The sequence below is a fragment of the Gymnogyps californianus genome, chromosome 4, assembly GCF_018139145.2.
Source record: "Gymnogyps californianus isolate 813 chromosome 4, ASM1813914v2, whole genome shotgun sequence".
NCBI lineage: Eukaryota > Metazoa > Chordata > Aves > Accipitriformes > Cathartidae > Gymnogyps > Gymnogyps californianus.
In genome coordinates, this window is record NC_059474.1 from 79,722,839 (window position 1) to 79,867,017 (window position 144,179).

Sequence of the window (144,179 nt, forward strand, 5' to 3'; positions counted from 1 at the left end):
AGTTGGGCTGTTGTACCAGATCACCAACAATTGTAGGGGGCTCCTTGCCCTACCTCAGAGAGGACTTCACAGAAGTAGTCCACAGACCTGAGACATGTCACCTTGTCTGTTGTAAAATTTCTGGAGGGACAATGCAACCGATGTGCATGTCCCCATCACCACTCTGTCCTTGACTGCCCACTCATTCTCGTTCTGTGGGGGCCTTGATTTCCCAGAGAAAGACGACAGAAAGGGAATTTTTGAAAACAAAGAATGAGCTATGAATGAGGCTGAAGCCCATTCCTCCTGCACGTACGAGGTGCTCAATTTGTGTGCAGAGGGTCCTCTCACCATGAAAACTTCAGGCACTTGATAGTGCCCAAGGTTTTTCCTATTTTCTCCTATTTTATAATTGCTGCACTGAAGAATACGGAGTAACTGAGGCAGCAGGGCACAAAACAGGAGCTTCATGCAATCACTGCGGATTTTTTAAAAGTGTTTGAGTGATGTTACATCAGGTTATATCAAGGGTAAAATCAATCATGCCAGGATGAAAACCCCAGGTATTTTCTCCAGTTATTCAATTTAGTTGTAACAAATCCATATAGATGCTTGCAGGACACGAGCTGTCCATAGCATGCAGAGTATTTGTTTTTACAGATCTTCAAAATCCCAAGTGTTTCTTTTATCAAATAAGTAGTATTTTAAGACAAGTCAGCTTTTAGGACAAATCCATATGACAGTGAATATTTAAAGTGAAACGAAAATCTCATTCTGTCTAATAAATAATAAAGATGTTCATCTTAAAAAATGTCTACTCTAGTAGGTCCTCATCATTAATCATGCATATTCCCTTAGCAAAAATGTGCTGTGTAAAGAATATTGTTATATACAGCAAATTTGTCTAGATTTTTTCTTTACAGGCCTATCAAAACCACGTATTACATAGACAAAATCAATAAATAATAAAGATTACCAGTTAGAGGTACAGTAAGGATCTCAACATCTGTTTTCTATTTAGGGAATAACAGACTGGTTTCCATTCCATTACCTTGAAAGTTAAATTATATGATTACATAAATGTCATAAAACAGCACTGAGACATAAAAAGTTTTTCCACCATTTGATGCATGTTTTTAACTATTCACCCTAAAACAAATTATGATAACATTATAAAGCTACTGTAAAAAGCATTGCATTTAGTACTGTAGTTCTCTTTTGTTTTCACTACCTCTTCATGCCTTTAGAAACACTCAGAGCCAAAGTTCAGTGGAGAAGCATTAAGGCCATACTCAGCTGAAGTTTTCACTGATCTTCTTTCTCAACTTTTAAGTGCTATTAATTAGACTTTATCTCACATCTAAACTGATGTGTTGTGAGATGTATCATTGAAATGTATCACATAAATGTAAGGCTGGATATTTGTGTTTTCCATGATTAGAGCATAATTTTCTACCATGATTACACACTGTGTTCATTTTTTTCCCCCTAAAGCTTATTCCTAATATATAACACCAAACATGTTTAAAATGTCTGGAACCAGAACCAGTATTTTCATCTGGAAATCTGATAGATTTTTGCAGCTGATGTAAACTGAAGGTTACTGAAAGATGCTACAATTTTGATCAGGTTGAGGGATCTTAGAATACACAAAGCATAGATTGAAGGCAAATAAATTAAGGAAAAAATAGTGGTGCAAATTAAGGCAATCTAAGTATGGATCTGTTTCTGCTCTTTATGAGTTTTTCATTCATTTCAGTGGAGTCACTCCTGATTCACAGCAAAGTAAGCCCAGAGTGCAGTATCCGGATCTGGCTGCTCATAGAAGCCAGGAGTGAAAGCCTCTTCATTGCACTGCTTCAGTTTGGTTCAGAATCATTGAAGTATAATACTGCTCGTAAGGATTATACTGCAACTTTTGTGCTTCACATGTCCAGTTAAATTTCTGTTCAGATAATGGCTATATTCTGTATTTTGCCATTTCAGTCAGTACAAAATCAGACATAGTAATTATGGACAAAGGCCCTTACCACATTGTAAGGGTTTGTTGTTACAGGCTATAATCATAGGTCATGTTTTTTGTGTGTGTGTGTTTTTTTCCACACTGATTTTGCCTGTGGCTTCCAGATTTTGCTCTGTGTATTTTGTTGCTGTGCACAGCTAAATCATATGATAACTGTACTTCTCACCCTTGTTAGTATATACTTTGGGTATTAGCAAGCTGATTCCAAAGGCAGAAGTACACTTGGCATTTTGTGCTACATTAAGTTTTCTTATTTTATGCAAGACAATAATCAAATAGTAAGAAAAACTGTCAGCAGTCTAACAATGGGCTACAAAACCTACATGAGACACAATACTTTTAAACTGATATATAAAAATGTAAGTATTTACCGTGAAATTGGACAGGTCATGTATCTCTGATGCTTATACCAGTTGCAAATAACTTCCACATATGTGCACAGTAGTCCACAAGTCCACAGGCCCAGAAATGTTTATGAGAAAGATTTGGACCACCAGAGCTCTAAGAAACACATGTATTTTCACAATCCACATGCCAGCACATGGAAACAATTTCTATCTTTTACTCTTTTTTGAAGAGGTATATCTTACAAGACCTTCTGGTAGCTACTGGAGACTTTAGGTGTGATGACTGAAGTGTGGAAGAGATTTTTCAAAAAGCCTTTTTTCAATGCTATCTTACTTTCTGTAGCTCCTGTCTCAGCCACGATGGCAGGGGTTGTCCCAATTTGTGTAGGAGTTTTGACAGTTCCACATTGTGATCTCTGTAGTAGCTTGACAGAAAAGCCCTGCACTGATGGATACAAAAGGAGATATTTTTATTTAATAAAATGCTGTACTACAGTTGCTGTGAATTCTAGGTTTCAAAGTTTGTTTTACCTGTGTCAAAACTTTACTTTCTCTTACGCAATTTATATTGTTTTATGCTATCTACTGCATGCAAGTTTAAGCTCTTCAGTTAGGAGCTGAACTGTAAAACGTAATTTCAAGAGAAACAAAGGTTGTCCAAAATGAACACTGAAGTCAAAGCAAAGGATCTGATTCTACTCTCAGTCATGTAACTTAAGAATCGCACTGAAGCTGATGCAGTTACTTTGAATTTACTGAAGTGTAATTGAAACCAAAGCTTCTAAAATATCTTTGCATGTAGGCATGTATCAATTAGTAACCCCATTTTCAGAAGTATTTAGAGTTGAAAAAGACAGTGAACAAACACGATTTGGTCTTATCTCTGGCCAAAAGCCTTCTCACCCAATGATTTTATATCAGTATGATTCTATTGATGTAAAGTTACTTATAATTTAAGTACTGTGAGAAAAAAATCCTGGCTTACTTGCCACATTAATACTTACTGCTGTTCAAACTGTAAGTTTTTATTTGCGTTTTAGTCAGGCTAAATGAAATGGGAACACAGGACAGAATAAACATAAAAGTTACAGCTAGACTAGGAGACTAAACTGCCCTTGGGTACAGGCTGCAGCATTTGATCTGATGGAAATTTCTTCATTTGAGCATTTGTCTGGGGAAGGTATTTATAAAATTCATAGAACAGAAGCTAACCTCTCTTAAAACTGGATTATATGAGAGTCTGCATTACTTGTCGTGGTCTAACTACTCTCAAAGACAAGGGACCAGACACAAATACACATATCTGGTCATGACTGAGAAAAAACCATGCACTGTGGAGCCTCTGCTGCTTAAGTCACTCAGATAAATGGGACAGGTTTCCAACTGAATTTCAGGGATGCCAAGTTTATTTTCCTAAGGGGTGCCAAGTTTTAAAAGTTGTTTTTTTAATGGCTTAAATTCTTCACATTTGAAATAAAGAACTGAAAAAGTCTGTGCACTCCACAGCTATCTTAAATGTTTCATTTTTAGGGAAAGGTAGTCAAATAATTAACGTCTACTTTATTTTTTTCTTCTCTCTCTCCTTATGATTTTGCCTGTGTGGCGTCCCATATGTGATAACTGAATCCCTGTATAATGCCAATGAGCATAATGGTTTACCTCAGAATCCATAGGAGGGTATTTTCTACCTTTGCTCTTTCCAAGACACTTTGTTTTTCCTTCTTCCAGGAGCTGACACCAGAAACCTTTATGTGAATCAAACCTGAAATAAATATTTTGCAGTGTAAAGGCTGTGAGATACTGTAAGGAGGATGCATCTCCCAAGTTTAGACTGAAGACTCAAAAGAGTAAACCTAAGGTTATCGCTCTTATTTTAAGGGCAACCAAATCTAAATGTCAGAATCCAAAGGATTTGTGCACACGTGTATTTATGATGTACAGAGTGGACATTACATTCCTGACTGATACCGTTGAATCTGTCTTGCAGCTAGTGTCAAAAATAAAGAGAAACTAATTCTCTTTCCTTTCTGTTTATGCATGTCAGCATTTCATGTTCCACTTATGGAAATAAAATTCCTTTTGATTCATCCAAAATTCATATGCAATTCTCACCAAGCAATACTTACTTTGTCCGTTTGTCAGATGTCTACTTCTGTAACAGTCAAGCTCCACATTGAGTGGCTCAGTGGATGATTCACAGAAAATCTAACCCTGAATTGTGTTCTTTGCAGACATTGAAGAATACATCCTACTGACAGCTCGAAGAAGTATGGGAGGCTTTATTTTGCAGTGAACTTACTTACAGACTAACTGGTATTTTAGGAATGTAGGAACATGTGAAGATTAAATTAACTCACGTTAGGGCTTCAGAGTAGTTATAATGAGGAGAGACTCCCAGAAATTTCTGTACTTCATCCATTACAGTAGATGGGTCAGTTCTCAGCTGCTGTCCATCAATAATTAGCAACTACAACAAACAAAATAAATGGAAGTTTAATTTAAAATTCTTTATTTCAAGCTTCACACTGAAACTTCCACCTCTGTCAAACTCATTCATTATATGGAAAGCACTGCCTCAGAGAATGATAATTGGTCCAGTTTTAATTGTCATCATCATTAATGACCTGGGTGCAGGGTAAATGGCACGTTAATTAAATCTGAAATGATACTAAATTGGAAGCTGTTGTGACAACAGAGAAAGAGCAGTGAAGAACCTAGAAAGATAAGAAATATTGGCAGGAAATTGAGTGAGATTTGTCCAGCCAAGAAAAAAAGATATTAATGTCTAGAGAAATAACCTATAATTCTCATAGACACAAACATATATATGTATATGTTACAGGAATGTTGAAAAGCTTGTCACTGGAAATGACCAGAAAGACAGAAACCAGTAGGTAGATATCAGGTGAAATGCCTTACTTCTAAACCTATACACCAATACATAATTGTATGAAAACAACTTCTTTGACAATATGAATAAAGGCAGATGTTACGAGGACCTTATAGCAAGGATGTAGGTAGATACAGAATATGCAACACATCTCTAAGAAAGCCAGGTACTGGTAGGTTATTTCTTTTTCGTCTTTTCAAGTGCTTGACCATATACACACTCACAGTAGGCTACTTCAGACAGGGCCACCCTTTTACCTGGAGGTGAATCTTCAGGGAAACAGACACTACCTGAGAATTTTATCAAATGTGGTATCATGCCCAAATGACCCACTGATGGTGCAGCAAGTTTGGGTCTTTGTGACTGCTGGAAGAGAAGCAAGGGGCCAAATGGATTAATCAAGCATTCATTTCCTATTGTGGAAACACCTCCACTTTTTCCATCATGCTTTAGTGATGAAAAGGAGAGGGGAAATAGATTTGCAAATGGTTCAACAATCTCCTTCTGCAAGCAGTGCTGAAGCTTGTTTTTACATTTCCATGCAAGCAGAGAGGCTAAAATCATACGAATTGCTTCCAGGATTGGATGAAACTTAGAGGTTTGCAAGACTATGAGGTTTCAGAGCATAATCAAAAGAGAGAAAATGTCTTTTCTTTTGAAAGATCAATCTTTGGAATTACCTATATATAGCATGTAGATTTAGAGATGTGGATTAGTGGAAGTATCAGGCTGTTCAGAAAGCAGTAGCTCATTCCAGAAATCTTTGCAATCAGATGCATGATGACTGCCTGAGTCCAAAAATGAACTCACTGCTTTCCTACAACATAAACTTTGAAAACAGGCCTTAAGTGCTTCATAGCACAGAGGCCAAAAAACATCCCAAATGGGGGATATTTTCGTCTGAAAGAAAAGAAGTGAGGGGTTTTTTTCTTCACTATTTAACAAACAGGTAGAGATAAGTATCTGTGCCATTCCCACTTCTGCCACCCCAAAAGAGACATGTAAGAAGAAGTTTTACCAGTGGAAATTCATTCCAATTCCTGACATTCCCAGGGAGCAGGTAATAAAAAATGCTCCCTTCTCAACCTTCAGGGAGGTTGTAAGGAACTGAGGCAAAATTTGTCCTTGCTTGTAGAGATGTATTCATATGCTGATCTCAGGAAGATGTAATTTCATGAAATTCCTCAAAATCTAAGGCATTTCATGTATTGGCGAGGTAGTGTAATTTTTACAAAGTAGATAGCTTCATATATAATGAAAATACTACATATGAAGTATTTTGAGTCACTTTACAGTGTATTGATCATTTTACTGTAATACTGCTGACAGCTGAAGAGATTAAGTCCCTGCTCTCCCACTATACATGAGTTACTTCATGTTCTAAAAGTCACCACGGTGGGAGAGGAGCAAGAGAGACAATTTGGAGGAGAGAACAGCTTAGAAACAGCCCGAGTCCTTCAGATTCAGACTGGCCATTTAATGATGGCTGTTGCAAAATCAGCTTGATTTCCTATAGGGCTGGCACGTGAGCATATCTGTTGGCTCATGAGGGAGTTCGTCATGCTAGGTCCTCTTTTCTTCTGTATGACCGCATTGAAGCAATGAGTTGTAGGCAGGAAATTAACTTAAGAGACATGAGCTTCCTGAACTTCTAGAGATCTGTCTTGGTGGCCAGACAAAAGAGGACTTTTTATATGACTTATGAGATAATAAAGTCAATCAAAATTCTAAACATCTGAACTCCAAATTTGCAAAGTACTCTGAGATTTGCAAATTCTTACCATGTAAGACAAGGATTAAAAATTATAGATAGCCTTAGCTAGTCTGAGTGAGAGCTCTTTTGGTGAAGGAAGGCTCTCATTTTTTTAGATAAGGCTGTACTTTTAAGCTGAGCTGATTTTAGGTCTGCCTTATGTAACTGTTCTATGCTTCAGCAGTTCCTTGAACTTGCTAACTAGTTTGGATATGGCCTACTGTATATCGTTGCTTTTGCAATGCAAGTTAATCCCTAGTACTTTTACAGAGAAAACACAAGGCTACCAGGGCTGGTTCTTCGCTGTCACTGTGGGATGTAAAATCTGGCAAAAATCTGGATGACAATGCATAATGTTCCATATTCACGGGTTACTTTTGGAGAAAAGCTAATGAAAACATAATGTAGAGAATTTCACACAAGTATCATGATATTACAGTATTGTGTCTCTCCTGAAGTCTGCAAGGCTGGCCCAAAAGAGAATATGTGGAGAATAACACCAACTAGATGCATCAGAGCTTCCTTGGCACACTCTGGGAAAACAGAAGGTGCAAACTCCAGCCAGCTTGTCTCAGCTAAGCGAGTCCTGGATAAACAGAAGGTTCAGATTGCAGCCAACCTCCCTCAACTAAAGTAATCTTTAAATGTTGGGTGGGGAGTAGTGCCAGACACACTGCTAATGTCAGAAAAATCCATTCCAGAAATAAATCTACCAAGGAGACACTGATATGTGATATTATCTGCCTGGTCTTGTATATCACAAGATGTTCAGGGCTTAGGATGTGCATCTTTTGAGGCTTGATCTTACACAGGGCCAGAAGGAGGCTAATGATTTGTATGTTATATGCCAACAGAAGCTTGTAGGGAGATCCGATTTTCAGGTTGCTTATGTACCACCTGTACTGAAACCTATGGGTCTATAAACACACACCCTTTGAGGCTCAAAGACACACAGAGAAACTGGTCCTAACACAAAGAATACATTAAGGATTCAGGATCAATGATAGATACCAAAGGTAGATGATTAGGAACACCAACATGCCAAACTGTTTCAGTGCATGAATGAGTCCCAATAGAGGCTCTGATATGTGGATGTACTGTTATGGGCAGCAATGTGTGAGGAATTTCCAAAACCAAAGTGTGCAAAAAAGAGACCCAGTGCTTTGACAGTTACAGAAAAGTCATGTTAGGCAAAACATAAATTCACCTAAAAAACCTGGTGATGCCTGAGATGGCAAACATGCTGATCTACACAAAGGCTTTATCTATATTGCTAACTAAAACAAATCAGAGACAGCTTTCTGGTCTTGAGGCCAAATGGCACAGCATGACCCGGATCCACGTTGCTAACCTCTCTCACCTGCAAAACCAAATTGGTTGTGTCCACACTCCCCAATAGTAATGGTTCTTATTATCTAACTATGCTCTGGAACTGCTCGGCAAGATGCTTTTTGCTATGGGTCCAAAGTGTGCCAGAAGTGTGTTAAAAATCGAGCAGTATGGACAGCAGTGGGACAGTGTGTGAACTGTTGCACAGGTACAGGTTTATTTACTGCTACAATCATAGCCTAAGGAGGTTGACACAGCGGGAGATTACTGCATGAAAGGACCAAGAAGTGGGTAAAGACACTGATGCATTTAAATAGTAAGGTGTTACAAAACCACTAGATCACATCCATTTCCATGTGGTAATCCCCATTTCAGACGGAAAAGATATTTTTTACACCCCAAAGTGTTCAGACACCAAAACTTCTCTACCCATGCAAGGAGAGCAATATCCCAGCTGACATCCCTTGATGCTCTCTGATACTTGCTACCACTCAGAGTAGACAGAAATATTATTGAGCAGCTTCCCTTTATTTTCCTTCAATTTTTCTTTTGGGAACTCTGATGGACCATCTGATGTTAAAGAGACCACAAAGCCTGGTTTTCTTTTCCTCAACATTACTGACAAAAAGCCAGACATAGAGCGATGAAAGCATGAGCAAATGAAAACCAGCTGTAAGTTAAAGGCAGTTCAGGGTACAAGAGAGTTCAAGGAGCAGCATTCATGTTTCTTGAGCTTCCAGATTATTGTTCTGATTTGTTTTGCAGAAGCAGCTCCCAGCTGTAAGGTGCTAAGACATGACATCTCTGGCAATGTCAACCAGCTACTTAGAACATGGCTATGAAGAATTACAATCAATGTCTTAGAACATGCTCTAGTACATCTAGGATATCCCTGAGAAGCAATATTCAGTAGGCAAGACTTTTACAAAGGTAATCTTTTAGGATATTATATATATAAGATTAGGATGTCGAGTTACAGTCTTATTCACCTGATAAGGTGGGAAGTAAGTTAGCCATCTTTCAATATGGGTAGCGTACCATCCAGGTGCTAGGCATCTCTTTTGGAGAGCTCTAAGCTCAGATGGGGCTCGAGGTCCAGCTGTGATCACCTGATAGAAGCTGAATTTTAGAGCTGCAGGATCTTCATGTGATCGCTGATGCTGTAAAAGAAGTTACATTGCTGGAACTTTACAGACCGCAAAAGTTGGCAAAATAAGACAAAACAGGTTGGTCTTACTGACCTGGCCTTACTGACCTTGCCATGAGTGATTATTTACATTAAAAGTTACTTGAAGTTAAGAAGTCGTCATCTGTATTAATTCATTGAAAATGCTAGGATAAACATTGTTTGTATCAATAAATATTGTTTGTCTCAAAAGAAATCAGAAGCTAGACATAACAGCAATAACAAAACAGGATGTATAAGTGTTTATTTTCAATAAACTGAGTGGCAGGTTTTGTACAAATGAATTGGGCATAGTAAACACAAAGACTAAGAAGCTCTGCTTCTAGTAGTTTCATATTTTCTTTTTCTAGCTCACACAGGGTAAATACTCAGAAAGGCAAATTTGAACACGGGTATTTATGAGGATCATTGGATAACTCAGGTCAGAAGGGATCTCGGTAGGTTTGTAGTCAAGCCTCCTGTCCAAAGCAGGGTAAGCTATGGGATCAGACTCAGGGCTGTGATTACTTCTCATCAAAAAATAACATAATATATGTCATAGAAGTTCTAAGAACTTTGTTCTTTTTGGAATTTTATCTTTTTTTTATATCGTTATTTTGCCAAATTCGTGTTGAAATCTGCAGACCAGAAGAACAAAAATTTCTTGATATATCTTGTATTTTGAGCATGAACTAGATAACTGTGTCTATAAACTAATTTTTATATGTGCTGATTACATAAAAATCGACTAAGTAAGCATTTTTACATGCTTATATTACAGACAGACTTTTGAAAAGGTGGTTTCCAGTATTTTAACCCTTGAAAGATTTTCAGGTTTATACTGACAGATACCTCAGCCCGTGGGTGATCATATATGGTGCACTGACTGACAAATAAAAGCTTGTATTATCCAAACCCTTTATATACATATATACTGAAAGGATATACAGAGAGGATTCAAGGTGGAAACCTTGATTTGCGCCTGCTTGTGTTCTTCAAAGTGCATACCTGATACCAGGAATACGCCCGATCGGATGGGTCAATGAGGATGGTGATGATCTTGGCCTTGGGGATGAGGGACGCAGCTCGCTTAGGAGCTTCCTCAGAATGGAAATAGTTGGCACTTTTCTCAAAGAGGAAGTCAGTGGTGACATTAGAGGGAGTGGGGAAGAAATCCATGTACCTAGGAAAGCAACATCATTCTCAGAATTACTTAAAAGTCACACAAAGGTTGACAAATCTGTTAAGTATATTTTATTCTAGAATAATCAATTAAAATAACAGCCTAATTGCCAAATAAAAGCAAACAGAAGTTTACATTATATTTTTTGATCATATTTTACTTGGTACTAGCTTTCTTCTCACTACATATAACTAGACATCGCAGCTATTTTTTGGTAACTGGATCGAAATGTTACGATATTCATGTATCTTCTTAAAATTAGTGAATTCTCACTTTTCAGTCAGAACAAACTCCTGTCAAAGTCAAAAGTAGAAAATGAGTTTTCCAAATTTGGCCTTTTGCTGACATCAATTACAGTGCAATACTGTAAGAAAAAGATATTCAGTATCAAAATTGCTTTTACTCAAAAGAGAAAAGAGCTTGTTTATGTGGGGAAGATGCACTGAAAAAATCCCCCAAGCTTCATCAGGTAAAAGGTTTCTAAGCAGTGACACCATCTTTCACTTATTGTTCTGAGTCACATTTTTGTGGAAACATAGGTTATATTCCTTTTAGTTTTCTTTGTGAGCTTTCCTCATCCGTTACGAAGTTGCAGTTAATTTCCAGCAATCTCCTATGTCACATACAGACTTCTTTATCCATGGCCCTCAGACCACTTTTCATTATTGTTGGGGAAAAGAATAAATGGGAAACGTTGGTCTTCTTGATTTTTCACTTAAACTCTGTATTGATAAAATAAATGCCATTTAAAACAACTTCTTCTGAAGATCGTGCTTAAGGACTGAAATTTCTTTCAGTGCTTAGACTTTGTTCTATTCATAGAAATGAGCTACTTCTAATACAAATGGCATGCTCTTGTTGGCTTTGAAATTGTGACTATTGCAGTCAAGGCCAGAAGACTTGGTAGGATGGAACTGACTGATGCACATGCAGTTTTCTTTAGGACACAGATCTCACAAGATGATGATCAGCACACAGGCACTGATTACAAGGTACTTACAGAAAAGGAAGGAATCTGCAGTGGTTTAAAGAAACTGAACTCTGTGACACTCGATTCTGAGAAGTTAATTCTTACGAGTGACTTATGTATACATAAGCAAACATTGCCAAGTTATTGTTTTGTGCTGCTTTGGCACATGAATGGATACCTGTCATCAGAATTATGCAAGAGAAGTGGGCCTTTAGATGACAATCTTCTATGCATTAGATAAGGAATAATAGTTGTGGATTCAGTCAAAGTCTTAAGAGTAGCAGCTGGTAGATTACCTTGTATCAGAGAGACCTAAATGATGTCATATGAAGGGCTGACGGACGGGCAGGTCCCTGCGTAATATGCTTAAAGTTGCATTCAAAAATTCTGCTACAAAGCTGCATAGCTATTGCTAGTCTCACATGCAGACTGTATGTAAAAAAGCTGAAATAAGAGGACAACCAAACAGAACAGAATGAAAAGCTGTCACTGCCCTGCTAGTTTATTAAGTGTTTATATCTGCCTAACGCTAATGCAAATATCTGAGAATATGATACTGTTTCATTGAACAAACAATAGACTCTACTTCCCAAAAATATTATGGCTGATTTGATGAAAATGATGAAGCTATACCAATTTCTGCTCACAAATAACATTATTAGAAACTAATGACTCAACCTGACTGTGTGACCTCAGAATGTTTTACCAGAACATCAACAGCAAAGAAAAAGGCCAGCTTTGAAAGAGGCAATAGGCACTACAGGTAAATCTGCTCTAGATCATGTATGGTGTCATTATGCTGTTGTACTGAAGTCCTGGCAGCAGACTGAGTAAATACAAGGCAATAAGGACTACAACCTTATCATGAACCACTTAACATTAAATATGGCACTACACTGAATTTTGGAAAAAAGTTAATTGATTCTTTAGCTAACATGGCAAATTTGAAAAAAGTAGAAGTTGATGTGGTGTCAGTGAAAAATGGTAAAGAGATTGGACCAGGTGGGATATCAAAAGGTTCCAAAGTTTAGGCTCAGCATTTCTGCTGAACACAGACTGCAGACCTCTCGCTCAGTACCTCATTCATGAGGATTATTAAACTCAACAAGGGCAAAGCTGAGAAGGCTTTAGAGAAACTTGTCTAAGAAATCTGTAACAATGCTTACATAAAGAAATCCATGACTGGTCTATTTAGACTTCTCCATTTCAAGAACAGAAAGATCAGTTCTCATCTTACTGTTCTGTTATCTCTACTGGGAAACTACAATATACATCTATACCTCTTTCAAGATGGCAGTACTGAGGTTGCCGAGGGCTGAAAGAACCCTTTCCTGCTTCTGTAGTTAGCCTTGGTCTAAATGTAAGCTCGGACAAAGACTAAGTCAGAGACAGCTCTGGGAAAAAGCTGTGTCTCCACAACCATAAAATAAATTGAACTGATTGTTATTTGTGAATGCTCTTGGCCTTGAAAGAATCCTAGCCAATTAACGGACTAATGAGGAGAGACCTTGTATCTAATTAACCTTTGGTAAGCTCATTACACGCCAGCATTAAAATAGACTATCAGACTGAAGGTCTGAGAGATTTATCTGGCAGACAACGCAAATGTATGAGTTAAGCAACTACACCAATGGGTAGTTCTGAGTATCCAAGACTTAACTGGGAGAATCTGGCAACGGTGAGGCATGTAGCGCAGAGGTACAAATAGCCAAATGGGTGCTGTAGAGGGAGAACCTGTCAAAAGGATGTGCCTGGTCTGTACAGGTTGACCACTGGGAGCTTTATGCACCAGTACTGTGTTAAGATGAAGGTAATTTGGCACATGTCTAACAGACAAATTGTATCTGCATGTTAGGGAAGTGGATACGGCAGGAGGAATGAGAAAAGCAGCAAAGTGGTCTTCTAGCAACGTGAAAATACTGATTTTGTGGAAGAACTGGCTCACTGTACTTAGGCCGTTTCCATCAGTGTGGACCTCCTATACCTCGCTTGCATGTCATCTTCTCTGACTTCAAAAGTCTCCACAGCAAGGAGTCAGCTTTCTAATTTCCAGTCATTCAGCTAGCATCTCTCTATTGGTAACAACTGGCTGACTCACCACACTTTGTAATAAGAATCCGCTGCAACAATTATAACTCTGTAAAAACTAAGTGACTTGAGAAGAAATTGGATCTGATGTATCTGCACTAGGACCATATAACAGTGTTCACCCTATTAATTTTATGGATGAATACAAAGTCAAAGGCAAGAAAACTATTTTCCCTTAAACTGGAGGAAAGAAAAGAAACAAGACAAAATATCAATAATCTTCTACTGGTGCTCCCCAGCCACCACAGCACGTTACTGCTTTTCATCTTGTAGTGCTTTATACTACAGCACTTTCTGAAAGCAAGAGAAATCAAGAATGACCTTCTGGGTGTAGCTATGTCCGGTGATTCCCTGGTAGCCATAGTGAACATCGCAGCAGTGATACATACTTTTTTAGCACCACCTACTAACACTACAGAGACACTAGCGTTCTCCTAATTACCTGATCTTTCAAAAACATTTTGAGAGGCTTTCCCTGTCCCCCTTTTACCTGATTGCTATATCTAAAGCCTATTTAAAGGAAAAAATGCCTCTCCCTGATATTACCTTTTTTTCTCCTAAGAAATAAGATTTCCAACAGGAACATAATTTTTGCCTCCATGTATCCAACTAACAACCATTACTGTCCCAACTTTAAAGGCATGCGTAATGAGAAATACATACTTTGTTACTGTTTTGCATATATTAATACATGGATATTTACAAGAAAGCCTCACAAAAGTTAGTGCATTTATGATATTCTGTAGTAAGATTGTTATTCACTTGCATTTATTTATCATTTTAGAAGGACACTGAAGGTTATTTTTTTATCTCACTCTCTATATAAACAGTTACCATTACCAACAGTAATGTCATTTTTGTATTGTTCACAATATATAAACTTTTATATTTATACTAATAACCCATCTTACCAATCAATCCCCCTGTGGTAGTTATTTCTATTAAAGAACTGTACCTCCTCAAAAGTTTTTGGGCTGGGGGAGTTACTAATGATGGAAGGATGCATGATCAGGAACAAATACAAGGCTGTGGTACCTGCAAATAGGATAAAAGTCCAAGGTTAAAAAAAAAAATACACACGCACACATTTTTTGGGGGTCATACCCGCAGATGGATTAAACCAGCTTTATTCCATTTCATTTTAGTGAGGGGATGCTGATTTACGTCACTTAAGAATCTGTGCTTTCTGTGCTTTTAAAGTGAAGACATTTAAAGAACTGTAAATAGTTAACACAGAAACTGGAGTGCCAATGCTGAAATCTGTTTTTCACACTTTTAATAACTGTGTTTTAAAAATAATTATTGGTTTTTATGAGACTGTCACAAAAATAATTTTAAAATCTTGCACTCAGTAGCTAATGGGGATTGGTGAAGATGAAAGGAAGCACATATGCAATTTTCTGATTACAGAGAAGAAAATTAGCCATTAAGTTAATTTATAAACTACTGCAACCTTGCAATTCAAACTGTCCATTAGGAACTTCTTGACTTGAAATAAATGCCATGAAATAAAAAGTTTCTATTAACAAGACACTTGCAGGACAGACAAGAACTTGCAGTTAAGAATCTACACCATTTGAGAAATGGCTGTCCTTTCCTCCTTTCACTTTGACAAGATCCTGTCTATCTTTTTGATCTCTTTATCAAAGTGTTACTCATTTTGACATAAAGCCAAAAAAATCTGAGACACACCTGAACCCTGCATTTTCAATATGTGTACTGTCTGTTGTTGTAACTTACATTATTAAAATATATTTGGATGATATCTGAAAATAAAAGAATGGTATTAGATGATTAAGATCTCTACACAGCAGTCTGAGTAAAAAGTGATTAATTGGTATAATTATTTGAACTTACACATAGCCTATCTTGTTGAAATACAATAAAACCTTACCAGTTTTCTGGGGTCCTACAACCAAGAATTTTGGTAATCGATCACAGGTTTTTTCTTTAGACCAGATATCTCTGTGCCGTTTGTCATCACAGGGATTCTAAAACGGAGAACAACAACTAAGAATTTCATTGGTAATCACACCTGATAAGGTTCTCTATGTTTATATAAATTACCAATTTTTCACCAACGTACAATATTCTTACCAGAAAACATTATTTTCCCTTATGACAGAAAACCATTGTATTAAAGAACTATTTCAGTGATTCAGAAAGGCATTTGCAATGTAACCAGGCCAGAAACTGTATCTCTTAAGTGTTCTTTTTTTTGATGAGACAAGTACATTGAAGAAATGTGGTTTTCATTCTACATATATCTAATTGCCCCAACTATCCAACAGACCCTGGGACAAGATCATTTCTCCTATGGAATGTCAGTATGTTCAGCGGAATTATGCCAAAGACAAATTTGATCCCACATACTTAAGATGTGAGAGTAATTCAAAATCAATTGATCAATTACATACAAGTTAGGAAGACTTGAAATTGCTAATGAGTTATGTAATTACTGACTTTTACATTACTGTAACCGCTACCACCCTATACATACTGTAGTTTTTAAACTAAAAGAGTAAATGAATTATAATTTAAGGCTTTCCATTCACAAATACCTATTCTGATCCTCCAATTCAAATCGGTACATAATATTGAATCTTTTTTCATTTACTGCTTTACAACCGAAGCAGTTTAAATTTGTTTTAGAAATGCTACTTGCAAACAGTTTTTGACACTGGTGTTTGGCAGTACTGCTCTGAGATAAAGGGAATTACCAATCTTCTAAGCTTAAAAAAATGTAACTGTATTCAGATTCACGTGCATTATAGACAACAGACACCACATTCGGTATATATTAGTCACTGTTACAAATGTCTTTTCTGAGTAATTCTAATTTTTCAAGTCATTTGGCTACAGGCTAATTTCCATTTTTTAAATTCATTCTCTCTTAACATCATGCAAAATTCTTGACATTTTTTCCCTAGTTCAGTGTTTTATTCAATAACAGCATGAATTTCAGGATGTATATTTAAGTCCAAATTTGCAATCTCATACTCAGATTCTAAGTTGGCAATTCAGTATCCAATGCTAGAAAACATTTGAGCAGGCAAGCTTAAATACATTTTTATGTTTGATTTAGTAAAATTTGCTCCTTAGAATATTTCTACCAAGTCACCTCAACAGGATGATATTTGAGATACATATTATCACTGTAGGACACATGTACCTACAGCATTCAGACATTCCACTGAATTGGTTGAACTGTCACCAAGCATGTGCAAAAATAACATGAGAGCGTTCACCACTTGGTGTAGTAGTTTCTCTTTAGGGACTGTGCTCTTAGTGCTGGGTGACGGGCTGAAGACATGTCAACTGCAAGGTCAGGGCAGGCTTCAGCCTCAGCAGGACTTCACATTCCTGATATTTTCAATTTGCTCACTTATGAGAGTGGGATAATCAAGCAGCAGAGTTGATAACATCAATGTATTAAGTGCTGGTAAACTTCTTGCTTGGGCAGTTCTCAGCCGTTTGTGAATAACTTTCTACTCTATCTAATCTATTTCTACTTGGCTAGTCAGTTTTAGCATTAAGGTAGCCATGGTCTTAACGCTCTTTTCTCTTTTTGGATGCCCTCACACACTTGGAAAAAAGTTCATTTGTTTAATGGCCAATTGCTAAAATACACATATACATCTCTCTGTCAAATGCTTCATTCCTGTCAGTTCCAAAAGGAGAAGAGAAATAACACAACATGCCTTTCCTGCACTTCCCATATTTCTAGAAGTAAGTCACAAATAAAATGAATTAAAGATAATTTTAATTACACATCTTAATACATATTAGTTTCACAACCTTTCTATGGAGATTTAAGTGACAGGGAAAACAATCACGTACACTGAAGCTTCAGTAAGCTGTTTTATGAGACCAACTGGTAAATCTAAAAAAATTACTGCTTTTCTCTACAAGAAACTGAAACAAAGAACTTCACAAAAAACACCATCAAGATGATTTTTTTCTGATCTCTTCATCAGCAAGCCTGCCTACCTGCCAGAGAGGGTCCTTTTGCTCAGGGAAAAGTTCAAAATACTTGTGAGCCAGTTGAACCGGAGGAAGAGTTTGCAGTTTCAGGTTTGTCCAGGTACGAACAAAGTTTGCCAGATTCACAAAGGTGTATAACCCCAGGCGGTCGTTTCCATAATTAGACAAATGTGTCATGAAGATGCTAATCTTTAGAAAACAAAATAAAGAAAGCAGACATTGACTCTTTGTATCACTAGATGGCAGTGTAACCACAGATAATATAAATTTAATTTGCATTTTGCTCTTACTTAGAGCTGCAAGACTTTGATCACATTTGCGTAGAACTCACTATCTTTGCTCTTCATTGAATTACATCCTCCTTCTCAAGTCAACTCAATGCAATCAATGAAGAAAATTGTGGAATAGGTACTATGAGCTCTATGTGAACTAGGATATGCGATCCTACCGTAGGGTTGTACAATATTTACATACTATTTATGTAAACCTACTTAATGGAGAATACAGCAAAACCAACCCAGTTTTACCCACAGTTTTACTTCAAGTGGAATACAAATGCAATATTAAAAATGTGAATTCTGTTTTTGTGGAAGAGTACAATAAGTCAGAGACCAAGAGGATAGCTGATCTCTATTGCTGTGATTTAAATCTTGTTGCTCCAACTCTAAGTTTTATAGGATAAGTAGCTCATCTCTTCTACAAAGCTATTCTGCAAGCACTGGGCAGACAGTCAAATCATACGCAGAAACAAACAAAATTTGAAACCTGATTGAGTATTTTCAAATAACTGTGCATAAAATACTCCCAAATTAAAAAAAAAAAAGCTCAATATCCTATGAATTGTAAGGCTGCTTGTATTTTGCTCTTCCAACACCTTACTGTGAAATTGCTACTCAGATAAATCCTCCCCACTACATCCCCTGCTCCAACTGCACTCTCACACTCCCAATGGAAGCAATGCTTGCCGTGAAGGTTTCTCACAGGAAGGGCATGTTTGGATGCACGTAAACTGTGCTGATGAGCAGAGCAGGAGTAGGCAGACTGCAAGGATGGTGTGTCAGGGACTGAGGAAGGGCTGAAGACTGAAACCTCTGTTTTGCAAAATGATCCATTTTCAAAGTAATTTTTCACTGATTAAATAGTCTGTTCTCACACTAAAATCTGCAAACTCTTGCCTCTCTAGCAGTGATTTTTTTTCAGTTTTTTTTTAAAATAGGAGAACTCTCCCAAGATAAATTCTCCAGACTAATTTCCATTTAAAAAGTAGAAACATGACTCTCTTTATAAATAAATCTGCTAATGCCATGAATGGGCAATTTCTATTTAAAGTAAAACTTGATGTAAGCCACTTTAAAAAGAAAAAGGCTTATCATGGCCATAGTTCGGAAATTAGTTCAGAAACTGAAGTTAATCTTCTGTAAAGGAATTCCAGCCTTCAATTTAAAAAAGGAAAAAGAAAAGAACGAAAAACTGGAATCTACAGCTGTATTCTTTTGTTTCAGAGTATTTAAAACACTGGCTTCCTTTGATATAAAACGTTCAAAGCTATCGAACTATTTTTTGAACACCTAACTGTAACACTACAGAGTACTTGCAGTGAATGGACACAGAAAATGTGTTTTAATAGTGTCATTTGGTGACACCTCTTGGCTTATAAAGTAAGCTAAGGGCTTCAGTTTGTCTGACTCAAGTAGAATTAGAAGATATACACTGCTAAATCATTAGGATACAATCTTTCTTTTCAGATTGGACCGAGATTGAACCCCCCGCCCCCTTTGGGCAACCAATAATAAGCATTTTGCCAAATGTATAACCTTTTCAAGTTTCCTTTTTTATTTGAGATCTCAAAGCAGGAACAGACCAGCCATAGGACTACATTGTTCTCAATAAAGATACAATTAGAGGGTTTCCATAAAAAAGGTTAACTTGTTTTCTTGACAGCCTCTTTCTTTCCTATACGTGGGTTGACCTCTGACATTTATAATGTCAGTTCACCACGTGGCAACTCCTTACCTGCCAACAACTACAGCGCTGCCATGGAAGAAAAAGCAAGAGAACTTGAAAAGATTGCTAGTTTGGGGAAAGTATGTATTATTCTTTCCCTGAAGAGAATATCACTAATTTTAAGAATGTCAGAGTAGAGGCTGAAAAATTGATTGGATGTATCATCAGAAATAATTTCCAGCATTTGAAACTGTGTCAATGAAGGTGGAAAATATATCAAAGAACTTAGTTCCCATTTTACAGTTGGTTTTTTTTTTTATGTCAAATACTTTATGGTTAATTATTTACAACAAAAAGAAAGATGATCAAATGCTGGTTTAAAACATAAATGACTAAATCTTGTAAAGAAGTCCATACTTAGTGTAACCAAATACCTGATCTAATATACAACTTTATATTGTAGAAAAGGTGTCCTTTACTTCATCATCAAAAATATTACAGATCAGCTGAGACTATCTTCCAGGAAAATCTGAACAAAAGTTTTTCCCCTCCTGTTGATACTGTACAAACAAATTCCTAGTAAAATCACTACCCCTACCTATGTAGAATTAGCAAACTACAATCCTGTGCTTCATAGAACAATGAAATATTGCTGATCCAGGGCCTAATTCACCTGATCTGACCTGAGAACTACTTACTCTTGCTTTCCGCTCAGCTAGCAGCCTAACAGGAGCATGATGCTGCAATGGCCGCATTTACACTTATGTGAGAAGGATCTTGGACCACTTTGCACGCCAGGGATCCCTATGACTGGTGGCTTACAGTACGTGATGCCAACCTGCCAGCCGCTCTCTCCTACTCTAGGGGCGTTCCTGCGAGTTTGTCGACAACAGCTACGCAGCCATGGCACTGGGAGAGATGTATAAGCTGATCTTCCGGTTTCCCTGGCTACAAGGAGAAAATGATATCCACGTGCCATTTTGGGGATTTCACCTTGGCGCTGGCCCAGCTGCAGGGGATGGCGTGTCGCTACCCACTTCTCTGCTTCCCCACCAAGCTGTGCAGAAGGAGGGAAACTCATATCTTTACCCTTCCATTTGCAGGTGTGCAGTTTCACACCAAAACAAAACATAATTATTACTTTTTGCCTTCCATATTGAGTTATGATGCTTTGTTTTGCTCTATTGTATCACATTCTGTTTCATTGAAACAAGTTCTAATTAATGAGAATGATTACTCTTTCTGTGCCAACTAATAGCACGCTATGCTATAAAAGATTTATTCTCTTAAAACCACAGATCAGGAGATATAAAAAGTATCCTTTGTGGGCATCTCAGAAGACTAGATCTAGTAAATAACACTAAATGTTCAATAATCTTGCACCTCTGGGAAATGCTGAAAATATAAATAGAGCTTCATATATTTCTTTATTCCTTCTTCAAAAGGGGAGCAGCTGTGAATGGATTTCTATTTACTCTAACAAGCATTTTAGCCTCCCTTTCAGTTAAAAAGAGCTTATTTGATTTTATTATTTCCAGCCTTCTTCTGAAATAATTTCTTTCAAGGCATCCCAGCATTTTCTTTATCTCAGTGGGAGAAGGATCAACCCTTTTAAGCTGTTCCTCATAAACAAACTATCATCTTGGTTGCACTTCAATGCACACTCTCCACAGGATTTAGTATCTTTCATAAGGGGACTGAAATGGAATGCAGACAATTTTTAAAATGATGGTTTGGGACTAAATCTGGCCTCTGGGCAGCAGCTCCTTTCTGGCTCCCGCACATTTTCAGATCAGAGCAGCAAAGGTGCTCTCCTGTACTCACAGAGTACTCCTGGCCTTCTCACAGAGCCTTACAGGCAGCTGTATGACCGGCTCCTTTCAGCTTCTCAGCATTTCTGCACTCCTCCTTCCCCAGAATGAAAGGGCAGAGGGCTATTTCTCTTTTGCTCTCCTTCCCAAGCCCTGATTGTATTTGGAATTCTGACTAGTACTGCACAGTTGTAGGGAAATGAGGACAAGCACTCAGGAGAAACAGCTTTTATCTTTTTGAATGCTCATTCTGTGCTGCATATTTCCTTACTACAACAACAACATTTCCCAATTAGAGGTGATAGCTTCTAGGTCAACAAATTAGAGTTGAGACCGAGATTGAGTTGCTGCTATTAAATCACACGTATCAGGAAAAGATGAACCAGCATGATCTAATTTATGTATCAAGAATAGAGAAAACAAAGAACTTACACAAAATAAAAAAAAAATGCAACAAGTTACCCAGCTTCTAGCGACGGATGTTATTTTAGCAGGCTGGATATTTTAAAAAATATTGATCACTGAAAAATCAACATTATTAGGATGCTGCACCTATTAGAATTATACAATAAGGACACTACTAACTAAGCTTCTACAGTCTTGATAACAGTTGTTTTCCTGACAAAAACAAAGGTGCCTGCCTCCCAAAGGAATGACATTACCCTTTTATTCCCAAGAGTGAGAAGCCCCTCTTACAGCTGCTGGCTTGTGCCATGTTTGCATTCCTGGCTTCTTCCCTCTAGAGTCAAGGGGTCTCTATTTTTGGAAGGACAGGGATGAGAAGAACCATTCAAGGATAGTGGGAAAAACTCTTTTTTTTCCCTTCTTCTTACCAAGCTCCTTGTAAAGGTCTGGAAGCGTGAATTATGAAGCTTTTCTACATTGGGACAGAAGTGATTTATGGTGAGCAAGACTAGCTGCTCTGATAGAAAGCAGCAGAGTGGGTATCTTTGTGCTGGGCAACCTGCAAATATTCCCACTCCCTTCCATATATCCTGATAAGCAAAATGTACCTTGCTTCATATTCAAACTCCATTTTACACAAACATGTTGCAGATGAATAGGTTGTGCTTACACCTCACTATTCTTCTTCATGCTCCTTTTCAGTTTATACCTCCTTAACGGTGTACCACATCAGGATAACTTTTCGATTTGGTTTCAGTTACAGTAATAATGCAGGAAAGAAAGGAAGTGGCAATGTCTACAGCAGAGTGAAACAAATTAAGCACAAAAGCCTCTAGAACAGTAAAAAGCCTGTAGAACAGTAGTCCACTAAGCCAGTGGTCTCCAAACTTTTTTGATCACACATACCTATCAGTAAAAATTTTTTGAGCATGCACCCCCAATGTATGTATATTTATTTATAAATTATATACTTCTAATACTGAAGTTCCAATATTTTCTTCCCACACCCAAATTGATCATCTTGCACCACCCCCTGGGGTAGACGTACCCCACTTTGGAGACCACTGCACTGAGCTGTCAGGATTGGACTGTAACCCAAGAGCAGAGCGAAGACTCCCTTTTCAGAGGTTAGCTGTACCCTCTTTGGCAAGCATTAGGGAAATGGAAGGAGGATTGAGACTTGCAGTGACACTGATGTTGTTAAACAGATTTGTTATTATTTTGGCATTTTAAATCTGGAACTAGAAGAGTTGGTATAAGAAAAAATTGGTAACAACCATTTCTTATGGACTGGGTACATTTTTCATTTTTTTTACCATATATAAATCTATTGCAGGCAATCCAACCTGAATAAATTCATACTATTAAACCAGTCATCAAGGTACTTTTGTCATGGGCACTGTGTCACCCTCCAATCTGTGCAACAACATTAAAAGGCAGCATTGAGGCCTCCCAACTCAATGAAGTTAAGCACAACACTTTAAAATTAAGTTAAATTATGATTGACAATTAATTATGTGATCTCTGCTAGGCACTAGAAGCAGATGCATTACCAATTTAGTATATTGCTGATATTTTAGCTACTGAACAAATGTTTACAGGCCACAAGAGTATGTCTAACTCTCAGAACACCTATATTGCAATTAATTTGGCATTGTGCACACTCTGTTTGCAGTTCTGATATTGTCTCCGTGTTACTCAGAACAGTTTTGTTTCAGGTATTCAGAGACTCAGTAACAGCTGGTTTTGCTCCATTAGACTAACAAAGGGATAGAATAATGAATTAGATTGCAGTCTATGCCTGAATATGTATTTTTAATAGTTGAAAGATATTCCTTTTAGACCTGTATGCTACCAGAAAAGCTGTGTTCAGTTCCACCACAGAGACATTCCAGCTTACAACTCCCTTTTTTGTTCTGAGGCTGTCCTGCTGGTTTCACAGATGCCATGGATCTGTCCACTTGCAAAGACGGCAAGGCAACTAGTTGAATTTGATTTACATAGCAGTGTCTCCACTATAAATATAATGGAGCCCAGGAAGATTTAAAAGATCAAACAAAATTATGTATTTGGTGTAGTTCTGAATTACTAATCTGACAGTCAGGAAACCTGAGTTTATTTTCAGCTGTTGCACAAACTTTTTTTGCCTTTCTCTGTAAATTGCTCGTTACCCTTGTGACTTAATTTCCCAATTGGCAGTACCGTCCAAAAGACTTATTTCACTAATAGCTGTAAACCACTTGTACAAGGCTTTCCATTTGAGAATTTTGAAGAAGCATAGAATCATAGAAGGGTAAAGTTTTCTTATTGCCCACAATTTCAATGCATTTATTGTACACTGTTAAAAGGAATCACCTCTAATGAGATAGCTAATCCTGTCTGTTCCGCAGCCTTTCCATGCTGCCTGTTCATTTAGGATTTTGTCTATTCCACCCACAAAATACCAGCCTCTGTCTGGCATTCACGGGTGGGTTTTGAAGAACAGATAGGAACTCAAGGAATACTTGTATTTTGCAGTCAACCAAAATGCTAGGCAAAACTGACTTCCTCCACTGCCCCAATTCATGGCAACTCCCCAAACTATTGTTGGAGTTCCCAAGAGTTCCTAAAATGAGCATGAGAGGACAGGGAAGAGATGAAAGTGTTGCCTTTCTCACTCACCTATGAAGTGGGCCAAGCCTGCTGAATTGAACCAGCCCACCGGAGAGGCCAGGCTATGCTCCCAGTGGCACTACTGTGGGATGCCTACAATGAACCCCACACATCAGAGCTCAGGGAGGTACCTGCACATCAGTGTGCTTCGCAACACATTTGTCATTTTTCCTGCTTCTCACACTCAGTACAATTAAATATGAAGTTGTGCAAAGCAGGACAGACAGAAAGGGAAGATATGAGTCTGAATGCCTTCGTTTTTGTATTTTCCTCTGTAGTCCCAAAGCCTGACTATTCATCTTGTTCAGGGTCACATTAAGATACAGTAGGTTCTGCTGATGCTCATATAAATCCTCTCATTTTCAGTGCTAAAGGAGATAATTTCTCCCTTGCTGCAAGTCAATTAGCTTAATAACAGCTCTACTCACCGTAACTTGGGAGAGGTAAAAATTAGAGGAAAATAATACTTAGAACTGAATGCATACAAAGATTACAATTATTTTAAGATCACTCAGACACAGGACCTAAACCGTTAACAGTCTTCCCTCTTGATCAGTACTGCTGTAACCATACGGAGAACACACAGCTGGCTACACATTAGTTTCATTGTTGGGCTGTCAACCATTTGAAGGCTTTCACCAAATTCCTCTCCACAGGGCATTTTCCCTTTTCTTTAGATCTGTAGACACATAGTACTTTGTAAGGAAGTGCATGTAAGTGCATCTAATGCAATTACTGTATTCTGTTCTGTTTGTTTTGCTTGGGGGCAGAAAAGGTATAGAAGATTTTCATGAACCGTTTTCCCTTAAACATTCATCTTGTAGGACAGCAGAGCTCCCGATCTGTATATTCCATAGTTCAAAGGATATTTTAGGACTGGGTTATGTAAGCCTTCTATAAAGTTAAACTGAGACACCTTAACTTTTACTGATGCTACCAGAAAGGTGAAGCATACAGTATTGTTTTAGATCATGTCTCTCATCCAAGTTGCAGTCTTCTGTTAAGAAAAATTGGGTTTACTAGATTACTTGGATTTTAGAAAACATACCTTCCACATCATCATTTGAAAACTAAACCAAACAGATTAATAAATTGGATTAAACTTTAGGAATAAAATCTAAAGAACTGATAGAAAGCAGATGAGATATACTCTATTTCATATTGTTGATCTGCTTCATGAATTTTATGTTTATTATTGAAACTTTGCACTTAGAAAAACAGTAGGCTTTTCCATATTAAAAAATGAATAAAACTAGTAGGTCTGTCCTGCGTTTGGCCTGTTTATCTGGTGCAGCATGCTGTCTACAGAAGCAGATGGTATCAGATATGTATGAGGAAAGTACAGGATACTCTACAGCTGGGAGATGTGTGAAAAACAATCCCCTATGAAAGTCTTCCCTGCTTTCAAGGGTTACATAAAGCATGGAAGTTTATATGGAATCCATGTCTTACCAACTACTACAGGCATGAATATCCAATCAAATTTAATTCTGTATTTCAAATCTTGGTAAGTTCTTGATGTCAAACACACTACCTTGGAGGAAGATCCCGATACAATTCTCATTCAAATTCTCATCCTCATTTAATTGGCTATCCTCTGGTTTTCTGCTTCAAGACAGGTAACAGGAGTTCATTGTCTAGGTTCTTCGTGCAATTTCATAGTTGCTTCTGTTTGTCATCTCTCTTCAAATATAATCAATCTTTATCATTTTCTGTTTCTCTTCAAATTGGAGTTTTTCTCAGTCTTTCGTAGTCCTCTTCAGTCAACTGCTTCCAGTTTTGCCCATAAGATTGAGTCTGCAGTGTATTATGGTTTTCCAGAACTTCATTATACAACACACTGCATTATTTTCCACTCTATTCCTTCCACAGTGTGTCAATGCCTTAAAGAATAAGGAACATGGATATACCTACGTATTATCCCACTAATGGGAATGACAATGGGAAGGAAATGGGAAAAATCCCACTGACTTCGCTGTGCAAAATGTGCAGATCCACATGTTAAGATTATTGATTCGCGTACATTCCATGGAATCCAAATATACAAACTCACAGATAGGAACCTTTCTCTTCTGTTACCGGGATATAACATGCTGTTCGCAGTAACACCTTTTTAAATTGGCTTAACCGTAAGCAAGTTATTTCATAGAAGAGTGAACTCATTTTCCTATTGTCTGCGTAGCACAGAGTAAGCTAACACACCATTTGCGTCAACTTAGGTTGCTGCCCATGCAGCCTCAAGGAGAACAAGAGCTGTTCGACATGTTTGCCTCTTACTCTGTAGCCTCCATCAGCCCCGTGGGACAGGTGAGTGAATTTCAAGTGTTCATCTGACAACAGCTGCTCTAATAGTTCATCTCTAATAGCTGCTCTCATGGGAGAACACGTACATCATTAGAGAAAATGCTGCAATATGCAGTGCTGTCCTTAGCAGAATCCTGTTCCAGTCACAATTTTTACTCTTCCTGGAAAGAGGAAGGGTGTATAGCCTTCATGTATATGTATTATCATAACATGTATAGCTACTCACCAAGACAGCCAGATTTGTTATGTTCCTGTTAATGATTGAACAGTACTGTTATATATCAAACAAATAATTTTGCAATAGTTAGCCTTAGTTACTCAGTTAATCAAGTTTTGGTACTTAAATCCATTGCAACACATGTGCAAGATAAAAGAAGCTCATTTGTAACTTAGGTCTCTGAAAACGTTATTATATTAGTGCTTTTTGAACTATTCTGGTCTCAGTTCTTACTTGGCTTATTTTATTGTACATGTTCCACATCAACTACCTACAGAAACAATGACTATGGCACAGACCGGTAACTAGTACGGACATATTTTCATAAAGAAGCAATATGTGTTTATGTTCCTAATTGCAGATGAGGAAAATATACAGTGGCAGACAGAAAGAAATATGCAAATAGTTTTTATAAAGGCATGTTCAGTTCAGCTATGTTTAGTTTGGCTTGGTTCTTAGGTCTAATTATTTTCAGAGCAGTTCAGAAGTATTGATAGAGTCTTGTCAGTATTGATAGAGATTTACTAGCAAACCTGAGACGAAATGATACAGTTGATGGCAGTATCTATACCTACCTCATCATTATACATAGCTCAAAATCTAATTGCTTACTTCCTTCATCGTTTATAAGACATATTTAGGAGACTGGTACAATTTCATTCTAAGAGACATTTAACAGAAATTTGTTTTATTAATCCAAGAACCTCACTGCATATTGCAGACAGAGATAGATGAATCTTAAGTCACTGAAGATTCTAACAAGTTTATCAGGAAAAATTCTTGCTAAAATGTTTTAAAGTCAGTACAGTGCTAGGAAAAACAGTAACAACGCGAAATAATAAAACAAAGACAGAGAGCTGTCTGACTGGATAAGATACTTATCACTAAAGACTTCTACAATGCATGTTTTCCTTGTGGCTTTGCTACAGAATTCCCTGGCTAAATTAGTACAAGTCACACAACCTCCATCTAAGTCAATTATTCAACCGATAATGTGGGGAAAATAATGCCAGTATACTAATAATAGAGCGTTGCTGAAGGCTTCTTTTTTTTTCCCCCTGTAAAACATTTTGTGCAAGATCCTGATATAGTACGATCTCGCCTAAGGGCCACTGAAGTCAGCAAGATCTTTAACGGAGGACAGACATACAGAATATTATTGGAAGAGTAGATAGCGTGTTATAGTACTACCTAGGCTCTTTTTCAGCTTGGTGGCACTTCAGCATTCTAGATGCCTTATGAACACAACGGGCATAGCTGTCAAGATCACTTTACAGCCACCATGAGATCGCAATCGAACCAGAAGTGTGGGGATATAAAAGCATACCACATAAATACAGCTTGCCAACCACAAGATTAGCTACTCCAACAAACCAACTCTTAGTTCCCATATAAAATATAACTAGCAGAGATCATTTGCAGAGCAGGATTTCCTGATGCTTTTCTTACCTGCAGGGCTTCTGACTGTACAATGCCCTGGGAACAGGGCAATAATGCTGGTTCTCATGTCAAAAGCTTACAGATGCACATATGGTCCTGTTTTTTTTTGTGGTTTATTCTGCAGATTGTGGTTGATCTAGCATACTATAAAGAAGCAGAGCCTCTCTGGTGAATAGCTACCATTACACAGCCAAACTGCAAAGAAATTTTGGGCTTTATTCTTAGGGGCATTTATTTCAGTGTAGGGTACTCAGTTTCTAAAGCCTCAGCCTAGTAACTTACACCTCAGAAACTAGATTCACTTAAAATCAGTTATCCAAATTAAACCAGGAAATGTAATTAAGGTCTTTGCTAAGATTTACATTTAATTTACACCCACATTTTCCATTTTTGGAAACTAAATATTTATGTACTCATTGTTGAGAATATTATTTAGCTGACACCATAATGATTTCTAGGTAATGTTTCTTCTTCATAGTTTTACATCAGTGAAGAATAACATTTAGAAAATGCCTCATAACAGAATTTTTGCATCCTCTGAAAAGCTGGGTGTTTCACATTAAGAAATCCCAGCAATTTTAAAGACAAGGCAGGAAAGCTTATGAAATCCAAAATGCCACTTCATAATTAGACAAATTCTTAAAGCTACTTAGTTTTCATTTTAATGCCTAACCTTTGCCCAACTCTGACTTGCAAATTATGGTATGAATACATGTAATACTTAAAAAACAAAGATCCAAACCCTAATCTTTAAATTGATTACATGCCAGGCTAATGCTTAGAACTTTAAATATCTGTTTATAAAAAGTTTCTAAAACCAGATGCATCACCTTTTCAAAGGCACTCCTTAAAAGGATTGCAACAATTTGTCTCGGGCAAATTTTGGTCTGATATCAATTTACAGTTGTATTTAGAAAATAGTGCATTTAACTTCTATTCTTTTAGCCTGTATTGTATTGGGGATATCATATTTCTCAGAACTAGGCGCTCATACAGTCTACATTGCAATGCATAAATCAAAGATCTAATTGTAATGCATAAAAAGACATTACTGTACTCACATTGAAGGATGGTAGGCAGGTATGATCAAACTTCTATGATTAATACCAATAATCATGATTGTTTCACTGCTTATCTTGTCTTCCTCTCTACTCTCTTAATTCTTTTAATTTGAAAGGCTTATGCCTCAAGCAACCATACTAAATTTTGCTGTTTCCCCACCGTTGTAAGACAGTAAAATAGTTTTTGGCTAAGTTGTGGCTATGTTTCAATATGGAATACAGTTTGTCCTGACTCAATATGTTACTATATGTCTTCGTCTAAATCTCATTTGTTAAGCTAGTATCTCTTAGTTAAAATCCCTATATTGCCAAAGCATTGCTATGGTACCAATATCTCCATCCAAGGAATTTTCCAGGTCTCACCTCTGTTAACATGCTGTGCCTGAAATGATATATATCATCAAAGCTAGGACTGGGACTACTGCCTTTCTCTAGAAGGGAGACCACATGTGTGCTGAAGAAGTGAAGTTTTATTTCCTAATTCTGCTACGTGGACATGAAAAAGGAGAACAAAACACAGTAACTGCTCTCAAAGAACCCAAACTGTAGCCTGAAAGAATTTGAGGCTTTAAAAATAGACCTGCATATAAATTGCTGAAGTAGCTGACAGAAGCTTTTTTCCTTTGGACTACCATTAAATTATGGAAGGTTAAAAAAGGGCACAAAAATATTTAGGCTATTATTCCAAAGGATTTGAGTGGAAATATATTTTCTTCCCTTTGGTGTTCTGAAAAAATGAGTCCTACTGATTACATTTGTATAAAACAGGTAAATTTTATTTATATGTTTCATTTGGACTTCAGATCAAAAACTCACCTAAAAGCTTGTCTAAAGGGTCAGTTTTGATGCAACTGACCTAATCCCATGCCATTTTGAAGTACTATACTGTTCTCTTCTGTCAGTATTGTGTAGTTTCATAGCCTTGTTTGTTGTTTATTCTTCCATTAAAGATAAATGAAAGGTGAAGCAGACATATTAACCATGTGGTTCATTTGCTTGGATCTCTTCTTTGAAGCTATTATGAATCAGCAACTGAAAATTCTCAAAACACATTTAAGCGCAAGCACTCCTTGCTTGCAACTTTCTCAGACCAATGAGTGTTCCCAACATTTCTGGTTATGAATTTGGCAGAGCAAGAAAAGGAACTTCACCTGAGGTACTCGTCTCATAGTACTATCAGTTCTTAACGCTTGAATTCTTTTAGAAAGTAAATCTCAGGGTTCTTATTTCATACAAAAGTAAAGAAGAACAAGAAAGGTTGCTACTATTGCATTATGAACAAAACAGTTGTCAAAAAAGTAGAGATTATCTTTGTACAACTAACAGAACAGACATAATATTAGATCTTAAATTAATGAACTGAAAAAGCAGAAGAGCTCACTGTGACTAATCATTACTATTTGGGAGACCCAGCTGATTAGCCTTGGAGCATTCAGTAACTTCTCCTTTAACTATTTTTTTAAAAACATTTCAAAATTACACTGTACTTACTGGATTGAGAACCACTGTGAAGAACAACTCTCCTCCTTGAATACTTTTGTCTAGTTCCTTTGGGCCTCCAGGATACTCTTTATAGAAAATTGTGTGAGTGAATAAGCCACAAGTTTGCCTAGGAAGCACCTGAATTTATTTAAAAAAAAAAAAAAAAAAGATTCAAGAGAAATTCATGAAACCAAGATGTTTATACTTTTAATGAGATAATAAATGCCAGATAAGTAACACATAACTGATAACGTTCCTTCATGATAATTGCTGGGTAGATTTGGCATCACAACTTTGCCAGAAGTCAATAGTGATCTAGCTGAATTAATATACTAGCAGATCAATAAACAGTGCTTACTGAAAGAAGCAACATTTTTATTATCAGTGAAATCGTAAGTCCAAAAATTCATCACATTTTGTTTGAAACTGGAGATTGAGCTCAATCAATAAGTTACAATTCAGCAACCTCCTCAAACTAATTTTGTCCTTAACACCTGATCCTAAAAGCAAGTATTTGAAGTCTGGTCATCAAAGACTTCTAAAATTTTAAACTAATTTGAAACATAATCTGAAACATTATCAGTCTATATCGTATTAATCCGTTCCACTTTTTATTTGAACAATGGCTTTGTTGTAAATTTAAACTGGAATTTGAAAGTCAATTTTTTTTTTTTTTTGCTTAGGCATCACCACCAATAATAATCCTACACTGACACATGATGAATTTTGCCAATAACACTCACATTATAAGAAAGATTTGCTTCTCATTCATCTGTGCTAGTTTTGTAAGACCAGTTGCAATAAAAAGTAGCATAAACAAAAGTATTTTTAAAAATATGCAAAGAACAAGTCTTTTGAATAGGAAGAACTAATAAATGCAGTTAGGTTTTTCCAGTAGAACTTAAAAATGTTTTCTATCGACTTCAGAAAATAATTCGCTGGAGAGTATTTCAATTACGTCTATTTTTTATGGAAAAATCAACAGCTGAGTATTCATGTTCATGTATAATTCTTAAACTGAGATTATTCTCAAACATTTTAGTCCAACTTAGAACATTTATTATATGATAGCTTAAACTTTTAAAGCATACAAATCCCTTACTTGACATAGACTGTGGTTTTGTAGATACTCTTTATTTCTTGTAGTTTCATTTCTCAACATCTTTTTTGTAATGTACAGAATACTGTGACCACAGATCGTAAATTCTGTGTTTTCAGAAAATGTATAGAATTTGTACGTTTGCTATAAACTTGCATATGCTTTTTAAAAACCTTTGGATATCACTGATGAAATATGAGAACAATTCTTCACGGAGGCAGGGAATAAAGCTGTACTGGATGGGAAATGCTCTGGTAAATCTTACACAATGATTTTATTACTGAATGTATTCATCACTATAAGCCTGCAGATGTAAAATATTAATGCATTTGCCCTGGAGAACTGAAAGCTTGAGACTCCCAAAACAGGTGGTTTTATACGACTGTTCTTGGAAATAGATTTTTGGCCCCAGTGTCCTTGTGTTAAATCTCATTATGTGTCTTCAAATGACATGTTTTTACAAAAATTTATGAAAGAGATTTTTGGAGATTCTGAGAGTCAATCAGTCTTCCTCAAATGCTTCACATCCCCTGAGCAGATCCACAAACCCATTATTTTACATGCCGCTATTGCTTTGAGGAGAACAAACTGTAGCTCAAATCTGTATGGTGTCAATTTTTCTCCTGGATGTCTGGAGATCATTTTAGTTTGCTTCACCCAAAAACAGATCAAAACTTTTAAATATTTAATTATTTTACTTAGAAGAGTGGTATCCATGGTAACTCGAGGACAATACCAGAATTCTGTTATAAGCTAAGTGGCAGTCTTGCGCTAAGGCACTTGACCCTCCAAAACTGCTTGTTGCAGCCAGAGGTATAACACCGTACACACGTGTGGATCTTCCCCATTCACCACTCTCCTACATGCTCCAAAAGAAAGTTACTCAAGAACATACCATCAAGTATTTTGGAAGGTAGTTTTGAAACGCTTCTCAGATAACAGTGACAATATGTGAATCAGAAATAGCCTACGCCCCAGTGACCAGATGGTATTAGCATAACGCCTTCCAGGTCAGCTGTGTATAACCCCTTTTGGCAAATACTGCTGTCAGTGAACAACGCTGTGAATTATGTAATACAGAAAAATTGTGTGATTTGACTTGTGGCTGCCTCAACAGAGCAGCTTCATAGCCTGGAGTGGGGTGTGTGGGGTGTGTGTGTCTTCTTTCCCTCCAACCTTCTGAGTGTTTGCCTTGCATCCAGACTGATCGCCCAGGCCCAAAGCCTAGCTGCGGGGTTAAGCCACAGTGCAAAGCACAGTTCACGTTTCTGTATGGTAGGAAGCAAAACGAGGGCAACTGTGCACCATTCAAATGGAAGAAAAAGATATTTATGCACCAAGATCCAGATTCTCAGATGGCATAAACTGGCAAAACTCTTTTGCAGTTAATGGTACTATGCAAATTTAAAAACCGCTAGAAATATAACCCATAATAATCTGTTAAAAGATGCAAAGTTGACTTTTCCTTGAGATCTCTGAACCAGTATTAACAATAGGACTAGAACAGTTAACAGGCTGTTAACTGTTAACAGCGGGCTGCCTGGAGGCCACCTTCATCAGCAGTAACATCATCAGCAACAGACTGATTTTAATTAACAAGATACTGTCAAATATATCTTGCTACTTATGCATAGCAATATGTGCTTCTCACAATGTGAACTTTCAGGATACCATGCTTTTCCACTTAAAAATAAATTGTTCATAAAATGGTAGAGTGGTTGTAATACGAACATCATAAATACAACTCACCATGATATTTTTGTGGATGAAGCCTCGTCTATACCTTGCAGGTTTCAGATGTGGGTATTCTTCTGTGCTGGTAACTCTGATATTCCAGACCTTTTTCCAGGCATCATAAAGTTGAACATGTACTGGATAGACTCCAGAATGGTGTGGAGCCACTGCATAGCCCAAATCAGTTGGAATACCATGTTCCTAAAACATAACAGAAAAATGACTGCTTTCAAAAATTTAAGAAACGTGATGTTTTGGCATTTCTCAAATCCTTTGTTTGTGAGAGATCAAGAACAGGTCTGAAATGCAAATAATGATGATATCAAAATATGCTGATATGTAAGGGAGATGGAAAGCAGCATGGTGAAGATGAAACGCAGGATTTTAATACAAAAGCTTTTTTAATAAACATTTTTATGAGTATGTAGGGAAGAATGAAATAGATGTATTTTATGTTGATTTCTTCAATCTACATTAAACAGAAAGCTGCACTCTTTCAAGTTCTTGCAAGGAATTTGCTCACAAACTAAGGATTCAGATAGAAAATTACTGGCACGTATTCAACACAACAGGTAGCATTTGGCAGTTACAATAACAAGTGTGATTTCTACTACATGTCCCTACACAATTACTTGGATTGTTAGCTGAATTTCAGAGAGTCACTGCATTTCCCCTCTAGTCCACTCAAAACATAAAACCATATTCAAAAACCAGCTTAACCATTTTAGTGTCTTTTTAAAAAAGGAGAAAAGATAACCACTTGTAAAATTCTGAGGATAATAGGCAGATGTTGTAGACTAACCCCTTTTGTAGTACATCTTCTGTTTTTGAAGATTCCTGTCATTTATCTTGTTTACATACTGACCTTGCTGGTATTACCTTCTCTTGACATTCAATATATTTTCTTTCCAGTTTCCAACATACTCTAATGAGTTTTGACACCTTTTCTCCTTTTTTTCATGTTATTTTTCAAAGGAACAGTATATAGCAGATATTTCTTTGATAGTCTGATTAGCAGAATACACTGTCCATAAGATGATGTTGTGTTGCAATGATTTAGGAAAGCCGCCTTTGGACAACCTTTGAATTCTGTTTAAGAGTTTTTTTTATATTGTTTGTATTTGTATGGTCATCTTCACCATATTTTCTAATCATATTTTGTGTGCAAAGGTAAGAGTTGGTTGATACTTGGGTCTCTTCCTTTGAATAAACTAGTTACTAAGGACTATGGAAAACTCTGTCAGTCTTATCTCAAAGAAAAATGGGTGCGTGAGCTTAGTAAAATCATCTTTCTTTTTCTTTTCTGGAGGAGGACTGGACTACCGCAGGAAAGCTAATGTACTGGACTTAAAAATCTTAAATAGTCAGGATTCAATATTAGATGTATCAGTTATAATTTAAATATGACAACTTTACTAACAGCTCAAAACAAAGCAAACTCACAAAAAGCAGCATTTCCTTCTGCTCTGGAAGAACATGAGAAATAAGACTTTAAAGATGTGAAGCCTGCAAGGGAAGAAAGCTATTTTTTCCTCATTAAAGGGCTACTTTGAACCTAGTGTAATACATGTGTAACATGTATGGTTTAATCACAGTTGAGAACCCTAATTTTTCTATATTTAAAAAACTGGTGAAATTATTATTTCCCTTTAGCAATTTATGACACACATAACGGGTCATAAGATTTTACCACCCTGAGGCTGATGCAGCTTTTGGAATTCTCGTAAGGCCATACTGCTCCTGGGTAAGATCCAAACACCCCATCAGCGATCCCGCTGCACCCAGGGAGCGCATCATCTGCTGGTTTACAGCTGGGGTGCACTATGTATAATCTGCCAAAGTAGGAATGAGTAAGATCTGGCCTATTGGTTTTACTGCATGAGGAGATAAAGAATGGATATGCCATCACTTACACAGCTTTACACTATTTAATTCCATCACAGATATTTCAATTCCTCTTCCTTTTATCTTTTCTACTTCTCTTAAGCACGCATAAACATCAGAAAGAAAAATCTTTACAGAACATATAAGAAATTGCATTCTCTAATGTCCCATTTAATCTCCTTCATTCAGCTATAAACAAATGTCTGATTTTTAAGGGTTTTTCCCTCAAGTTTTACAATATGCAGTAATAAATATGTAATTAAAATCTTTCATTCTAATTATGAGCCTATCATCTTCAACGTATCAGTGTCTCCATTATTTCTTAGTGACTGTAATTCCCAAGTTGAGCATTTCACACACAATATACACATTCAGTTTGATAATGCATGAGGCATCAGCAATTTCAGCCTCTTTCAAAAAAACAGGATACTTATCTTTGTTATTAATTTAAATGCTTTAAGCAAATGAAACATGAGTAGCTTCATGTCTATATGTCTATACATATCTTCAGCCATGAAAAACATTTAATATAAGGTATCTATAAGTATTAAGAGCATTGAACGTAGTGAAGAAAATAGAAATTGATGAAGCTACCTAAAACAGGGTTGAATATGAATTATTCTAATAACATACTTTAATGGTTACATACTATAGACTAATCCCAGAGGATGTCTTAGGTTACACCAGAACTAATTTAATTTCCAGTGGAGCCTGCAACAGTACATAGAATAAAAAAAAAAAAAAAAAAAAAAAAAAAAAAAAAGGAAATTTTGGACACAGGATTTTTAAATTTTCATGATTCTAACTTTTACTAAAATGCTTTCTTTAAAGCAAACAGTAAAATTGAGCTGGCCTGTACTCAGTACAACTACAGTTTACAGTAAACTTGGAAAAATCTTTGGTCAAAAGAAAGCATACACCTTACTTAAAAGCAAAGTTTTCAAATACAAATTTTAATTGCTTGATATTCTAAATCTATACCTTCCTTCTATGCTCAGTGACACATGACCATAAGTGAACTCTTTTTTGTTCTAGTATTTCAAATCCCCCTGCTCTTTCAAGGAACAAAGTCATTACCTGCCAGCTAAAGAGCAACCAGCATATTTTGAAAAGGGAGAGGTAAAATTAGGCTGTTGGAAGAGTAGATGTATTTCAGCGAACAAGTTATGTTTGACAAGATATTCTGACATAACACTTTATGTCTTTACATTGGACCATTTCTTCAGACAAATAATATGTACTATGTATGGCAGTTTGGTTGGTTTTATTGTATGAAATTAACTGTAGAGACAAGGTTAAGTCTGTTTCTCTAGTATCCTCAGCCCTAAAGATCTGGTTTTATTTTTTCTTACATTCTCACTGAAACAGTTTTTTTTCAGAGCTTTGCTGTGAATAAATAATTAGTAAAGGCAATGCTTTTCAAAACAAGTTTTTATAAAGCTGATCCAAAGGGAATATGTAAGATGTTATTAGGTATCACCGCAGAAAAGCACCTTTGAAAATGTGGCACACTTCATTAATCCTAACATGCAGTATTTTCATAAAGTCACTTGACATGTTTTGATGGAGTATTTATTCTTTCAGAAAACTGGATTTTTTCCAATCTAAACAATGGGTTATTTGGACAAAGTTTTATTTAGGAAAATATTGAAATAGAAGAATTTTTATCGATATTGACTTTCTAAGATGGAGACATATTAATTCTTCATTTGAAAGAATTTTTCCACTCAAAATTTTTCATGAAGTAATACAAAGAAATCAAACTTCAATTGAGAAGGAAATCCAAACTGTAGAGAAACAGAATTTTCATAGCACAAAATAGAGTGATTGCAAAAAGCACTTTATCAAAACTTTCTTTTTTTCCAATTCATTGAGATTAAAACAAATTCTACAATGATTGATTTTCCAACAAAATAGGAATAATGGTTTCTGAATACCTAAATTCAATATAAAATGCAAAAATATAACTCACTAAGGCAAATTTTTTGTTGAGGATCATCTGCTCCACCAGTGACGACTCATTGTGGAAGAGATGAGGCTGCATGTGACTCCACATATGGGGAAACCACCAAAACTCATCTACAGAACTCAACAACAGGTCATCACCTTCATCTTCGTCCTCAGTGCCTGCAAAAAAAAAAAAAAAAAAAAAAAAATCTCTGAAGTAAAGTCTCTACTTCTATTATATTCTTAAAAATGTTTGAAAATACAAGAAAGAAATTAGCATTAAAAATGTGACCATTTAAAGTACTGAGGATTTTAAATGTTTCCAAGTACATATTCCTTTTCCTGAAGTAATTATAGCCAAGTAAAAGACTGAGCGCCCCATTTTCACGGCATCTTGAATGCATGGTATAACATTGTCCTCACATGCATGTGCTGTATCAGTAACATCAGTAGCTAAGGGATGGAATTGGAGAAATTGTATACAAGACAGTTTAATACAGAGTATAAATGAAAACGTTGACAACTCTTTTCTGGTATTCCTTATCCAAACTAAATTCACTCCCCAATCAAATTTCTTCTCCTTTCATTAACTATGATATGTGGAAGTATTTTTTCCAGCAGCCTTTTCAAAATATTATGCATAATACAATTATTTTCTCTTCCCTGCTAATTCTTACCTTTCTGATCGTGGCCTATTCAGGAGTTCCCAGAAACCTGCATCTTTGAGGACACTTAAAGGGTGGCTGGAGCTACCGAGATATTTCGCAGGCTCCAGGCCTGTCGTTTCAGATGCTGTCCTGCCTGTTCCTAAGGATGTGGTGCAGGGAACAGGCCCCGCAGCCATTTCTAACTGAAGAGAAATCACTCGGCCCTGTCGTTCTCCTACACCTCTTGTGCTGCAGCTACAGCAATAAATAAGCCAGTGGTGGGGCCTGTCCTCCAACCCTGAGCCGGCTGGCCGCTTCGACACTCATAAATCCTCCCAGCTTGCGAGAGAAGCAGCCGCACCACAGCTACCCACTGGGATGGGCCCCTGCCCCTGCTCCCCTGGCTGCAGGCAGTGGGGGCTGGCCGGGACCCCGAGTACTCCAGAGGCCATTCGCATAATCTGAGGGCAATGACAACCCTCTCTCGGTGCTCAGGCCCGTGCCTCGGCTCTGTGTAACCTACTCGCAGAGATTCAGTCTGGGTATCTGACAGCACCTCAGGGATGGGAAATGTCAGGGTCTAATTAGCTGGCAGATCAGGACACCTCTTCCACCCCCAAGCCCAGACATTTATCCTAGTCCCAGTGCACTTATAATGACAAAGTCCTGTCAAAGGCAGCCAAATTTAAATAACCCCTTAATGGGCTGCCGAATGAAGACTGTATGAGCCGAACTTTGACAACCTATAGCTTAACACATCTTCACGGTGTGCCTGCTTTCTGCTTTTCTGATTGTTCCTACTCCCGCCAACAATCAACACAATTTGACAAATCCTTTCTCTCTCTCAGCATTTTGCAACATCTATTCTCCTTTTTCAGTCTTTTAGCCAAACGTTCAGCTCCGACGCTTTCTGCATTGGTATGGCCATACTCTCACTAACCCTATATGCCTTTTGCTTTTTCCTCTTCCCTTCAGCAAACCTTGTCTGACATACCTTCACTGTTGTGATTTTATTCCTCATTACCTCTGAGGGAACTACAGCAGTGAATGAAAAATGTGGGCAGACATATGTAACGATGTGTCAATATTTGTAGGATCATTAGATTTTAGGACTCCATGGGGCCCTGTGTGATGTTCACGCGCCATCGAAGAAAGTGACAAGAGTGCCTAAAGGTCATACGATAGCCAGATCAGGGAGAAGAAGCCATATCAAGAAAGGAGGAAAGCCACAGCAAGGGATGGGCTGTAATGGAGACAGGCTCAACTCATTCAGTTTAAAGCCAGTAACTGGGTCAGTTTGTACTACAAACATGCAATATCTTTGCCAAATCCTACTCAGCCAAAACCAGGAAACCCATGTGCATGTTCCCTCCAAAGCATCTGAACTGTCAACTGAGGCAAAATAAATGGTCTGGAAAGTACCTCTGCCTGCTGAGAGACTGGTAGGTGACAAACTTGGCAGTCAGGACCATTTTGCTGAGCAATTCTAGGCAAAAGAAAGGGGAGGAAGGGATGGGAATGGATGGAGCAAGTGGTGTCCTGAATGTGAAAAAGTTAAGGGTCTCTAGTCTCTCTGAACTGTGCAGGTGACATCTGGATTGCAGGGGTGAAACCTGGACATTTACCAAGTCTAGCTGAAGTCTGCTGAGCCCAAGAGACCTGTGGAGGGACTGTGCAGCCCCAGCTGCTTGCTTCTCCAGCTGTTTAGCTCCAAATAAGACTTCTTTCGTTGCCTCTTCTCTTCTTAATATGACAAGTAATACTGACCAAGATGCACAACTGAGCACAAGGAGAGTTATGCTCATCCCTCTGCTATCTAACATGCACAGCAGTCGAGCATATTCAAGCTCTGTGTATCTTTCTTTAGTTTTGAATAAATCCAGTTTTGGTTCCTAGTCTCAGCTAACATGTCACTTCACTCCCCTCTTTTCATATTAACATCCTTCAACTATGACGTTATCTTGTGTTGTCTTTTGTCTCTCTCTTCCAGGCTCTGATGTTGTCCTATTTTGCATGTGTGTTGTCTTCTTTCTGTTTGACAGTAGAGAGCACCTTCTTTTTCTATATCACATCCTATTTAGTACCTTATCTTTTATTTCTCCCTATTTCTACAGTGGTTTAAGTATAAAATTATTTTAATGGGTAATACATATTGCTATATCTCTACAGTAGAGATTAAACTATCCAAAAGGATAAACTGTGGTAGCTCAACAGATCTCTCAGTGAAGTCAACAGAAAATTTCATTTGATCAGTGGAATTTACCACTCAACAACAGGTCGAAAGGAACTGAATTTTAATAAAAAGGGAGGAGGAATTCAATCTGTTTCACACCAACACCTAATGCAGGCATCGCAGCTTACTAGAATTACAAGTGCCTCATCCTGAGATGTTCCAGCCCACCTAAAATCACCACCTAAATCTTCTGTGTGCTCAGGAAATGGATGCAGAGAAAAATCCAGTTCACCTATTCTACATGCCTCCCTCTCCCCATTTCCTGGGAGAGGTTCTGTAGTGAGCATCTGAGCTAGCTCGAATTGAATGAAATTATAAAGCAACTGTAAGAGATGCGTTTATTCCACCCTCAGGATTGATTTTACTGTTATCCAATGACACATACGTAACACATATAATCCCTACAGAAAGCTGTCATCCCAAGCTTGGACTACTTCTTGCAAGGTCTCCTTCTGGCCCTGTGACACTGCCATTTCTGCATGTCCCAGCTTGCAGGAGGAGGAGGAACATGCTCTTATTCAGGAAACTTAATAGTCTGACAGTACACTTTTCTGAAGGGCTTAGACTTTCTCTTAGAAACTATAGCCTGGCTTTCCTACTTCCACATCATTGCTCTACTTATTGGACTATTATGCAAAGAATGAGTACTTTTTTTTTTTTTTTTTTTTAAAAAGAGAAATGTTGCTGCAAAGAGGTGTTTACAGACTCTACCTACATGGTTATTTCCAGACAGACTACAGCTCAAACAAAGGGTTAGTCTGGTATAATAACTTTAGAGGAAAATTTGATTCAGTAAATCACACAAATGTATGTCCCAGAGCAACCTGGAAGAAAGAACAATTTGATTTTTTAGTTATCCTGTTATGAAGGAAACTCTTCTCTCTACTCAGACCCTTAGTCTCTATCATTCCTGCCTTCCTCATACTACAAAGAGCACCACCAAAATGAAAGTGATTTTAGTATTTCATTCTTACCTGTGTGATAAAATTTCCCTGAAAATCCCAGGTTGAAAGTAAAATTTGTAATCTGAGCTCTCAAAAGATTCTGAGTGTCAAGCAGGGCCTGAAAAAAAACAACCCACCATATAAACATATCTGTAGAAAACACACCTGGCACAGAAATTTAATATAACAATATAAATATTTTTACAGGTATATGTCTTTTCAGTTGGTTTTGCTATTTAAAAACAGCTCTTTATATATGACAAAGAAGTAACAGATATTTTCATTACCATTTAAAGATTAAAAACAGCATGCAAACTCCATTGTTTTCTTCATAAAGATGACCAGCTATTAAATGCTGTTTCACTCCCTGAATCATGAGATAGGAAAACAAAGGCACACACCAGAGAAAACACTTTCCACTGATTACTCAGTAAACCTGAGACACAGTTAGGAACGAAATTCAGATCTCTTGTGCCCCCAACCACTGCTCCATTCACTAGGGTGAATGGTGTCTACTAGAATTATGTTTCTCTAGATCAGGTAAAGTACATACACAGCATTTTAGTCATGTTTCAAAATTACTGGCAATGAAAAAAAATCCAGAAAGACAGAAAGAAGCTAGATGAAGCCTATTCCACATCAAAGAACTTAATCCTAAATTCCACCAAATTCTGACTCATTTCTCAGACCAGTTAGCATACCAGCCGTCAGCATACGTGTACTTGCGCTAAATTAGTACAAACAAAAAAACAGCATGCAGGAAGAAAGGGGAAAGCTATTATTCATCACAGCTTCACTCTTTGATTTCAGTATGCTCTTCTTGATTTGTTACTCCCAAGATTTACATATTACTTTCAGGAGTTATCTCCCAAACTCTTACACTCTGCTGCTGTTTGCTCTTTCAGTTTTCCAGGTGTAACAAAGCTAGCTAGCTTTCCAATGCAAAATAAAACTTTGCAAAGCAAGAACAAAACAGAAGAGCAAAAAGACTCCTCTAAAATGAGACTTGGAGTGCACATTCCTCCAAATAGCCTGCCTTCAACTGAGCACTTGATAGTTGGTAATCTATGAAGACATTGGACTCTTTGGAGATTTGTAACATGGTACACAGCACATCAGAAGTGTATGGCCAGCTACAGCACCCCCTCCCACCCCCCCCTTGTATAGTCAAGTTATAGTTCCTTAAAATATGACCCATTTTACAGATAGAGGTGATATCCACCTTATCGGAGAAACTTTTGGGCATATGAGCTCTTCTTCAGGTCTTTTCCAGGGCTCATCTATATCAGTTCTAATAAAAGTACACTCTATCTGAAAACTCTGTCAAGCCTGTTTCCTTACACTATCATACCTACAACATTACAGTGACAAAATCAGGCAAAGGGTGACAATAGCAGGGGCTCCCCTGGGCACCAACCTCAAGAGAGGCCCAAGGCAGTAGGCCCAGCGGAGCTCCCATTCCCAGTAAGAGGTGGCCACACACCACAACTGGTGCATCTGTCCCTGCTCTGTGCTCACTTTTCCCAATGCTCCCTTTCCAGAGCCGAGCATTTTCGCCCGGCCCCACGGAGAGACTGCCGTACTGCCTGAAGCGGGAACACAGCCGCTCTCCAGTCCTCTACCATCCTGCATCTGAGGCCTCAGCGAGCTCACTAAGCTTGTAGCTCTGGCTGGCTCAGGGAAGCTGGTGCTTGAGGGAGCTGATCTGCAGCAATAGGAGAGTCAGTCATTTGTCCCCATCCTGGGGGGTCGCAAATTTGAGTTTTGCTGACACGGCTGAGGAAACACGAGTGGTTTAAATTCTGAGTCATCAGTAGTACTTGCCTTGTTCACCATTTCAGCAGACCAGAACATTATGCCTAAGCATATTCATTAAACATATATTAATCACAAAACTAAATCTGTGAAAGAACCATCACTTTTCTGCCTCCTGTTTCTTAAAGTCCTCTCAGATCTGGAAGTAACTTGCCTCTCCCACTGTCTTCTTCAGCAGTGTAGCTCCAGCAACAACAGTATAGACAGTTTCAAAGTACAGTACTAGTAAGGTAAAGATCATCTTCTTTCACTGGAAAGCTTGAAAAATGTCCTGCGAACAAGGGACTTTCTAAAGGAATAAGTAAAATGAAGCACAGAATGGAGATAATTGAAAACAAGCTCGAGACTTCTGAAGTGGAATATTAAGAGAAAAATCTTGCAACACTGTAACGAGGGCTTTTGCACAGGCTGAGAGTGCAAAGATCACTGAGGAGACTTCTTATTCTAATGAAAGGTAGCAAGTCTGCAGAGGATTTATTATGAAAACCATCCTTGAGCTGCTGGGAACCTATTCAATGAAATAATTTTATCTTTGCACGGTTAAAAATGTAGGAGGCAAATGATATGGCTATACACTTCTTATGTTAACAGTACCTATTGTCGAATGAAAGAGATCCTGAGTGCAGCTTGACAGCAAGGTGGCATGAACGGGCTGCACAGTTCTTTCCCTCCAAATTAAGTTGAGAACTGTGAGCATTTTTTGAGCTGAAGGTCTTATCCTGTACCTTTCTAACACCTTCTCAGCTTGTCAGCTCCAGTCTAGTCTCAGCATGATGGAAAAACAGAACGGGAAAAACGAAGAGCAGCTGGAAATGCCAGAGAAACATGACCTGGAAGGAGATCTTTGCTGCACCTCCCTGGCACACTGCAGCTACAGGGCTGACAGGAGAGTTGCAAACCCAGGCTTTCAAATGGGAGGAGGGAGAAGGGTAGCAAAAAGCCCATGACATTTCTATGATAATGCAACATAGAGTTTACTTCTTTGCTGGGAATTAATTTTGCTAGTGTAGTTACCACCTTCTCACCTCAATGACTGCCTGGTGGCTGCATTTTATTTAGGCCAGCAGTCACAATAAGACACTCCAGATTTCCTTTAGAGTTTCATGTTATTTGAAGTTCACCTTCTACAGAACAAACTTTGAAAGCAATGCTGTTGTTTTTTTAGCCACATTACTCTCATTAAAATCAACAGGAGATCTTCTGCTAAAGCCTTGTGGTGGTGTTCAAAAACGTATCAGCTAATACCAACGGTGTACCTGCTCCGCCTGCTCTATCTGCAAAGAGGGAGGGCACAGACCTGCTGTGAACTACTTTTTGTACAGACAAGCTGAGATAACATTTGAGTTGTCATGCCTATGATTATTTTCTGGGTGACTTGACATTTTACTCATCTTTCAGGTTCTAAAAACAAAATGTTAAAACTCATGAAAAATATATAGTAGCAGATGGCAGGGCCTATTACTGTGAGTTTCTATCAGAAAGACAGAAAGAGAGAGAAGTAGGGGGAGGAAAAGCCTGAAATTTCATTTCTAAATGCTATTTTATATGCTGAAGGTAAGCTGGTGATATTTTCTCTATATTTTATGATTGGTTTATGAACAGCCCCTCTGGGTATCTCTATGAGATGTTATACAAATACACTAGTACTGTAGATTATATTTTAAAAACTGTTTAGTAAAGCCTTCACATGTTTACAAAAAAATTATTTAGTGCATATGTTATACTTCCACTGGTACTATAAAGAAAACAAACTGCTGGCTGCATAATCACTCATGTACATAGCTACAATGGAGGACTTTCTTTTCAACTTTTCCTAAGCTCACATACTAGGTTTAGGAAATTTCTTATGCCAGAAATCAAATGTGAGAATTCAATGTATGATGAAAGACCCCCTTCTTCACCAACAGTCCAAAATAATCTCAGAAAAAGGCCCTGTTACTATCCAAGGAATAGACAAAAGTTATCCTGACAGCAAAACAGAGTTCTTTCAATCCTTGCAACTGACAAGTTTATAGTATAATCAAAGGAAGATAAGAAATCATGGATGTTGTAAATAAAGCCAGATTCTCAGATGATTAATCAGCATCATCCCATTTAAGTTATTTCTATTTCATTTCTGATTAAACATCTCAGCAAATGTAAGCTGCTGTAATTGCCAATGGGATCTCAACTGACTGAGAATTTAGGAGAAAATGGACTCTAAGAACACAAATGGAACAGAAGGAACCAACAGAATTGTTCTTTAATCGAAATATTCACGCAATGGAAATGTATGAAAATTCCTGCCTTTGTATAGATGGCTGCCTGCTTTCTTGAGAACCATAACGTTTAGCTCTTTTTATCACTTTTCATTCAGAAATATCAACTTTTTTACAAAAGAAACAGTTGTTTTTTTTTTTTTCCTCATCTTACAGACAGGACAAACAGAGGCACAGACAGATGACATGGGCTGTCAAAAGCTCTTGCTCAAGTAAATCAGCAGTAAAGCGAAAGATAAAACTCATATCGCCAAACTTGCTTCCCATTACCATAGCCAGGAAACCATCCTGCCTCCTGTCCTCAAATATCTCTTTACATGATTTCACTTTATAGTCTGTCACAGAGAAATCACAAGTGTCAACTTATCTTTGGTAAACAGACAGTAGTAATTTCTTCAGCATCAACAAAACTATTCAGACCCAAACGTCTTGGCTGATCAAACAAATCAATCAATAACACTTTGTTGAACTCTGCTTCACCAAAAAGGAACTATGACTTGTTTCTGTAGTCATACCAACATATTTATGACTATTTTCCTACTCAAAAGCTGCTAAAGAACTTAGACACTTGAAAAGCGAAATAGTTCAAAATGCTGTTAATTTTACTTGTACTCACATGGATTTTAACTAGATTGGCAAGCAGATAGACATAGCCTCACAATGCTGCAGCGTTAATATCATAAACTTCAAATCAGTACATGCTTTCATGTCAGTAACAAAAGCAAGAAAGGTCAGCTTCATAATTTTCCAAAAAGCCTCTCTCGTCCCTCTTTTTTTGGGAAGGAGATCTCATCTCTCAACACTTGCTTTACTATTTCGTGTCTAACAATACTATCAAAGGAGCCATTAAATTAGGAATTACTTTGCTTTTGAGGAAAACTTCTAATGCTGTACTAGCTCTTTAATAAAGGCAAGGACCTTCTGAAAAGGTAAAACAAATTAATAGAAAGTGTAATGTGAAGGCACACGAGTTAAGCACACGAAGCCCCTTTATGAGAGCTCTTCTGCAGAAGTAGCTTTAATTTTCTGTATCATATTTCCTCTTTAGTTTAACCTCTGCAAGAGAGGGAAGAAACAGAACTAAAGCCATTTTAACTTCTGAGTGGAGTTCTTACTATAGGCATTTAATGAGCTGTAACTGATGTGATGTCCTTTTACTTTGCATTTTTTGTGACATCATTTTGCCTTTCCTGAGCACGTCCATGCTCTGAGAAAAGAGTCCTGCAACTGAAGCTGCCTGCGCAGGTATACACACACCACCTGCCTCCCTCAAACTTTCCCTTCTGCAGAACCTGACCTTTTCTAAAGTTTCTATCCACACTGCAAATTCATTTGCTTATAAGGGGAAAAAAAAAAGAAAAGAAAAAAAAAGCGGGTTGGGGAGGAAATGGAAAAGAGAATTGAGGAATGTAACATGTACGTGACTGAAGTTTGCATTTATGATGCATACAAAAATTATGATTTTTAGAGCATTGTGCTCTTCAGAGTTTAACAATCAGTATTTGAAATTTCCCAGATATATTTTGAGACTTGCTTTATCATGCTTTATATACCAGTCCCTAAACTTAGAGGCACTAGCAAAGTGTCCAACATTAGAGGCAATATATGGCACGGTGTGGCACAGAACAGAGGCCAGGCTAACAAGCTGTGCCTGATTATCGGTCCCAGGTTTGCCCTGGAACTGCTGAGGTTGAGGGCAGAAAAGGGACGGGGGGGGACAACAACACACACTGCCTAGGGAAGGGAGAGATGAGGGGGAGGGAGCAGTGGGGAACCACAAGAAATGTTGTAGCAGCAGTGTGGTAGCAGCCTGCAAGTGAGAAGCGCTGAGATCGTGATGGCAGGTATTCAAGAAACTGTGGCAGCGACTGGGGATGGGAAGGCAGTGGGCAAGAATTTGGGGTGTTTGGAGGCAGTGAGAGGTAGCATGGCAAGAAAAAACAGAAGCCAGCCTCAGTGAAGGTCCGTCCCAAATGGCTGGGAATCATTATTTTATTAGACAGACTATTTTACTTCTGAGGAAAAATGTTTCCCTCATGATAAATTATGTATTTTGGAACATCATTAAAATTCAATGTCTATTCTTTCTGGATTTCCAAGATTAGCATTTTGACACCCATTACCATAAACATTTAATCTATGCAGGAGAAAGAATAATTGCTTTGGGTATACTGGGTGTATCTGAAAAAATATTTTGAATATCCTTCAGACAAAAGGAGAAGAATGCTTAAATTTTCTTTGACTGTGCGCTCTCTTAACAGAGCTGACACTAAAGAGAGGGCAAGAGAAGAAAGCAAAGAAAATCTTCCGCTTTTTCTGCAAAGTGTTTAGCTGGCAGAGACCATAAATTATAAATAGACCCTAAACGGTGTAAGTGGGGAAAGGACATTGCTCTACAGTTTGGTGGAAGCAAGGTGTCCAAGAGGACACAATCCAGCAAAAACAGAAAGACAAATGAAGCAGGGATGGAAAAGCTAAACTGCTGACAATACATATGTTCAAGTTTATAAAATATCAGATTCCATGTGAGCCGAATACAACTATTCCTGCTACTTTGTACAGCAAAATTAAAATGGGGGGGTTTGGGGGGAGGGGGCGGGACCCTGTTTATTAAGATAGAGTAGCTTCAAGAAACAAATTATTCTTTCAATTAAAAACATGGATTTTGATAAGTCTACGAAGTCGTTCAAAAGATGTAGCAGTTCAAAAGTACCACATGCCAGCAGGTTGCCTATTTACAAAGGGCCATGTAACATGGTAGAATTTAAAACAGAAAATGCGTGCAAAAATTCCTTGCAGACAAAACAAAGTACCTGATTTCAATTACTTAAAAATTATTGTAGGTTACTGACAGCTAGATTCTACCTGCAGCAATTGTGTTTAAATTATCAAACAGGGATACCTTGGAGCCTGACTCTTTAATGTGCAGGACAGGCAAAGCTCCCGTTGATTGCTTGGGTTAATCTGGACTGTTCACCAGATCCATTCGCCTCAGTATCTTACCTGACTTCCTATAATATTAAGGCCCATACTCACCAGTTGAAGAAGTCAGTGTGAGTCTTTTCAATAAATTCAATAAGCACCATTAACTGGGTAACGCAGCTTCTCTTCAAAGTGTCAATAAGATGAGATATCAGGCTGGAGCCCAGCTACGTGAATCTTGGTTTTTCAGTGTCCAGTATAAGACACACTAGACCTGATTTTCAAAAAATTCAGGAGCCACAACTTTATTTTATGTCCACAGATGCTGTAACTAGGTATCTGAATTTGAGGTCCACTAAAGGATACTAAAAATATAAGTAGCCACTTTGGAAAACGTTGTCTCAGATGATTTCGAGCAAAAGTTTTTTCATCAGAACACACTGTTTTATGTTACTGAGTCTTCCTTTGGAGGTTTTTTTATATCACATACAATAATGATCTTGATGATGGTCCAATTACACATTTTCAAGTAATCAGGCTCTTTCATCTAGGTAAATCATTTATACAACCAAGAGATTTAAGGAATATTTCTAACTTCCTTCACCAGCTTCTTGCTTCTTGGAGGCTGAGATAACGGCTAATGAGAATAAGCTAATTATGGCAAGGTAAGTTGAAGGTTTTAAATATTTCGTGCCAATACTATTTAATAAAGTAAAGTAATTAGCATGCTGTTTTCAGGATTCTATATGAAATTCTGCATTATTGGCTCTTAATTAAACTGTACTTTGATGAAAGAGGTTACTGTTACTAAACAGCTAAATGACCTCGTTATTCTGCAGTTAACAGAAATAAAATCCTGCATTTCTTTTAATTAAAGGTCAAAAAAACCCCAGGCCACTTGAAATAGAACTAATAAACACCCTACTGCTGCTTCCGATATTTTTCCCTGGATTTTGATCAGACAGGATTCAATAGAAAACTTGTTGGTTCTTGCATTTTTGCCTAACACTTTATCTGCTTATGAAACACCAAATATGAAGAGGTAAGTTCTCAGAGTATAACAGAACTCAAAGTAAAAACAAAGTGACTCTAAAATGTATTTAAAATCTCTTCATATTTATCCAGTTAAGTTCTTGCAATCGGGTGATTGTTGATGAGCCAGTACAGCAGGAAACTGAGGTTTGTTAGCCACAATGCAAGCATTCAGGTAGCTGTACTACGAAGTCACCACCCTGCCACAGCTGCTTCAGCTCTGAGCATGACAGGCCATCTCTCAGAGTGACAGAGTAGTTCAGGTCCTGTTCCAGTTCACTTCTGGGCCACTTTGCTGTGCCTGTTTAGTCTGGCTTGTCTCCATTGCATCCCATCAGCAATAGATAAATTGTCAGAGTTGTTCACTGATTCATGTAGACACTTATCTAGCTACCAGTAAATGTTAGGCCTCAAAAACTCAGGTTCAAACAATAACCTCAGATGCAAGCATTTATACCTCTGCATCTCCTCATTAGACAATCCACACTTTTACAGCTTTAGATCTTGTTTGGTAGGATGCACAATATTTTGTCACAGAAGTTAAAACAATGGCATGGCTATTCAGTCTAATGGTGCATATATTTTATAGTCATCCAGCTCAGAAAGAACAGAGGTATTGTCCAAGCTTCTAGTACCACATCCATTATCAACAGCATGTTTGCTTCTTATTTAATGCTTCCTCACACACCAGCTCCAGCTTTAGCTTTCACTATAGCCAACAGGCACAGCAAGCAGAGTTTGGCTGGAGGACAAGGGCTACTCTCCAAGCAAGACAGTCCTCTGCTGCACAGGCTGGCCATGAGCTTCCACTGCAGCAAAGCTTTGCTCCCTTATCCATGGCGCACTGTCTGGCTCTGCTGCTTAGGGCCCTTTTACCCTGCTGCTGGCAACGTGTGGCTCTGTACAGCCACTGAATGCCGAAAGTATCTAGAAAGTTCAACACTGGAAGAATTTCTAGGCTTAATCTCTCAGCAGCAGAAACCATGATGGCCTCACCTGAATGCACAGGAAGCTGCAGCTGGGTCACTCCATCTGCCCCACTCTGGTGAATTTGTCAGTGGCTACGTTACTCTGTCCAAAATGCCAACATTTTTAGACATGCAATTTAGATTTCAGGTCTACCTTTACACCCATGGCTTGCATACAAAACAAGAAATTTGTTCCATAAAACCTAGTTTCCTATAGATGTGTTTCCCAAATTGCTATTCCCACACTGCAATAGCTTGCGCTCCCTTTCACACTGCTGCCTAGGACCTACCTTCCCCATTAGGTTTCCAAAGCACCTCCTTCCCTTCCTGCTCTGCCCCACACACCCTGTCTAGATGAAAAAGAGACAGTACGTACTATCGCTAGCTCCAAGACACAGCACGTGGATTAGCCAGGGGCAGGTCAAAGTGAAGGATAAATGCAGACCTCACTCTGAAACCTCTGCTTCAGTGCAAGCACCGCTTTGCATACATGTGTTACCCCTCGCTGAACTCCAGGATGCCAGCAGGAATTTAACGGTCTCTGAGAACTGCCTGTATCTGTCACATTGGACCAAAACTGGCCAGCAGGTTCAAACGTCATTAGATTGATCACAGAATGATGGAATGGTTTGGGTCGGAAGGGACCTTCAAAGATCATCTAGTCCAACCCCCTGTCATGGGCAGGAATATCTTTCATTACATCAGGTTGCTCAAAGCCCCTTCCAACCTGACCTTGAACACTTCCAATGATGGAGCATCCACAACTTCTCTGGGCAACCTGTTCCAGTGTCTCACCACCATCATAAAAAATTCCTTCCTTATGTCCAATCTAAATCTACCCTCTTTCAGTTTAATTGCTGGACTGACAGGGCAAACAGTGACATTAAAAATACCCAATTTCTTTAGGAAATTAAAGTAAAAATGGGGTGTCAGTGTTGTATACATCAAACTCCAACAGTCTGTGAATACGGCTTTCTGAAAAAAATTCAGTCTTATTTTTTTTTTCTTCAATGTCAGTATTCTCTGGACCTCAATGCCCGAGCCTGGATAAAGTAAGACTCCCTTGCCCCTGCAAGCCCTGAAGCCTGCGCTTCCTGCTCAGTAGAATTTTAAATAAACAAGATTTCAAAGTTTTGTCTAGATCATTATATAGAAGATCACAGCTCAATAGTGGGTAGTATTTATCTATTTTTCCAGAGCACACAAAATTCAAAGCATTTAAATTTTTACAGTATTTTTCCAGTATTTAGAAAGTGATCACTGAGTAACAGTGGCTACAATTACAATATAAATCTGTTACGTGATTACAGGAAAACTCAAGTCCACAGATCAAGATATAACAAGCTGCTATTTAGGTAGCTTGAAAGAAATATTGGACACTACAAGCTATGTCTAAAATGCTGGCACTAATCAAAGAGAAACAGTTTTGTGGTTTGTTCACTTCTTAGTTTATACTTTGTTCCCCCTAGTAAGACTAAAGCTTCTAGACAAGCACAATATTTGTGTTACTGCTTAGTTTTACGTATTGGAGACCAAATGAAGTGCATATAAATGAAGACTCAAACTCTCCAATTTATATAAAAACCACAACAGAGCCAGCTGCTCTCCCTGTTTAGTAAAGCACAACCGAGTTACCATGTTAAATAAACTGACTGCTCCACAGGCTAGGCAACACATTGATGACACAATCCATTCACAAATGTTTCTTAGGTGTTTTGGGTTTTTTTTCCCCTAATAGAGCCAAAAAGGTTCCTGTGCCTCTCTTAATACTGTATCTGATTAAAAATATCTATCTACCTTTGTCCCCGTGTTTGGGGTGAGCTGAGGCATAACAAAAGCTCTTTTTCTCTCTATGCTCCACCTTTATTGACAGAAAAAAAAAAAAAATCTTTGACCAAAAAGATTTTCATTTTCTCTTTCTGCCTGAAAGCTCCATGTCAGAAACAGCTGGGAATTCAGTCTTCAGCTTGCTCACCAGCTAAGGGTCACAAATATTTATTTTTGTTCCTTCTCTTTATAAGTAGTTCTAAAGTTGCTGAATGAAATTCCCCTGCTACATCAGCATTGATATCAAAGAAATGACAGAAAAAGAGAAAGCAAGCAAGACAAGCTTGCATACAATCACAGATACAACTCTTTTCTCAAGCCATATTTTTATGATTATAGGTAGTCAGCACAAGAGACATAAGAACTTAATTCAAGTTAATAAAAATTTGGACAGTTTCATCGACTCCTACATAGTACCTAGTCTAAGGGGTATAATTCAGCAGAAAAAACCCCAAGATTTTAGTGAAACACAGGACATTAATAAGAGAAACACAGGGGGATGGATTTTGTTAGAAGTGTTAATACACACCTTTCCTGGTTTCGCATGAGTGTTTGCATTTCTAAAAGACAAGATTACAGAAACTAGATCTATGTAGATAAATATCCCAGCTGGTCAAATTCTACACTTGCAGACTCAAACTGACACACAGGAATCCAAACTGAGCTCTGCATTTGATTATACTGTAAGAGATTGAGAATACATCTTAGTACAAATTCCCTGCTAATATTGTATTCCTTCCAATAGCATATTTCATACCCTTTTGCCAAATCTAGTTTTTGAAGACTTACATAATCCTTTTACTTCCTTTTGGATATTAGCCTCTATTCTGCCACTTTTATTGGCTATTCAGCCTACACTTAAATATCTCTGTGCCTTACATTAAATATTTTTATCCATCCTCACTGCTTGTATCCTGCAGACATCTGCAGCCTATTGCTTTCTGCTTTGGTCATCATTACTTACCGAATTCTTTAGTCTTTATTTTTTCATTTTTTGCTCAGACATTTCCTGACTGTTCTGGTGTCTCTAAGCACTCTCTAAATATTTCTGATGAAGTGGTGCAGAACTGAGCACAATATTCTAGAAACCTCCTGAGTCAATAAGATGAAGTACTTTCCTGATGTAAAATGATATTTTTCATAGTCAGCTTAAATTTCAAACCAGCTTACGTTAGAAACTCAGGTATATTTTAGTATTCATCTTGTTTTTAGGGTATTTTCAGGATTACCATTTTCAACATTTCTATTACCTTTAACAAAGGCAGTGAGAAAAGACAAGGGATAAGAGAAATGTTTTGCACCATAAAACCCCCACTTTTTATACAAATGCAAAATTATTTTTCAGCCTCCTTTCCAGTTCCATTAGAGTTCTATCAAAGGCAACTTTGAGTTATCTTTAGTCCAAGTTTGCTTTAAAATGGGAGCAGAGACACTTGGGTTATTCCCAGGAGTGCTAACACTGAAAGGGCAAGTGAATGAGAGTTTGATGTAGAGCTGTGTGGCTTATTAGCTCCACAAAAATGCAACCAGTGCTCCCAGACCTAACCCGTTACCTCTGTACAGCGCGGCAGGGCCTTTGTCGTATGAATTTGCTGACTTGGGTTGGAATGAATCCGTGGAGCCTTACACTGCACAGTCACCAACTTTTTATTTGTCCTCTCCACTATTTATATTTTCAAATGTATTGTAGCATAATTTTTGCAATATAAAATAGTATTTATGATTTATTCCAGATATGAAATTACATTTTAAGGAGCAATACTAACTCATCTCCAGGACTGTAAAGTATCAGAAGGAATCTCCTGAAGAGTAAATATTTTTTAAAATTGGTCGTAAGGTTTTTATGCTCTGTCAAACATAATTTTTAAATAGGGAGTAACACTTCTACCTTGTAGAAGTGTTGAAGTTTGCACAGAAAAAGAAACTGGAATTGGAAATAGATAGGGCATTGTTATTCCATGAGGGATTAGATATACACTGGCAACCAACTGCTTTTCTTTTACTTTGTTTTGTAAGCATAATCACCAAGAATCAGTCATGTAGTTGCATTGACTTCTTCCAGACTGAACAGGTAAGAAGAAAGGACACTTTCCATACAGCTGTATTGTAAAAGAAACTAATGAAATAGACTCCCACTTCTACTCTCATTTTTCTCTTTCTGCCAGACTGTGCCTTCTTGATGTGACTGAAGATCAGGAAGGAGGTAGGCCCAATTCTGGTATTATGTTTTACAGTTAATTGCTTTGATTTCTAGATCTGTCTGCAGTGTGTTTTTATTCGTTGGTTGTGAAAATTTTATTCAATTCTGTTAGCAGCAGGAATTCGATGGCTAACTTGTCATCTGAAAAAGCTCAGAATAAATCTTGCAGCAGCCACTAGTACAGTGATAAATCTGTACAGCTCTGTAGTAAGCTGTAGTTGCATTATTATTATTTGTATTAAAGTGTTTTTTGAACAAAAAGCACAGAACAAAAAAAGCCTCTGACCAAGAGAACTTGCAATCTAAGGAAAGAGAGGGATGACAGGATAGCTGAGGGACACACTGCCAGGAGGCTGGAAAGCGGTTTCAGCACATAACTGCTCTTAATTATACCTGCAGGCATGCCGCAGACAGAGCTAGAACCCTGCCCCAGGTCTGGTCCATTAACTTTGTAACATCTACGCCCTGCAAGTGCCTTCTCTCAACTTCCTTCTTTTGCTCTCTGAACATTGTTACTCAGTGAACAACAAGGGGCAGCTTTTAAAATACTAATCTTGAAACATTGAAAAAGCTTTTTCAGTGGAGACAAATTATCCAGTAGATTTGAACATCTTTGGTTCTATCATGAAGGCAGACCAAGGACCAGGGACTGTGTAACCAATAGTCAAATCTGGTGCTCGGGTAGAAGAGCTTGAAGTAAATCATTCTCATTGCCCTTGAAGATCTCATGGGATGTACCATACCAAGAAGCAGTTTCTGCAGCGTCTTTGACAATAAAAAAAGCTGCAACTGAGATGGATTTCTGTTCTCTTAGTTCCCTGCCACTGAATTCATAACAGGAGGAGACGGTGCAATGCTTGAAAAATCACTGTTTCATGATTTAGGTTTGCATGAAAGTGTATAGTCTCATAGTTTTTAAATTTAACAAAACAAAAAAACCCCACCAGATTCAGTTACTCCAGCATTGCAAAACTAAGCAGAAAAAAAAAATGCTATAAACAAGTTTATGATTAGTGATCTGCCTTGTCCTTCTGAGATATCTTTTGTCTTAATGCTCCAGAGGACTCTGCACTTAGCAGTTAAGTTTCTTAACAGTCGATAAATACAAATGAGGGAGCACGGAGTAGTACCACTCTCCTGACCCAACCCTCCCATGCGAGACACTTCTGAAATGCAGACTGTGCACACTTGCAAATGTGCAGAACTTCCACAGGATTCCTTTGGAACAGAAAATACTTGGCATCTTTTATGCCCAGGTGCAGAAACAGGTAGGAAAACAGATACTACCACATCCAACCGCTTTATTTTTCCAAAAATTGATTTTTCAGAAAAACTCAAAAATACCATCAACAAAACAAATAAGCCATGAATTTCAGCAAATGCAGAACTAATGAAAACCACTGAACTAACAAGAACGAAGACTGAAATTTGGTTTCCTCATAACAGACACAGCACGGGAACTATAAGCCTCCTCACACTTAAAACTGCTAACAGGAATCAACTCTGTGCTAGAAAGAACATCCACTGGTCAATCAGTGTTCACTTTCTTTCACATTTTCAGTGTAGAATAAGATGGCTTAGATACACAGCATCCTTTTTACAGCTGCTGTACCTAAGAAGTATTGTACAGATGAACAAAGTGGATAGGTGAGCCAACTAGTAAGAATGGGTAAATGTAGTCACCATTTTGGCACAAGTATGGCTTCTTGTGCAGCTACACAGGAGTATGCCAGCATTGCTATTTGACACACACGCTCTCTTTACAGATTTCCTGCGCAGGGCCATGCTCATCCCACAGCCCCAGGGAGCTAGGCAGCATTGTTTGTGCAAACATTTCTGAACCTCAGTCCTTCCCACATATAATACTAATATGTGTATCAACATAAAGCACAGACCAGGGGCATTCGAACACAAAAAAAGGCAGCCTCCTCTCCGTTTGCCTGGCACAATCCAGAGATATGACGTGGAACCTGGCTGTTATTAGACACACAGTTACCGTGCAAGGTTTTTGTCTTCATACACCATGGATAAGCTGTAAAATTAATCTTGGCGCCAAGCTTATTCCACGGGGTTTGGTCGCATCTAGCTCTACACAGGTGCAGAACAGGAGGAGGAAGCACATGTGGAATTCCGAGCATGGCCCTGGCAGTCCCAGAAGTGTCGTACCCAAGGCAGAGCCAGCTCTCCTGCATCCTCACCACCCCTCCACAGCCACCCTCCTCTGGTCGAGGACTTTTATCCACCTTTCTGTTTCAAATATCAGTACACTTTTAAGAACAAAAGCTGGGCTGTATTGAGCAGCAGTTGTATCAATCTTACTAGATTAAAATTCACAGAAGTTGGTACATAAATCAAACTGCTTTTAGAAGTTAAATGTTAAGATGACTGACTGGTAAAGCATTCTATATGCTGGTAGCAGTCCATAAAACATATAAAACAATTTTTATAACTTGTTTTAAAGTTATATTTTAGTTCTGAGATCTAATTCTAATTCTCTACTGTCTCTCAGTGCATAATATTCCACACTACTATATTTGAAACAATACAGTCAAGAAGTTAAATCAGCCTTCCTAGGGCGTCGGACAGCTACAGAAACACCACAGTTAATAATGCTCCTTTTCTTTGACTCTTTTTAAGGACAGAATGTACTTTTTACTTATTATTTCAGCCAAGTTAATATAAAACACCTTAGGAGCTTCAGGTCAAATTAAGAAAGACTATATGTGCACACACAGTAAGCACATTGAACAACGGCATAAAGGTAATATGGCTAATGGATTGGGAATGTAAAATGATTTAGCAGAACAAAAGTTCTTAACAGTTAATTCCTTATGTCATTTAAAGAGGTGATTAAAAAGATTTTTTTAATCTCCCCAAAGGAAAGACTTACAGCTCAGTGCAACCAAACAGACATGAGTATCTCTGGTGGTTCTGCGACTGACACATTTGATGACACAACTATCATTTCTTTGCTGATAACCTTCTACGTGATCCTATAGATAAAGAAGCAATTAACTTACAGAATTAGACTTCCTCCTGTGACAGGAACCATCCTGTGTCTTGACAGTTCAGGCTTTCTGCACCTTTTAGCCATTCTGCCTTAACACAAAATATATCTCAGTCTCTCTTCTGAGACAAATATTTAGGTCATTCCTATGCAAGAGGAATTGAAAAGATATGTCACTGTATTTTTAAAATTTATATCTAAGTGGTATGCTTTACCATGGGAAGTTCTGATTTCTTTCCACATATGCTACACAGGATGAAAAGACACTTAATGGGTTTTAAACAACTGTAGTAATTTAAGCTATGCTGACTAATGTGGAGCAATTTGTAATACAGTGAATAAACAATTAGCTCTTAGGGGAGAAATCTGTTATTAAACAAAATTATATTATATTAAACAAAAGATTAGGCCACCAATGCACTAAGGAAATAACAAAAAAGTGACAGCACTGGCTTTGGAACATGGAAGAAGATTGATCTGACCAAATGCAAATATTTATATTTGATCTTAGTCACTCTAGAAGCATTTTATGAACAACAGAAACAAATACATACTTTTAAGGTGCAATACACTTAAGCAGTGCCTGCCTAAAGATGAGCTATTTTTCTATGTTGTCTACTACGGAAAGTTAGAGCACTAGCTCTGATATAGATGTCTACATTATAAACCTCAAAATCTGGGGAAGATGACAGACTGTGCAAGTGATGGAGACTAAAATGCTATGAATTTATTCTTTCTGGCTAACTTCTGTCCATTAGCAGAACGCTGTTTGGCACAGATGATACACAAAGAGGATAGCTCTTGTTGTCCAATTCTTCAATGACTCTAATGTCGAAAGACTGCAGATTCAAGCTTGTATTGCCCATTTCAATGCACATATCCTAACAGATGCATTGCCTAGGCGCTCACAAAATAGAATGAGAAAAAAGATATATCATCCCCTTCCCAATAATGGATATGGCTAATATGAATCTTTTTCCTTGGCAATTATAAAAGAATAATTACAAGTGTAGAAAAAGATTAGGCTTACATGAAGAAAGCGAAGAGATCCCCATCCTGACTTCAATTCAAAATGTCTCTTTTGAAAAGCACACAAAGGACAAGACAGTCAAGAGGAGATCACAGAGCTAATTATTTGGAAAAGATAATTTCACAGCGTTCTAATTTTTAATTTTGAAAATGTGATCAACTCTCAAGGAAATACAGAAAGTGCATGTATTGGGGGAATGAAGGAAAAGGTAGACCAACTTACCACCTAGACCAACAGCACTGCACAAACTGTCAATATGAAAAAAATCATATTTAATTTCCCCCCTCTTATCAGCTGCTTTTCCCTTGGAAAAATCTCAATGCTTTATATTTATAAAAATTTCACAAAGAGTAACTGTAACAGAAACGATATTAAATTAGTAGATCGTCAGCCAGGACAATCATGGTCTATTAAGATAAACTTACTCTGTGCATATCTAGATAGATTTTCTCTGTATGTCCATTTAAATGAATTATTTGCACTGCACAGGCTCTTAGTCTTCTAAAAGACACAAGGAAAACAAAAATATAACATTGTCACAGCATAATGGTCCCTCCTGCCTGACACACATTAAGAGAGAAAAAAGTTACTGAAAAATGAATGTTGAGATGACATTACCAAGCTTATTTTCAAAGTGGGAGGCAATTAGACTACGAAAACGTTCTCTTCCATTATTTCTTTTATACCAGAGGAAGATAAAGTAAATAAATATGAAGATGGATGGTTATTGTTGATGCACAGTAACAGCTACTCAGTATGTTACATTGGAGAACTCTGTTCTATCAGCCCAGATTTTATACAGTGACAGGCAAATCTAACAATCAGGTAGTCTAAAAATCTGAAGTACAGTTTCAAGTTGTTTGGGTCTTTTTTTTTTTTAATTGAAGAAGTTGTGGTGAAACTAGAATAAACTTCATCTGTTGTTTAATACACCAAACCATTTATTAGCTTTACAGGATTTAGGTTGATAAACTATGTCAAAAGATTTTCAGAAGGGCTCTTTACACTTGTGTCCCTGACACTATAGATACTCAAGCTGAAGTACCACCAGCTTGCCTCATCTTTAGAGGTGCAGAAGACACTCATTTTAGAGGGTTTGCTTTTGACTTGACCTCTTCTGAGGTCAATATATAACACTGATAAAAAATTACCACTGATAAAAAGTTACCACTTAACCTTATCATAACAATTTTCATAAGTGCTCAACTCCAATTCACAAACTTTAAAGAAGCGGGCAGTTAGCCTACTGTCCAAATATTAACTATTCTGGCCACTTTGCAAATCTCATTTAGGTACCTGAAGAAGAAATTCCCTTGAAAACATGATCTTGCATGCAATCAGGATCTCCCTCCTTGGAGACAGTCAAAAGGCGCCTGGACATGGCCCAGCTTGAGCAGGGGGGTTGGACCAGATGACCTCCAGAGGTGCCTTCCAACCTCAGCCATTCTGTGATTCTATGAATTGCAATGTAACAACTACCCTGTACTTCTGCAATCCTACAGGATATCTTTTGTTATGATGGCCCTCTGTTTTAACTCTTACAAAGAAAGAACAGTACAGACATAGCTTTCAACTTGCTCACCTAACTTGCGCCTGAACTTTAAGGGCTGAATGAATCAGTCCTTCTAAAGTGAATCTAGGTTCTCTATGCACTCAACAGAGAGAAGCCTTTGTCTCAGAAGACCCAAGACAAATGCTGCCTTCTTGAGTTAGGTAGTGAATCATGAGTGATTATTTTTGCTACCAGTTCTGCATTGACCCTCCAGTTTCTGAACTCTGTCCTATCCAGAGGAATGGGCAGAACCAATCCTAGAGATTCTCTGTGTGTTAGGAGCTCTCTGAAATGTTTTAGGTTACTTTGCATTAACAGAGCACATGTAGAAACATTCACCTTACTCTCAGCAAGCTCACAGTCCTACCAGATGCGAGTATATCCAGAAAATATTAAATAGGAGACATGTCAAATAAAATTAAAACACAAAAAAGCATTATACCCAATCCTATATTGCTAGTATTTAAAATGTAAGCTTAGTAGAAATGAGTTAATCTTGAGTACTGAAATTATACAAAGTCTACATTTAGCAACCAATCTTCACACTTGCAGTACACAATTCTCTGTCACAGTCAATGCAGCAGAACTCAGTAAAACACTCCTGTTTAATAGGATGTCATTTATCCACAAATATACTTTACAATAACGGATTTTCAACTACCGCAAATTGATTTTATTTCATTCCTTCCACATGTCATTGTGCCACAGAGGATAACTCCTTTGATATTAATAGTAATGAAGATGCATTGCATCTGACAGCCCTAACAACATGTTTAATAGAACATTTTAACTTTAAGTAGATGAAGAATCAGAAGGGAACACTTTTTCAGATTCCACTGTTTCAGAACACAGTTCTGTATAAATGAAATTATCCTACTTAAAAGTTATTTCCATTTTGATATTATTTCTATTTAATTTGACAGTTTTATTTTGGGAAGGTAACATTCTGACATACTGCAAATTATTCTCCCAAAACAATACAGTTTATCCTTTTGTATCTGCTTTAATTAAATTTGTCTCAATAGCCTCCTGTTTCTGGTAAGTAATTCTGGCAATTAATCATCCCAACTTATCCTAAAATGACAATCCTAAGGTGTCACTCAAAGAGAAACAATACGAAACATACTGTTTCAAACTGCTACTGCACACAGCGAGACATTTATTCAGGCTTTATTTTACATATTTTGTTACCAGAAACTGCTGCTTCTGCAGAACAACAGGAGTTTTGCCAGTGATGTGGGTCAGAACCTTATTTCTTCCCTGCAGTCTGAGTTTGCACTTAGGAGATTCTCAAAGCATGCTCACCCACCCAGCTCAAATGCTGCCATCACGTTCTACATAGAAACTCGATTTATTGAGTTTCACCTTTATTCCAGCTCTCTCCCATACAATTTGTTTGCATAAGGAAAACACCTACTTATCTAGGAGGTATATCTTATTTATAAATGCACGTGCAGTGAATGTTTTGGAAAAGAGTGTATGCCGCAATTTTAAAGCAAACTAAAGTGTAACTACAAGTTCAAACCTTTTGTTTAAGGAAGCAATGTATGCAGGGTTACTGCAGCTTGACAAATAAATTAACACTGAAAAAAGAAAAACCTAGTTAAAAGTGAAACAAAAATGACCATCAACTGCACGCAGTGCTGTCGTTGCTTTTCGTTTTCTCAGTTCCTCTTTCCATTATGAAAGTTCTAACAAAACATTCTCCCTTATTTTTAGCACAAACAGGGCAACAATCAGCATCTTACAGATTTTTAGCTTCTAGACCAAGTACGGTTGTGCAAGGTGACCTCTAACTACCTGCTTTGTAACAACACTTCACAAAAAGAAAGCGAGGTATACAGCAAGAAATAATGTTAAGACGTTACTCCTACTGACCCATAACTACCACCTCACTTGAACAGCACAATAGAGTGAAAAATAACCTTCAGGAATGTACAACTTAAAAATGTTAGAATGGAAATTGTCAAGTCATTTAGCGACAGAACAAGCTTTTAAGACCCATATTAACACAAACCTTGCTTGCAAGCAAGAAACATAAAACAGAGATAAGAAAGGTGAAATGCTGCAACCAACTCCTGACATCTGAAACCTATTTCAAACAGCTAATAATCCAGTCTATTCTTCAAAATTTACGTTGACATTTACTTTTGCTCACCACATTTACCTCCTGCTTGTAAGACTAGCAACACGCACATTACATATGAATAGCTCTTGGGTCCAGCCCTGAAGTCCTGTGCTGTTTTCAAATGCCACTGAAGTATGTGCTTAGATAAAAGCTATCATCAGACTAGAGAGTTAAACACTCTGCAATTATGTTTAGAATTGTGCGTGTCGGGTGGGTTGTGGTGTGTGTGAAAACACTACCACTCTTACCCCCTTCTCTTTATCAGTTACTTAGCAACTAGTTGTTTTTAATTTCCTTTTGGGTGACTATTTTCCATATATAATAAGGGGAATGGAATTCAGAGGTGCCCACCAACCTGTTTATAGAACTTAGCTCAGGAAGGACTTGCCAGTCCCTTGAGAGAAAACAAGCGATAGTAACCAGTGAGTTGTCTTATCTTACATTCTTTTCTAGTACAGGTACAAGTGACTCTGCATGGACTCTCCTCCAGCCTGGAGGTTGAAGGAACTGCTACACCTGGAATCAGTGCCTACTCAAAGCCAGACAGACTGGCTTCTCTCTCAAGGCCCAAACAGTTTGCGTTAGTACTTACTGATCTGCATCCTCCGTGAGTTCCAACTATTAATAACTATTCACTTTGAGATAAAAAAATGGCACTTTGCTGTAATGACCATTAGTTTGTGCATGTACTTTACCTGTACATCGTTGGTGTTCATTCTTGTTCCCTCCTTCCCAACGAAGATGTCATCTATGTCAACCAGAATGTACCTATCCAAGGACAGTCTGAGCTTCTTTCCAGACAGGAAAGAGATGGCATCTATGAAAATCAGCTTGTGCAGCCAAAAATTCAAGTTATTGCCGAAAAGGACTCGTTGAATCCCATCGTGGAGCCCCAGGTCATGAATTACCGTGGCATAGAGAGCACTTATAGCAGCAGGTGGTGAAAGGTTTTCTGGTGTCTTTACTTTTGCAAATATCACTGGTTGATAAGCTGTATGATTAATCTGGAAAACCGCCCAGTCATTTCCAAGCAAGGGACCTTTCTCAAGCTTAGAAGATTTAGTCACATGGAGCAGTGGGGAATGAGGGTTAATGCAACAGTCCTTAATACCCAGATTGCTGTGGACATGGAAAGGAAAGCCCTTCAACTGAAAGCTCTGCAAGCTGTTCTCATTGCTTTTGTGAAATCCAATAACACCTACACCGTATTCTATACAGTACTTATCTAGAAGGCCTCTGTTCCAAGAGTCCATATTCACATACTTTAGAATATTTTCATATACTATGAGAGCGTATTTGCCTTTATTTTTGTCTATAAGCACTGGGAGGTCACCTTTCCCAGGTGCAATCTCAATGTGAAACTGAAATCTGCTAGATTCTAAAATGGTTATTATATCTTGGCCTAATGTTGAGTACTGACTTTCCACAAACACCAGCACTACGAGATCTGTCCTCAGGGGATCAATAGGCTTCATGGTCTTCATCTCCATCAGCTTGTATGGCAACAGTTGAGGATCACCACATTCCACTTCTGAAGAGATTTCAGAAAGTTCATTTTCCTGTTTGTAGCCATTATACAAGTAGTACGCAGAAATAACTATGCTCACCGTACAAAAAGTGGCCAGCAAAATAACTGTTCTTTGAAAATGTCTGTGAAGTTTCATGATAAAACTCATGTTGTTTACTTGCCTTAGATTGTTCTCGACAGCAGCTTTAAAAACAAACACAGATTCTCAACAACTTGTTCCAGTCCTCTGAAATATTTATGTCACCATTGCAGCACACACATCTATCTTCCACAAAGCTTTACAGAAGGTATAGTCTAGAAGAAAAGAAAATCAGAGATTTAATTGAGGCATCACACTTGTGAAGTATCATCACACTTAAACTAATGGTGAGCAAAGAAATCACTGCTGAACAGAGGTTTAGGAACAAACAGCTCAAAACTTTCATAGTTTCTTTTTGAAATTTTGCATTAGTAGCGTTATTTCTTCCTGCTCCCACTAGTTGCCATGTGCATTTGAATGTCTCTAAATCTCACAGGCTCCTTACCCCAGAGGATCAAGTAAAAGAAGGTACACACAGGAGGCACTGAAAAGCAAGATACGGCAGCAAAGAACTTACTGTTTTTCTGAAATTTTTTTACCTGAAGATAAAAGTTAACTCCAAGTAGACAATTGCTGACAACCTAAACATTGAAGAAAATTTATAACCTTCCTCCTTCCACCCCCAAGAAGCTGGGGGAACATCAGTCTACATGATTAAACAAATTCTGTCTTATATTAATTTTTGAAGAACCAAGAAGTTCTTAACAAAACATGCACATTTTAACTGTTGTTATATCAGTATATACATACTAATATACTCTATATTACATGCATTACAGGAGTATTTTTAAAACAAAACTACACTTTTTCCTGCAACATTAGAAGTAAACAAACAGCATTTTACTGGACTGTGTACTTTTTTGCAAATTGTTGAAAGCACTTCATATTTCTTTGTATTAAAAGAAGCATAAAATAATCCAGCTCTTAAATTTGAGAAAAGAGAGTAATAAATCAAAAGCTAACTTAAGAGGCAGATCACCTAAGGATATACTTATGCTTTAACTTGCACCTGAGGAAAGCAGTCATTTTTCAAGCCAACAGTACAATTGCTTTCAAAAGTTTCTAGTAAAACTACTGAATGATATGACAAGCATAAAATAATTAAGTACCATGAGTTATAAAGGAAATTTAACAGCGGACTTTGAAAAATACTGAGGGTATTAAGATCTAGAACATGCTATCGTAACTTCACTGTGTAGTACACATCCATTCCCATTTGTAAATGGGACTACGATAAGCTATGTCTGTAACGTTAGCACGGTCATTTCCCGACTGAGTGCTTGATCCTTCCATGCTCAATTTTTTTAAAAAATAAAGTAGGGCTTAAAAAGTGACTACCAAGAAGGTCCAGAAGTATAACCAATATCAAATATGAACTTTTCTGTACAGATTGACAGAGATAATTAAAATTTTCTTGAGAGATCACAATAACAAATGATATCTACTCGAGCTCTATCCCATGTTTTGTACTTTATAAGGTTTACTGGGTTTTCATTAGAAATTTTGATTCCTAGAATGGCCGACAACCTTCAGTACTGAATCAGGGAACAGATGATAATAGAAGAAATACGGTCAGCTTCTGATCCAAAAGAAATTGAAGTATAGAAAAGATTAATTACATATTAATAAATGGAAAAAAAAGGAGGAGGTTTAAAAAAAAAAAACAAACAAACCACAAAACCACCAACCAAACAACAGACAAAACCAAAAAACATGTCATGTACTTGGGCCACTTAACCACTTGACAAGAGCTCCTCATCCTCCATTGTAAAGAAGGCGGCCTTTCACTCTAGGTTTTCAAAAAAGTTAAAAAATATGATGTACTTAACAGCACCTATGTAACTTCCACAACTTTAACTGAATTCCAAAGCTTGTTCCTCCCAGTGCCAGGTACATGATGAGCATAAAGTAAAAATAAATGAGTAGGAAAATGAGATAAGGGGAAAGAGAAAAACTACATGGCATCTTATTTATCAAAACAGCAGAATTAAGCACCAAGAGTAAGCGTACGTAAGCTGTCTCATTCATAATTAAGATTCCCTTTAAACCTGCATCTCACCAGATAAGCCTGCTTTCTGGATATATTCTACTCTCTTCACCTTCTACTCAGATAGCAGTACGTTAACCCTTTCTGTTCTGGATGGACTTACACCCAGCCTTGAACCTTACCTGCAGCTGCACAAAGACTTGCACATAGCTTTTAGACAGGAGACTAGCCTTTCGCCCAGGTATATAGGCTCATTAATCAGTGTTGGACAAAAATAACATAATCCCAGTTTCTCAGTTTCTAGAAGCATGTATATGAAAAGAAGTTAAAGAATGCACAAAGACTGAACGACAATCTGAAAGTACCTTTAGAAGAAATCAACATTTTTAAGTACTGAGATGTCCGATCCTTGCCACACTAGCTTCAGGAATATCAGTTTAGATAGCAGAAAAGAGATATTTAATATGGTAAGAAGTCAAGTGACAAAGAAGGAGCTCCATCCTGAATGAGTAAAACCAGAGAGATGTTTCCAGACAGATGATTTTTCATCACACACACAAAGGATTCTCTTCATTTATGCATTTCCAATTCAGCTGCCTGAATGCCAAGAAACTCATAATTTTAGTGGCTGAAATTAATACTTACTGCATTCTGTAGAAAAGCTGTACATATGCCTACTTATCTTCAATAACCACAGACCTGGCTGGCTTACCTCATCTAGAGCTCAGGCCTGGTTTACACAAGAGACGTGAGCCTGCGAAGTGGAACTCTTGCTGGCAAAAGTACAATGAATCACTTTTTTGAATGACACAAAGTCAACCACCACACAACCAACAAGCACAATGCTTGTCTGCTGCTTTTAGCCCTAACGGCCCCAAAATACCCCTATTCTTATGACAGAAACCACCAAAGTCCGATTGAGAGGAAGTTCCGAGCAGCATGATTCAGAAGTTTCTTTCTTTACCAGCCTATGCTTCTGACAGTCACCTGAACCTGAGAATCCTACCTGGAGCAGGAAAAAATTACAGTGAACGAAGTTCATGGCAAGAAAGGGCTGATTAGACAGAGTTGTTTGAATGAGATATTACAGAAGGGTTGCAACCCAAGGGCTGCTAAAGTAAGCAGCAAGAGCACTTGAAACATTTGCAGCAAGGATGCAGTTCCTAATGCCATTCCATGGAGCAGAAAATCTGGAGCCAGCCCAGAAACCTGTATTTTCTTCAAGAAAACTTCTGTCATTTTACCCTTAGCTCCTAATTGCAGGTACCTCCTGGGGCCACGGAGTGCAGCTGTAAGGAGGAGTGGATGGAAATGCCAAGACAGATGCGAGGTTTGACTCTGAGGAATGAGGAATTCTTTGAGACCCAGCAGGCCACACTCAGAATTGGCATCCTCACCACTGAAGACAGGAAGGAAGGGATATGGAACAGAATAAGGCACAAGTTTTAAATTGCACGCTCTCTTGAATCAGCTTGATGCTTATGTAATTTTCACTTATTTAAGGACTGTTTTGCATGGCAAGAGTTCAAAAGAACACAGAAATTAAAAATAAAAACTGCAAAGAGAACATACATTTAATAACATCAAAATAGTTTCAAAGCCTTGATAAGGTACAGTTGCTTTCCTAGAAGAACAGCAACATTTTGCTCTGAGCAACAGTACTTGCTAGACATTGCACTGGTATTTTACAGCACCATGCTAAAGCAAGTCATCATGCAACGAACTTGACAGTAGTAGAGAGATCTTTGGGGTGCATCACCCACAACACACTGTGGGACCTATCAAGACCACTATAGTGACCTTTATCACAACTTTAGACGCGGCTTCAGGGAAAATGGTCCTTGTCCGCTATCACTTCCAACAGTAAAACCAGACAAAGGGCGTAATTCAGAATGTATCAATAGTAGGTAAGCCATCAGAAGCAGCATTTCAGAACAGGACAGTACTTAAGGAGTCTTACTTTCATGACAAAAAGAGTACAATATTTTACAAAAGAATGAAGAAGTCATGATAGCTTGAACTGCAATACAAAAACAATATCCAGGTATAAGAAAAAGCCTTAAAGGAAAAAAAAAATAATCAAAGAGTCTAGAAACTCTTCACAAGAGTTCAAGCTTGTTAGTATTGTTTCAGTGAAAAACCATGAAAAAGACCTATAGCTAACATAAGCAGTCTTAGCTCATTGATTTCAATGGAGTCAGATGGAGTTCAATGAAAGGAGGGTATGGTCCCATCTATATCTCAAAGCACTTGAAAACGGGTGTCAGACATTATACAAATCCAACGTTCCACAAAGGTGATGTTGAAATAAGTTTTACCTATAAAATAATTTGTATGGTATTTTTCCACCGTCTGAAGCAATAAAAGCTGCCTCGTTGTTCTTTATCTAGAACCTTATTATTTTAGAAGAATCTGCATTTGATCACCCACAGAATTTTGCATTTTCATGCTACCATCTGAAAATTCTGACCAGAACCTTTTACTTCTGTTGTTCCAAGTATGAGGTATCAAAATGCATCCTTAACGTGAAAATTAGCATCTTTCAATATTTAGAATTTTGTTTCTAACTTGTGGACTTCACTATGGAGGAGAAGATCTTGCCAAGAGAAAGCTGAGTCATGGAAATAAGTTTTTCATTTTATTCTGAATACAGCAAGGCTCAATATCATTCTCATCTACTGTACAAGTGATTTCTGCAGCCCAGGACTAGTTCACATGAAAACCTTGTGGGTACAGAAAATAAGTATCACCTTATTAATTGGAAGATTTACAATTTGAAGCAGTACTGCTGGGTAGTCACAATTACAGGTATCTTCAGACAGCTAGCATGAAACAGATACATTAGAATAGATATCTTCAACTGTGGGTTTGTTTGGGTTTTTAATTTGTTTTGTTTGTTGGTTTGTTTTTTTTTTTTAATTCACTAACAAGGTAGTACTGATGAGAGAACAAATACCATGACAAACTCAAAAGAGCTGAATTACACCATAAGGAGTCTGGTGAGTTCCTACCATTTGCAGCTTTCTTTAGTTTGTTGTTTCATTGCTAAGCATAAATGACCAAATTCTTGGCTTCTATAAATCATTTCAGCACAATAACCCTAATGGAAATACTTACATGAGACAACAATGGCTGGGTACTTAGCCTACTAATGAGATGCAGTACGTGAACATAAAGAACATGAAATCATAAGTCTTGATTTTTATGTTTTCTGGCAGTAAAATCTATATAATAAATACCAAAGCAGCCTCCCCAGAAGTCTTTGCAGTCAGCCTGGAACCCAGTCCCTTGGCTCAGACTCATGGGCGGCCGCTGACAGTCTCTGCTCTCCGAGTGTCATGGCAACCCCGCAAACATTGTGCCCTCCTTGGTATATTTTTTGCACTAAGACTTTCATGGTGCACACAGCTCCTTTCCATGGGCTTTGTACGACTGGCTTTTCCGCACAGCAGAAACATACTATTTTCTGGACTCAACAGTTGAAAAGAAATGTAGGTCTGACCATTCAATTTCACAACTGGTATTTATATTTTCTAGAACTAAAAAAACAAAACAAAACACCACCACCCCCCTCCCAAATGATATCAATTTCAGGTTCACATCATCATACATTAGTGAATAGATGCTCAAATTGGAAACCAGGTACCCACATAAAGATAGACACATAAAACTGCATACAATTTAAAAAAAAAAAATCTATTAAAGTTGTATCATGAATATCAATAAGATTCTTAAAACTACAAGAAACGTTCTTCTTGAATTCAGTTGTGTTATAAACTATCAAGATTAAAACAATGGGCTGAGCTAAAATATCCACAAGCAAATGAGAAATTGCTCTCAAATCACGTTTTTTACTGTGTTTTACTGTGACCCTTGATTAGAAACAATACAGTTGTGTCATACTTGTATACAGACATAAAAAAATATTGTTAAAGGGTAACAAAAATCCTTTTCATCAAGAACTGCCAAAAAACGGAGCTAGTTCAGGATTGATTAGTCATCAATATTATTCAGCTATATTACATTTGTCTAGTTACATATACCTGGACATATTTTAAAATATCTTTTTCCTAATAATCTCCACCATTATATTCTGGTTCTGTTCTTTACCAAACTGGCCACTACCACAGTGCTAGCAACATACTCTGATATATTAAACAAAGGATGAGTTTTAAATGAAGAGCAGACAAAAAATAGTCATATTGTTCAGCATGTTAATATGGGCAGTTAAATCTCCACTGATTAGGATGCTATTTCATTGCTTTGACCATAAAAGCCTGCTTTAGCCAGTCACTATGAAATATGACCTTAAAGGAAGTATTCTGAAGTCATTACATCAGTGTTACTAAAATGGAAATCTTTGGATATACCAATGACATGGTAGGAAGCAGCAAAGTGCATTTGAAAACAACCAAACCTGGGATGGACAGTAGTGCTCAGATTTTTAAATCAATTATGAAAATACGGAACTGGTGTCCAAATACTGAGTACCCCTACTTACAACATTATTCTACTGGCTGAAGTATTCAAGCAGCAATAACTCAGACAAGCAAATCCAGGCTCAGAATGAGATCTTACAACTGCATATTAAGAAGACATTCTCAACTTGAAAAGATGGCGATATGAGACATGAACTGTCAAGGGAAGTCATCAAGACCCTTTAACATCACAAAACAAACCCTGTAATGTGTAAATATCGAAGAGCTTACATTCTCTCATATATGTTTAAAAAAACAGGGAATAGCTTAGGCAGAACAAAAATTTTGGTAGATAGATACGCTTTTTCAAGTTCTTGGGGCAAGCAGTTTTCAGTTTCTATTGTACCTATGTTATCCTTAGCTCCATGCTGCATTGCTTCACACGTTACTAGAGAACCTCACAGGATAGGAATTCAAGCATCAGAATTTTTCATTAAAAGATATTTATAAAGATTAAATATACAGTATTTTAAAACACTTCAAAAGAAGGCTTAGAAGACTTTAACAGAGTACAGAAGTTGGGTTTGGTCTTCAAATTACTACTTTACCTTCATACAATACTTTCTACCAAAAGATCTTAAAACACATTACATCTCATACAATTTTTCTGAGACAAACCCTATCATTTTTCAGCACTTACAGAAACGTCACTATCTAAAGACCAAATGATTTGCCCAAGATCTTTAAGATAAACGTACACCACATTCTCTTGTCCATGCCCCTACCATTACTTCCCCCTCTCTTTTCTCCCACAACTGCCAAGCATGAGCCAGGTGTAAAGAGTTAATAAGGCAGAGTTCATCACCATTCCTTCTGAGAGACCTGAGTGGTGATGTTGACAGTGAGAGAAACCCCATTTCTTCCACTTTCCATTTTATTAAAAAGAAAAAAAGAAACCCACCACACCAAAACCTGAAGCAATTATCTAGCACATCAAGTATTGAATTAAATAATACAAAATTTTTCGGCCATCTCCCAAAGGTTGCATGTGACAGCTGAAACGAGCAGTAATACACACCAATTTCTGCGTGGGATTTTGGGAATCCAAGTAGCTATAAACACCTGAAGTTAATAATAATTACTGCACTACGATGACTGATTTTGTTCCCCAACACAGCAATCGACCAACGTCCGCAAACACTAGAGGGCAACAGTGTCGCACAGAAAAAGTCCGGGAGTAGAGGAGAAAGGGGAAAAAAAAAAACCCAAGCAGCTGAAGGGCTGGTGTGGGTACCACACCAGGCAGGCAGATGCTAAGTGAGCTAGTAAAGAAGAAAAACAAAACAAACCCCAAAGAAACACCACAAAACAAACCCGAAAGCGCTGCCCCACGCAGCGGGACGCTCGGGACGCGCCCGTGTGTTGGGGGACGGAGCCCCGCAGCGCTGCCGCCACCCGCCCCAGCACCGGGCAGCCGCCTCGTCCGGCCGCGCTCCCGGGCCGGCCGGGCACTGCCCGCAGCGGCGCAGGAGCCTCCGGAGCGGCTCGGACACCACCTCGCCGGCGGCGCACAACTTTGCGGGGGGGGAGCGGAGGACGCCGCGGGGCTGACGGGGAAGGCAAGCGCGCACCGCCCGCCCGCGGAGTTGGGAGACTTCGTCCCGCCGGGCCCGGGGGCACCGCGCGGAGGAGCCGCCCGCCCCGACCGTTACCTCCAGGCGCGCTCCGCCGACATGCCACCGCCCCGGGACCCGCCTGAGGGCGAGCGCCCGCCGCCCGGCCGCCGCAGCTCCCGCTCTCGTCCACCGGCGGCGGGCGCAGGGAGCTGTGGAGGCTCCTCCGGGGAGAGGCGGCTGCACCCAGCGGGCGCGGGGAGCGCGGCGCGGCACCGCCCCAGCCGCGGCCGGCCCGCCCGCCCGCGGGGAGGTGCGGCAGGGCTGCCCGCCCGGGGGTGCGAGCGCCGCTCCCCTCCCGTCGCCTCGCCCTCCCGGAGGAGGGGCGCCGCGCCGCCGCTCCCGCGCTCACCGGCGAGGGGCGGGCGGGGGCTCCGCCGCGCCGACTCCCCGCCATTGGCCGGCAGCGGCGCTGCCGCTCGCTGGTCGCCGCCTCCTTCTCCTCCTCGGGAGGCTCGGCTGGGCCGGGCCGGGCCGGGCGGAGCGGGGCGCGGGCCGAGCCCTCGGGCTCCTCCTGCCCTCAGCGAGCCGTGGTGGCCGCACCCGCAGACACACGGCACCTGCGGCGCCTCCTTCAGGGGGGACCGAGGGCCGGGGTTCCTGCCCAAGCCAACTCGTGCGACCTCCAGCAAATAGCAAACTCCCTCTGTTGTGGTTTTTTTTACCCTCTATTTTAAATAAAGTATGATTTTTTTTTTTTTTTTGCTTCTCCAAAAAAAATTTAGCAAGCCCCGTCTACAACAGTGCTGAGGGGAAGTTTAACTCAAATTCGCTTGTCAAACCTATCACTGTTTGTGCAGGTTTAGGATCTGACCGATTTCTGAATCGTTTTAAATGTAGCGCACAATGGTGGAAATTCCACAAGGTCAATTACATTTTTTTTCAGGCAATTTGGGGTTAAAATCTTGAAAGAATGCCAAGTAATGTGTTTGCAGCCTCACTGCTTGCTTTATTGAATTTTCTAACCCCATCTTAAACAGAGTTAGTCCTTCTGTATTTTTCACTGATACTCTGCATCCTTCACTCCGGAGATGGGGCTATTCCATTACTGCAGGTTAGGGAGTTAGGATTCCCTGTCTGAACCACATTAGCTGACTTCTAGTCTTCACAAATGGGAAATAAAATCAATAAATTTTACAAGTGCCCTCCTGATCTAGCTAATTTACTTCACAATTGCACAGTGATTGTTAGCTCACCTAATGGCTGATAGTTCAATATACCAGATTAACTCCATCACTGGCGGTTGTCTGTCCAAAACTTTCTTTCTATGACTCACTCAAGACAGAAACTTAAAGGAAAAAAGCTACAGTCATCTGAATGTTCCTTTTCCAAACATCAGCAGAATTTACAGCTCTTGATTCAGGAATATTGTTATTTACTGCTTGCTCCTCTTTTTTCTCCCTTTTATTCTCATGACATTCTCTGAAGGAACACCTCAAATTTTAATGTCTTCTAAACTAAAAAGCAGTGCAAGGTCCCTGGCCCCATGAGCTAGATTTCCAGTAGGACAGAGGACTTGTTGACATGAGGGGTTACTCTGTGTGAGGTTATTAATCCACGGAACAGAGAGCTCATCTGAAATCCTGTTGCCCCCTCAATATTCTACACGAAGGGATCTTCTCCCATATTAAACTTCCTGACTGCATGGATATTCTGATACAGTCTTGGTTTGGGGCCTCTCTATTATGAAGGATTTTTCCTACAACATGCTATGAGGTATGGGGTGGAAGCCAGCCAAAAGTGACTGAAATTCTTGGATGTGAGTTCAAACTCACAAATGTGCATGGTTTCCCTCCTACCATTCTTTCTGAGTAGCTGGCACTGTTTTTAAGTTATCACTAGCCAACATGGACAGAAGAGTGTTGCATACCGCTTGTCCTCATAAGCACTTGGATGCTTACAGAGATGTGCTAGACATCTCACAGCTGAGGGCTTGAGCACTGCAAGTCAGCAGCTGTAGCACTGAGCGGTTCTGGCAGGAATATTAACAGCTTTGTTCTTTCTTGGTGCTACTTTTCAGTTTTTTGCTCTTGAGTTGTCATTGCAGCGTGAACTGGGCATTATTTCTTAGCCATTCTTTTAGCAATACATCTTAAGACACTGCTGAGTGTGCTCCCGGCCAAGACTTCTGCCTGGTCCCCAGTACCTCACAAAACAAACTAGTAATGTGGTCTTGCATTATCACAGAGTGCTACCACAAATGGCATAATTGTGGCTGTTTACAACATCTGAGGTCACATCTAATGTGCACCACCCCAGACTTGAATAGGTAAATGAGTAGTTAATCCAGACAAGAAATTAGATGGGAGGGAAACTGGTGGGCTACTGAAATGCATGCAGAACAGAGGCACATTCAGACAACTGCTAGTCTGTACCATGAACTAAGGCAACACCTGTGCTGCTGCTGTTGTTATGCAAGGCAGGGATGAACCCTAGTTCCCAGACGTACGTACTGACTTGTGTCCATATATTCAATAAAGAATAGACATTGAAGCAAACTGTCCTGTGTTCCATGCCTGGGAATGTTTGCCAAGGAAACTACTTACCTCGTTTCAGACTGTTGCCCCAAACCAACTACATTCCAAGTGAAGGATTCAAGACTCTAGGATGCAGACCAACACTACAGATCACAGAATGGCTGAGGTTGGAAGGGACCTCTGGAGGTCATCTTGTCCAGCCCCCCTGCTCCAGCAGGGTCACCCACAGCAGGCTGCCCAGGACCACGTCCAGATGACTTTTGAATATCTCCAAGGATGGAGACACCACAACCTCTCTGGGCAACCTGTGCCAGTGCTCGGTCACCCTCACAGTAAAAAAAAAGTGTTTCCTGATGTTGAGAGGGAACCTCCTGTGTTTCAGTTTGTGCCCATTGCCTCTGGTCCTGGCACTGACGAGACCTCCCCTGAGCCTTCCCTTCTCCAGGCTGAATAGTCCCAGCTCTCTCAGCCTTTCCTCATAGGAGAGATGCTCCTGTCCCTTAGTCATCTTAGCGGTCCTTCACTGGACTCTTCCCCCACAGCTCCATGTCTCTTGTACTGGGGAGCCCAGAACTCCTGAGTAGAGGGCAAGGATCACCTTCCTCGACCTGCTGGCAACACTCCTCCTAATGCAGCCCAGGATGCTGTTAGCCCTCCCTGCAAGGGCACATTGTTGACTTGTGTTCAACTTGGTGTCCCCCAGGACTCCCAGGTCCTTTTCTGCAAAGCTGCTTTCCAGCCGGTCGGCCCCCAGCACGTCCTGGTGCCTGGGGTTGTTCCTCCTCCCCCGGTGCAGGACTCTGCACTTCCCCTTGTTGAACTGCATGAGGATCCTGTTGGCCCACTTCTCCAGCCTGTTGAGGTCCCTCTACAGACATACCACATGCATTCAAATTTGAATTCCCTGATTTCCCATTAATGGGTGCCTCTGGTTTATATAAACACCAGTCACTTCAGCATGAATTAACTAAACTTGGGAACAATAAAATGCTTTGTATTCACAAGCCTTTACTCTTCTACCAGAACATGTAACTTAGGCGCTGAAATGCCATTCAGTATCTGGTGCTGAATCCTTACTTTGAATATCTGTCCTGTTTCTGATAAATTGGTTATTTTCAAGCTAATTACTTTGAACATCGTACCTTAATGAATTCCTATCTATATAAATTACATTCTGTTCTGACAGCACTTCTGACTACTTATGCCCTTATACATACACATAGCTATGTGTGCACGCTTACACACAAGCTGGTAATTCCGATTATGCTGTTTCTCTTGGAATACTACAGTGAAAAAAGATGAAAAAATGTTTTTAAGAACTGCCAGCAACAGTTCCATCTCAGTTCAGCTTGGCTTTTTAGTCCTCTCCTATCTGGAGCATGTTTAAACATGTTTTCTTGCAACTAAGATAGGCTTAAAAAAGAGGCAGTCTGTCTTCCCTGGTGATAGCCTCAGCTTTTTGCCTTTCTTACTGCTGGCCTCTACACATGAATGCTCTCTTTCTCATTCACATTTTTCTTCAAATTCAAGTCTTCACACAGTGCTTCCTCCTTTTGCATAATCAGCAATCTTTCTATCTTTCTCAAATGAACTGAATCCTATCTTGTCTTGTGGTCTTATCTCTTTCAGGCTATTACTGCAACAAATAGTTCTAACCATTGCATGGTTCTAAGTCTGCAAATGAACTCTTGGTCCTTGCAAGTCCTGCTGAAATCTGTGTAAAATTTAGGCATTTTTGTTACAGTGGTTATTACTACAACTCCCACCACAATTTGTATCTGTAAGATAGACAGATTGATTACCTTGGGCATCATTCCATAAGCCAGGGAAAGGTTATCGGTTGGAGAGTTACATGTAATAACAACAGTTTTCAATAAATAAAGAAATAATTTATCTAGTCCTGCCATTTGAAAGATTAGATACATATTTTAACCAAACACTAATTATTATTTGCATTATTTTTGTTGACATTTTCTTGCAGGGAGCCATTACAGTGACCTAGGTATTTGAAAACAAGGAGCATCTAGGCAATTGCCTGTTATTAGTCATTTCATTGTCACTTTTTTAAAGCTATTACAAGTACTACTAGCCAAAAGGCAAAGTTACTGTAGATTCATAATGCTCTTTGAATTAATCAGAAACTAGATTTTAAAACAAATCTAATACACACACAATATTAACAATGCTTAATATATTTATCTATTAAACACTATGCAAGTATTAATTAATGAGTCCTTAAAGGGTATTTTTGTTGTGGGTATTGATACTAGTATTGCTCTCCACATACTTGACATAGAATATTACTCGATGAAATTGCCAAAGATCAGGGCAGTGACTCAGTGAAGGTTATGATTGGAAGTCAGAGATTCTTGATTCAGGGCTGAGTTCAGACTATGAGACCATATCACCCTGTACTAGAACAGACATGGTCTGAAGCCAGTGAATGCTGTTCCATGTTAAAATGCAAAGACCTAATTTCTCCCCTTAGTTAAACTGGAAAAGGCTTTCTTTACAAGTTTCATCTATACAATGAAGAGAAAAATGTGGCCTAAGATTTAAGAAACACATGCGGTCAAAAAAGTAATCAACTAAGAGGCTGTCTCAGAGAAGGAAAAAAAACTTAAACCAGCACTGTTCAAGTTTATAATTCTACTACATTTTTTCCACGTTATTACAATACCCTTCATTTGTGAAGTGTTTAAAGATTATTCTGTAGCAAACAATATGGGAAACCAGCCACGCTTATGCATTTTCTCTAAAAAGTCACTACGTTTCAGATGGAAAATACATTTATCATTTCTTTTCAGTAGCTTCTATTTCATTTTCAATACCTTATCCTGAAAAATCCTACTATCTGCATACATTGTAGTAATATCTTTCAAACCAGCGGAAGGCAAGTTGCTAATTACATGCCGTGGGTGATGACTACTTGGCAGCAGCAAGGCATTTTTATCTCTAGGCTTAGAATAAACTATTGTCATAAACATGTTTTGTTCCATTTTCATCAGGGTATCGAGACAATTGTCATCTTTGTACAATGATCAAATGGCCAGCTTTGGAATTCAAGAAGCTCAAAAAATCATTAGGTATCTCTGTTCTAAGCTGCAAAACCATCATTTACTGCTCAAGTCACATGCCGTGTGAAGTGTAAGACAGATTCATTAATGATGAGGACTGAGTATTTTCTGTCACAATTTACCAGGAAATTTGCTTATGAAAAGAGAGGAAAGACTCTTCTTTTCCATTATATCAGGTTGGTAGGTTTCAAGTTAATAAATATTCAAAAAAATAGCAGCATAGATTCAGAATGTATTAATTTTAGTTAGCTGTTTTGAATGTATGTCAGTTTGAGTGAAAGCTCCTTAGTAATATTGAAACTGGTTACAGGAAAGTGATAATGGGGATGGAAGAGAATTAAAAAGAAACCAAGTTGCTATAAGCACAATCAACACTCTAAAGCATCTTTGCCCTTTTTAAGAAAGTAATATGTAATTAAAACCTCTGTTAAAAATTAATTTTAGAATATGTAATAAAATAGAGCATACTCTGGGCTAAGAAGAATTGCATTATTGCCCTAAAACCAACTCATTTTTCCCATCAGTAACAAAGGAAAAGTTCTAAAAAAATCTTTTAATTTGCAAAGGGGAAAAAAATTAAATTGCTGTACCCAGCTCTTCAGTACAACAATATTCCAGACTCTTCCTAAAGCAGAATGTAATTTACAGTCAGCTGGAAAAATCACCATAATTTCATCTTCCCTTGCCCTCAGTAAAAGTAACTCTGGAGAACAAGGCTCATTTAGCTAAATTTGTTTAAAGAAAAGAAGCATCCTTCAGCACTGCCTTCAACTTCCTCATGCCCTTCCCTTTTTTCTACACAAATAAATTCCTCCTGCCTTCGCCGCTCCTTGAACATGCAACACCTAAAGCACAGCCTGGCTTCCCTGCGCCCTTGGAGGCAGCAAACAAAGAACAATAAACAGAGGAGCTTGCACAGGAATGGGAAGTTATTCAGAACGCAAGGTAACGCACTGCAGGATCAATGACATGAACGTCTGCTATAAACTGGGAGCTCATCAGCTGGAAATCACTGAGGTGAGAAAGGACGTGGGTACTAGTCAAAGTCAGCTGCCAAAGTGATGTGTCTAGAAAATACACAAGCAGTGCTTGCAGAGAAAAAGAAGAGGTGGAAATATTGAAAGTGTTGATGCTATTGCATAAGGCTGCTGTAAGTCCTCACCTGGGATGCTGTTTAAAGTTCAGGGGAAGTGACTCAAAGCGGAAGATGTGGAGAGAAGAGCCGTTACCGTGATCAGGCGAAATATGCAGCCTGTCATATGACAGGCAAAGCGAAGGTTGAGAGGTGACGTAGCCACTGCACATGACGGGGAGAGAGAAATACGCAATGGTAGCTAAGAAGTATTTAACACGAAAGAGATTTTTGGCATAAAAATGATTAGGTAAAAACTGTGCATATAGGCTGGAAGTTAGAAGAAGCTTTTAAATCATCAGCATGAAGATTCATTCAGTGAACAGTGAAGGCAAAAAGCAGAGCTAACTTTAAGATGGAGCTTGAGCAACTACAGGATGTTATTCATCAGAGTGCTAGATTGGACTTGATGACTTAAGAGGATCTTATCGATCAGTGACCCTATATTTTTTATTGTGCTGGGATCAACAACAAGGAGAACACTGACAATAAATCCTCATCGTTGACGTTTAAAGTTGCTATCAACTGCTACAGTTGCGGGGTATTGTTTGTGACATTGATTGTTTCAGGCTGTCTGTAGGCACGAGCACAGAAGAGCACCTGCATTCTGTTCACATGAATATGAACATCACCTTCCAAGTCATAATTTTTTAATGAAAGCTTGTATTCTGGAACACAAGATGTTAGCCTCCAGGGAAATATATCAGGTTGTCATCTGTCCCAGAAGTCAACAGGTAAAGAAAAAAAAAAAGAGGGAAAAACTGTGTTTTTTTCCTGCTGGAATTAATTTGAATACTTTATTTTTCTGCTTATTAATATTTCAGTTCTCTCCAAACATGAAATGGATTAAAAGATCAGATATGCTGGTAGAACTCTTATTTTTGTCATATATTATTTTGATTGAATCATAATGAATTATGCCAATAGGTTGCCCATATGTAATCATGCACCATGCGCAGAGATCTTAATTACCCTGTTCATCAAGTAAGGATATTCATGATAGCACATATTATCCAGGGTATTATCCTATATTGTACTATGTGATGCCAGAAGAATACCATATGGGAGAGGGATTTAAAAAAGGTTACAGGCTAATAAGAGTACTTTATTCCACTCAGAAAACTCAAGAGAAACAGTTCTTTCCAAAGATCCAGAGACTGTAATTACATGCAAAAAGTTAAGTCACCTTAAAGCTAAATGCTAACCCAGAAAGACTGAAGATTAAAATTAAAAGCTGAAATTTCCTATTGTTATTAGTGCCCCACTGCACTAGATATTGTGCAAATACATGAAAAAGGTGGCTCCCGTCACAAGGACTTTAATTCTACCTTTCAGCTTGTGTTGTTCTAGAGAAGAAATTGTAGTAGGTTTAAGCTAACAGCTGGTGGTCATATAATGGCAGTGAATTATAATGCTTTATAATGCCATGAATTTTGTATGTAATTCCCTGTGAAATTTACTAGGAGCTGTGCCTAGAAAATGATGCTTCGGCATAGCCCCAAATGTCAGACTTAGCATTTCATTTTATTTACCCAATATGTGCCACACCCCTCATGCGTCGTGCCTTCTCCTAGGTCGTGAACTCCACGGGACAGGGCACAGAAGGAGCTAGAGAACTAAGGTGACTTACACAAAATCCGGATACGGCTCTCCGCCCATTATTGGCCTGTGAAGTGTCATGTGCATTTGAGATTATATAGATAAATTAACAGTAAGTGATGCTTCTATCATCCTTCAGTTCAGCAGGGGGAGCACAACTGGTGTCTCTTTTGCATGACAACACTACGGCGATTCTGTAATAACTACATTGTGTCTTCCAACACAATTTGTAATCATCTGGATCGTATTTAAAGGCTTGATCCTGCAAATGAATCAAGTATACACTTGACTGTACACATAGGAGTAGCCTCTGTAGCACTGAGGCCTAGTAATCTCTGTGTGACTTCAGATTCAGAGGCCTGGACTCAGTTATGGCATCCCCCTGCTTCCCTCCCCTCTTGCATCGTCTCAGTCTTACGCTCCTGGGCAAGGAATCGACACAATTTGCAACACTGCAATAAGGATACAAATAATTGTAGTACTGCATTAAGGGAATTAATTTTGGGTTGAGTCAGGGGGCGAATGTGTCTTCCCATGGCTCTAGCGGGCTGACGCACGTTCACGGTGGCATGCTGCATCCCTTGCTTCTGTGCTTGAGGGCAGGCTGGGCTTTGATGATGTGGTGCTGTGGGGATGGGTTGCTCTGCATGACCCATCAACACAGCGGGGTGGAAAGGGCTGTGACTACACGGGAGATAGTCTGTCCCTTCCAGAAAACAAATGAATCACTATCAAATAAAGAACAAAATCATAGCAAGCTACTTACAAATCTTGTATTTCCTAAAGTAGTATTCTGCCATCACAGTGAAAGCCCTGATTAATTCTCAGAGCCCTGTTCAAGAGGCACTTCAGGAGGGCTAGATTGCGAAAGATAGGCCTGCGCTGCTGCAGTGTGGTCACAAGGAGCACGTGCATTTCTCTGTGTGCTAGGCAGAGCCACTGGCTACTGGTGTGAGCAGGGCAGAACTCAGATATGAACCGCATGTGAGGCAGCCACCGTGTGCTCCTAGCAGCGAAGGGGACATCAGCAAAGCAGCTACATTCTCGTCCCTCAGAATCTCTCTGCCTCTTTGAGGAATCGATCCTTCTCCCTTTTATTCCTCTTCTACCAGCACACTGTCCCCATGGTTTGAAGGTAAGAGTTTCCTGTTCAAAGGGGCCGCAAATAGGTGACAGTCTTAGAAAGTAGGGGAGTATTCCCTTTTCACCCGTTTCTTTCCTTTTCCTTCCTTTTCCTGCCTTTCTTCTCACTTTTCTCATTCTTCCCCTCTCCCCTTCCGTTCCCCTCTTCTCCCCTTTTTTTCTCTTTTTCTTTCCCCAGAGAAGCCAGACATAAATAAGATGTACATGTTTAAAACAAAACCACAGACATTATACAGAACTACAATAACACTGATCTCAGCAAGGCTATTATTAGATGAAAAAAGGACAAAATTTACCATATAGTAGCAATGGTCTAAAAAAATACAGAGAAGCATTGTAAACTTCTATAAGCCAATTTACACAAATGTAAATTTAGCATGTTAGTCCCTATTAAAATATCTAAGCCATCTGACTAGCAATCCTTGGCTTCAGAGGCTGTCAGTGATACTGTACCAAAATAAATCTCACCATGGTGACTGACCTTCTCTCCCTCTCTCCTCCCTTTCATTTACTCTCCATATAAATGAGATACAGAAGTTTTATAATTATAATAGTATCAATATAACAACCTCCAACTGAAATGTAGCCTACGGAGGCTACAGGACTTAAGGTGTAATTTTACAATGTAAGAAACAGATACAGTAGAACCACTGGAAGTGTTTGTAATTGTGTATCTAGGGTTGTGATACAATAATCTTAGGCAGAAGTTAAGGGAAGTAACTTCACTGTGATATTGGAGGTTGATTACTGATCATCTCTGCTTATCACTCTGTTCAATGGGTGGGCCTAATCCCCCTGGTCAGTCAAATGAGCTCCAGTCTTAAAAACACAGTGGTTTGCTGTGGACAATAAGATGTTGAAAAAGTTTGAAGGTTTCCTGCATCTAACTATTCAGTCTATTGGTCCCCCTCATGCCTCAAATGAGTAATATGATAACATTTACCCTGTAAACTTTTTCCTGATCTAGTACCCAGCTGGAGTACAGGGGCAAAATACCTAACTGGTTTTAAGATGGACCTATCTATTAAATGCCATAAGGCACATGGGAAAGCTGAGGCATACTGAGTTTAAATAAAAGGCCCAAGTTCATGACGAGTGAGCACCAGAGCCAGCGGAAGAACTAACGAGCTCTGATTCCTACTGAGGAGCTTCCACCTCAGTACGTTTTTGTGTCAGGTATTTTTCACTGAGGGGCACTACCTCCCCTACCAGGCCCTCTCAATTAGTACAGGGCATTGTTGTTAACTGATTTGGCTAGAAATAGTATTTTTGCTCTTCCAGACAGTATTTGCCATTTGAAGCTTGTTCCTGACTGCAGATTGGTGGAGGCGCATGTTTTGCCTGTAACACAGGAGCATTCTCCTTCTTTCTTTATCTTAACACTGCAGTATTTCTTCTCTTTGACATAAACAGTGTCCAAAGTACTCTAATCCCATCTACGTACAGTACAAATAGAACAAACAAGGAATGATTTATGCACACTTGACTGTGCTCTATATCTTATTAGATGAAGACAAATTACTGTGCTGGACAGGGACACATTCTTCCGAAAAATCCATCTTTGCAGATTTCTGGTGCTCAGTCTCGTGTCTTCAGCAAATGTATTTTAGCATGCTAGTGCTATTTTCCACTTGGTGATCTCTGCTGTACCATGCACAGTATACGTGGCCCTGAAGGAGTACTGAAGCAGGTTCCCTTGCTAGCAGACTGCCATTGCTGCAAGATACAGCTCCCATTATATCACTTACTCACAAATGATTCTGCTCGTGTTCTATGACAGATGTCATTTCCCAATTTCTCCCAGATGTTGATGATGTTATTTAAGCAAAAGAATTAATCCTCTCCCTCTTTCCTTCCATCATCATATTGTATACATCATACTCTCTGCCTTCATAGTCACTTCTGAGAGACAAGTCTGTCAATTTATACACAGAGCAAGAATTTAACTTTGTTGACATTTGACAGAAAGCCTAGGGTTTGCATCTTGTGAGAAGTCATATGCACAGCTATAGTATATAATTGATGCTTTCTTCTAGAGAAAATCTGTATTTGAAAAAGTATGAATTGTTGATATGTGTTCACTTGGTATTAGAAAAGGCCCAACACAGCGCGTACTTAGGTCATTGAACAGGTATATTAGCTATTGCTCAAACCAACAAAGCAGTAAATTAAAAACAGACAAGCTAATTTCTCCCCTTCTTTCATTTTCTTCAGCTTTCAATATGAAGTGATCAAACTCAAATTTAATTTGTCTCCTCCCACAGTATCATGTAAACACTGAATAAAACAGATTTTCAGGCTCCTTCTTCCAAAGGTAACATAGTGACAGCATTCATGTGAGACAAGCTGCATCGCAGTTTTTAGTAAATCAGTCTTTACATAATCATTTCTAGAACGCTTCTTCTAGAACTGGCAGAGTAATGAAGAATGTCCTCTTAGTTCTCAGACCAGTATATTACAAGACTTTTCAATAGTTTTGAAATTTCCATGAATATTTTCTGATGAGATTTAGGGTAGTACTGTTATTATTGTGTGAATATACATATCCGTATGAGAAACACTTACCCCAGCATTCTCTGTCTACCCACAAGACTTACATTTAAGAGTCAGGAACTGAGGAGAAAAGCAAATGAGAGATTCAGTGATGGTTCAGGAATAAAGCAAAGAGATTGGAAAGCCAGAGGAGGAACAGCTAGAAGCAGTACTTGCATTACAGAAAGGTATACTGGCTTGCAGCCCTTTGCACGTATTGCACTCCCCAAAATGGAGTGACTCATCGTACTCAGATTGAAGGCAAGGAACTGCCTTGGTCAAGCCCAAGAAGTCAAAACCACCTACATCCACAGCAGCCATGTATATGATATAAACAATGCCACAGACAGATGGTGGATCAACGGTGTGACATAAAGCTGTATTTGCAAACGGCATTAGGAAAGGACAAAAGGACACACTGCAGTCTGGCAAGGCAGGCAAAACCAGCTACCTGCCTGGCGTTTTAAAGTTTCTTTCAAAAAACAGCTGTCTGTGCACAGCAAAACTCCAAGCAGTAAAGTATACGGATACTGTCCTAGCATTGCACTGTGTTAGTATTAATCATTATGAAAGACATTTAAAAGACAGTGTTGGACTGCTAAGCAGTCCAGCGGTGACCAGTGCTTCACGGTTCATTTGGAGACTAATACATCTGCCTAGCTTTGAAATGGATCGGCTGAGGCTACTGAAGAATTTCTCTACACCAAATGGAAAAATGTTTTTGTAAAGTTTTTTAGTTACAGTTTATGTTCTTATTTTACTCAGTCTTCTATGTTTTTTTAAACTTATACAATGATTGTGAAAGATAAGAGTCTCAACAAATGAACTTTTCTTATTTCTCAGTTCTTACTTGCTGGGACAATGGAGAGGCAAACCTGTACAGCTTCATCTGCAACAGGCAATACTCTGTGATTTCAGGGTCACGGCAAGTAGCAAGTGGGTAGGTACCCCTTCATTCACTGTGTCCCAGCTAAGGTATCAGTCAAAACTAGCTGTGGTGGTGCTGGTTACTTTCCCTGCCAAAGGCATCCATTGGGAACTGAACTGAGAACTCTCACTTCACAAAAGCCACTGAATAGCAATTAAGAGAGGTTTATTATGAATTCCTTCTGCGTACAAAGCTACCACTGACTTAACAGGATTTTTTGTGCGCCAGGAAATGTAGGACCAGGTCTCAGATGGTAATAATTTCCAACCGGTGTGGACACAAGCCAGCTTGAAATATCAAGCTTTAGAAGCAAAAAGTTCTATGAGCGTAATGATGCCCTTGAGACACCCAGTTATATAGGTCTTTGCTTTAAAAATAATGAATCACATCCTTTTCCCCACCCCTTTAAATCAAAAGAATATTTTTCCATATAAACAGGAGGCTGTATTCTCAACACGATCTAATGAGCGTGATGACAACTCCTGTATTCTTCGAAGAAGTTATATGACTATTGCACAGAAAATGTCCCCCTATTTTGCAGTAGACAGTCCCTAGTGCAACATTTTTTCTTTCAGCCTTAATTGAATTTTGAAGCATTTGCTTGTTCATGTTGTTGTCCCTGTAAGCTTTTCATTTTTCTTTTTCTTTTTGAATTAGAGGTGCCATTTACAGTACACCTTCTACCAGGTGAAAGAATAGAAGAATAGAAGAACAGAAATCCAACTTTACATAACAGCCAGCAATACAATTTTTAAATCAAGCCAAGAGTTAGTATAATGCAGTGTTAATTTTCGCATGGTAGATAGAATATGAAATATTTTTATATCCCTAGTCATTAACAGACAGAGTACATTAGTTTTATGTTTTGAAATCAGGTAGTTACCAAGAGGTTTGTCTTTAAAACTGTTTTATGAAACCAAGGAAGGAAAAATCCAATACTTACTCAGGAGCTGGGAAATTGTCACCATGTTGAACACTCAGTTACTTCTGCATTAAATTGACAGCTTAGGCAGTATTCTTATGGGAGAACTGGGAGAAGTTAAAACTCATTAACCCTCCTGCCACCTCATGCTCAAATGGTTGTGGACAAAACAGATATTTAAATTATAGTGCCTGTTCAGTTTAACTCACTTCGTCAACTGCTGACCAAAAGCAGCAGGATTTCAGAAGTGATCTCTCCTCTTCTGCTATTCGCAATTACACATTTTCTGAACTGCCACTTGTACTTTTATTACGTACAAGAGGGAGAAGTCCTCTGACTATTAGCTGGAGTCCTGGGTTTACTGAAACTTTGTGTGAGCTCTCCAGTGGGTGTCCAGCGATCATTCAACGCTCAATGTCAATGCAAGAACTCAGCTTTATTCTGTGCCCTCTTCCAACTGATTGTGCGTAACAGCAACAGTCTCCTATGTGTAGACATGAAGGAAAATGTACGAGAAAAAGGACACAAACCAGAAAGGCCTCTGTGCTTGCAATGATGAGTTTTTAAAGTCACAGCATCTGATACTATTCCTTTCCAAACCAAAACTATCGGCAAGAGCCTTGAAAACTAACATTGAACTAAGATCAAATTGCATATACAACCAACCTTATGGTAATTTGCATGCATACTTTTACTGCTAACTTTCAGTTATGTAATCTGTTTTTCAGAATTTATTTCACTGACTGACTTTAGCTCAAAGTCTTTTTTATCCCAAAGCTGCTTGAAGTCTATCACAATGTTTATCTACCTTTATTTCCTCAGAAAAAATTTAATCTAATAAAATGGTAGAACCCTCTACCATAAAAAATGCACTGTATTTTACAGAGAAATAGCCAGAGTATCCAAAGTATGAGACACAAATGAAATGGAAGTCTGCGGAGAAAGCTTTAGTGTTCTGTTTGTGCAAGAATACCTGCATGGTTTTCTAAAGACACCTGGCAGAACCGTTCTGAAATAACCAGCATGAAAACCTGCTTAGCATTGGCCAACTCCCCAAATGCTACTCTCCCTATAATGCAAAACATTTCCTTTTGACACATTAACTGTCTTGAAACTGTCTCATTTTCCCTCCATAACAGGCAACACATAATATTCTCTATTTGGTCTGTGATTCCCAGCAAAATGAATCTACCCAGCTACTCTGGGCTATCAGGCCAAGATGAGTGTCCTAAGGATCTCGACTGTGGAGTAGCTAGACTTTTCCATTCTGGAAGACTGGTCCCATTTCCTGGAAAACGTCTTCAAATCCTTCCTCAACTATTTCCACTCCATGATTCATCAATTAGCCTCCCATGAATGAGATGAAGGACTTCACACTGTTTTCATCAAAAACCACATGATCTTTTCTTTGATACTATTACAAGACAGCAGCGTTACTGGTAAAATGTGTCTTTGTTCAAAAATGCCCCTTCGGTGTGCTTCATAATATGCACTTCTCCAACATTTATAATAGTTACTTACACCTCACTTAATGAAAGCTAATAAAAACATCAGGTGTTTCAGTATCATCTTTTTCACAAAGTTTTCATTTTGCTGTCACCCACCACCTCCAGATGAAAATGAACTTCCCCCGCCCCAAATTCCCAGAACTTTTCTCATTCTTTTTTAGCTTTCGTACAATATAGTGCACAATAAAAGACTACCTGGTGCTTCAAGTGGCTGAAAAACATCTACTAAGCCTTATCCAAATATTCCTGCATAATGAAACCTTTCCTGTACTCCAGTCAGTCTGTGAGACTGAAGTTCAGTCTTAAAGGCTCATTTTCAGTATCTCCTCTAGCAGGAGAAATCCAGGAAGAGATTTTTTTTTTGAGAATGAGCAGAGCCTACGTCCATGTTGCTGCTGAATTTCATTTACCTCTATGAGAAAAAACCGTTTTCCTCCGTGGGATTTCCAAGTAGTAGGATATGTTACTACATTCCTCTTTTAAATGAAGGCAATAAGACTCAAAAATATGAAGCTTGGACACAGATGTAAAGGGTCATAAAGCAACATGAGTAAGCAAAGTTCAGAATAGCAGGGATCCAGTGATACTGGATCTGTTCAGTGAAACTGGACTGTACTGCTGGGATAGGCTGGGTGAAGGGATTTAAGTGGGTATCTTCAAGTGTGGGAATCTATAATGACCCTTGAGAGTTGTAAGAGCTAGAAGAAAAATGCGCTGGATGGGACTGTTGCTATGGTTCTCTTTTGGTCTATCACATTTGGTCCACCAATAAGGTAACTTAACCTTCGCTGCCTTTTTCTCCAGTTCTTTGACACACAAATTACCTCATCTGAGACATTACTGTATATGAATAGAGTCTAAGGGAATTTAAGAGAACAGTAAAGGATCTAACATGCATATCCTTGCATTTAAGTCATTACCTCTACCAGATTGGTAGAAACCATGCTGACCTAGCAGATAATTGCACCTCTGCGCCACTCCCTACTGATAGGCTAAATCAGATTTCATATAAAAGCAGTAAAAAAGGCAAAACCAGCATGCCCAAAGCAAACCGTAGCATCTCTCCTATGAGGAAAGGCTGAGAGAGCTGGGACTGTTCAGCCTGGAGAAGGGAAGGCTAAGGAAGGATTGCTGCATGTGTATGAATACCTGCAGGGCAGGTGCAGAGGGGATGGAGCCAGGCTCTTGTCCTTGGTGCCCAGTGCCAGGACCAGAGGCAATGGGCACAAACTGAAACACGGAGGTTCCCTCTCAACATCAGGAAACAGTTTTTTTACTGTGAGGGTGACCGAGCACTGGCAGAGGTTGCCCAGAGAGGTTGTAGAGTCTCCATCCTTGGAGATGTTCAAAAGCCATCTGGACGTGGTCCTGGGCAGCCTGCTGTGGGTGACCCTGCTGGAGCAGGGGGGTTGGACAAGATGACCTCCAGAGGTCCCTTCCAACCTCAGCCATTCTGTGATTCTGTGAAACCAGAGGATTTTACTCTACACTTGCTGCTGCTGTGAGGGCATTCTGTCACAAATGTCCTAAACTCAATTTTTGTAGATTCTCAAAAGTCACTGGTGAGATAACTGTTTGACTTGCTTGACTGCCTTGAGAACAAATTAGTTCTCTTCATATATGCTTTACCTTTTCTTATGTTATTATCTGGCTCCTGTAGACCTTATTCAATGAGGCAAAACCTTCACTGATTTTAATGACAATATTGCTGTAATAATTACTGCGGGGTTGAGCCCTAGAAAATCATCAAACTTTTCTCTTCTTTTTTCTAATTGTGTTTTTAGAGGCAAATTACCTATGGTGCTTCCTGCAGTTTATTTATGCTTGAGAGTGCAGGAATACACAACTTACAAATCTTTTGCTGCAAAGCCATTCACCCTGCTGATAGCTGATATGATTAAAAAGCAAAACCTAGTGTTTCTAACTCATACTTGAATTTAGACTGGTGCTATGTGAGCAGCCATACAGCCTCTCGGCTCTCAGGTATGACTGGTTGGGCTTCTGTTGTGCCAGCTTGACAGCTCTAGCCAACCTTGGCAGCTTCTGAGTTTTACAAGTTGCTTTGCTTTAAAAGTAGTCTGTGGTGCTGAGACCCGAATAAGTACAAAATATGTTTACCATCAGATATACAAACAAATTCTCTAGGGCACAGTAGATGTTCTTACAAGAATGTTCTGCTCTGCTTGGTTCAGTCTTCTTGGTCTGTGACTTTTAGACTGTGCTGGAACTGGAAATAATTGAAAAGCTGGAAAAAAAAAATTTCATTTCAGAGAAGCTTGCAGTCATTTTCAAAGAAAACTTAATTAGTTTCTATCCTTGTGACCAAAAAGCATGTATTTTTCTTTTGTCAAACCTGAAAGAATTACGGAACTTAGGCACAAGTATATGTCGTGATGCTAATGAAGCTTTTCCTTAGTTTCAATTCACTGTATGCAGAAACAATCGGACTGAATTACATTCAGAAAAAAAACCCCAACCAAACCCCAAACCCAACCCAAAATCCTATTTGCTCCTTTGAAGAATTTAAGGGAAGAGTTTGGTGAATCTAATTTGTTTTATTCCTGTTTTGATTATTTTTATTTCAATTTTCTGAAAAAAATGAAGAGATTTATTATTCTTCTCTTGACCTCCATTATTTACATAACTTGAAGTTGATCACTGTTTTCTTCTGGTTGATACTTGACCTATAGTCAAGAAAAGCAGCCTGAAGAACAGTCCACTTCAAAAAAATGAAATGAAATTACTACAAAGTTCCATGGTCTTATTATGATGAATACTTAAGAGAGTCTTTGTTCTTGCTCATGGAGCTATCTACCTCCTTAAAAATAATTTATTTCATGTCATTCTTTTTGGGGAAAATCTGTGGAAATAGTATACATGGGAATGCGGCTGTGAAATAACTCCTGCTTTCTCTAAGCCAGTTTAAGATAATTAACTGAAGGTCAAAAAGCTATTTCTCTGTTTTTTATTTTTAAATAGACACAAGTATGTGTACTCTACTTAAGATATGAACCAGATGACAGGTACAACTTTGATTCTTAGATACACAATTCAGAGTTAAGGTCAATACAGAAAGCTTTAGGAAATACCAACTTTATTTTTGTTCAATATCCATGTACTTTCATGCCACACACAGAGTTTAAATCAGTTCTTATATTCATGTGATAAGTATGTGAACGGTGATATTTCCTTTATTGCGCAGTATAAAATTCTACCTTCCCAACTTGTTAGCCTGTTGGGATGGGTTCCCTCTAAGAGTGAGTGGAGATGGTGTCTCTAAATTGCTCTGAATGTCTAAAGAGGGAAGATGAGAGAGGAATAAAATCTGCAGACTTCATTAAGATGATAAATGTGAAAGGTTGGTGATTTATGCAAACGGTCAGGGTTGGGGTTTTTTTACTCAAAGCTAGGAAGCTCCTTCTACAGGCTGCAAGAACAAGGCACAGACTGAAGACTTCGCAGAAAACCAGAAGAACAGAACATGTGACCATTCAAATGTAGACATGTGTGGACACCTTAATCATTTTGCCTTACCCCTATTGAACGTGACAGCAAACCTTCTTTAAGTAACAAGTTGATGAAATGCTTGTGTTTAAACTCATAACGAGGTTAAAGTTAACAAAAAATCTTGGTGTAGAAATATTTGAACACTTTATCCTAATATTTATTGCCAAAATTATTTCCTGCAAACCCTTGACATTGAACCCCTTCACTTTGTTAACTGCTGGACAAACACAGAACAAAACCAAGTGTGTCTACTGAAGAATGCAAATATCAGGGAAGAGATGAGTACAGACACACCAAGGACACACAAATAAATCTGTCTGAAGAAATTTTAATGCTTCCAAGCAGTGCAGGCAAAATTAAGGACAAAATAACTGAAGGGGATGAAGTAGGAGGATTACAAAAGTCAGAGGACTCTGGGTTAAGGAAGCTAAGGTGAAGATCAGTGGGGTTTTGAAGAGCAACGAGAAGCTGGAGAGAATTTATGAATACGGACAGGATCTCAATATCGCTTTCCTTCCTCACTAAACCAGTTGAACTTTGAAGCATCTCTATTCCTGGGATCCTCTCCTCATTCCCATTCCTCCCTCCATGCAGCAATCTGTAACAGAGCTTCCCTGCCCCATCCTCTCCTCCCAGCAACAGCTGTATTCTTGCCTCTGTATTGCTTTGTTTGTGGCTGCCATAAGTGGAGAGAGAAACTGCTGAAGGAAGCAGGATGGTGATGTGTAACTGAGCAGAGGAAAAGCAGAGTCTGGCTGCTTAGGAAATTGCTGCTTAAACAGATAAGTCTCCTGTCTCCTCCAGCATGGGCAGAATGGCTCTTTGCTGCTGCCATTAGCCTGTTGCCCTGGGGCAACTGCCTACCTTGCTATACCCAAAGCTGGTCCTAAGTCAGAATCACAACCACAGAAATTAAGATGTGTTACATTGATATTTCTAGTGGTTTGTAACAGCCTGGGATTCTGTACCAGCTACTATATAGGTAAAGAGTGTACAAAGTAGAGGGAAAAAGAATTTATACCTTCTACACTAGATCTGGTCTCGCGGTCATCTGGTTTTAGTCACTAGTAGTAACGTTCTACCATCAGAAACAAGAAACACTCTTTTTGAAGCATCAGGATGAACTGAAGATGTTATATTTTAATTTACTCTATGTATTAGAAGTACTGCATAGTAATCTGAATCCCTTCCAGATATCCTGCAAATAAGACTCTTACCATCATAAGAATTTCATTTGCAGGAGACTGTTAGGCCTGCAACTTATTAGGCCTAACGGAAATATATTTGAATAAACAATCATTTACACAGGGTGAAAATATACAACTCAATGGAAGAAGCATTTTTTTTATCCATTAAATTCTAACTCTGACATGCACTGACATTTATCTATGGTATTTCCTTCAATTGTTCTCATTAAAATTGGACTACAGTTACTTGTAGCCTTGCAATGTGTTAAAATGAAGAAGAAGAAAAAAAAGTACTTTTGAGAGCAGTTAATTTGGAATTAAATTAGTTTCTTCGCAGATCAGCAGATATGTATATAGCAGAATCTTATTGAATTATACCTGCATGCTTCACTATGTAAGAAAGAGCAAAGGACAGTGAGACATTACTCCTCACAGAATTGCAAAGCTATACCCCCAATCAAATCCAATCAAGAAGAGAGAAGAAAGAATATGAAAACAATTCTGTTCTGAAGGATCATTTATCTTTTCTTTAAGGCACGTAAAAATAGATCAGTTTGGTGTGCCAAAAAATAGTTTTAAACACGGGCCTCATTCAAGTCAGCAAGCATTTTTCCACTGACTTCCATAAGGGTCTTTCTAACCGAAAAGGTACCGCAACCTATCTGGGATAAGTTTACTGTGACTTGGTGATGATGCAGGAGGTCAGATGAGTCATTGGACTAGACACTAGCTGTTGTTTGAGGAACAATGATCTCGACCCTTCTAGGTCCAGCTTGAGAGAACAGGAAAGCATTCCAACCAAAATACATATACATAGGTACTTCAAAGGGGTTAATTTTCCAAACCAGAAGAAAATATGAGAGAAATGGATTGGGAAGAAAATTCATACAGAAAAATATGAATAAAATTTATTTAAAATCAAAACCATACTGTGAAGAAGGAAGAGAATTCCAGGCAACTTCTGGTTCAGTACAGAAATAAAGGCAACAATAAAGACAAAGCCTACTTCTAAGTCTAGGGATGGAATAAATGAGGAATAGATAGACACCAGTACAAATTATAGGTTAAAAAGTACAGAGATTTCATATGGGTTGCTAAAGACATAAAGACTCAAATCCACGATGACCTGAGGTAAATATCTACAACTGTTAATAGAGATGCACAAGAGTTAGAATTACTTCATAAATATTTTTTCTGAACTTTGAAAAAATGGGATGGTGCACCTGTATCATGTGAAAATAGGTGCTTTCCAGTCTATTAGTTGCAAAGAGGATGCTAAACCACAACCATGGGGGATAAATGCATTTTAGTCAGGAGATCTAGATTATTTCTACCCAGAAGCCTGAAATTTTGGCTCAGCAATTTTTTACTGATATAAATTCTTTTAATACATCTTGGAACACCAGGGCACAGATAGAACATTAAGGTACGAAAATCTTATGTCAATATTTTAAAACCTCTGTATGGTACACTCTGCAAATATGGTGAATTCGTAAGGAAAACACAGTGTGGTGAAAATCAAATCAGGTAAACTGCCTTCTGGAGAACAGGACGGCTGAGCTGCAGCTGGAAGCCAAAAACGAGTTATGACATTAAATTGTCTCCCTCAAATACATGCAGGAGACAGAAGACCTGGAGTTCAACTTCAGAGGAACTAGCTAGATAGAGAAAAGTTGGAAGTAGCAATGTTCTAAAACAGAAACTGAGGGAGAGGAGGAGGAGGGGATTGGGAGCAAAAGAGGAGTCAGAATAGGATATCAGAATATATAGGTAGCAAAAGCAACTAACTATAACAGGTATGGAGAGACATGATCGGTTTCAGTTTTAATTTAATAAAAGCTTAACAGCTTTTTTTTTGCAAATCCAGTGAAATAAAAATTGACCGTAGGTCCAATAATCTCTGTGATTAAAAACGTGGGGATAGGCAAAAATGCATTTACCTATATTCTTCTGAACTCCAAAGAAAATTAATAGCTTAATTTTAACCTTCATCCCTACTAGAGAAAAGCAAGCAAACACAACATAGTTAGCTAAGGATTCAGCTGGTATAAAAAGTAGTTGTGAATCAGATCTGCGTAAAACTCTCTGTATCCTCAGGGACTTCTGGTGGCAGAGATGCCGCTGAGCTAGACCCAGAACAGCTAGATGGAGATCAAGCAGCCATTTACCAACAAGCACAGGACTTAACATGGACTAAAGAGCAGCCTGACAAGTGGGATGAACACGCAGCAGTGTGTTGCGGGATGGAATGACTCCGCAGCTGCTGGTGCTGGACCAGCTGGTTCAATGTGTAGACAGAACCTAAGCAGAGCAAGAGATTCTGATTCAAGGTGAGAGAAAAGGAGAGAGGTAAATGTATGCATCTGGCCGACATACGCTTTGGCTCAGCTCTGTGAAAGGAAAAAGATACGTCTTGTAAAGAAATGTCACAAAGAACAAGTGATAAATAATGAATAAAGATTCTGCATTGTTTGTTTATAGAATATCAAGAGCATCCTGCTAGATGCATTTTCAATTATCATTCATGCTGCAAAGCCCTACTGTGATTGCTTTAACCTTGATTTTAAGACAGAAGTAACGGTAATGTGCAAGCATATTGGTACAGCCATGGTATCAAGGAAAGAATGGTGAAAAGTGTATTTATAAAGCAGTAAAATCACATTAAAACTGCTATGCAATAAAAACTACATTGTAGGCAGCATCTGGGAAAACGGTATTCACAAACCAACAGTATCCTATTCAAATTAATGTGCAATAAAAGCATACCGTAGCAGAATTTGTAACAGTTCTCAGACCAGGGCCCTGGAAATGTTTTTTTGACCTTTTCCAGTATTGATAGCTTCAACTCAGCACTTTAGGTACTGCTCAGGAAGCACCCAGGATGCAGCTTGGTTTAAGAAATGAGGTTTTTTCCTCATTAATCAAACAAACTCGCAAATGTGGTCTGTTAACCAATTATGCAGCAAGTAACCTTATTAAAAAGAAAAAGTACTCCTGAATCTAATTGAACTATCCTGATGGATAAAAGAATGAAAATATGTGTCTGCTTCAAAAACAACAGCCTTCAAACAGCACATGGTCATATTTTCAAAAATGTTATGCTCCTGCACCCAAACTGCAGTCAGAATAACTGTATTTGAGAATAAATAATGGTTTGGGATATTTTTAGTGGCTAAACAAACAAGCAAACTTGTGAATTGACCCAAAATTATTCTTTTGGGTTTTTTTTTCTCACCAAATTGAATCTGCTTTTATACTTTAAATTTTTAATTTTTTTTTAAAGTGACAATGAAATTAATCTCACAATACAATTCTGAAGTGAAAAATCCTTTTCATGTTTTGTTTTCAAAGCTTCAGAATGTTTTGACTTTTCATTTTTTTGATAAACAATCTGCTGACTTCAGTGTAAATTTACAAAAATAGTTTCAATCCCTTCAAGAGTACATGTTTTTAATGAATAACTGATTTGCTTACAATTTGAACCACCTTTGTTGCATCTCTGAGTCTTCCCTGTAGAAGGTGTAATCTAAAATCCACTGAAGTCGATTGGAATTTCTGTGTGTCAGTGAGTAAATGTTAAACTCCCCACTGCTCAGACACTGTTACACTAAGGGAAGTTGATACAGAAAAGCAAGAAAAATTAAAAGTAAACACTGGAAAGTAAAATTAATGTTTGTTAGAGCTGTGGTGGCTTAAACTCCGAGGCTACTCTGCAACTGTAAACAAACCTTTCTCAAGGTAAGCTGCAAAACAGCACACACAAAGCGATCAGGGTACAATGAAGCTCCAGAAATGTACTCAGGATATAAAAAACAGCAAAAAAAAAAGAAGAAATATTGTCGTTCAAGAAAGATTCTGTGGTGACACAGATACAGCGGAAGCTGTTGGGGAGACCAAGTGGGTACCAGAAAAATTATTTCATTAGGGACAATATTCTACTGTCATTCACCTCTCCTGTGTCTGCTAGCAAGAGACTAAGGGCGCTGATGAACACCCCCCACCCCTTCCAGGACAAAGCCCATGTGAAAGACATGGGGCCCTCAGAAACGTCACTGCAAAGGGCTGATTGACACAAGCCTACGTGAGAGCAGGATTTGACCATATGTTACTGCCCTTGAGAGATCAGAGGACAGACTTCTTCACGTGCCTGATAGATTTTGCATCTGACAGAAAGAGATCTAGGTTCTGTGTTCTGCAGACCAAGTGCAAGTGTTTCTGGAGATCTTCCTGAATCTCGGGTAACAAATGATTTTTCTCTGCACCTAAGGAGATTTTTGACAGATTTGTTAGACTAGAGCAAAACTCACCACCGCTACTGCAGATGCATCATGCTCCTTGTACTACTGGTCTTAATAGCTACTGTGGACTATTTACCCTAACATAATGTCTTAGCCCAAAACCAAACCCTGGAAATTCACACATATTCAATATGCCATTATAAGATCCTTCAAGTAGTTCTTTACCAGAAACTCATCTCATGTACGTTACATACATGAATGTGCTGGCTTCATGTTTTAAACATCTGAAAAAGCCAATTAAGCTTTACCCTGATCCCATTGTTTCTTTCTTTTACATTAAGGTTTCTTTATAGTTGAGATCCCTATATGGGATATGTCTCCAACAAAAGTAACATAAAAACAAGAAGCTGAATTTTATTCCTCTTGTATAATGAGCTTCCAGTATGGCACTTACAAAGACTCTGTTCTTATGTAAAATAGGCAAGCGGGATTAAAAGAGCAAGGGCTGTATTTTGTGTTCACTTATCAGCTGTGGCTCACAGTTCTTCCATAAACTGTATTATCTAATTAAAAAAACCACTGAGTGTCACGTTGCTCAGTCAGACTATATGGGAAGCTGCTGTTCTCCTTCTGAGAGTGACAGGCATCACAAAAAATGTGGTGGGATGAGTGACACAAATGGCAGGGAAGCATAAATCCAAACCGGGAGAAAGGCAATGGAAAAATATTCTTCCAAAGTAACTCCACTTATTTTGGCAGAGATTTAGATCAATATACTTGGGACCAAAATTTGGTTTGGTATCTCTTTTTCCCCAGCGTGAAACAAACAAAAAAAAGCATAAACTAGAGATGCATACAGGTTCTTTTTCACTGCAGGATAAGAACTGAGCACAAGTTAGAGATAAGCAAATACAGCTCTCAAAAGTCAGAGCACTGATCTTGAAATTCTTGACGACTAACATTTTTGCAAAGCTTAGCGGAACAGGCTCCCTAGTATAATTTGGGCTGTGACAGCCCCAGGTAAAGAAGCAAGCAAAAATTAAATGTTTACATACTAATTTTTTCTGCACTTTGTAAATTTAAGAAAACGCTAGTCATGGATGAAATTTAAATTTACTTCATCTGAAAGAGACTGCCGATGTCTAAGCAAATTTTCTCTTGAGGAAACGAAATACATTTTGGGTGTTTGGGGGTGGCAGATTTTTATTTGAGCAGGTTGTTGATGTCTGCTTTTACCTGGATGCTTCTTGTGAAGGTCCTTCCCACTGAAGCTACAGGTGGTCACTACATGAATGAGCCCTCAATGCAGCAGATTATCTCCCCTGAGTCCAACGTGGTGCTCGATGTTTAACGTTAAGCCCGTGCTCAAGTACTTCCCTGAACTAATGCATTTTAACAGCCTTTGGCTCAGGAAGTATTTCCCAGTTACAAGAAGGGTTGAAAATAAAGTGCTGGGATGACATTTGAGTGTTTCTTTAACTCAACTTGTAATCTGATTTTTTTTCCACTGGGGACCAGGGAGTTTATTGGTATAAAGGGATCTATCTGGCATTTGTGCATTCAGCCCTTTATACTGAATCAGTGCATGTCTGCCTTGGTCTTACATGATAATACCGGTGATTGCAATTCTTTACTATTGAGATGATTTCTAGATTATCATGCTAAAATTTTTTTAGTAAAAATTGTGAAGTGGGGAGGAAGGAGGAAGTTTTCCATCAGAAGACAAAGAGAAATGATTGCTCTCCTCCCAGACTAAAGTACAAACTGAATACATTTAAAAGCAATGTAGTGGTTCAGGCTTCTATTTTTCTTAATTATTTCTCTTCTCATAGGAAAATCACAATGATATGATTGAAAATAATAATTAGGAAAGTTGCTGTTGTGTTTTACATCATGAGAAATTAATCTCTATTTTCATCAATCAGCAGGAGTGAAACTCATCAGTGCAGTAAGCCAGAACAAGGGCTTCCATGCACCACAGAAATCCAATGTCAACTCGCTTCTGACGTTAGTCATCTCTAATGCCTAAACTTTGTACTAGTTCTCTGACCAGGAAATGACAACATCTGGAACATGACGTATCCTAAAATTGCACCGTTGTTTATCCATATCATACTGTTAGTACTGTCTAATTTGTTGACTAGCTTCACCTCAGGGTCTCTTTAATCACTACCATTTCCCAATTTTCTCTTGCTCATTGAATGCGTGTGCTCAGGATTAATTTCCCCAGGAGATATCTGTCTACATTTTTTTCAGGTTGATTCTCATTTTGCATTTCCAGTGCATATACTTTTCTCACTAGGCACTATTTTGTTCTATTATGTCTCTATTCCTGTAGTGTTTATAGCACCTCTCACCTCACTATCGCCTACAAATTTTATTAACATTCTTTTTCCCCTTGTCCAAAACGCAGCTTTTTTCAGTATTTCTTTATGATGAAGCATCCTCCCCTTCATCCTCCCCAACAGAATGACAGATCTCTTAAAACAATGACTTAAAGAAATAATTTTGTTTAATTGGAAAAATATCTCATTTATCTCCTTTATAGAGGGGTTTAATCATGTCTGGTTCATAAATCTGAAAAGTTTACAACTGAAAAATAGCAGTATAACTCAATACTGTGAAGTCTGGAAAACATGAACTGGTCCACATTTGTACCTGGTGCATAAAATATGCTCACTTCTCCCTAGCGAGGCTCAGGCATCCATGTCTTTACGGCAATGTAAAGCCTAAAGCAGATGTATTCTCTTGTTCACTATGCGCAAAACCAGGAACTGATGTTATTCATGTTCCTCCCTTTCATTTTGTCATTGCCTTTTGTCAATAGATGCCACTGAAACGGTTGACTATTTTGAACCACACTTTCCCTTTCTGTGTTCTAATCTATGTTGGGGAGCTATAGCAAAGGAAACCTCCTTTAGGGGATCATCTATACACTTTTTGCCTCTGAAAAATCATTAAAATGCTACGATTCAGAAGCTGGGTTTGCAGTGTTTTCCCTTGGCTGTCTAATGCACTTTCTCATGGCTGCTATCTAGGTCCTTGCCCTGTAAGCACACTGCTACTTCCTAATCCATTCCTATTTTTAAGACAGACATACAAAGGTTGCAGGAAAACACATTTACAGTAAGATCAGAAAAAAAGGACCAATATTTTGCAATCTGACTACTTTTCCCTAACCATGGACATTAAACAGGCCACATCATAATTATGTATTTTCTACCTTGCTGACCTTTGCTGCCTACCGATATATTCCCAGTCTCCTTGACATTGCCTGACCCATATGAATGTTTTTCCATTATGAGATGATTACAGGCAATATTTTTCCTACAGTCTTATGAAAATATTCATATCAAATAATAGCACAGAATAATCATTAAAATTTGTGCTAAGAGAATCTAGAGGCTTTATTTTTCTCATGATTGCAGAAGAAATTTATAAAGTTTGGCAAGCTGTTCTTTATGTAAATGCTTTCTTTTCTCATCACCAATACAATGTCCTAGTTATTTAAGGGTTTGCTAGTACACCACGAAAAAACATAGTTTGTTTGCGCTTCAGAGACTGACAGGGATTATTTTTAAATTTGTAAACAATGCAGTGGAGTGGCTGCACAGTAAACATCCGGAAAGGAGTAAGAAAAAGTAAGGTCTTTAGAGAGGTCCAGCTGGGGTTGTGCGGAGATGCTCTTCCAGGGGCTGAGGGAAGCTCAGCTCCAGAAGCTGCTCTCTGCCCGTGTGCATTCCTCTGCAGTCGAGGCTGTGGGTCTGTATCTGACCTACTCTCTGGAAAATCAAATGTTGTAGCATTTACACTTGCATGGCACATCTATTGTTTCACATGACCTGTAAGGACAGCAGATATGCTCAGTCCTCGTTCACAGAAAGACGAAGGTAATTGTGAACTCTTGACTACCTTGCACGACCATGGTTTATGACATCTCTAACACAGACATTACCAATACCATATATTTGAGCTGTATATTGGTTGCCCACTACTAGCGTTCCTGAAGTGCTGACTGTATGGTAGCTTTATATTTATCAGGAAAGGTGAACAAATAAACAGAGATGCTATTTATAAACCTAGATGCAGATAATATCAACCTCAGCGCTACCCAAATAGCATGCTCCTTAATTAGTATAGTGGGGGAAACTTTTCCCTCCGGTAATTTCAAAATAGACAGAATATCCAGAAGAATATAACTTTTTCAACATTCCAGCAGCAACAGGAAACTGGTCGCTACAGAAAGGACAGTGGAGACCTGAGAAATATGGATAGCATCAAAACAAAGAGAGCTTTTAAGGAGGTGACACAGAAAGGTGGCCTTGCAATATAATATCGTCTCTCTGTTACGGGTTTTAAAAATTAACAGGGTAAGTTACAGTCTACCTGACACTTTGTAGGCAGACAGCACCCTATGGTAACCTGCCACATCAGTTTATTCCAAGGAATAAATGTGCTGGTTGTGATGGGTTGACCCTGGCTGGATGCCAGGTGCCCACCAGAGCACTCTATCACTCCCCTCCTAAGCTGGACAGGGGAGAGAAAATATAATGAAAGGCTCATGAGTTGAGATAAGGACAGGGAGAGATCACTCACCAATTACTGTCACGGGCAAAAGACTCGACTCGGGGAAAAAAATTAATTTGCTACCAGTCAAATCAGAGTAGGATAATGAGAAACTAAACCAAATCTTAAAAACACCTTCCCCCTACCCATCCCTTCTTCCCGGGTTTAACTTTACTCCTGGTTTTTTTTACCTCCTCCCCCCTGAGCGGCACAGGGGGACAGGGAATGGGGGTTGTGGTCAGTTCATCACATGTTGTTTCTGCCGCTCCTTCCTCCTCGGGAGGAGGACTCCTCACACACTTCCTCTGCTCCAGTGTGGAGTCCCTCCCACGAGAGACAGTCTTCCACAAACTTCTCCAACATGAGTCCCTCCCACAGACTGCAGTTCTTCGTGAACTGCTCCAGCATGGGTCCCTTCCCTGGGGTGCAGTCCTTCAGGAACAGACTGCTCCAGTGTGGGTCACCCCTGGGGTCACAAGTCCTGCCAGCAAACCTGCTCCAGCATGGGCTTCTCTCTCCATGGGTCCTGCCAGGAGCCTGCTCCAGCATGGGCTTCCCACGGTGTCACAGCCTCCTTCAGTCATCCACCTGCTCTGGTGTGGGATCCTCCACGGGCTGCAGGTGGATATCTGCTCCACCATGGACCTCCATGGGCTGCAGGAGGATGGCCTGCCTCACCATGGTCTTCACCACAGGCTGCAGGGGAATCTCTGCTCCGGCACCTGGAGCACCTCCTCCCCTTCCTTCTGCACTGACCTTGGTGTCTGCAGAGTTGTTCCTCTCACATAGTCTCACTCCTCTCTCCAGCTGCAATTGCTGTTGCGCAGTAACTTTTCCCCTTCTTAAATATGTTATCCCAGAGGTGCTACACCACTGTTGCTGATTGCCTTGGCCAGTGGCGGGTCAGTCTTGGAGCTGGCTGGCATTGGCTCTATCGGACATAGGGGAAGCTTCTGGCAGCTTCTCACAGAAGCCACCCCTGTAGCCCCCCCGCTATCAAAACCTTGTCACGCAAACCCAATACACCGATAAATGCTAGTCTAGAGCTGCATGAGGCAGAGAAACCCCAGTGGCGGCAAAACTAAAGCAGAATTACAGTAATTAAGCTTTGTAGCCATAAGGGTGGATTACTTTTGTAAGGTCACTGCAGATAAATACAGAGAATAGTTTAGAAATATTGTGCAGCTGTGGAAAAAACATTCTTATACTCTGTCAGATGTAGTTTTCTACAGACATGGCACAGTCAGAAACCACCAACTTTGTCTGGAAGCTGGCTAAGTACTTTTCAGTGTGCTTCCTGGATAAAAGAAGACGAAGAAAGCAACAAGAGTCACAGAACTAACTGCTCACCTGTATCAAAATTCTGCCTGATAGGGGTAGAGAATAAACCATCTTTGGGTCTTCAGAAAACATTATTAGTTAGGTCTAGTACCTGCTGCTTGCAACATCAGAAAGTTTCCAGTGGGAAAGCCTGTTCAGTTGTGTCACGGGCTATGACAACCAAAAGGAGTTAACAGCACCTCACTTCTGTGTACATGATTATGAACTTGACAGATGCATATGTTAGGCTGAAAACTTAATTTCTACCCTTCTTCTTTGGCCAAACTTCTAAAAAAGGCTTTGCCAGTCGCAAAGAAAAAGCAGATTCTACTGAAAGAGAAGTCTAACATAGAAAAAGTCTTGTGTACACCCAGCAAACATGCCAGTGCTATAACAAAAAAAAAAAGAAAAACTTGCACAGGTACAGTAAGTAATTATTAACCCAAAGAGGTCATGGAAGTCAAGATGAGCTCCAACTGCCTTTCCACTGGCTCTGCTCTAACTCACAGGAGAGTCTCATCATCTGTCTTCACATGATAGGTGTGAAAATATGAAGTCAGCTTGTAAACTTTTGATGCAATTAATGGGCCGCTTTATTCTGCTTCACACAATACAGAGTAATGTGTCTCCATGTATTGAATTAGAAGTATGACCATAAAGGTTAGAGAGGGTATTTCATAGTCTGAAACTTCTTTATTGCAACAGATCTATTGGTTTACAACCATGGCTTTATACTCACTATTATTCACTTCTCCTGTCCTATGCAACTTTATTCTCCTGCAGTAACAAGGACTCTTAATCTTTCTATTGATAGAGTTAAATGAGAAATCTCTTATCTAATGAAGGTAAGTAAGAACCCAGTTATCCATTACTTGCCTTTATGAGTGGGTAATAGGATAACACTAGAGCTGTCTGAAATTTTCAGATAATGCTTTTATAGGACTTTCCATACTCAAAGCAGTGTGAAAAGAAGTAATCCTCTTACCACCTCTGTAAGGAAAGGAAGTATCACTACTCCAACTTTACAAAAAGAAAAACTGAGGCTGAGAGAGCAAACCTTTCCAAAAACAGATGCCTAAAATTTAGGATTAAATTCAGAATTAGCTGCCCAACAGAGTGACCTAATTATCAAATTTCAACATTTTCTAAATCAGGCTGCTTGTTTAGGTGTCTGATGTTTTCAGTTTGTGTTTTGTCATTTAGTTTTGATGGTCTGTATGGTGTTTTTCCATTACAATTGAATTACCTTCTTGAACAAATAGTCACATTTCCAAATTCAAAATTGGTTTTCAGCAATTTAGACAAATGCTTATATACTGTTTGCCAATTGTGTGTGCATTAGGGTTAGTAAACTCATTCACTACACAGTGTGAAGAACAGTAACAAAAGAATGCAAACACAGGAAGAGAGAATTTGTAACTCTCAAATAAGACATCTTTGCAGTGCTAGTCCGCATTTACATCCACTACTGGACTTCAGATAATGTGTTCAAAATATTAATGTCCTACCTTAAACACTTGTCAAAATTTACCTGTGTAAGTTTACCGAAAATATGAACATTTTCTCCGTATTTGTGTATTTATTTCCCTGTTCCTGACCTCTCCCACGGTCATAAACTTCAAAGGGGTTCCCATGGCAGCTCTAATAACTTCAGTAGTGCTACGCTGATTTGTTCCTCAGCTTGTAAGCATTACAACAATATTCATTTGAACCTCATGAAGTTTCCTCACTTTGTTAATTGCGTTAGGCCTGGATTTAAACTATTGGTTTATATTTCAACAATAAATTCATTTCAGTTTAAACTTCAGAGACAAATTAGAACTAATTCTATTTTATGAAAGGAAAAGCTTTAACACCTTTTCAAATCCAGACTTAATTTGCTTTTGATATATTAAACAAGTATCTTGTTCACATTTTAATTTGGATTATGCTAACTTAATGAAATTGTATTAAATGCAATGGGGAAAATGCCCTTCTGAGTGTGAACTATTGTAATGGTATTTGCTTTTATTAGTTAAAAAAAAGAAAGAAAAAAGAATCAATCACAAAACACTACCTTTATAAATTATGGATACCCTGACAATTCAATAGCCTGATTAAATCTCATGGAAATCAACAGAGGGGCTTCTTGGCCAAGAAAGCACACCAAAATTCAAAGGCTGGTTGCAACTAGATGAAATGAAAGAATGGACAGTCCCTCTGTCACCAACACTGATTTCCCTCTGCTTTTGAGAACTTTGGTTTCTGCATTTGAATACTGTCCCCACACTCTTATTGCACCTTTACATTTCTGAGAACAAATTTCTGAGTTTCTCATGAAAATTATCGGTTTAAAAGGAAAATGTGGTATCCCATGTTTTCCGGTAAATGGAGTCTCCAGCCCACCCACCCTCTCTCCTTTCTCTAGCCATAATCCTTTGGACCATATTTTCCTCTTCCCACATGTTCTGCACTGAAACTGGTGATGCCGTTCCCAATTCACTGCCATGGAAACCTAAAATTTTGCGCTTTTTCAATCTCTTTTATGGCATGGCCCTAAATAAGACTAAGTGGTCTGCAGGATGCTAATAACCTGGAATACAGTCTTGCTCTTGATAATAGCTGTGGTGTTTCAAAAAAACAATTTAGATCCTTTACCCACTTTTAGGAGCATATTGATATCTATGATGTTTATTCTGGAAAGAGATTCCAGTTAGGTCATTGTCCTGAATTATGCCCTACAATAAAGCTGTATTTTTTAGGAGCAATTTATTACTCTTTTTCCTCCTTCACCAGATGATACAAATAAAACAAGAATTTGCTCGTGACTTCTTGCTGCAGCATCCTGGACTAAAGTAAAGCACTGGTTCCCGACCAGTGAAGTACAACTTGCTAGTGAAGCACATCAACATCAGACGATGCAAGGCACAGTGTTGAGTCTATGTTAACAGGCTTTGCTGGGCCTTTTAGTTGGTGCTGTTAGCCAGCAGCAAGGGTCTGAGCTGGGGAAGATGCTTGGCTGAAGGTATTAGGAAAGAAAAGAAAAGGTGGTGACAGTGAGGCTTGCTTCAAATGATTATACAGGATAGCATTCACTTCAGGAACACTCATCCCTGGGCCATGGAAACGATGCCACAGAACTAATATAGGAATACTAAATTTATTTGTTTGATATGTGGAGAGTGATGGGACAAGGATATAATTTTCCATCTAGTTCAGACAAGGCAATTGGGTCAATGTCATTTTCACCCATCTGTCTCTCCTTGCCTTACCTCCTGTAGTCCTTCTGCCAAATTTGCCCTGAGTTACAATCTGTGCAATCAACCTAGAAATCAAGATGGAGACTGCAGGCTGCAAATAATCCCAACAGGAGAGGATAGGCTGAGCAAGACTGGATAAATGTTGTTGAGGAGTGGCAGCCGCTACACAGCACGGAGGCTGGCAGAATGGTCCAAGAGCTGCTGGTTAGACAGTCCATGTCCTGCCTTTGGACTAGGAATGACTGCCTAGTAATTACCTGAGTAATTACCTAGCTGATTATCTGCCAGGTATCGCTTTTCCTTCACACTGCTGCAACAGAATGTTAGTTGAGACTGGCAACAAGAATGCTAATTGGGGGTAACATTTTATGTGAGCTGCAGAAAATATGAATCTTGAGATAACATGGATTTCATCCCCCTCATCTCTCTGTGCCTGGCAATTAGGAAGCAGTGGTCACTCACCTCTACACCATTAAATGTCTTGTTCCAACGTCTTGGAAGTCTTTCAGAGAGAGTCAAATCCCACTTAATATAACACAAGACTGGCTACTCCAAGTAGCTGAAAAATTACTTTTATCAATCAAAAATTGTAAAATTAGTTCCCTGAGGTAATTAAAGCTGTTAGAATTAGAAGTTTTAGAACTGATAGAGATAATAACTGAACTGAGCTCTGATGACTAACATGGCAGAGAGGGGGCTTTGCTTATGTGTGGAGCACTTTAACAGCAATAATTGCTAATGTCCTGTTGTTATAACATAAAAGGCCATGGATTTTAGAAAGACAGCAAAGCACAAGATGAAATGTGCAGAAATAAAACAAATGGTCTATGAGAATCATCTGTTGTCTGTAAGTTGGCAGCAATTCAGTTTGCTTACAATCTTGACAAGCATCTCTCTCTCTGACAGAGCAACTAACATGCCTCAGCAGTAGCTGCAGAAGTAGCCGAAAGCGATTAAATCTCACTCTTTCTTTCAGAAAATTGCCTGTGATGTCTTGTCTCACAACTACATTATGTCTCATTATAAGTTCTGTCTCCTATATAGATTGGACTTCAGTTTAAAAGTCCCACAGAGCATCTGCTGTTTAAGGTATCAATATGCTGCAGATGACAGGAATATGTTATATATACATTATTGGAAATTTGAACATTTTTAATCATGTCTTAGGAACAGTTGCTCTGTAAGTGGAAACATCTTTGTTTCTATTTGCGTGTTTTCTTTACTGGAACCAGAGATGCTGAGAGCTCCTTTTTGTCACTTTGCTCTTGAAAGTGGAGAAATCTTCTTAATTCAGTGAAGGCAAACTCCTCCAACCTAAAACAGCCACCACAATAACTTGTAGAGGCTGAAGAAATCCCCATTATTTTTAAGACAACATTAAAATAAAGGGAGATTCATACTGAAAATGTTAAGTTAGTGTGCATCAAATTGTCCAAGGACTGTTATGATACACAGGGGTCTCTAACTCTTCAAACAAAAAGCAACTGTTACCTGGGCTGAAATAGTGAACTTGTCTCATGCCGAGAATGTTTAAAAGAAAAAAAAAATTTCTTCAATGAAGCATACCCAAAAATTCTAAAAGTGAATATGCAGACGACTTTAAAGTAGAAACCACTTGGAAAAGTATTTTTAAACAGTAGACATTTAAATCGATTTTCATAATTTCTTATCATGAATAGTGAGTTACTGAGGAAGTGCAATATACATAGCAGTACATCCCAAGGCTTTTGCTCTGATACTGTTTCTGCTGCTTGTAGAGAAGGAGCTTTCATTTTCACCAAAGCTTTTTTGCCTTTTTTAATTCATAAGCTTTTAATCACAAGCTGTCCAAGCTATCTCGCAGTGCTGGGCTGAAAAAGAGATCCCACCTTTCAGGAAGCCTTCTAGACAGACAGACTGACAACCTGATTCTGGACCAGACTGCACAGGATGGGTCTTGTAAAGGAGTAAAAATTCCCATCGGACATGGTCTCATTAGCTCACCACCTCCAACGGCCACAAGACAGTACTGAAGCAAGAAGGATGCTGCTGCTACCCTAGAAGAGATTTGGGAATTCAGTCGGTTCCTTAGAGTCCTTGGCAAGACCACTCTGCCTCGTGGTGTCAGCAACTTGTGAGAGGGGAAACTAGCTGCCTCCAGGGAACCAAACCCAGCCGTTGTGCCATAGGCATATTGTAAAGGAGCTGAAACAACAGCCTTGAAACGGGCCTTATATATGGCAATGAAACATTTTCTGTATTATGTAAAAAACAAATATGATGAAGAGGATTAGGGGTTTGGAGTGTGACACTGATTTATTTTACACAGTTTGTTAGGATTTTTTTTAAACAAAGTACTACTGCAAACAGACATGATGGACTGTGTTTCTCCCAAATGTTCCTATGTCTGATTTCAAAAATAATTATTCAAAATCCTATTATTACACCAGTGAAAGGCACAAACTGACATGCGAGGAAGGGACTTGAACTCTCTCCATTAGCACTGTGCATTCCTGAATGGCCACTGGTATGCACTGTCCCCTCATGCCAGTTAAATGCAGTTGTACCTGCTGGGGAGATCTGTGATGCTCTTCTCCTAGAATACATTACTCAGAAGTTGTGAGGAATTATGGTAAATTGGTACTATACAAGTGAGTTTTTAGAGCATATTCCTATATTAATAAGGAATTTCCACTTCAGATACTGAAAGGTTTTAGTAATCAGATCCGTACTTGATTATTACAGTATGTTATTAAATGTAAAAATGATTTACTGTTTTCTATTTTCTAGCCTATGTAGTACTTCGGACAGTAGAAAGAAGAAAGATACATAAAGTAATTTCCTTCCCTTAGGACAGAGAAAATCCTGAGGCTTAACATTTCTCCGTAACAGAGCCATCTGTAGAAAACGTCACAGAGCGGCATGTTTTGCAAACCAGTGACTGCTGCATACATTCCCTTCAGCAACATATATTTACCCTTGACGAAATGCAGAGTTTATCCAAAATGACCATAACCACTCAGGTGAAATATCCTACCGATATTAATAGGGATGAACTGAATTGGATTTCACTTATGCACAGAGAAGTCCTTTAACAGTATGTTATGATTTAATCATAGTCAAAATGAAGTAATCAAAAGGAAGAAATCAAAAGGAAATCTAGAAACCTGAGAGAAGACCGCAGCATGGTGTGAAACCTATTTGTTCTCCTGCCTGCATGCAGAAGGTGCTGAACTTCATTAGCGTACCTGCCTGGCACATTCATTCATACACAACTCCCTTTTGAGCACTGGTGATTTGAATTACAGTGGCTTCTACAGATCCCTCATGAAAACTTTATTCCAAGCCCTAGACAAGCACAGGAGAAACAGTCCTCCCCCAGAGGATTAATAACATGAAGAGATGAATGACAAGGCAGAAAGGTACTGTGTCTTACCCGAGTGTGGCACAAGGCAAGCAGCAAAACTTCAGCTGAAACCTCCCATTCCCCAGTCTTACCACAGCGCCGTGCCCAGGAGCAATTTGTAGCGCACTCTATAGAATATTCAACATTTGCTACTTTATTATACATTTCATCAGAAGAAACAAGTAGCCTCCCGGTACTCCATCAGGAGTCCCCGCTACTCCTCATGCAAGCCAACTCTTGGGCATTTTTGGTCCCAGTTCTCCTCCTAGGTCCAGCCAGGACAAGATCTGATCTTTCTTATGCAAAGTAAAATGGAACAGACAAAAAACAGAAAAAAGGGAAGAGGGAAATAAAATAAAATGCTTTTTGGAACTTTTCAAAGCTAGTACTTGTCTGAGAATTAAAAACATAAAGTGAAAAAAACAGTGATTGGTGAAAGACCTGTGCAACATCTTTGCCCATTTCCATTTCAATAGGGTGGATTTACATTCTCATCTGAGTTCATGACTGGTATCTCTGACACAGAATGGCTGTACTGCAAAGGGTGAAGCTGATGATGCTTTGCAACAGACATGCTGTAGGTGGACAAGAATAACTAGCCTCCTGGTTTGCCGTCAATAATCCTTTCTTAAAGAGACACAAAAGAACAGTGTGCAGTATCAACAGAGAAATATTTAAAATGTATTGACTGATATGTACAAAACCATGCTCACACTCAGTGGTATTTTAGATAGGGGAAATCTGGTGTTACATTAGCTACTAGCTATAGCTATAGTAACACAAAAAATGTTTGTAGGATTCCCACTCAGCCCCCCCCTCCATCATTTGTCTCTCAGCTATTTTCTGTCAAAGCACAGAAATCAATAGCGGCACACTGATAGAACCCAGATTGGTTTGAAGAACCAGTACATGGTATCCAGTCAGTCAAGTCTGATGGATTTAATTCATGCAGCACTTATTATTCCCAAGCTTTGCTTGTCAACAGGAAAAAAAAGTATAGATCTGAAAAGCAATCAGGCAGTTTTCAGAAAGACAAATCTTGCAGTGGTTCCACTCTCCCCTCTCTCCCCATTAGTTTAGATTTCTTTTCTTCGCTCTCATTTCTGTACTTTTCATATCTGTAACACTGGCATCATAAGAAGGGCAGCTGTTGCTGCATGAAGTCTATTAAATTTTCTGGTAATTTCTATAGCTCTTGCACAAATGTTTTAACTATAGCATGATGACACCATTCTCTGATGGGCAGAGATAATAAATTGTGAATCCAACATGATGAAGCACATTTAAAATACTAAGGATCATAGATGTTAACATGCAGACCCCTATCAGAGAGTTTTGGTCTACATTTTCAGATGGCTTCCCTTTTTCAGACAGAGACCAGTATTTCACTTTGTATCTTCACAGTTAGTTAATGGCATAAATCATTTTGCATGAATAGCTCTGCATCTAAACAGAAATTTTTCCATATGAGCAGTAAGGATATTGTGAATGCTAACGTTTAAATGGGATTCCAGGGGAAACTTGAGAAGTCCATGGAAACCCTTAAGTGTTACTAACCACACAGAAACGACATCCATTTTAGCAAGTTTTGGGAGCAGCCGTTAGGTGAAGGCTGAAACAATTTTAAGAAATTGTCGTGTCTTTATTCTTCCCCAAGCATCTGCTTATGTCCACTGGTGGAAAGGGGATACCAGGATGTATGGACCCCTGTAATAAGACAATTCCTATGTTCTTCTAATTAGCATGCTGGTATGACTTAGCCTACTCACTTTTTACTGGGACCTGGCTTTCTGGAAGCCTGTCTTCAGTCATTGAAAAGGAATTACTTGTGTGCGGTCAAACGCGTAATAGAACAGGTAACACAGGAAGTTCACAGTCCTGACATTAAGACATTTATAGCATCAAACTATATTGCAATACTTACAGCTCTGAGACCCAGCTAGGTCCTGTCAGAGAGCAGGAACAGCTCATTCCACAATTCCCACCTCTGGGTGCATAGGTATGCAGTGAAACCCAGCTTTAGGGCAGGGCAAGCCACTGGCCCACTGTGCTTGCCATTTGGCAAGGGAAGGACGCCCAGGCCATAATAACACCGCAGTATGCTCTAGGCAGCCTGACATGCTCTGAGATGTGATGAGGTATGCATTTACCTCTTGGATCACACATAGCTGCTGAAACCAGGCAGGAACAACACTAGAACTGTCAAAGCTGTTTACTGTTAACCAGCTAAGTCTGACAGCCTTTCCTCCTTTCACTCTCCCTCCTCCTTAGCTGAGCACAGATTTGGAATTGTTCCCTCTCCTACTTATTTCTACTTTCTCTCTGAATATTGGTATCTGTTAGCTAGGCCAGGAAGTTTGTGGGCAGTGAACTTGTCATGGAATAGCTACCCTGTATTTTATGCTAATTTTGATTTGCACTTGGTATTAGCTTGCACTTCACAGAATAAGCTATTTCGTATGTGCTATGTCTGAGATTGCCCAGGACAGGCACCTCAGGTGAGAAGCTCCGCGCTTTAAATTAACCCCTATGCTTACTACCCATTATCATGTCTATGAGGACAAACTCTGCTAAAATGCTTAACACTGCCACATAATAAATCAAAGCAGAACAGGAATCACATTTTGCAGAGCCTAAATATTATGCAGGGCTTCCAGTGCTGCTACAGTATGAATGACAGCCATTGGAAACAGTGGCTTTGTAACATCCCTGAAAAGGTGACTTGTTGATGCAGCTTTCTATTTTAAGCCAATTTTAGCAGTTATTTTTCCAACTTCTACTAATGCAAATGGCATTGCACAATAACAGTTTAAGATTAATCACACGTATCAGACATACACCTTTGACGCTTCAGGGAAAGTCCCTAGTTTTCATGTTGTTCCACCTATCAAGTTGTTTCTTTTAAGTGTTGGATCAGGTTATTAATTCTTGGTTTTGACAGCTGCTAATAACAGGGTAATAAGCTTCATCTTGGAAATATTAATCCATGTTCATACGTCAACTTTAGGTTTCTATCTGGTAATCTGATCTCCTGTTTCTACACTCCCACTTGGCTGAAGGCCAAGGTTGCTAAACTAATGTATGGCTACAGCTGCATTGCCATTTGCTCCATAGCTAAGCGTTTCCAAAATGACAGTGGCAGGGCATGAAGAGAAAAAGAATAACACTTTTTTACTGTAAATGAAGAATAGCATACCTGATTTTATATAACTGCCATCATTATTTATCATATATGCAGAGTCAAAGAAATGTCTTTCATTTACAGACAAGAAAAAAGGAGGTTTCTGATTTCAAAATCTTAGAGGTTATAGTCACAATTACTTACTCTTCTCCTTCTTTGTATATCTCGCTTAGAAGGGCTGGGATCTCTCCATTACAAGGCTGGTGCCCCCGCAGAATGCACTTCACGTGGATTTCACTGGCATGACACACGTGAATGACATACAGAGTTCAATTTTAATTTATGTATAAAGAAACAGGAAGTCTCGGGCAAAAAAGCTCTAAGTATTTTCTTCAGATTTGTATTTTAATATATTTTATTTCAGAGTAAGATTATACTTCAATGGAAATGAAATTAAGATATTATGCAGTGAGACATGAAAACAGATTTTTTGAATGGACAGGGATTAAAAGGCAAGACTATTTGTATTGCACTGGAGGATGAAGATTACTTTAGGTTTAGACTGCAAATAAAATACCAGAATCAATCATTCAGTTATCCTACTGAGCAGGAGAAATTATTTTTTTCTGAAAGAAACATATTCCCCGCCATGTTTTGAAAAAAATTAGTAAATAACTAAAAACATAGTGCCTAACCTCTAGCATACCCAGAATCTCTACTCTCAAAGATGTTTCAGAGACATCGGGGAAAAGGGTTGCTATGATTTTACATACAAGATTTTAAATTACTATGGTGATGCACGTTTGTATAAAATCTTAAAATAAAGTTTTCCCACTAAATTAGTGAAGGTTTCTGAGTTGTTATTAACCTGACTCCTAGGCTTGCTTAAGAGTGGAGGTTACGTGTATCAGGGTCATGAATAATTTCTGGTTCTAAATAAAAGTAGACGGGCCACTGCTGTTGTTAAGCGAGACTAATCTCATCAGCTATTTGAAACGGTGGATCTTCATGGAAACTCAGGCTAGAAGGGCTCCAGTCCTTCCCACTGTCCCATGACAGGACAGTTATATTTAGCACTTTTCTTTAGCAATTACACCCAAGACATTCTTGACATTGTCTCCTATTTTTTTCTTTAAACTTTTGATGGTAAACATTTCACAGCTTCCCTAGGCAATCTATTTCAGTGACTAACTAACCTTTACTATCTGAGAGAACTTCTTAATGCTTAATCTTAATTTTCCCTTTTTGCAATTTGTGGTCATTTATTTCTTGTCCCATTCTATTTACATCCACAGAAAACACCAAGAATATATTATTCCTTTTTCTCTTTAAATGCTTGTGCTCAGTTTGTTGAGTCTTTCTCCAAAGGATCCCTGAATATTACTACTACTTTTTCAAACTCTCCATAATGGCTGAATGCTAAAGCTTTAGAGGAAAGAGCTGACATTTCTGCTTGTAACCAAAATTCCAGGAGCTGCTTTGAGGGCTTCAACCTTCAGCACCAGCAACCCTGTTAGTGCCCAGCTGAAAGGAAGCAGGACATTTCTGTTCCCTAGCACCCCCAAAGGCTGCTGAGGTTCTTCAGGGCAGAGCATAAATCAGTCACCAAAATCCCACGGCAAGGACTGACCTACCTGGCAAAGTAGGAACACTCAGCATGCCACACAGTGACGTTGCTCTCAGTCCCTGTGAGTTGGGCCCCAATGAAACCCAAATGAAAGTAACTGGTTACATCAGTGTTACCACCTCACAGCCTTTAGCAAACAAGAATTTTCATGCTCTTCAATAAATGTCACTGATACTACCTCCTAATTTTTTAAATGCTTTGTTGTAGGCACTGAACTTTCACATCCTCCTCCCTCTTGCACAGGAAGATTCCTGAAGTATTTATTTCAAGGGCTGGATGGTCTTAAGGTAACAGACCTTAGGACTGTATGTGATATGAAACACCTCAGGCTGTATATAGAGGACTCGTGGCTGTCTCGGCCTCTGAACAGTGATTTCTCTTTCTGTAACACAGTCATCCGAACTTCATGATTGTGCATCTCTCTACCATCCAGCACCATTGCTATGTGCACCAAGAATACAGAAATGATTCACAAGAGTGAATAAGAAATCACATAATTCAAAATCACTGTGGGAACTTCAGTTTGGATTAAAAATATGCATCCTGAAAATTTGCATCCTATTACTTCTATTACCAACCCAGTTTTCAAGTCAGTATTGACCCATCATTAATTATGTGTCAATAATTCACATGGAAATATGCTCAGAGTTTCTTAAAGGCAAGGCAGGATCATAGGAAGGCAGATCAGAAATGCGTTTCAAAACCGCAAGCACTAATTTGTCACATTCTCCACAGCCACAGTGAAGCACACAGTGTGAAAATAAACTCTAAAAGTCTAAGAGACTAAAACCAGGATCCAAATTTGAAAATTTGCTAGCACTACAGTTTTATCTTTGTTCTCCAGAACAAAGTTAGTGACCAAATGGAGGTTACAGGCACCCAGTCAATGACATCATTATTTGGTTCTTAAAAAAATTCCGTTTTCTTTTTGCAACTATTGCCTTCATTTATGCAAAAGGCTGTACTCTTCTGGCCCTACTGAGCCTGCAGCTAGACAGCCTGAAACAATAGCACCAAAGGAGGTGTGAACTTCCCACCCACTCATGAGTTGCTCACTTTATAGCCTGGATGTGTTCATTTACATGCTAACGCTATCAATGAGTAAGCAAAACACAAATGGATTTTTTTTTTTTTAAGGCAGCTGGGCTTGTTTTTGGGTTTTGACAGTGAAGACACACAAGGCAAAACAAAACCCAGCATACAAAACAAAACCAACCCAGATGTCCCGTGCCAGCTTAGAGGAATTAAGGAAAGAAAAAAAAAAAAAAGAACAGAAAAGAAAAAAGTGTTTTCTAAATTGCTTCTTCTGAGCTTTTATCTAGATTTAACGGATACATTAATTCAATTGATGTGCAGTTTAGCCAGCCGGCAACACATGAATACCTTCCACAAATGGTAGGATTTGCCTTTTTTTTTCCCCCTGCAGAGACGTTACCACAGATGTGAGCTTTTTCCTTCTGCTCTTTTCCTCCCCATCCCCCTCTGTGTAATATTTTAGCAAATAATGAAACGTACCACATGTCTCCAAACAACCAGGCGCAATAATGCTGAAGGAGAGCTGCTGCTGACTCTACGCTGCTGTTGACTCTACGCTGCTCTTTCTTCCATAACTGTGTCAGTCTCTTAATGCAATTTTCTTTGCTTTTTTATTCTTTGCCAGAGAAATATTAATATGCTAATGACTTTCAAACAAATATCCAAGAACATATTGTCTTACTTTAAAAAAAAACCCCAGATTTCTTTACCTGGGATTGGCACGATGTCTAAGGATAGGCATAAAAAGAAGCAAAACTGGGCGTTAGGAAAAAAGGGATGTCGCCAGAGAAACTCTTATACAAAGGAAAAAAAAAAGAAAATAATGGAATGAACGCAAAAATAAAGCAAAAGAAAAGGAAAAGACAGTAGTGGAAGGGAAATCTGACATTTAAACCTAGGCTTCTGGCTGGTGCCCATGGCAACTCCACTGACAAGTTGGTAAAAACTATTCTCTCCTTTGATTGCTTTCAAGGATAATCCTTGCTTCTCTTTCCTGGGAACCATGACAGATTTTCTCTCTTTAGGGACGGTGCAGGAGTTTCTTTTATAATGGCTCTAATAAATAATGGAATATTAATGTCCTTTAGGACAACTAGCTGTGAAATTTGATCTGTTTAGGACACATTTTCACACTTATATACAAGTGAGGCATTATGTGGTAAGGAATACAGGTATCTTCAAATGCTTTATATCACATGTTTATGCTATTTTAAAAATTCTAAATGGAATCCAGCATTAAAAAAAAAAAATTCATTTAAGGGAAACTGACTTGAATTGCTCCATTGAGCTCACCATGTGGTATTCACGGTTTCTAAATTTAAATAAGGTTTCCATCTGCTCTGTTGTTCAAGAATCTCAGGGAAAACTATTAGAGAGCAAGGGGTGGGGGGAGAGCGAGCATACACGCATACACATATTTATGCAAGGTTATGCTTTATAAGTGGGATACTTCTGAAGCAAACACAGGTCCCGCAGTGTGCTCGTTCTTTATTTGAGACACACAGCTACGCATCTCTACTTTCATCCAGCAGTTGGGTCTGGACCTGGGAACACCACAATACCATGCAGCTGCCCTGCGGCCTGCCCAGCACATCCTACTGCTCGTCAGGGGCTTTCAGGTGCACTGTCAGCTGCACAGAGACAGAGGAAAGGGTCTCTTCCTCTCCTAAGTGAGGAAAGATTCTCTTCAGCAAAAATCATGCGACTAAGAAGCCAGAGGAATAGCATTAACAGAACATAAATATCTAGCAGGAATATCCCTGAATCACAAACCAAGGAAAACCTGGTCTTCAGTTCTTCCAAATGAAGACAGGACTGGGTTCCAGCATTTAATTCAAAACTGTCTCAGCTGCTGAATTTGTTCATGAACAAAGCGGCACTTGCAACACTCACTAAATGTTCCAATTATATTGCATTCTTTGGGGGGAAAAAAAAGATAACAATTAAATGAAATGATCAAGACAGTGCATTAAATTCCTTCAAATAGTATCTTTGTTTCAGTTTGTGAGGGAAAGCCTAGCCCCTTAAGCCCCTTCCTAAACATGATACACTGTATCCTTAGGTATAAGGGGTATATCCTGAGGCATAAGGGGAACCAGGATCTTTCAGAACAAGAACAGAATCAGCTGCAGACACAAAGGATCTCTCACAGGTGCCTGCTGCTCTTACTTCCTCACTGAAATACAAGCAACAAATTTAGCATTTCCAGTAACTTTTACCACATTAGGTAGAAAGAGAAGGAGTGCCAAAAACTGTACAGCCTTGTACTAATAAGTCAAAGTCATCATGATAAGATGCACTCAGAAATCCCAAGCAGCATGGACAAGATGTATAGGTCTAGCTCAGAAGAGGAAAAATATAGTGGAAATAAGTAGTAAACTGTGAATGTTTAAAGAGAGTCGTAAGGTTATATATTGGCTTTAGACTACAAGTTTTTAATATGCTTAACAGGCATCTGGAAAACGGGCATGACACAAATGTGGTGATATATAATGTAGAAAACAAACATGTCTACGAGGACACAGAGGAGCCCAAGAAAGCTACGCAAAAGGGAAGCATGACAGTAGATAGAATTGGTTGTTAGTAGAAGCAAAGTAATATATAACCAGTAATCGTAACTTAAAACTATTTGCACTTTCTGTGCATTTAAATGAGTTAACCACCCAAGAAAGATAAGGGAATGCCATTAGGGACAGCTCCATGAAAACCTCCTGTCTCTGTGCCACAGCAGTTCTAAAAGCAAATTTCTCACAGTGGGGTTGGTAGGAGCACATCGGTATCTTAGGACTCTAAAGCCTTTCCTTTCAAAACCCTCCGACAATGGTTAAGAAATGGGCTAGGAAAATAGTTCTGCAGTTTTGTTATGTAAATCAGCAGTGCACTTTTTTGCAAAAACATTTTGTTCATTTCTTGTCATCGGTAACAGACAGACACATGAAGTTTGGGGGGGGACGGGATAGGAGATTCTAAAAGGATTGATTTAAATGATTAAAGGAATGCAGACATTTCCATAAGAAGGACAATTAACAAGTTATGGGGCTGGTCTCTATGTTCTGTTTGTGCAACGCTCACTATAATGTAACACATACGACAATAATAATGAGCTGCGGGAAGAGGAGATCAGTACTGTTCTGATTAAAGAGGATACATCTTAGGGAAGCTGTGATACCAGGCTACAAAGTACTGTGCAGATAAGCCGTGCATTTTTACAGGCCTTCTTATAACATAAGATCAAGGAGGATGTTTAAAAGCAAAAAATGTAACACTGATACAATGCACTGCATAATGAACCCATCGCCACCATCACTGAAGGCAAGGACTCAATGAGGTTTGAAAAGATGTATGTTTTTACAACTATGAAATCCATACCTCTTTCTAAAAATCAATAAAAAACTTTCCTAAACACAATTATAAAATACTACAGATAGGACAAAGAAGGAGTGCCTCATTCTTCAAGTGCTGATTCAAGAAGGTAGTCAAGGATTAGCCTCATTTTTACTTGTGGATATTTCCAGGTAGATCACGATGACAACTCACACACTCAAAATTGGGCAAAAACTTAGGCAGCCTGTACAAGTTGATGACTAACCGATGAGAGGGCAAGAGGCACTTCCCAGTGTGGATAGTCCGTTGCTCACACTGTCACCACGCTGTAACTCTAATTGGTAGCAAGATTTTCTTCCCTCAGAAGCCATAGCTGCTCCAGTGACAGAATATTTGACAAGATGGTGCCCAGATTAATTTTTCCTGAATGAGTTTAAAAAAGAATTTAGTGAATGGTAACAGCTTTGAGAAAACGTGCTTGCTTTTAAAGCAGAAAGAAAACAGGTTAGCAAAGATGGAATAGCCTGGGAAAAGCAGATGGTATGGTGGTTGTGATGGACCATCAGAAATGTCTTACTGCAGCTGGGATGCAAACTAAGCGTGTCTCAGCATTCCTACCTTTCAATAGAGGCGCATCCAACAACTATGCAAAAAATATATGCTTTTTTTTCCTTACAGGCTTTTTTACTGCAGCATAGCCATAACAAATGACCACACAGTCATAAATCAGTTGAGAAAGCTGACTAATACTTAATTTAGTGATTATTAGTGACAGTTGTTAAAAAAGATAAAAAAAGAATGAAAAGAAAGAATGCAAACGTTCTGCTCTTCAAAACCAACTGATAAAACAACCAGTGGCCCCCATTTTCAAGCAATTTTCTGTTTAGAAACTTTTGTTTCTAAAGGAAGTTGAAACTCCTTATTCAGCTGCTTGAGCACAGAAACTGACACTTGAAGAAAAAAGTCAAATATTGCAGCAATCACAAATTAAAAAAAATATGAGTTCTAATCAGAGGGATTGGCATCCCTGTACTAGAGTGTTAAAATATGCTTGTATTACAGCCCGTTCTAGTGGCGAGAGCATTTATCTGAGAATGATGAGACAAGATCTATTTGTGGCTTTCAGCACTGTCTTTTGGGGCAATGATAAAAACCACCTGTAGAGCTGCTTCCCACTTTTATTTAGAGAAACAGCATTGAGTTTACGAATCTGTACAATGCTTAGTAAAATTGGTCCCCAATTTCAATTGGGGCTGTATGTGTAACTTCACTCAAATAATAGCGAGCAAGATACTCCAATGCTCTACTTTTAATTCCTTGTGAGAATAACAAGTCACAGGTAATCTTAGCCGAAGTCCCAGCTACAGCAAAGAGAGTAAGGATTCAGAAATCTCAGCAACAGCTGCTTCTTACTAGCGTGTATAAGCAACACATGTCAGTCCTTACGCACTCTTTCCCTACCCCTCTGCTCCTTGGAATTGAATGCAAACATACATACATACGTACATAAATACATACATCATGGCTTAAAGCTTCAGATCCATCAACTCAGTCCACGGAATATTATTTCTAGCAGTCTACTCACAGAAAAGCCATACTTCAGCAGCATCAGGGTCTGCCCTTCTCCTAGCTTCTCTATCTTATATTTCTTTAACATTTGGGAACCAAGAAAAACTCATTTACACAGAAATATTGTCTAAAATGTAGTTCCCAAAACACATTTTCAAAGATAGACTTAAGGATCTTTTAGTATTGGCCAAGTTGTGTGGGAGGGCACAGCAGGACACTAACAAGGCTCATGGGAAAGGGTGAGAGATGAATTTCATATGCAAATGTGGAATATGACATGGATGGGAAGAGGGAAAGAAATTAAGCGCAAATATTATCTCTTCTTGTCCCCAAAGCTTCATATTACAGATATTATTTATACTGTTTGTTCCATAAAGAAACCTGTGGAAAACAAAACGAAGAGTTTCCAGCCTTTCAAAAGATAAACAGCTTGCTAAGTGGAGGGGAGGAAGCACTAATAGCTTGCATGCATATAACTTTAGCACATGATTCTTTAATGTATCACAGTAAAGTCATTTCCATGACATGCTAACAGTGTTCCTTTAGGTACTGCTTCATGAAGACAATATTTCTGTTATAACCCTCAGAGAACAGTAAAAAAACCACCTGCCTGCCCTTGAGATACGGTAAGTGATGATTTGAGTATTGAAATACATCAGTAATTCAGATCCGTGTTATCTATGAGAACACTATTCTTCAGGCATCACATTTGGACTGTAAAATAATACACTGTTTGTTTCTTCTGGACTAATATTTAAGCAGAATAACAAATCTGCTTTAGGATATACCAATTACGGACTCATAGACAGTGAGCTGGTTGATATTTTAACACACAGATAACCTGCTTTCCTAAACCAGTTCCTTGAGAATCATTTCATGGTAACTCACACAAAATCAGAGTTGGTGGCAGAGGTGCAGAAAGGGGGATCAAATACACAGAGACAGAAGCAGCAGACTATGCGGTAAGTGGGGGATCAGAGTTTGAAGGAGAAATGGGGAAAAGTGGACTCTTACCTCACTTGTTCTACCTGTAAATATGTATAATTTACACTCTTTTTTGATCAGTTATTCAAATGTTTGTAATTTACAGATAATCTGAGAATTACGATCGCAAAATTAGGAGAATTCAGACATGGCAAGAAACCACAACAACTGGGCGTTACACTACAACCTTCTTCCTTTCTGCATTTAGGCTAGACATTACCTTTACAAAACAAGAACAGCGCTTCACATTTGCAGAATTTCCATAAATGGAAAACCTCAGCGTACCAGGAGATGAAAGGAAGTACTCAAGTTTTCAACCTCATGCTACAAAAAGTCTTGCTCTTCTTAGTAAAGAGAGACCTAAACCTCCGGCCATGAAGAGTGCGTGAACATGGCTACTCCTGCTTTTGTGAAGAGGAGAGTCTCAAGCATCGAAACTCACTGGCCACGTGGGAGGTCCCAGGAATGAAATTACCATCACTGAGCCTGAGGCCCTACAGGTACTACAGCTGATTAATTTCCTACAACTGAAGGCTCACTGACCGCTGAATAGCACAAAACCAGCAAGAACGAGTGTGCTCCGGCCTTGCAGCTTCTTTCACAGTGTGTGGTACTTGCGCGAGCCAGGTGATGTTACATCATTTCCAGACAGAACGGCTGGGGAAGTGACTGTAGAACTCCCACGCTTTTTTTCCCCTTTGTCCCTGCAGGTGTCCTTTGGCCTTTGAAACAGCAAATGGGGGCTTTAGCTCTCAAAAGACTTGTTATGCTGTCAGAAATCTTTGTCAGAACTGTATCAAAATTCCCCTAGCAATTTCTTCCTCACAGCCTCTGGCCCAAGGTGGACGGCCAGTCTCCATTTCTCCCTCCTCATTTGACTCTTTCTAGAGAGCTCTCGTCTGCCCCACTTCCATCGCCCTGGCACAGCTCCCTAGCTCCAGCTCCCCTTTCGGGTTACACATCAGCTCCCTTCCAAATGCTCTACCAGGACAAAATCATGTCTGTGCGTGACACAGAAGGAAGGGGTTTCTCTGCTGGGGTATTTAAAATCTACTCCAAATTTCAAAAATGTCTGTCAGCAATAGAAGTAAAACCAACCTTTTTCTTCTGCAGGCAATCAAGAAGCGGTGAAGGTATAAAGCCAAGTATCTTTAGCAAACCTCAGAATATCCCACAGAAAGCAGGACTAGATTTCACTAAACCTACCATCCCCCTTCCCCCCCAATTTTGTGATAGATGCAGCCTTACCGAAACACTGTCGCTCTGGCAGCAATGTGTGCTTAGTTCAGCTGATCAGACTCTTGGTCTATGGACAAAACTGCAAGAAGTCTATACGTGCAAATTAGTCATAGATTGGAAGCAAGTAGCTGGACTCTGTTTATGCTACGGAAGTACAACAGGATGAAAATACAACTCCCTGCACTCTCACTGCCCTCCAGTCGAGTTCCCTTCAGTATACAGAATAAGGCATGAGTCATGAACTGGTATGCTGCTCTTGTGTAACATAGTCAGATACTGTTATTTTGTACATGCCTAATATTTTTTGGGACTATTTTATTTGTTGATATAGAAACAACTGAGAAAACAAACTTTTTTTTTTCCTAAAATCCCACTCAAGACAGACAATGGAACATCTGTGTATGGGTCAGTGTTACCGCATCTGCCCGTGTTCATAATCAGCATTCACCTCTGCTACAGCCAAAATACCGTTATTTATAGGAAAGTAGACAGCTTGAGCTAAAGGCATTACTCAAGAAGTGAGACCAGAAATGAGCAAAAAATACTACATGTTCCCCAGGAAATCTTATAAATAGGCAGAAATTAACTCCACAGTTCAGCAAAACTCTTTATGCTTGAATGTTTTGAGGACACTTGGAAAAGACAAACCCTCCAGTGGCACGGAGCCATCTAGCACTGGTCAGCACTTGGTTCAGTGACAGTTTACAGAGCAAAGCTACTAAAATTGCCAACTTCATTTCATGAAACACCCTGTAGATCTCCAGTTACAGTGCCAGTCCAAGATGATATTGCTCAAGCAGAGTAGCAGGCAGGGCACCTAGCAGATTAACAAACCGAAGCCTGTAGAAAGAAATACAGCAACAAGCTTTTGCTTTACATTTCTAGCAGGAACACCATTCACAGGGCCTGTGGAAGCAATATCTCAATAAAGAAACAAAAAAACAAATTAATAAGGGAACATGGTAACATGCTTTACGTCTGACATTTCTATACTGTATATAAGTAAATGTTAACTCAAAATATCTTGGTCTTGGCAACACGTTATCCTATCAGTGGATGATTTGACATGTTCTTCCCTTTAACAGCCAAACAGGCGGTAAGCAGAATCTATCGAGCTTCTATCAGCTTGAATTTCTCTGCAACTCAGAAGGATACTGAAACTGCTATCCACCATGCATACGGATTTTCTAATAAAATACTCATCATTGCTTCTCATGAGCAGGTTCAGTTAATTTGGTAGATTGGCACTTCAGCTCCTTGATGAAATTTAGTAGCACTTAACAATTTTAGAAATCTTAAGAACAAACAAGGGAGAGACCAAATGGTGTTTATGCCTTTGTCAGCCCATGAAAATGATAACATCCTTCCTAAAACTCTCTGAAGTCTAAGGTTATAGATATAACATTTAATCTTCATCTGCTTTTTGCACATCTGTATTGCTGGTTTATATAGCAGTTCTGTAAATAGTCCCTGTAGACCTCAAAAGATTTTTGTTTCAAAACTGATTTATGAGCTGAGAGTCGTGTTCAGTGCTTATGGTATTCATATCCCTAAAAATGAAAAGCTGAGCGTGAGTGATGGATATAATCTGTTAACAGGACTTAAAGACTATTTGTCTGTTTTCCATTTTCATTTCCCTGCACAGTCATAAATTGGTGCAAAATTGATTCAATGACCCAGATATTACTACTTCCACAACTTGGTCATTTTTATCTCCTGATCAAAATGGCTGCAATACAAGAAGAATCTTTATGTCTTTTTTTTGTCAAGTTGCTCTGCCAGTCATTTGCAACATAAATGCTAAAATGGTCACGTCAAAGGAAAGGCATTATTATTTTTACTGTCAACAGAACAGAATTAAGCATAGCTGCAGACTAAAATCTTTATTCCTCAGCCTTTTTATAAAATTAGCTTGCTTTATCATCTGGTGTCCAATTATCCCTCAGATAGATAAACTGCATCTTCCACAAAGAAGATAAAATCTCATCGAACATCTTCACTGGAACAACGTTTCTCTTTTGGTCCCTCTTGGTAAGATGAAGGTATAAACAGCCACATGTATTCCTCTGTCCTACACAGGAAGCTTTCCATCTGTCTACAAACCAGGGCTCATTTTTATTGCTTTGGATATATCCTAGGGAACAGAAAATACCACTGCCAGTTTCTGCCCCAGGAAGTATTATGTTTGATTTTAATTATATTTCTAGAGCTTTTTAGGACTACAGCATTTCTAATTATTAGTGCAAACTGAAGGTATCAGGAAGGAATGCCCCCTTGACATTCTAAGCACAGCAAAACAGCCAAGTTAATCACGTTGTTCCCCACCTCCACACACACATCTCATGCTATTGATTACTGTCAAAGGAAAGATAACAGATTTTATAAACCTCTCGTAGGCACTGGGGCAGCAAGTGGTGAGACTGGGAAAAGGCGCCTGAGAAGCTGCTTTACTGGAGGGCTCATCAGAGCATTCTGCCACAGGAGAGAAATAGGTTATGACTGGAGACACCACCGAGGTCCTGCAGAAACCTGGTGAAAGCCCTCTGGACTACCTGAATCCCATATTTGCGCTATAAAAGTAGAGAAAATGCCTGAAACATTGGACAGTGAATGCACTGCTGAGAGAATGTGTTCCTCCTGTAGGCTAATGCTGGATGCACAATGGGTGAGAATAGGCAGATACTATTTCTATAGTTACCTATGTACCCATTGTTCATCTCCCCACTGCTGCACTCTCCTAGCTTAGTGCCTGCAGAGGATGACAGTTTTGGCACCCACACACTGAAAACAGTAACAAAACTTACCAACAAACAAACTAGAGAGACTGTTGAAATAATACAGCAAACTAATTCTTTCTAAGAATAACTGTCAACTACAAGAAAGCCTTTTACCTCTTTAATTACAGAGCAAAGAAAAGCTTTCATTGAAAATAATTAAAATTCACTAAATCTTAGAAAACAATGGATTTAGTTAATATGTAAAATTCTCTTTGGTGCTACGTAAATAATCAGGATATGGAGAAACAAGAGAGAAGGCTTTATGTCATGAATCAAGATAGAGAATTTCATCACAAAAGCACAGCTATTCCAGGGACTGAATTTTGAAAACAATGTTATGGAAAAAAATCTCAAAAAAGCTCCCTGGTAATATTTAATATTAAGGATAGCCACAAATGGTGTCAAGGAAACAATTCCAAATACTATCGCAAAAGCATGAGGAGGAATTAGACGAGAAAAGCATCAGGTATGTGAATTGTCAAAACCTGTCTTGGAAGAGGTAATCAACCACTCTTTGTCCCCACATTTACTCAAAATGCCTGTAGAAGATGGATTAAAACTTTGGTTTAGAGACTGATGAAGGAAATCCATTGAAAAAAGATTAAATTCAAATAAAACTATAAAATAAAACAAATCTTTCTCTCCCCACTAGCCTGAAGAGCAATACAAAATGCTGAAATAGGATGGTATGAAGACTCTATACCTGCAAGCAGGGGGTGGGATAAAGCACGTTCAACTGAAGGCATGCAAGGGCATAATGTATCCTGAGACACAGGGTTTACAGCGTGAACACGTTTGTATGGCTTTTGACTGGTAGCTGTTTTGATGATGCTTACTTAAGACAGAGCAGAGGAGCCCATCGTTTCTCTCGTTATTTGAAGGGGTGTTCAGCACCAGCTGATTTGCTGAGGGGGACGTGAAAGCTCCCCACTGAATTCCCCTGCCGCTCCTGCTATTTCACCCCACTGTGCAGAGGATGGGAGAAGTCGAAGGGGTTAATTACATACCAAACGGGACTCTTGTCTCTAGACTTCTCTATGTGCTGGTGTAAAGGAAAAATGTTTCTCCTCTTAAATTCTGGACAGCTTACATTGCTTTTCTGAGTAACTGACAATAGAACTAAGCTGTAGCCAGAAATAAATGGTTTTGTTTAGGTGATACTGCTGACTAGATTTGGAAGATGTATGCTTTGGAAGTCCAGAAAAATACACTGTTACAGCTAAAAGTTTTACAAATGCTAGACATAGGCAGTACACAAGCCTTCATTTGAAGTCTAGTGTGTGGATAGGATCATGTTTCTAAGTTGACTGGAACCCCACAGAAACAGTACAAATTATTCCTTTTATGTTTGTTGAAATGTAACACTATTTGATAGTGACAGTGCCCGGATAGTCTATCTATTTGTGGATACATGAAAGGCCAGTGAATAGATTTTAGCCACCAGAGGCAGGTTAAAAAAACCAGTTAATTTTGCATCCACTGCTACCCAGACCTATTATTACAGCTTCTCTCATCTTTGAAAACAAACTTAAATAAAATGACACACCTATGTAAGGTAACTTCCTCAGACTAATATCTAGTTAAAACAACAAAAAGTCATGGGAGTGGTCTGCCAGGTCCCTAACATCCTTGCAGAGAGAGGGCTCACTAGCCTTTTTGTTTGATAATTACTTTCTCAATGCTGTTATTTTCTAATATGTTTAAACATCGGTCTTCCAAGACCTTGTGGGTGCTCTGGCTGTAACCTGACTTCACTTCAGGACACATGAGCGTCATCCTTTTCCTGTCTGTCCCCTGTGCTAAGGCTTATGCTGGAAGATAATGAGGCAAGTGAGCTAGAAAAGAACTGTGGTATACTCTGCCCAGGTCCCTGGTCTGGACAGACAGCCCCTGAGGACACTCCAGATCCTACCTGTAGACACAGTCATACCTTTTCTCACACAAGTTACCTCCTACGGAAGCCTGCTCATTGCTGGCTTGGATTCTAGCACATTTAATCCACATTTCCTTTTCTAAAATCAGTGAGCAAGTGCATGTGTGATGCTTCTGTTGGCACATGGACGCTGTCAAGCGCACTCTAGAGCCCTGCTGGAATGAAAGAGCCAGTTTTTCTCTGGGAGATTTATTACATTGTTCTAGAATCAAACACAAGATCGCTGGAGTTCACAAAGGACTTCTTCCCTAAATAAATTTTTTTGCTAATTCCAATCAGCTGTCTGTTCACCCAACTAATTACACATAGGAAAGCCAGCATATTACTATCCTGCTGCTTGAGCATTGTAAATTGTCTAGATATAGCAATAATAAATAATAGCCCAGAGTTTAAATTTGGTTCACTTGGCTATTTTCTCTGAAATATTGTTCAAGACCAAGATGCTGAAATCTTTCTCAGTGGCTCTTCCAGACTGGGTAATCTTAGAGTGCTTTAGCTCTGCAACATGTAAAGCAGATTCCTGTTACTCCAGATGTTCAGTATCTGTCTGAGCTTGACGCTGAAGAATGAACTTGCCTATACATTAATGCTACCTGGAGACTGTTTTAATAGCAAGAGAGAATATAAACAAACCCTCACCTCTCTGGGTTTTTGTTCTTTTTTGTTTTCTGTTCTACAGGCCAGATTTAGAATTCTCATGGAAATGTTTTTTTAGCTTACTTACAAAGCTAATGGCAACCAAGTGTTTTTGCACTGCCCCTTTCTCATTATAATCCACTGAGATTCAAGCAGCTGAAAATCCATACCCACCAATGCTCTGTCACTACTTTCAATATCATAAATACATGTATGAACTATGAAGACATAGATCCACTTAAAATAACCCAACGCAGGCTACACGTTAAACTCACAATGAGCTATTCATTATAGAGGGTATTAAAGGATAAAACTGGCTCAGTTCTCTTCCTGAATTTTCAGCTGTACTTTTTTCAGCTGTTTTGGGAATTGTACATTTTTGAACAGATTTTTCTCTCTCACTTATTTAATTTTTGGTCTCTTTCCGCTTCCTGGTCAAGACATCGTACCCCAGATAACAGCCTGCTTGAAAAGGTGTGGCTATAGCCCCCCTGAGGTTTGTCAACAAGTTTCCAACTACGTGAATATATCTGTTATATGTCCCTTCAGTCCTACTCCCATTTTGCCCAGACACTGGTTATCACTTTCCCCTCTTAATGAAAGGCTTCAGAAGCAGTTTATTCATGAGCGATAAATCTGAATTCACTCAATATTTATTAGCACAGCCTTATAAATTCAGACATAGTCCAAACCAGAATTTGAGATACTAAAGCCACGGTCCTTGCAATGCATGACAGAGTTGGAAGGAGACATTTTTCAGGCCTGAAGCAAATGTCTAATGGGACTGAATTTTAATTCCCCCGCAGATCTTTAAAAACAAATAATAAACTTCACAATAACTTGCATGTACTCAGCTTTGTTCACATCACATACATATTCACCACTGCTCTCTACTGCATTGGAGACCTGCTCTAGAAGGGAGAGAACCTGTGCATGTGCACTTAGGTTACAATTACTGACATTGGACTGCAAAATGTCTTATACCACTATACAAATATGTACATTTTATTAATTCTACTTTGTTAATAATTAATCAGCCCACAAGCCAGACAGCAACATTGGGTTAATTAACTTCTGGGAGAAGTTAATGCTTGAGAAACTAAATTAAAATAATAAAAACTCTATAGTAGTTCAGTGTTCAGATATACAGTTACAAACACAAAAAATGAAGAGAAATTTGAAGCTCTTACTGCTTTTAACTCATCTACCTGACAGATGGGTACTATACTTTTATATCAACAAATATAATTTAATTTTATAGGCAGAAAACTAGAAATACAAGGTACATTGTACCTGTAATTGAGCTGAGTTATAATTAAGATTGAAAATTTTGTTGCTGCACTCCTCATGTTCTGTTGTTTTAACAATACAACCATAAAAAGCATTTTTACTTTGAAAGCACTTACATAAATATGCCATCTAGTCCCAAGACCTGTTTTACTTGAGTATTCTGACATGCCTTTGCAATTTTAATGATTAAAAAAGGTCCTCTGTGCTTTTTATTGCTGATGCCATCAGAAAGTCAGAACACAAGTAGAACAGGTCGATCCTCCTTATCATTATCCACACAGTAATTTACTAAATTAAAGTAAGCTTTTCCATCTCAAGTAATTTAATGCAATTAAACATGCCTGCCCCCCCCATTTATTTTTGCAAAAAATAAAGAAGTGTTTAGAAATCAGATATATATTTCTTTGTTAATCAACTGGAATTCCCAAGAAATTGGGGGAAAAAATGGTCTGGGTCAGTAATTGAAATTAAATGAATTTTAAAATAAGGTCAATATATCAGCAAGTAGACAGCTAATGGAGATACGTGAGTGCACCCTCTTGTGCAAGGAGGGTTCTGAGTAAAGAGGCACAAGCAAAGATTTCTGGCTTTGCCTGGATTGCAGAAAGAGCACGCAAGCAAGAAACATTACGAGCCCAGATCACCCAGACAGAATGGCCATCAAAGCTTGGGAACTAGTAATTGACAGGGCAATCATTTGGGTAATTAGGGACCTAGCTGTGCAGATCCTTATTCATGTTTTATCAGATAAATCTCTGCCTTAACAGATGTGTAATCTGGTCTCCTTTGAAGCTAAAAGGATTGAGATCAATTCCAAATCAGAAGTAAACCTCTTCCACTGAATATCTGGTATAAATAATGAGAAAAATACTCTTTTTGCCTTTGTTTATCAGTCTAGGGAGATAAGCTCATGATAGTCCGCTATTGGTTGACACAACTATTTGTAAGAAGCTACTGGCATACTAATTATTAGCAGAGTTGGCTAGAAAACAATTAGCATGTGCCATGAAAAAATATAAAAGATATAAAATTAAATTCTTATTATCTGGGAAATTTTTTTATTTGTGAAAAAGAAAACACTAGTGAATGTTTGTTGAGAACGCAGTAATTTTTACTAGAGACTTGATTTTGCTGGTGCCATCAATTTTTCACACCACTTCAACTAAATCTAAATGTTAGGGGATTCTGTTTCTGACTTGAGGAGAAGATAATAATCAACAGATCACAGACACATCACACCAAAGCCAGTGAGTTTCTTCTGGTGGACAGTGTGACAAAGTGAATTGGACATGAACTTGTTATTATGCTATGAAAGACATGGCTTCCATTCCCTACCACCTCTGAGCTGTCTGTGGCAACCTAAGTTATCTTAAGCAAGGGACTGACTGTATGTTTCAGCAACACAAGATAATGAGGTCTTGATGAACCAAGTGTCATGAATAAAAGAGAAGCTGCAAGAGTAGTGAGTGAATGAGTACATCCATCATACATATTTTCTTTCCCTACTGCTCAGCATAAATTTTAGGGCAGGAAAAGGCCCATGGGTTTGATATAGGGCCTGAGATAGTGTTTCAAATAGCACATCACAATTGCCATTCCAAAGGGAAAGTGGGTGCAGTTATCCCACCAACGAAAAGTAATTATTTCCACACTATTATTGGGAAAATGCTTATGTGGCATGTTAATGTATGGTGTGTCACAGAAGTTTGAAGTATCTGTATGGATCGGAATACTTAATTGTTCCCCAGTTTTATCTCACAGGACAGAGAATAAACTGGAGGTGGGACTACACTTGCTTTCTGTTCCAAAGGTATAATATTTTCTCAGAGACACTGAATTGTACCACAGACTTTTTAAACATCAGCCCAAAAAGAGGAGCAACACTTGACAAGCTTGCCTGTTGGAAACTGAAGCTCCACAGCTGACAGTGGTTCTACCTCCAGCTCTGTTTGATCTGTTATGTTAGAAATGTCTGTGGCCACATGAACTGTGGCTGCTTTACATCCCCTTGTGTGGAGCCATGTCAGCACTAAGAGTAGTGGTAAACATTCAAAAATGAACCCTGGTACAGACACAATTTACAAATACTCCTTGACACTGACAACATGAGTGAGATACTTAGGCCTCCGTCCAACTGTGGTGGGTTGACCCTGGCCAGCAGCTAAGTACCCACACAGCCACTTGCTCGCTTCCCCCGCAGCAGGACAGGGGAGAGAGTAGGAAAAGCCAAAGCAGAACTCATGGGTCAAAATAAAGACAGTTTAATAAGTAAAGAGAGAAAAAAACAAGCAATGCAAAGGCAATCACTCACCAACACCCACAAGCAGACCGATGTTCAGACAGTCTCTGAGCAACAGCTACCTTGGAAGACAAACCCCTCTCACCTTCTTCTTCCAGCACCCCAGTTTTATTGCTGAGCATGACATGATATTGTATGGAATATCCCTTTAGTCAATTTGGGTCAGCTGTCCTGGCTGTGTCCCCTCCCAGCCTCTTGCCCACCTCCAGCCTACTTAGTGCTGATGGTGGGGGAGGCAGTGAGACAAGAGAAAGCCTTGACACTGCCCAAGCACTGTTCAGCCATAGCCAAAGCATTGGTGTGTTACCCGCACTATTTTAGTCACAAATCTAAAACACAGCACCATATGCACTGCTACGAAGAAAGTTAACTCCAGCCATTCCAGCCAAATCCAGCACAATATCACCTGAATAAAAAAAAAGTCTTTCTAGTAATTCAATGGGCAGTAAATCTGAGCTTGAAAGGGTTATAATCGGCATTATTCATTTTTTAAATTTTAATGCATCAGGATTGCTGTAGGCTTTGCCTTAAGCTTTGACTGACATTTTGGCAGCCTTTCTCCACAAAATGAATCTACAGAGATCAACAAACCATTCTGATAAGTTTTTTCCTTAGCGAACATAAAACAAACTTGTACCATTTATTCTGCTCCCAGATATACTTTTTAAAAGCCTGCTATGTCTCTTCTGGGGAAAGAAAGAGGAAAAAAAAGATACAGAAAAAAGAAAGAAAAAGAAAGGAAAAAAAAAAAAAAAGAGACACCTAACAGCCTAGATCCCATTTTTATTTTCAAAGATATCCTTTGTCAGTGAAGTAAAATAAACTATTTTTCCCCAAATGAATCTTTGTTAGTGGGGTTGCACATAATCTAGATAGCGGAGTTGACCAAAATCAGTTTAAAGAAATACAATGAGAAAGTGGAAAGACAATGTCAGTGGTGAAGAAAAGCTTTGCATTGTTCACTTCAATGAAATGAACTAAGGATGATGACAGATGCAAAGAAAAGTTCGATTTTGTCCTAAAATGAAAGGCATCAGCACCTTTTCCACTCCAGAAGACAGCAAGTGCGCGGCAGTTTAGGGCCATGCTCTGGCTTGAGACACGTACCATAAGAACACAGAGGAAGTGCAGAGGAGCTGGTGGCTGCTGAAAGAACACTATATTCTTTAAAAAAGTTAGGTATAGTAAAATACATGCTAATAAGACCTCACCTGGGTTTTAAATTATTTTATTACACCTAAATTAAATAATAATTTCAGTCAGTAATGAACTAGCTACTTATTCTGCCTTCCCATGCTTTAAAGCCCTCAGTCTATTTAATGATCATCACAATAAAGCACTTACAGATTTTTGTGTTTAAATAAATTATATCAGTGAGGACACTTTGACTACCCGTTGCTTGTTACTGCCTCATTCCTATTCTTCAGAGGTTGCATGGTTGACAGTAGACTGAAGGAAAAGGTAAGCTATACAGAGAAGCTCACATAAAAAAACAGACTGTCATCACCTCAAAATCTCTACTTCATGGAAAAAAATAACAAGAAAAAATATTTTCAGCTGCAAGACTGGCAAAAAGAAACCCATCTTCTCAATCCTTATTCAGTCTATTCCTGCAGCCCTTATTTTAGAAACTCTGTATTAGCTTGTAATAGGCATACTTCCTAAAGAGTGAGAGGAAATCATCACACAGAAGACTCTGTATAGACAAAAGGAAATTCCCTCAGATTTTGACCCCGAGCCTATGAATTGCACTCTTCCCAATGCAAGCTTGAAGAAGCATGAAATCAGATCTGTTCATTAGAGGTCAGTTTCTTAAGAAAAGAACACAAGGAAAACAACTCAAAAAACCTGCAAGCTGAAGCTTTTCCTTGGCCTTTGGAAGAGTTCTTCCTAGAGCGGATGATTTTTTAGAAGATGGACCTCAGAGATTTAGTCTGTGCCTTTCTAAAAGCAGCATATCTATCAAAATCACAAAGTTAATGAAAGGAAAAATGTGTAACTATTGTTATTCCTATAATAGTAACAGCAAGATAAATTTAATCTGTTGACTTTACTGCATTAGTAGAAAGCCCAGATATAATGAGGCTCACCAAACCTATGCCAGATGTACAACATATCAGAACAGAGCACTAAAAAGCTTTTACAATTTTTTTTTTTTTCTGGGAAAGTACCACGCATTCCAAATGATCAGCCATGGTAGCTACAATCCACAGTGTGAAACAGTAATGGCAACAGCATCTTTCTTTACATAGAACCTGTCCATTAATACCGTAGCCCTTAGGGGCTACGCGCACCAGCACCTGGGTGGAGATCAGGCATCGCTGTCAGCTCCAGGCACTGCCTGCTTGGGAACCCATCAGGCCTGGAAGCAGCTTCCATGATCTGCTTGGAGCATCCTGAGTAATTAAGTGACTAAATCTTCTCCAGCTTCAGGGAAAATTACCAAAATCGGGGCCAGCTCAGTTTTCATGGCTTTTTACCACTTGTTCTACCTGTCCTTTAACTGGGCTTTTTCTTCAAGTGTTTGCTTTGCCACAGTCAGACAACTCACATTTTTTTAAATCTTAAAGAGAGCTTTTATGGACTCAAACCATTTAGAACACTTAGAAATGAAAATGAATGAGAATGTCATTTACACATTAATATCTGATGAATAGGAATATATTTAACTTCTTCCTTTGATCTCATATATCTATCTGGAATGGCTAGTAGTCTATAAATGGAGAGTAGTTTTGGAAAACTGCAAGTCACAGCTATAAAATTCCTAGAGACAGCAGAAAATAGCATGATGAACAGCAAGGTGCAGAAAAGTAGATTTTTAAAATTGTAGATTCAAGTCATTATTAATAATGTTACAGGGCCTTTTGTGCAAATAAGGGTAGCAAAACCTGATCTTGTGTAAAGCCCATTTTTGCCAAAAAGAACTACAAAAGACGGAACTTAAGTACTAGAATTGCAGTGTGCAGAAGAACATTCACTGACAAATACACCTATGTGTGCATATTACAGATTCATTCCTAAAGTGCATCACTGTTGGAGAGTTTCTTGTAAAAGTGTTTTAAGAGGAAACAGAAATTAATGGGTAACCACTTGGTACACAGAACAGAATGTGTTTCGCACCTGAGGACATCATAGAAAGTTAGGTGACAGATACAGCACTTACTGAAAATGTGGGAGACAAATCACAGAAAATAAAAATGAAAATTGGCACCAAGTCCAAGGAGTTCAAGCTCGGTTTGGAGGGAAAAGAACAAAACTAAAAGGTTTAGAATTCAGGAATGACTTGACTGACATAGAAGGAAAGACAGACAGGTTTTCTCTATTATACTTTCGGCATATGTGACGAGCAGCATGAGCAGTGAAGAAGCCAAAAGAAGCAAGTCACAACAGCTAAGTGTCCAAAAATGCTGGACTGGTGAAACTATTTACAACCGCTTTTGAGCCCTCCTGCTAAGCAGAGAGCAACTACTTGCTGTAGCACTACATTCCTAATTGTCATTATACTTACTAGTAAGGGTTTGGCTATTTCCAGTTCATTTAATATGAATGCTGAAAAGTATATTCTTCTTAAATGCTTTTGCATTTACAAGTAGACTTTACCTTACATACATATGACCAGAGATGAAAATATAATTTTCATTGAAAGGGATAAGCCATGTATATACGAAAAAACAAAAGATACATAACGTCTTGAATTATGTTGCTCTCATTCTCTTATAACAACAAATATTAGAATTCTTCTCGTACAAATTTTTGTCCTGATAGAGAATAGAGTTAGTGTGTGTTGTTTCACATCGACAGGTTAGCAGAAGTGAGAAATCTTGGAAAGGTATTGTGATCTTTGCTGGTAATATTTATTCAGCAGTACTTTAAAGTTATAACAATCTAAACATCTAAGAATTTCTGCCACAAAAGCTGCACGGGATTACAGCTTTCTGTGCCGTTTGCTTCAGATGTAAAGTCACAGCTACAAAGTGGAATTGGAACTCAGTATAAACACTACTTTTCTACCTTGTCAAAGAAGTCATACTGAGGTATTAATTTAGTACATTCATAAGATCATACCAACAAGTCAGTTAAGATACCACCAGGGTCATATCTACTATTAGGGGATCCTAAGCCTCTCGATAATATGAGTAAAGAATTCTTTTATGTTTGGGGCCTAAATAAAGATACTATGAAGATCATCGATAGGCTGAAAGAAAATTAGTATTAGAAGACACCTCAAGAAGTCATTTAAGCTATCCCCTCGCCCTAACAAATGAATAATAGCAATGTCACTCCTTAATGTACTTGCAAATATCCACACGAGACTACACACCCTTCCTAAGCAATCTGCTCCAGTGCCTCATTATCTGGACCACTAGAACAGTTTTCAATTGTTTACCCTGAGTCTTTCTTCCTGCAGCTTTAGGTCACCTGTCCTTGTTCTGTTCCCCTAGGACATGACATATACATTTGCTTGTAGCAGCCTTTTACGTACCTTTTACAAACTGTTACTGCATCCTTCTCCTCCCACCTCCCTCTCTTTTTTACACCCAGTCTCTAAAGCTAAGCATTCCTAGTTCTTTCAGATGTCATCCTCTAAGAGTTATTCAACCTTTGTCTTTTCTATGCCCCTTTATAGATGGGAAACTGTCACTCAGAATCAGTACAACAGTACACAATCCATCTTTGCAAGTGGGCACAATTAATTAACATAAACTTTCTGTGATATTAGTAGATTGAGATTCTTATGGTATCGGAGGATCTTTTAATATTGGATTTACATTGTGTAACTAGCGTTTGTGATCTATAAATCTTTTTTCTATTTGATCCCCTACGGGGAAGCATGTATCCCCTTATGTACTTTTATTTATCAAAGCAAGGTCGAATTATCTAAAATGGATAATTACAGAATAACATGGCCACAGGGTGTTCAGGTGTTTCTTTTAACTTAGGTAAAGGCTTCCATTAACGTAGATATCCCAATGTTATGGGAACAGCCTGTCCTTTCATGTGACACTTGGCTAATGTCACAAGTATGTATGAAATGTCTCTACTTCGGGAATGACTTCAAGAACTCAATCAAAGATAAAAGGTCAGATAGCTAAACAATGTATGTTTTTATTTTCATTTTGTCTTTGAAGTTTTAATTCAACAGCAAAAACCCGTCAAATAGGAGTACAAGCTTTTTTCCCTATTTTTCCTGGCTCGACTTTTCTATGTATCAACATTTAAGAAAAACAAAGTAAACAGGGGAGACAAAAAGAGGTTGCTTGCAATTTCTTCAAAGTGTAGTTAGTATCCACAGCTCTCTGTGTAATGATTTTCCTTTTTGAATTTTGGACAGGAGGCATTGAAAGGATTTTATGAACATCAGTCCATTTAAATGCAACCCCAGGGAGATAGGGAAGCACTGTCCCCACTCAGCAGATGGAGATTACTGAAAAAGAGGCCAAATGATCTGCCCAAAGATATACAAGTTAGCAGCAGTAGGTGGTCCTGAAAGTCCGGGGATATTTAGAAAGCGTGATGTGAAATAAACATAAAAGAAGGGAAAAAAAAAGAAGTGGTGATAGGCTAATTTCCAGGAAAAAATATTTTTGTCAGATTAATAATATCTCCAGGATAAACACAGAAACCACATTAGTTGGAAAACTTCACCAAAACTGGATAAAATGCAAATAATCTAATTTTTCTGATAATATATGGTGCAATTTATTTTCTAAGAAGTAATTTCTAACAAATGTGGAATGTTCTTTCATGTTCTAAAGTGCTTTTCCATCATCTATTATAGAATTAATTTAAGATTTATTCACTACTAAAATATGCAGAAAGTCCTTAAAAAAAGAGAAAGCATAGGAGTTCTTCAGAAATAAGCTTATCTTTGTACCAGTATTATCATTACCTTTAAACTGACAATCTTAAATGATTCCTACATATGACAAGCTGCAATTCCACACAAACCAACCCAAATCATAAGAGTTTTTGGTGTATTTCTTATGTCCTTTTCACATTTGAAAATACCGGGACAGTACTTCCCCGTTATCCTTTTTAGTTTTGAATTACAGTGGCCCATTTTGTTGCAGCCAGATGGAGATGTAGTGACTTGCTGTGACCCAAACACAAAGCAGAAGCATTTTGACCTTAAGAAGAAAGATTCAGCCAAGCCTTCAGTGAGGGGCTCTAGTTATCTCTCCCTTTACCTGGGCACAGGTAGTTGCTGCTTCCATTTGTTTCCCCTTTCGTTTAGATCCTGTGAAAGCAGCTGGCATTTATTGCTCCCATCCTGAAATTATTTTTGTTGGTGTGGAATGTATATCCTTATAAGAGAGGTTGTAGATGTTCCATCCCCTGGAACATTCAAGGTCAGGTTGAAGGGGGCTCTGAGCAACCTGATCTAGTGGAAGATGTCCCTGCTCATTGCAGGGGGGTTGGACTAGATGACCTTTAATGGTCCCTTCCAACCCAACCATTCTCTGATTCTATGATAAAATGTGATGCCAAAATACTACAGACTTATGAACAAATCAAAGTACAACACAGTGAACAAGCGTCTGGTTCTCTTCTAACATTTCCTGGACTTTAAGTGTCCCAGTGGCCAAGATACTGAAAAGCTACTGCAGAGATGGAGGACAAATGGTGGAGGAGACTTCAGGAGAGACCACAACATGGTAAACAAGGGTCCCCCTTCTACGGTTAAAGACCTGAACTATGTGAATGATGGTATGTCATCTATTTGTGTCCTGATATTATAATACAACTTCTACACATTGTTGAAACAGAAGAGCAACAGGCAAGACACCGTGGAATCTTGCACATCAAAATAAACAGGATGCGATGGATTTTTAAATCAGCTGTTATTTAAAAAAAAAAAAAAGGCAAGAAGATAGGAAATGTTTGTTGCCTTACTCTGCATCTCCTAAGGGACTTCTATTCATTTTGTTTTTAAAAATAGCATCAGCAGATATTTGTAGAAAAAGATAGGGCTGTCTACCACCTACCAGCTTCCACTTCAAAATGAGTAAAATAAATCCCCCTGCCTGAAAGAAAAGCTTAGTGCATTTTGTTTGTGTCACAGCACTGTAAGAGATATTAATTTCTCTTCATCAAAAAAAGAGAGAAGCATATCAACTTACTATGATGACTTCTTCCAGTTACCTCAACTAGCAAGGACTGAGCTTAAATTGGAATCTGTGAGTGTGAAAGGGAATAATTTACTTCAACTTGGTATTTGTAAAAGCACATCTGGAGGAAGGAAGGGTCATTCCCATTGTGGGAGGAAGTTACGTACAGTTTCATGCTCACTGTTCCATTTCAAATACTGAAGGACTGTTATTTCTGCCAAAGCATGCAGTATTCCAAGCCAACAACTGGTAGGAAAACACAATGTGTTGGTAAAGCAAGGCCACTGACTGTGCAACATGGGAATATACTTTCACGAGTGGAAGAGAGTCAGCTATGGCCTAGAAATATATCTTATGATGATATAGTCATCCATGCGAAATAACAAAATATAATTAAAACTGTTATTTGCATCTGCAATGTTTATTAATTTTAGTTTTTCGTCAATGTTTTGAATTTTGACAAGAGAAAGGGAAGACCTCATGCTAACTTTAGCAAAATTCTGGTTTATATTGTCTCATGGCTTCCAGGAAAGCCTCAGATCTCCTTGCATCCCCTGGAACATCTGTTCTGAACGTGTAAGCACTGGAGCAGTAAAAAAACTGTACAATAAATATCTAGCTACGTATTCTACTTGACAAGGAAAATCTTCATCAAGAAGATTTGAATGGCAAAGAGCAACAAAACATTTCTGGAAGCTTCTGGCCCTTTCATATCAATCTACATTGTGAACCCTTAGCAGGCGCTAGCTTAAGAAATGCTATACATAGGAAGGTTTTGGGGTAAAGATGGTAGGTCTAAGGATTAGACTTGATCTTCAAGCTAAACAGCTTATGGCAGTAACGGCTGACATGTTCCTAAGTAATTACTAACAGCGTAGGTTATTCCAGGCGGACAAAATTACTGACTTGATATAACATTTCTTGCTTAATGAATGGCCAAGATTTAAGTGACTGGCAGTTTAACATCGCTCTCATTTCCTTCAGAGACTGTGAAGGAAAAGAAATAATGTTTCGGTTTGTAAAGTGAAAAGCTGACAAAGAGCTGTCAGACATTTCATTTCAGCTAATCCTCCCTAGGAAGCACAACGTTGTGTGAGCTCTGAATTCCCTGGGAGTTTATCGATCTCACGTTTGCCAGATAAACAAGTGACATCAGCCCTGCAGACTCGTCGCCAGAAAGTAAAATGGCAGTTTCTAGTATCCAGATGTGGGTTGGTTGGTTTGTTTGTTTAAACTGAATGAGCACAAGATGCCGAAGGTGCCTCAGTAGATACAGGATACAACAGCTGCTGGGATGTAACCTCTTACCTTCATCTCCAGCAAGCCGAAGACAATCTCACGGAAGAGCTGTTTATAAATGCCAATTTTTGTATAATGAGTGCAGGTCACTTGGTGATGAAGTGGCCCACGCCATTTGTTTTAACTGCAGTTGACAACACACTGCTTAATTGACTAGAGCTAATCCAGCACAATGTACTTGCACATGAATATGTGGAAGAAGCAGCTTCCTGAATATTTAAATGGACAATGTCAAGGCAGTCACAAATACTGTATTACATTAGCATGACTAATACAGTTTGTTATCTGGAATTACAGAAAAAAAATCTCTTTGCTGAGTACAATACTTTCTGTAGCCTATTAGTACTTATTTAGCATCTCCTGTCTGCCCTCATTCTTAGGAATGCTGCTCACTTATCAGTAAAAGGTCTGTGCAGCCTAGATACTCAGTAAGCCAGACCAGCACAGAGCTGCTCTCATACATTATGGAACTTATTACCCATGTACATTTCTTTGCCCGGGTTTCAAATGAGCTGGACCAATTTGTTACACAACTTACAGGTAGGAGTGAAAGGTATATAGAACAGTGTATTGCCCAATATCTGTAGTCCAATTATAACAAGTAGGAAAGTACAATTACAAAAATATGGTGGATAACTAATTGCTTGGAGAATGTGCCTTCAGACATGAGCTGTTTTCCCAGTGCAAGAGTGAAGCATAAGCAGATGGACAATAAAATACATATACAAGTATCTTAGGTGTAACTCCACACTTCCATTTAGGATGGGATGTATTTCTTTGAAGGGAACTGAGTCTAAAACCCTCAGACTCTACTTCACGCTGAAAACAGAACAAAAAAAACTTGTCAGCATTCTCTTGCTAACTTAAAGTTGCTTTGAAGAGCAGTCCATGGCAAAACTGTTGAAAGACCTCCCTCCCTGTGGACAGAACTGCAGAAGTTTGTTGATTCTATTATTTCCTTGATTCTAAAGCCTGCTGCAGGAACATTTTAATAGGAAACAAGAAAATGGCTTTTTTAGACACTATTTTATTTACATCCTTACATCACTAAAAAAGAGGGGTTTTTCTCTCCAATTATCTTTTTGAACTATGTTCTGCAAGATCCTTTTCACAATATTTGATTTCCTTAGCTACTTCTCCTAGGGAAAAGATCTACCCTTCTACTTCTTGAAGATTTTCTGATTGATTGGTTTCATTACATTGCAATTTTTGTTTGTGAAGTTTGTTTCCAGTCAGTTTCTTAAGTAGAAGCGGTGTAGTTCAATATGGGAAGCATACTGTGCTCACAGGGGCGACATTCTTTTTGATGGCTTCATATCCAGTTACTATCCTTTTCTGCAAATGCCTTTTGACTTGTACTGTTTGTACTGTTTCCTGGTTTCATCTTCATTAAATTTCAGTTGACTTTTTCAAATATCTTCTTTCATTATGCAGGAGAATTTGCTATGAGCCACTTTTTCCTACTTTTGCTCTCAGTGAGTAGCATCTAGTTTCCCAGCAAGTCCCCCATTGTCTCTGGCATTGTCTGTACTGTTCTGCGCTAATGCCACTGACAGTATCCTCAAGGCCAAATTCCTTGACCTCCTGCACTGTCAGGCAGCCAGGAGTGCCAGGCCTTTGTAGGACTTTCCAAAGGAGTCATAGACCACTAAACAACCTGATACATCCGAGCATGTCAACATAATCCCACAAGGCAGTCCAGCATGGTTTGCATCTTCTTGCCACACCAGAGAGTCTCCAGGCCCTCACACACCACTTGCACCAAAGACTCAGGGCTGGTCACAGAAATGGGAAAGCAGCTTGGAAAAGGTCCTCATCACCCACTGAACGGACATGGCAGATACCCGTACCTCTAACCCCTGAGGATACTTCCAGAAGGGACAACAATACAACATCTAGCACTTATTTACAGCTCATCTTACCATATTCTCACCAATAGGCAGACCAGAACTTCCGCTAATCAGGGCCGTTCTCAGGGAGGATCCCACGAGATAGGACTGAGTTGCCTTCCTCAGAGAAGACCATCACACTACCCTACTAATGGTCCCCATGTAGCATTGTACAACACTAGCTCCTCTCCCAGATCACCTGGTTGCCAGACCTCCTACATCTGGCACTGGCCGCAGAAATACGAGATAGAATACAGTTACAGCTCCACAATGAATAGCTAAGCTAAGTGATACAAGACAGTATCACTCTCCTTCTGCACAAGCAGCACAGCACCGAGTTGGGTTCCCGTCCACTTCTGTGGATCCTGCTGGAACAGGCTTCATTGCAGGAAAAGGAAACCCTCCACTTTAAGATAATATTCCTCCTTTTCAAAAAACCAGAGCCATTAGCTCTTTCCCCCTTTGGCTCCTTCAAATCTCTGTGCTCGTTCTAGGGAGACATTTCTGACTTATGCTAGACAAACAAATACATACCGGGGGGTGACTGAGTAACGAAGCTTCATCCAGCAATGCTCTTCATGCAGGTGCCATGCACACGGATCCCCCAAAGTATTCCTAGAGAGACCTACTCCTTTGGAGGTTTCCTTGTTCAGATCCATACAAAATGCTAGGGTCTGTCTTCTGACAGTTGCTTGCTACTCTCCATACTGCTTTTGCCAAGTCATTTTGACTTATATTCTTAACATCAAAGTCTCCATGCCTTGAGAGCTAAAGTAAAAATTACATCGCTATCTTCTCCTGACAATTTTACCAACTCATTTTGACTGAAAGATTTGGGCGGGGTATTCCAAAGAACTATTATGAAACGAAATTTTAGTGAAATTCAACTGGAACTTCTTGAAACTACTTAGAAAAAGCTCAAATCTAAAATGTACACCTGAAAAATAGTGAATTCCTTAGGGAAACTAAACCAGAGCATTATCACCTCTTGTAGATCCATATTTAGCATTTGTGTTTTGTACTGGGTGAACACAAGAGAAAACTTGTGAAAGAACTGAACATCAATTGGTCCCTAATGAAGCTCAAGCCAATGCAACTACCAAAGATTTCTTTCCAAATATTGTACTGTACTCTGCTGTCTCAATACTGACATAATTTCCAATGATAATAAACATAATTCCAACTTCCAATAAGACATAATTTACAACATAAAATAATTGCAAGTTACAGTAAGACAGAATTAAAATTATTTTTTCCCCTGTTAATGGCTACATCTTAACAGATGGATTAAGAAACATAGACACCAGAATTTATTCTATTTCTAATGCAAACTGCTAAGAGGCATAGGAGATACTTCTTGTATTCCCTACAAAGGAGAAAAGGATGCAATTCCAGTCATTTATAAAAGATACCCACATTTTCATAAGATTGAGCCTACACAATAAAAAAAAAGTTGTATGCTACAATGGACTACATGCATGTCTTGTCATGCATGAAAGGTGTTGGTCTGTTTTTCACACACTGGGAATGCAGAGAAGGGTTCAACATCTCTGTGACGATCCCTAGTGTGATTAGACTCTTAGCACTTCACCTGCCCTGCAGGGTGGGAAACTTTGACAAGAAATATATATTATTGAATGAAGTTTATTCTCTAGGGCCCAAATTTCTCTACTAGACAGATAATGGCACAGGGTGGTGGAACCAGAGAATGTAATTCTGAGTCTACCTGAGTGAAAATGAAAGTCATGTGTTATTCTTTTGGTGTAGACTAGAAATAAATAAAAGCAAACAGATTTTACTGTCGTAGGCTCAATGTCATACTTGGCAATGTTTTCACTCTTGGCAGCAGTGAAGGCCAAGGTGAGGGGGTCTGAATATTACCAATGCTTGCATGAAGCTGGCAGGAAGGGCTACCTAGACTACTTAATGATGTGTGCTTTGCAGTTAATGAGCCATTCCTCAATTTTGTCTACTTAATAGAGGAAAAAGAAGTTACTTTGAGAAGTGCATTTGTCATGAGGGGATGAGTGGTTTTGATGCTTACTATTATAAAAACATAGTATTGGATGTAAATACATACATATGTATGCAGTCTAAAACGTATGTTTTTTTTCTCTTTTACTGAGCGTAGTATTAACAAGACACAGAGCATTATGTTCATATATTAAACATTTTTTTACAACATATGTGTCTTTGAAGTTACACAAAAGTAATTTTGTGACATAATTAATGAACTTTGCCTTAGGTGTGCTAAAAAATGTATAAGTAGTGTAAGGTACTACTGATTTCTTCATTATGGTAGCTAAGTTGCATTTACTGTGAAGAAAAACAGAATATCCTTGTAATACTGAATTACAATTCTCAAGTGACTGATTCTTAATGACATATTCTAGAATCTGCTTTACCTGACTTATCCCTTTGATCATACCTATTACTACTTAGTCCACAAGCACAATTAAATATACAGCAAGCACATATATGCATTTATAATATATACATTTTCATATATATGTACATTCCCCCAATATATTATATAACAATATATGTGTATATTTTTCCCTAGAAGCCTATTGCTAACAGTTTTTTTTCAGGGTGTTGCAATTTCTTTCCACTATGAAAGAGAAGCTATTAAAAAAAAGGATATTGAACCTCATGGCAGAAGACATGCCAACTTTCAAAAAGAAAAGGTTTTCAGACCAACAAACTGCTGAAGTCCTTCCCGTAAGGCCTTTTCTCCTATTCTTACAAACAGAATGTTACAAAATTGCTTTCACCTTTGCAGGAAGAGACCAGAATTGGTCTTGAGGATAACAAGTTTCTTGGCCACCATCAACCGATGCAAAATAGTGCCCCAAAGGGAAAGAAATCAACCAGGCTGAAACCCACAGGAATTCAGCCTGCCATTCCTTAGGCAAATCAAAGGCTCAGCTCATTACAGTTGATGTCCACACACATAAAAATGCGCACACACATATACAGCCATGCTTTGAAGTTCTGCTTGTTTCATATGCTGTATTATTGTGAGAGACTAAATCACTTTCCATTTTAAAGATAATAAGTACGACCTGCTTATAGGGCTAAGCACCCTAGAGACGCAAACATTTGTCCTCAGTATGAAGCACCATTGATAGACACCCTTACACGTGGTTATTATTCTATGTAAGTTTCTGTGCAGTGTTTAATACAATGTAAATTTTGTATTTTACGAGTAAGGCAGAAGCTGAAAGATCTAGATAGTGCAGTAAGATATTGCCAATAGGTGTTAAATGAAACATAACTGTAACGTACTTTACTATTAAATGTTCTGGTCAGCTCAAAACATTTTTCTTATTTTCGAGTAGCTACAATT

The 144,179-nt window shown here is 38.7% G+C and overlaps 1 protein-coding gene across 2 annotated transcripts; it reads right to left on the reverse strand.

Annotated features, from left to right (window-relative positions):
• Positions 1-2,593: 2,593 nt before the first annotated feature.
• On the reverse strand, positions 2,594-63,946 carry LOC127015729 (bifunctional heparan sulfate N-deacetylase/N-sulfotransferase 3). 2 transcript variants are annotated; one of them, XM_050895868.1, is made up of 13 exons: positions 62,950-63,946; positions 41,546-41,633; positions 37,717-37,871; positions 33,876-34,061; positions 31,037-31,165; positions 17,718-17,900; positions 15,622-15,718; positions 14,639-14,762; positions 10,495-10,669; positions 9,311-9,481; positions 4,707-4,816; positions 4,009-4,111; positions 2,594-2,794 (listed from the first exon to the last, which is right to left on the reverse strand). In XM_050895868.1, exons 1-13 carry the CDS (start codon positions 63,928-63,930, stop codon positions 2,675-2,677), a joined length of 2,622 nt encoding a protein of 873 aa, XP_050751825.1. In that variant the 5' UTR covers positions 63,931-63,946; the 3' UTR covers positions 2,594-2,674. The 2 variants fall into 2 exon arrangements, with proteins under 2 accessions (XP_050751825.1, XP_050751826.1); XM_050895869.1 differs by lacking the exon at positions 9,311-9,481.
• Positions 63,947-144,179: the final 80,233 nt, after the last annotated feature.

Coding starts and splice junctions, on each gene's coding strand:
- LOC127015729 (XM_050895868.1), bottom strand. CDS start 63,930: ATGAGTTTTATCATGAAACTTCACAGACATTTTCAAAGAACAGTTATT. Junction 31,166..33,875: donor TCATCCACAAAAATATCATG/GTGAGTTGTATT, acceptor AAATAAATTCAG/GTGCTTCCTAGGCAAACTTG. Junction 14,763..15,621: donor TGTAGGACCCCAGAAAACTG/GTAAGGTTTTAT, acceptor TCCTATTTGCAG/GTACCACAGCCTTGTATTTG.